Below are 113,624 nucleotides of genomic sequence, written 5' to 3'. Positions count from 1 at the left end.
CTTGTCTGTGTCACGGCCAAAAAATGCCGTTTTCCCCTCGCTTTCTTTCTGGTCTCGGCTATTGCCTCGGCCATTAAAAAAAGGCTCGGCCAAAGAGGAAACTCTCGCCTTGATACACAAATAACTATTATTGCAGTTCCCGTCAGTTTAGCAATACCTAATCGTGGTACAGAAATGTGGATTTTACAGTGCCAAATTGTTCAAATTTGGATTATTTTGAGTCAGATTTTTTTAATTTTTTGCTAGTGGTCTCTTCAGTGTTATGATGAACGTAAAGTTATAAAAAGTGTTTCGTTTACTGGTGAAACTCAGTTTATGTGAGTGATAACATTGTGGCCCAATGGAGGGCATTTGGTCATTTTTCGTAATAACTTCAGATAACTTTTTTATTATTTTGTTTCTAATTAAAATTTCAATTTAATCCATAAAGCGAGTCGAAAAAGTCACCTTACCACCAATGGAGATAAAGATTGGTCCTTTTCAGGGCCCAATTAAATTCAAACAAATTAATTTTTTGCAATAGACACTTTTCAAAATATTGTTTTTAAAACCAGTAATTAAGTGAAAGATAAACAAGTATGATAGATAAGAGTGAGTGTTTGGATTTCAAAATTTAATAATGTCAAAATTTAGAAAAGTAAGGAATCTGAAAAAAAAGTTTTAAATGAAGTATGTAATGTATTGAAATCGAACAAATACGCAAAAATTAAGGAATTGTGCGAACGTGAAAACTTGAAAATTTGGAAACATCAGAACAAACGAATCCAAAAACCTAAATAATTTTCAGAATTCCTGGACCTAAAAATTGAATTTGAGACCTTATAATTGTTGAAAACTTCAAGTTTGGAATCTTGAACACCTAAAAATTTCTGTTTAAAATCTGAAAATCTGAAATCCTGCTTAAAAACGCCTTAGAGCTCTAGAACCGTTAAAGTTGAAGGTTTAAAAAAATTGTAAAAAAAAAACTCAAAAGACTAAGAAAAAGTAACTTTAGAAGCTAAAAAGTTAAAATCAGAAAATGTATTTTAGAACCTAGTAGGTACATTGAAATAGAAAACTACAAAACCGTAAATGAAACATAAAAACAGAAGTTGTTGATTAAGCAAGCCTGAAAATGAAAACGATAAACTATAATCGATTGAGTAATTTTGATTGTTTTCGCTCATCTTTTTTTTTTTTAATTTGGAAGGCAATAAATTAAAAGCTCCATCAATCGTAAATTCCTCAAAACAGCCAAACCCATCGTTCGTATTTAATTTATTCCCTGTATTTATAATTAGAGGGCAGGAGGGCCAGGTGGGCATGTAGATCTGTCAGTTCGACATTGACTTATACGATTTCGATACGGCAGTGTGAGTTCTGTAGTACCGACCGTACACGACCCCTTCAGTTTTGTTTGATTCATTCCCATTTCAACTGACGTGATTATTTATTGACCACTAATTATAGTTCTCGGGGACATAAAATACTCACGCACACGCCCTCACGTCACTCTGTCAACGTAGCAAAGATATTACTCTTGTTATTTTTCATAGACCGCCATTCAAACACACCACCATTATCTGGTAGGTAGCTGTGGTTTTATAATTTCCATGTGCGCGGAATTCCTGACTCCCGGAAACATTCCGGAGTAATTGCCGTGCAGCTCTATAACAAGATCGTACATCATCGGCCATGTTATGTTTTACGCTCTCTGAACGTGGACGTCTTGACTGGTCCGGACAGAGTAATTATTTCAACGAATCTTTCTTCTTATTTAATATTATTATTACTATTATTGGCTTTGATTGTACGCGTCTTGACCGAATATCTAAGATCTAATCTGCACTTGATTTAAATCAGTGTCGGGATTGTAATATGAGTGGTCGGCTATTCTGCGGCCAATATTGGAGTGCAGATCCAATCTACACTCAAGGCCGACACAAGTGATGTTCTCCGAGTCGGAACAAGAGGCCGCATCACCGGACTAAAGCTCAGCCGCAGAGTCCGGGGTCGCCTTGCTGCTTCCTGTTTTCAGACACCCGTCACCGGCCGTTCCACAATAACCAACCAATTTTCCCCGTCAACGCGTCGCAACCCACAGGATAATACCTTCCAGTTACTGCGATCGGGAGGACCTTGTTAAGAAAATTTCGAAATCTACACCCAAACCAGATCATTCACAACTAACAAATTAATAAACTTCGCTATTTTCAATGAGACACCTCGTGGCAGTTACATAAATTAACTATAATTTATTAGTTTTAATAGACCAATTATTCTGATGGCTCTATTGACACCAAATGTCTAATTTACTTCGTTGGAAATTCATTGGTTAGGTGGATTTATTTACGTGTTTATTTCTCAAAAATTGACATAATGACGTTCAATTTATAAATAAATTTTTCCTACAGCGGTTCTTTGTAGGCGTCAAATTTTAAATGCAGTTATCTGATTGGTCGTTCAGCAGTTTTGACTTTTTAACATTCATGCAGTTCCTGCGACGTGTCAAACAAAGACTGATTTTTTCACGTCAAAAATCAAAATTGTATAAAAAAATATACAGGGTCCGGCAACACTTGTGTCCACCCCCAAATCGTCTTTAACTTTAAAGATAAAATTTTGAAAATTTGCATACGTTAATAGTTGACAAAGCTCTAGAAGCTGATGCAAAAATTTGGTTTTTATCTCGGCTTGTTTGGCGTCCTTATGCCTAAGAAGTATAATTTTTAACGATTTTTCAGTCTTTGCGAAAATATTCGCGAATTCAATTTTTTTTTAACATAACTGTGATACGAATATTTGAGTTTTTGTTTTAAAACTAATGCAAATTGTGGTTAAAATTTGCGAAAAAAACGCTGTTTTATACAGTTAGTTGTCTAAATTATGACGACGCAGTGGCAAACTACGTTTCCACCAAAATTTGACAAGTCACTTCATTCACTCTTATAAAGGGGTAATTTGGATTAACTCGGGCATGTTGCACTTGATGGACACCAGAAATCCTTAATTAACAGCGACAAAACGATATTATTTTGAAAAAAAACTAAATTAGCTAAAAGGTACATTTTTAGGTATCGTGACGCCAAAACTATCAGCGATAAAAAACTAATTTTTGCATCAGCTTCTAGAGCTTTGTCAGAGTGTTGCCGGACCCTGTATAAGTAAGAATTGAAGAATAAAATATAATGATGAGTCGTGTAATTATAATTTTTGAGTTTGTGATCGATCGGTGTCAGAAGCATGTCGTTGAAAGCAAAAGCGGAACGACAGATCATCGTGGTGCACCTCTCAGCTATTATCAGTGTCACAGTGTTCCACCAAGTTACATCATGCATATAAGGACTGTATAGCACATACTCTAAGTTGACATGACATCCACCTTTGAAACAGTTGCTGTCTCTTGAAACTGATACGCCGACTATGAAGCGAATGTCACAAGATGACGTCAATGTGATCTTCCTTACTTCTTGTCTACATCAATATTGTTAGGAGAACAAGAGGAATTATTTGGAAGCGTCGCGGCAATTCCGAGTTTTTCCTTGTCGCAAATTTTCGTTCGGTTGCATGAAAATGGAACTATTTGTCGAATTATACTGTGAGTACGTGAACACGAGTGTCGTGCACAAAACAGCAGCGATATTAAAATGCATGAAGTTCAACAAATCTCTTCGTATTAACCGCTGCGAGTGTTAAATATAAAACTTGCGGATTTGTGTGTGAGAGCGTCGTGGCATGAGAATTTTCGACGTCCGTCGCGTTTTTGTTAGCCACGTGGCACTAAATTATATACCATCCACGAAATGGAAATCTCTTAATGCAGCACATTTATTTCAAGTCGATCGTATCTTCATCACAAAAAAGGATTCCCCGAGCATTTCGAAATAATATAATTTATCGGTATCTGCAGCATAAATAATATTTCTCTGGCTGGTAAGAGTCGAGAAGAGATTCTGATACGAATGTTGAACAATGCGTACCTCCCATCAACTCCGTTAACATAAATCTCCGGAATGTCAAAAGGAGAGCCCGCCCAATCGCGTCGGACATAAATTACTTGTAATGCTATTTATAAATCTTAGTCCGCGACTCCTACTATTTATATCGGCCATCCTTCCAACAGATACGCTCGTATTTATGCCGATGCACCGAGATCATATCGCCGCTTCTCGATTTGCAATATCTTACTCGCATTGACAGCTGATGGATGCCGCGGGACTTAAGCCGAGCTCACACCCACCAGCGCGACCCAACGCTTACCTCGGAAAAAACTGCTCCGGGCGTTGGCGGCGGCCGGTCTGCACAGAAAAACAACAGTTAGACTTAAATATCACAACATTTTCTGCAATTTGGCAAATTGTTACTAAATTGTATCAGTAATAAATTGTTTTTATAATTATACAGTAGACTCTTGATAATTTGAACCTCTATAATTTGAATTTCTCGATAATTTCAAGTTTTTTTCCGGTCCCCTTGATTTCTCTAGATAAATTTAAAAATTTCAATGTATTTCGGTTCCATCGTTAATTTGAAGCAAAATCGATCTTTTTTCCCGACAACACTTTATAATTTGAATTTGAAATCCCTCGCGAAGGCTTACAAGAAAAACAGAAAATTTCTGAACAAGCCATTCTTAAAAGTTCCATTGCAGCTTTAAAATCAGATTTTTTCTTCCATTTCTCTCGATTATTAGAATCACATTATATTTTGAACTCTCGATAATTTAAACTTTTTCTTAGGTCCCATGAGTTTCAAATTATCGAGCGTCTACTGTATTTTGCAATTACTAAAAAACTTGCCACTTGATTGTGGAGCCATCTATTAATCAAAATTGACAACGATCCATTACAGGTATCTAATTTAGTCCTTTCAATTCCTGCTGATTTCTAAAATTGTTCCTTTGGAAATCGTTAAATCGGTAACATTTTTCAGTGCAAAAAAAAATTGTTTGAAACATTTCAGGAACTTATTTTGAAATCTAAAATAGTAGTGTGAAGTGCATGAAGAAACCAAAAATAAACAAAAAATAGAAAAAAAAAATTAAATTAAATTTTAAGCCATAATAGAGGTAGGAAGACGAAAAATTGTCCTTTTTCCAAATTGTCCAATTTCTAGGAGCGCTGGGCATCCAATGATCAAACTCTGCACGACTTGTCTAGCGATCTAGACAAACTCGTTTCTCACATATGTAGATCTAGATGAACCCGAGAAATTTTTCCCCAGCAAGTTTGATCGCTTTCTTTGACCCGCTCTCCATATAATTTCTCGTTCAGTGCGGAACTTTGTGTACATGTCGGTGGTTAAGTTTGTAACCCGCAAAGACAAAATGGCTTGTCCGGTCAATCCGACAATCGCATCCGTTTTAAGCAGCTGCGGACTCGCACCCCGACAGATTGTTGATAGAGACATCTAGCAGCTCTGATGGTCATTATTGTTGGCCTCGGGGGTTAACTAGATTTTTTGTTTACCCAAATCAAAAGCAGGGAATTTTGAACGAAGAAGCCGTTTCGTCGGTAGGTGTCATTAATAATGAAATCGCGTTCGTAATTTTTGCCGTTGTCGGTCCGTTTAAAAACAGTTTAGCGTTGGCATAAATTTGTCGCGGACTTCATAATTCGAGTTGCACCTTTCCGAGGTCTCGCGTCGAGTATTTAGCATAAGTTAAGAAGGAATACCAAACACACATATGCTCGTTTCGATATTTATTACGGACGGACCGTGTTCTTCGCAAAATAAAAAGCCATTTCTCAATCATATTTTAGTGATTTTATTGTTTCGCTTGGATGTAAACTGGGATAGTTGATTGTATACGGAATATAAAGTTACTTATTTATCGCATAACAATTTATAAGATGCATTTATTATGGAACTGCGTGGTATCTGCTTTGGTCCTCTTTCCTCCCTGTCGGTAATGCCGATGCCGCTCGATCGACTGATCAACTCGCGTGGTACAAATAAACCGTACATTTTAAAATTGACGCATTATTTATCGACCGTAAAACGGCTTATTTATGCACACGTTGTCACTTAACATTACTAATCTTTTATTGCTCCTTCATACTTTATGTTAATGGGAAAAAAGAGCGACTAATACCTGCGAAACTTCGAAACAGTTACTTCTCATTAAGAAGATCGCAGCCTTCGATAAATGCTTGCAGGATTTTTCACGCAGGAACTAGGAACTGACGGGCGCTCCCTAAGAACACGCTCGTAATATATGGATTTTATTAACTACCGATGTCAAGTGTGATTTGCTTAAAATTCTCGCTGGAATTGCTGCGTGTCGGCAAAAATGCAACCTGCACTTTGAACCCACAGACAAAAAACTTGGCCTCAACTATTTCCATCATTACGAGGAAATTCTTCTTCAAATTCGCGCTTACAGGCCTTGGTGCGTAATGTACAGTTTTCGTGTTATTATAAGAGTCATTTTTTTCGATTTCTTTAAAACAAGTCTTGTCTTAATCGTGTTATAATTTCGTCGAATTTGCGATGCGGCCGGCATGTGTCATGTCAGCATCCATCAATATGTCATCCCTGTGCCGACGGTGTGTAAATATTGACACCATATATCCATCGTCTTCTGGGCGTGATGGACAGCCCGCGTTTTCCAAATAATCTCAACTGTATGGTGATTGTTTAGACGTCTGCAGTCCGTTTGGAACGCTTTCCATCGCCGAGACCATAAATAAGTCACTAGAAATCGATTTATTGAAAATGTGGCTCATTCGAAAATAAATTTCGCTGTTTAATTTCTTCCATAAACTATAATTAAGTTAAACAAGTGGATAAAACTCGGTTATTTACGATGACGGATTCAATAATTTAACGTAATTGTAAGTTTTGTATTAAATTCCGCGATCGAAGTATTTTCTTCACGTTTTAGATAAACTCGACTATAATTAAATTAGAATTATTCTTCCTGGAGCGAATTTCAAAAATAGGTCGAAGCAGTTCCTGCGTGAAAGGAATTAGTGACGACGTCTAAATTACGCAAGTTTTACCAACTCATTTGTACAAATCAGTCGGTCCAGCGTTTCTTCTCCATCCACGTCAGACGGCGGAGATGCCGGCCTTCAATCACAGTCTTACCAACCTGATGTCTCAATTATTCTACTTTACAAATTATGAACAAAATTAATTACCTCACGCGCCTCAACAAAAAAATTAAAGCACGATTTATTTCAATTTGGCAATATTCTGCACGAACGATGTTAAGAGTTCGCTACACTTTTCCGCCATCATTTTAACAATACAGTAGAACCTTGATTATCCGGACCTCTATTACGTGACAAAAGGTTTCTCATGCCAATAAAAAATGCGTGCCAAAGAGTTTCCTGGTATTCCTGGAGTATTTTTCCAGAACGTTTCGTTTTTATGGCCAAAAGTGCTTCGAAAGGCAACCGGACACTGTCGCTGTACTAAACCTCAAGCGAATTTGAGACTTGGCCGTCATCAAGAGGAAAAATTGTACGTATCAAACAATTACAAAATAATAAAAAAAAACTTGATACAGTCGACTCCACTTAATAGGGACACATCGAAAAAATTTATTTTGTCCCAATTATCCGGAGGTTTCTATAAACCGGAGATGAGTAAAATCTCAAAGAAAAAGATGTTTTTTTTTCTAATTCTCATTTAATTATAAATAAAACAATAATAATTTGTATAAAAAACCTAAATGCTAATGTTTTTAACAGTTAAAATGTTAAAATCCTTCCGAGACATTAAAAATTTGAAACCTACACGAAAAGCGTGAATTTTCAAAATATTCTGTCCCGATTATCCGATGTTTTGTCCCAATAAAGAGGAGAAACGTTTTTATAAAATGTACCAATAAAGCGGTTGTCCCAATTATCCAGAGGCCCAATTAAGCGGACTTGACTGTATATAATATTTGTATTTATTTAACTTTTATAATAATCCAAGTTTTGCGTAATTTTTTGTGTTTTTTTCCATATATTCTATTATCCGGATGACCTCTGCAACACTTAGTCCGAATAATCGAGGTTCTACTGTACATTGTTTCATTTACTAGTTAAACGTACACGTGTAGCCAATATGCAAAAATCACGAGAATTGAAGGTAAACATTTGAATTTCCTTTCAATAATAATTATGATTATCTGGAGGCCTAAAAACGCATTTCCTTACTCTTTTAAACCCACCTCCTTCATCGTCCTTTTATCAGTAAAGCAAAGAAATTGGCGCATTTAAATGTAAATCGTTTTGTTAAATCCAGATGTCTGGAGCTGTAGACGAGCCCGGTTGAGACAAATCGATACAAGTAGCCTGACGAGGGAGGGTCGACGCTGATTGACTGACTGACAGGTGCAATCGTGCCGCCACTGCACTCTTCCAACACCGCCACCAAGACGTTTCCTTCTCTCTTTCTTTTTCATCCTCCCTACACAATCGAAACACGCATTAATTATTCCTTCTCTCTGTTTCGTCGAATATGACGCAAAACGACGACGAGAAAAAGCTCAAACCGATCGTAAAGCAAGTAGTCACTGCGACCTATTGGCAACAGAATGGAGTCTGCATTCTTTAATTCTAACAATTCTCTTGGTGAATTTATAGCACGCGAATAAAATGCCGTGGCAGGACTAACAGAGATGTTTATCAAGCCGTGCGTTTATTCTTTCGTGTTCGCGGCAACTAAGGACTTATAGTCTTAGCCACTTTCTGGAACGTATTACAACGCCATAGAGGCGCTTTTTTCACCTGGAATTAACATTCGCCGAAGAAGACGCTCAAGGTTAAATGCACTCGCGGTACGACTAATCACACCAAATAATTAAGTGGTAAATAGAAAAATCCCGCAAGAGCAAAATCCCTAAAGTTCGCATCGTCGCACTGCTGCCAACCCAAGTTCAAGACAAATACCCTTGTTCTTTTTAAAGTTGACTTTCGGCTCGGAAGTCGTGTAGAGTATCCATCTTATCGTCGCCCAGCATTGTTGTTTAAACGGACTTCACATGGGAGAAGAGCAGAGTAAAATCCAAAGTGTTGGGGGCTCCCTTCACATCAATCCTTGTGAGACAGCATTTTAATTAAAGCATCTTATCGGTAGGCGCGGCCGCACTAACTCACGCGGACAGACAGACAAGCCCGCAATAGCGAGCCGTGAGCGCCTCGGACAAACCTGCTGATCCAGGAACAACTTTCATCTGGCCGTGATGCATGACCCCCATTATGGCCCGTATCTATCTTGCCACTGGGGGAGGGAAACGCCGCCACACCTCACCCCACACAGCTCGCAAGATCGGGAAGCTTTTTAACTGGGGGGACTTTGGTTATTTACTAATAATGGAGTATTTTGGTTCTCAAAAAAATATGAGCCCGTTTAAATGCAACCCGCCGCCGCCTCTGGTAAAATAATGATGCCCTTCGAATTTGGACGCATGCTTTAGTTATTTCCCTAGAAAATATCACACCTCCCGCATTCCAATAAACAGCCGCGGCTCTCAAGCACCCAAAAAAAACTAAGATGTTGCACGATAAATATTGAACGGCGTTAGCATTTCAATTTCTCGTGAGCCACAATAACGTGATGTTAACGCGTTTCATTCCTTCAACACTTTCGTAAACATATTTCCCCAGTGTTCTGTCGTTTCTTTGAACTAATGTCGAAGAAATTGACATCCGAGTTACCCCACACGCGGCGCACAGGGAGACTTTTACCTACTCGAAACGAAAACGAGAAAATCTCCCGCTTCTTGTAATTCAGGATAATTCCGATATAAAGTGACTGCGGATGTACGTGTCTTGTGGTGTATTTTTAATTTTGCGTTAGAGCCTGCTGAAAAGTTCCGTCAGCAACTTGGTTAATATTTAATGGGGCAGGTCAGTGGAGAGCCGCCGACGAGGGGGAAGATCAAGCAGGCCGTTCGTCTCTCCGCGGAGATTAACCCGCCACTTTAATCTATATTGAATTAAACATCAGCCCCTTAACCGCACGACACCTTGGGACGGAAAAGCAACAAAATGCGGGGGGTGGAAAAAACCAACGAGCGCTCTCACTGACCCACATAGTTTCGCATTCTTGGTGCTTCAGTGGAAAACCCCGCGTGAACCCTTTCCTGCTCGTCCGGATGTGTAAATATCAACGTCGGTCATAGATCCGTCGGCAGCCGTATCTATTCGTCATTGCCGGCAGTTAAATCCATCAGCAGTCGTTCTGCATCCCGTCATCGGCCTTCCATGTCTTTCACCCATCATCACTGGCGAACTCATCGCTTTTTTCCTTGGGAACTCGGAGCATCGCTGACGGAAATATTACTTGGACGTGTAAAATCGCGAACCGAAGACCTGATTTCGTTCAATCCCATCTGCGGTTAATCAAGTCTTATCTGCGCCCCGTCCTTCATCATTACGAGTTTTTGTTCATTACCGAAACATCAACGTTCAGATGGTGCTTGATGAAAAATCTTCGGGAATTGACAGCTCTTTTATTTGCAGATTTTCTTCATTCATATCTCATTTTCTCGCGTTCTTAGACAATGAGCTGATCTGGCGATGCTGTGACAGGTTGGTAATTCGCCGAGGCCATCGTTCATCTACGCCGCAGTTTTACTCCTCGAACCACGCTGATCTTCATCTGTCATTTCGCTAATGAGATCTTGCGTTCTAATCTCGGATGAGAGCTGCGTGCCACAGACAATCGAAACGACAAAATCGCGTTATTTCATAAATTATTGGCCGTTCCGCCGAAAAAACGGGTCACCCCATCGGACAATTGTTTATTCAATTCAGTTTAATGCCGTTTTTAAAATATACATTAGATTTTTAGTAAAATTAGTACATTATGGACCAGTGTGGTTGATAATTCAACTTTTAATTACATTTGATATTCTGAAATCATTTTATCGCCGAGAGGGGGCGGTCCATTATTGAAGACACATTTGGACAATTCATGGACGAATTTAAGAACAATTCTGTTGGTAACACTGCCTGAGTTTATTTTTTCTAAATTGATGATTTATGGCAACATTAGCAGTTTTCATCGCGTCGCAGATAACACTGCCAAAAATGATTATTCCATCAATTATTCCTGTCAGAAAATTGGCATAAGTTCGTGCTGTTTATGCATATTTAAAACAGGATTTATTCCAATTTGAATAGATTGCATTGAAAAGTCAATCAAAATCGGCGCATAAAATTCGGCGGTGGAAAATAATAATTAATTAAAATATAAAACCTGGACGCACACATATTATTAATGTCACCGATAATAGCGCTGGGAATTACATATGAACCAAATGACTAAAATAATGCGGATGCATATTTAATCACAAATATCGCATGAATATGTGATTGACGTTATGTCAAAATCGGAAGGGGTTATTAAATATTAAATAACAATTATAATTTTCGTTCTGCGCATCAATCATATCGATGTAATTAACTTCGAATTAGGCGAATCGGGTTCATAAACGTGCCATAGTGGTTGCAGGAATTTTTTTTTTTACACTAAACCACGAACGACACTGGAGATTTATCCTAATCGTGATATGCACCTGTTAATGTTATGAATTGTGTTTTGGATTTAGTGAATGTAAAATTACGTGTTGACTTTAATTCCGTGTTAGTTATATCTATTCAAAATTAACAATAAAGTGATGCCAATATATTGACATGAAAAATTAGTGTTATTATGCAAATTATAGCAGTTGAACGGAAATCATTTCGACGCGGTCGGTGTGATCTAATTAGTACTCTGTAGTCTTTTTATTTTTAGTACCAAAGTTCCCTTCACCAACTAGACAATAACTTATTTCAGAATTTAAATAAATTTTACATAAATCAATCCGCAATATTTCTCACATCAAGCGCAAACTCGCACGGCAAATAACAAACAAACATCAACATAATTTATAGTTTGTAGACTTATATAAAATAAGATAAATCAACGACCCACGCTCCTACTTGTGATAATTGGCTGTTCTAACAAGCAGAGTTACCAGAAATATTTAATTAACTTAATATTGACACACACGTCATCCCCAAACGTGTTAATTAATTTGAGAAAAAAAAACGAAATTAGCAAGAAGAACCAACTTCCAGTGATAAGGGACGTCCGTCAGTTCCTGGAGCAACTATTTCACGTTTATGACGTAATCTAACAGATGATCTGTCCAGTGTAGACGTGTGGTGTAAACAATCCATATTGCTTGAATTATAATTAACGTCGGATGTGATGAATCTATCATCTTGTGAATGTCGTCTATTGTAAAGGATCAGTAGTCCTGTCGGATCCTCTTTATACAAACGTCCAGCAGGAATGACGTTCCTTTCTCTCACTACGAATGAATTAGTTGCATCCGAACTTTTTTTTATTCGGATATAATTAAACTTTTGACGTGACCAATTAACTTTTAGCAGGAACGTGGCAGGTGAGTTACGTATTGGTTAATTTCTGCGGGAAAAATTAAACTCTGATTGTTGGCGGGCTATCACTAGTTGGATTTTCCTGAGGGAACGAGAAAAAATAGTTACGTTCTTCAGGTGCTACAGGTATAAAAAAATAAAAAACAAAATTCGATTAGCTTTTCGGTTTTTATGGAATTTGGTGTAGGTATTTCAAATTGTTGCTGCATTCGTGGGGTAAATGCAGCTCCGCGTCTGAGGTCAACATTTCAATTTTAATTTAAATCGTTGGTAGCGGCCTCGGCTCCGTTGTCAGACAAGTAAAACCATCAAACTTGTTAATTACCTGTTTGCTAAAATTCCCTTGAGTATTTTCACTAGCGTAATTTCCAGAATTGTCGGTATCAGACAACGCGCGCCTAGAAGTGCTATCTCCAATTTCCCGTATCCCGCGGCACGAACCGAACAACAACCTTTGAAAGAGTGGAACCAATGGTCGTGTCTTATTCAATGTTAAAAATTCGAGGATTAGTCTTGGAGTTGGCGAAACGAGCCTTAAGTCCTGAATGAATTAAAGGATATTCGGCGGGAGAATTACCTCCTCATGAAGCGTCAAGTCGAGGCTTACCTAACACCTCTCTAAAACTTCTTGTTCTACGCTTAATCTTTCCCAACATTATGCTCTACTAATATCTTAATTCCGGACATTTAAATAAACGTTAATATTAACAGCGCAAAGTTTCATCATGTTTATAAACGGCGCTAGTAGGAAGCCTGACAGTCTCGTCGGAGGACTTAACCATAATTTACATGTTGTTTTAGGGCGCTCGTTAAAATTTCTCGTCCGATCAAAGTGAGCAATGCGGGGGCGGCAGTACCGCCGCCGTCTCCTCTCATCTGCCACGTGCTAAGTGTATTATAATGTTAATGTTCCAAGTTTTGCAGGCCGTATCTAGCAAACGCTCGGTTCGGATGAGGGCTGCTTCATATGCCTGCAAACGACGCCGTTAATTCTTGTTTTCATGAGATTAACTGAAAATTAGATGGCGTAAGTTTGTCTGGAAATGAAAAGAATACATCGTTTCGTGGTATTATTCGAAAACTGTGCTCGTTTCGGCTAACACTAGACGCGCGCCGACGCCCGATATTAACTCTATATGAGGAAATCACGACCTTATAATGAAGCGTAAATATTAACACAAAGAACAAACAAGATGGTCGCAGACGCCATGCCACTCTTTCATTATTCAGAGCCGGCTAATGCTACCGAAGAAGCATCGCCTTCGTTAGCAGTTTGCACTTTTAACGTCCAACGAAAATTAGATAACTGACGGGGAAGATATGAGAAATTTTATGAAGACAAGTGATGGGGCACACTAACTACAAACTCGCTTACTTTGGACTAAAGATTTTGATTAAAAAAAAAAAATAGATGGAAAAATGGTGGATGCGCCGGGGTCAGTTCGAGCTTGGTGAAATAGTGTTACACGGTTAATCCAAATGATAAAATTGCAAAAAAAATTGTCCATCATTTTTAACGATTGTGCATGATAAAACTCATTTCTACAAATACAAAAACTACGTTTTGTTTTAAAATAAACTTAAGTTTGTTTAAAATAAGCTTCAAACAGTCTTTTTAAATGTGGAATGACAATGAACAAAATTAATAACAAACAGCCATAACAATTAATAAACAATACAAAACAATAAAAAAAATTAAAAAGAATTACAAATGTAGTGCATTAAAAAAAATGTCACGGGGTCAAAAAATTTACTAGCGAGTTTGGGATGAAATTCAACAATTGTGTATCTCACTTATCTGTATCTTTGTAAAATCAGAATGAACCAACTCTGACGTTCTAAACTCTTTTTTTCAATTAATAAAACTAAAATTTTATTTTGGGTGCTACTTTAATTTCAAGTTTTAAAAATTATTTACGGAAAGTATTTATTTTTTTAGTATCTAGTTAGAGTCAAGAGTATTGCCGAAGCAGGCAGAAACAATATTTTTATTGATTTCAAACATTTAACATAACACAAATGAACACAACTGAACTAATTTTTGGCCAGTTTTCGCAAACTTCCAGAAAAATTTTCTGCATATTATTAAAAACTGTGCCTAACAATAGGTAAAGTGAACATTTTTAGCAATTGCTACATGATAAAATGTTTTCGCCAGAGTTATTCCATTTGTTAATATTGTATTTTTTTATATATACAGGGTGTTTTTGAGAGGCATGCACAAAAATGGTTGGTAATTCTTTGTCACAAATTGAGTCTAATAAGAGAATTTTTTTTAGTAAGTCTTTTTGTTTTCGAGATAAAATTACACAAAAATTTAAATAAATTTACTTGGGCGCCACTGATTTAAAAGTGAATAATTGGTTTTGTGCCAGTAGTGTAAAAAGTACGTGGATTAAGGTTCATTTTACCTTGTCAGTTTTTGATTTAAAAATTGGTTTTTCATATTTCATACTCCTGGAATAGCGCAGAACTTTTTTGTATATGCATTTCAAGAACACCTGTATATTTACATATATTATTAAAAATCCTGTTCCTCCATCAATCCCAATTTTATGATGACAAAATTGTTTATTTAAATTTCGTTCTTCGCATATAAATTTTATAAAGGCCGGTAAATTAGTGCAATAGGTGTTACACAGAAACAAAACGTAATTTTTTTATACTTTATGTCATTGTTTTACACATTAAGTCACGCATCTTTTCCCCATATTAGATATAATGGACAATATTTTTCTCATTGAAACTGGACTAACCGTGGTTATAATTAAACCGTTATGTTTTGGGGGTTTATGGCCCGGAGTGGCGTCACTCCCCAAATTAGTTTATATGTTGCAGTTTCATAATTGAGTCATCTAACGATTTGCGGTCGCATATTAACTACCTTTGCCATAAACATTAATCTGGTAGGAGCAACGGCAATCCTCGGCGTCCCGCTTAAATGAGTATGCATTTGACGAGGATGAACCGGGATCATGTCGACGGGAGCGAGTGTGCATCAACTCTGGCTGCGATCATATACATCGGCAATCCCACCGTTCATGTTCTGTCCGGCAACACTCGTAAACTACATGTTTATACCGCAAAAACCGCGGCCTCGCAAATCGACATTCGCATCAGTGTCAGGTCGAGCATTTGCCAATCTGCGTTCTGCTCTGATTGACGACTATCGTTTACCCGATACGGCCCCGACCTAACACACTCATACCACTCATAAACAAATCCGAAAATCGAACGCAATTTTTGCTCACGGCGCCTTTTAAATAAAATCCTAATCGGAGCTTTCGTAATCCTGTCGTGGTCTCGTCTCGTCTCACTGACAGCAGGAACAGACAGCAGGAGAGTTTGTCTAATCGATACCGATGCAGCTGTCCGCAATGACGTCAGCCCATCAGCCCCGTCATTCCTTCACTCGAAGATGACGGCAACCTGTCGATGCATCTCGCTGGATTGAAGAGGGAGAAGCAGGAAAGCGCCAGGAATTGATACGCGCTGTGACGGCTCGGCGGGAGAACGCGAGGATGCAAAGTGGGTGGAAATGTGACCATTATAAACGACAACTCGCGATTTCAAAATGTTCACGGAAAACCGCATCAACATATTTTCGTGCCAGATAATAAAAATATTATTTGATCACGATAAAAAACGTAAAAGTCAAAATTTTTAATGGCAAAAATTGCAAATGTACAATTTATTTTCCGTTTTCATCCAAAATTTCCATTTCCAAAACGTGTGCGCTTTTGAAAATTAAAAAAATAAATATTCAGTCACCTTTCAATTTCCACGGCGTGTCTTTGATTGTCCCTGCTATAGAGATTATGAGACAAAATTAGCCTTCAAACAAAGAATTCCAAGTATCAATTTTTCACAACAATAATTCTATTAAATTCAGAGTTTCACAATATCAAAACATGTGTAAACAACATTTCCCTGCTCTAATCTGGGCGCAAAAAAATTGAATTTCCCTTCCTAGTCCGCTAACAACTTTATCATCCTGAAATGTCAATTTTACGTGACGATTTGTCAAATTTACACGACAGATTTACAAAATGTCACTTTGATACTTAATTTAATTTAATTCAAAACGCGTTAGTAGAATGTTTTCAACATAGCTCTTTGTCAGTAGTGTGTCATTTTCCTGACTGTTATAATTAGAACAACAATTTATCATTACTTTACAGGACTGAATTGAGTACTTTTTTTGATCGCCTCGCTCGTCCTGAAACGTCTCAACTTGTGCTGTAAAATAATGGTTTTCGGCCTCGTGACGTAAATAACAATAAAATTTCGTTGGTTTAAGCCGAGAAAGTGTCTCGTGGGTGTAAAATCCCGCGGTCCAGTTTGCTTATCTCGCGTCTTGTCAGTGTAGTACGCACATGTGCAGATAATGCAAGTCTCCCTGTATGTCGTACATGCAAACGAAATTAAAGGGGCATAAAATCCGTGTCGTGCGTCCGTTTAAGGATCGCGAGGGAAAAAAGGAAAAAACGGTCACGCGCAAACTGGTCTCGGCATTATAAAGTTTTCTGAATTCTGCAGGTCGGTAACAGGCATCGACAGCGGCAATCTCCCCCATCCCCATCATCCCCCGGCAGCCAGCGTCCGATAAGCCGTTATTCCGTCGCCCAGCCCCGCACAAAGGCCTAATTAGCCATAAACTCCCTGATTTATAACGGCACAGAAAATGCAAATATGAAATATGAAAATGAAGATGGCTGTAATAAAAGTGATATACGAGGCTCCGCAGAGCCATTTGTGAAGGCGCCATGACTCACTCGTCAGTTTTATGTGCGGACGTCCATCATGTGCCTGACGGGCTTCATTGCCGGCCCCGGCCTCTCTCTGCAGGGACGGAGCTCCGCCGCCGCCACCACCACCGCCGCCACTCTCTTCCTACTGCTTTTCTGTGTGTGTGTGTGACTTATCGCACCAAGCCGCACTCTTTGTGCCACCGTGATTTATATTTTTAATAAAATTGGGACTCGCTGACTGCCACCACTCTCTCAGACTATTTCCTGGACGCCGGCGATGGATGGCCCGAATCGCCATCATCGAGAAATTTGACGTTTTCTGTCCAATTTTCGATACAAGAAAATAAAAATCTCCACTTTAGTGTTTAAACATTTTTTTCAAGCCAATTTGTGATTCTGCGAAAATGAAGCCGTCCATCGAGTCCTCCGCACGGAAACGTTCGGTCGCCGTGAATGTGGCTGTAGGAGATTATCCGTCACCGTGATGTCGTCGACATATTTACGGCCGGTCTTCCTTCCGGTTAGCATTTTACGGGGACGCCCGTTCTGTTTTAACGACTGGGACGTCGACGGTTAAGAACACAATGACATCGCCGCCAACACAAATCTTCCCCCCTTAAAAAAACTCTATATGTAACCCATTAAACATTTCAATTATTTTTCTTGCTAGTATTTATTGCTGTTTCCCCCGTTTGATTTAATTCCAAGTACGAAGACGCTGGGCACGGTCCGAATGCGATGGCGTTTTTGTAATTGCTTTATTACCCGGAAGGAGCAAAGACTTGTGAATCTTAATTATTATTCTCTCGTTTGTAGCCTTTCTATTCGCTATCGCTTTTCCGAACGGTTGCCCTCGAAGTAATTGGCGACGAAAACCGGCAAAAACAGAAAAAAGATTGACGGTTTTTTCGAGTACGTAGTATTAGTATGATTGCGCCGGTGAAGAACTCCAAGTCGGAAAATTGAAAAGAGTTATTGTGAAAAGTTGGTAATTTATAGAGCTGATAGATACTAAAATATAAAGCATCAATGAACAGGGTATATCACATTTCCATTCCAGTATAAGTTATCGGAGTTTTTGTTGGCTTATTTCAATAGTCAGTCGCTGAATCAATGAGCCATTATGAAAACCATAAATAATAACATGGTGGATGTTTGGCGGAATTAGAGGACACGCTGCTTCGAGGTGAGGCCGACAAACTGATAGTGTTTTATGGCCGCGTCGAAAATGTTTCCGAATCGATTGCCAAAATGACCAAACTCATTCAAATCATACAAAGATGATTTTACTAAAAAACGACAATTCCTGCTTGCAAGAGATCGTAAGTTTGCCCTTCGTTAATTAGATATTCTCGATAGCTTTATTCCCGATGCATATTCATGTTTTGATTTATTGTTATGCATTACATCTATATCTGCAGTTCTGGCAGCGAAATCTTGTTAATTTTATACTGACTTGTTGGAATAACTGGGAGTCGTCCTGTTTTAAAATTACCCCTCATATTCAGAATATTCATCATGTTTTCAACTCGTTTTGATTTAAAGTTTGTGCGCCACCTTCGCCATCTAATTGAAAATTAAAATCGGTGAAATCCCATTATAGCAAGCAAATATTTGTACCTGAGTTTTTTCCGCGTGTTTAAATCCGTCGATAATGAATAAATTCGTTCGTATTGACTTTAAACCGTTGGACATTCCGCTAGCAGCAGTCAATCGTGATTTGTCATGGCATCATTTCAAATTAAAAGCATCGGTTGCGAGTTTGCTCGAAATCAGTCAGAGGTAATAGAAATATATAGTTTTTGTTAATGAAGAATGCGACTGTCACGTGTAATGCGTTTATTATTTATGGTGGAAGCATAATGAATGGCATAACTCACGATGTAATTAGACTCATAATTTCCAGCTAATGCGCTAATGCGGACAAGCCTGACAAAAATGATTGAGACTGAATTACACGAGGCCGAAATGTGCTTATTAACGTTGCGAGGGAATTTCATTGCATGCATAGTTTCAAATAGGTACAACCAAACTTTCCAAAAAAAAAAAATTGAAAATACATAAATGATGTCACTCCATTACAAGTTACTACACAAAACTAAAGCCACCAACACATTTTTCAATTAAAAGCTATTTTAATTAACAGATAATTAATTTAAATATGGTAAAATTTATAAATATTTGACTAAATTCTTGAAATCCTTTTGGTATTTCATAAATTTTTAGAAATTTTTAATTCTTTTACATTCCTTCATATCCTCCGTTTTTTTCCATTCTTAAACTTTTTTGTTCTTTGGATTTTCCTGGCTTTTTTCTTCAAATTTTATTGAAACTTACAATATCTATAACGTTTCTTTAAATGATTAAATTGTTTAAATTTTTACAACCTTTTTTTGTATTACTTTTCTTGTTATTTTTTAGTAGTATGAAACTTAAAAACAACATAGAAAAGATACAAATATACAGGGTCCGGCAACACTTGTGTCCACCCCCAAAATCGTCTTTAATTTTAAAGACAAAATTTTGAAAATTTGCATACGCTCACGTTGACGAAGCTCTAGAAGCTGACAAAAAAAATGTTTTTTATCACGGTTTGTTTAGCGTCGCGACGCCCAAGAAGTCTAATTTTTAGCGATTTTTTCGACATAACTGTAACAAAAATATTTGAATTTTTGTTTTAAATCAAATACAAATTGTATTTAAAATTTGCGAAAAAAACGCTGCTTTATCAAGTTAGTTTTCAAAATTATGACGACGCATTGGCAAACTACGTTTACACCAAAATTTCACAAGTCACTTCATTCACTTAATTAATTAATTTTGATTAACACGGGTATGTTGCACTTGATGGACACCAGAAATCGTTAATTAACATCGACAAAGCGACAATTTCACCAAGTAAGACTTTTGTTACAATCTAAAACGAACCAAAGGACACATGATATTTGTGACACAAGATGTTGACAGTTGAGTGTAAACGTAGTTCCCAATTTTGACGTAATGAAATTGGAAACTAACTTGATAAAACAGCATTTTTTTCTCAAATTTTGAAGACAATTTGCATTGAATCTAAAATAACAACTGAGATATTTTTAACATATTTATATTGAAAAAAAATTAAATTAGGGGTTGATATCACAAACCCTTTCAATTACCTAAAAATTACATTTTTAAGGCGTCGCGACGCCAAAACTATCAGTGATAAAAAACAAATTTTTGCGTCAGCTTCTAGAGCTTTGTCAACTGTGGGGGTATGCAAATTTTCAAAATTTTATCTTTAAAATTAAAGACAATTTTGGGGGTGGGCACAAGTGTTGCCGGACCCTGTATAAATTTGAGGAAAATCTAGAAAAATTTTTAAGAAAATTTGAAGAACCAAAGGAAATTTAATAGGGGAGTAATAATTTTAAAAAGTCTATAAAAATCAAGAAAAGCTATCTAGGTCTGAAAAAATATTTGGACACAAAAATTTATCTAAAAAAATAACTAATTTATGAAAATTCAACTTTTTAATAAGAATAATACCAAAAAAACAAAGAAAATTAGTCAGAATATAAACAGAATTCGGAGAATGTAGAGAATAGATAAACTCTAATTCAAATTTAGATAGAATCACTAGTCAGAGAAAAATGTAAAATGATTCCTAGAGATTCGAAGAAAAATAAATAAAAATCTGGATCTGAAACACGAGAAGAATGAATAAAATCTAGATATCCCAAAAATAATCGAAAGTAAATTTACTGATAATTTACAGGGTTGTAGGTATTAGAAAAATTTAAAAAAAATCGTTAGAGAAGTTCAGAAATCTTAAATCTAAAAATACAATGCAAAGGAATCCAATTATTTTATTGGAATAAGTAAACTAATTTTGATAAGTCCGCTTTTTATTGATGGTATTAATTGTGTAAGTTGTCAAGTATTTCTGTTTTCCAAGATGGCGCAAACTTATTAATTGTTCTGTCTTAAAAAACGCCAATGGTAACAAATCTCTTTGGTAAATTTCCAGCATTTCCAGCCCTCTCGGACATAAGTTTGGCGTCGAACGTGTCCTGTGACCCAACTACCGGACAAGACAATCAAAGAATCAATGGTCGGCCGTAGTTTAGATTGAGCCAATTAAGAAGTCGAAATATATCGCGGTCCTCTCCTCGTTCGTTTCGGATAAGTGAGTCTGAAATAAAGTACGTGTGTACCAGTGACAGATCAGTCAATATCTCTTCGATTGCTATGCAAAGCAGGCTAGAAATCACTCGAGTCGTGAAGAAGTACAGCTGTTATTGGATTTCATGAATCGGTCCGTTGTTTCAGTAATAAAGTCGATGTTTTTATTGAAGACAACTCTCGGGAGACGAACAGAAGATCAAAATCATATTTTGCGTTTGACGTGTGAAAAATTACATTTCTATGCGAATTTAAGTCATAATATTTCAGTCGGATGAACGATTCCGGCTTTTTTGATGAATTCCTTTTGAACTTGTCAAAGGGGGAAAGAAAGATGCCGCGTTGTTTCTTTCTGTGGTATTAAGATGGACCCACAGGTCATATATCCCGATGGTCGGTGTCAACATCCATCTCTTGGCTTGGACGTGGCCGCACTCTACCACCAGAAGCCGTCCGCGGACCCATTGTTCGCCCTGATTTAGTGTCGTCGAAACGGAATACAATGCAGTACTGCACCGGCTACAAGACATTAGAGTCGCAGAAAGCACACTTATTTGCGTAGGAGCGCAATGCATTGAGCATATTTTTGCGGTGGTCATTCCCTCGCTGTCAATTAGAAAGGGCGGAGAATGTGCTCGCTCAAGACGCGGTAGCCACTTGACCTGCTGGACTTATCGATGGTCCGGTGACGATCGTAAATATAAAGACCGGTTGGAAGCAGAGACAATTTCTTGATGGTAATCTGGCAAGAGGGACGCCGGTACGGCCACATCCGAGTTATCGAAGGAGATGGCGCTCTCTATATTTTAACAACTGAACGCATTATTTATGGACGAACGTGTCCAGTGCTCGAAAAACTCTGACAATTAGACTCCTTTTTCAAAAAAACTTCCCCTCGATATCTAGACAGCAATAATATTTAAACATGATTAGTCCTTTCGCAGGCGAATGCAAATCTCCTAATGCCTGATTATTTATGGAGCAATTCAAAGTCATAATTTAAATACAAAGTGTTATTGTTAATATCAGAGTGGAGCGCCGATTACCGTGGAAGGGCGAGAGCTTGGGTGTCAGGGAGGGGGGCGATAACCGCGATCCGGGCGACGCTGGTCATTAGCACGCCCGGTCTCCAAGAATGGCCGCTGGATGTGTGCTTATCCCACATATAAATCATTACAATATGCAATATAATTCCGGAGGTCTATCTGCTTTTTCGCAGGCAGATGCTCTTTATGCGGCATCGGGACGTGTCTGATGGCGGAGGTGGGACGCTCTCTTTGCCGCCCCCGAATATAATACTAATAAATCCGAACGGCCTACGGACATATCTTGTAAATACGCAAAAACTTGACGGCGATATATCACGAAAGACGCACATTGTGCTAAAGAGGATTGGGGCGGGTTGCGCTAAATCAGTACTTTTTATGAAATCACGAAAAATGAGAAAAGGGTCAAATTTACGCAGCAAACACTCCTTTTTCACTTTTTGCCCAAATTTTCAGATTTTCTGTTACAAACACATTATCAGTACGCCTTGGGGATGATCGAAATTCTACGCGTCCTTTGTTCGATTAACCCGAAAACCAAACAAGTCAAAATTTCTTTGTCCCTCCACTCAGCCAGATTAGTCGTCCTAATCAAAATCTAACACTCGACTTCCTCGTGTTTTGTCATTTGCTGATGCCCGTAACCCATAAATCCTTCCGTCGTGCAGATAATCAAATAGAAGAGGACGAACTGATCTCGGGATGTTTTTAGATCGCATTTGCATCGGCGAATTCGGTCCGTGGCCCCATAAAACCATTAACTTATGATGTATTAAAGCGTTGGCTCCTGAGTAGTGGCTGAGTCCGGGACTCCGGACTCCGACCAAACAAGGAGACGAACCCGGACTCCCTACTGCAAACAAATTAATCATAAATTATTGCCGTTGCCTACACTTACGTCACCGTTATAATTATAAATTTACTTTTATGGCCTTGCTGGATCAGAAATTGCTAAACGCCGGCTTCTATGCTAATTCAGAACGATTTTTACGATGGAATTGATAAAGAGTAGTTAATAATAAACGATTGGGAAACGGACGATTCGATAAAACGTGCGGGGGATCTTGGGGCATAAATCAGAGGAATTATTGTTTGGTTTAGACTTTGATGCTCCATTAAATTTCTAATCTTGAATACGTGAAGGAGTTCATGGAAATAAACTCATTGCAGGCAAAAATTAATTTTACTTAGATTTATAGATTCAATTACGATAAATTTTTATGAGGTTTGTTAAAATCACAAAGTTTTGAACTGACGCATTATTCTTAATTCAAGAAATTTCTCAAAAATCTTCAATTACTTGACAAAAATTCCATGATATTCTAAGATTCGCTTAAAAACAGCCACATTAAGCTTTTAGTTGAGATTAAATTTTTAATTCTACGTCAAAATGTGTCTTTTTGAATAAGAATTATATTTTTAAATACGTGATTATCTTAATCGCAATTAAAATATTGCATAAACTCGTCCTAAAGTATTAAGTTTTAAAAAGTCTAATTTTTTATGCAATTACGTATTTATTTTTTAGACCGCCGTCCTTTTTTGTTTGTGGAGGCATATAAATAGGCCAGAAAACGGTGTTTGGCGGCCTAGACCTCCAAAAAAGAAACTAGATATTTTTTTTGTTTACCGGTTGGTATCGCACTGTCATCAATTGACACAGGAGAGAGCTGAAGTATTTTAATCAAGGTTAGAATGTTTTATTTCTAAAATAGTTACTAAGGGAGCAACCTTAAAGAGTAAAAGTCACTAAACCAGATTTTTTTTTGTTCTTTAAATTTTTATTGACCTAAAAATAGTGTAGATTACACGTCCGAAAATGCTTTTGGAAGTCTTCTTGTTGCTACGACTCGGCTCCGCCTCGTTGTCGCAATTTCACCCAGACTTTCAAAAGAACATTTTCCGGCCTTGCGATGCAAATTACTATTTTTTTCCTCCACGTCTGGTTTTTAGGAACTCGTACAAACAAGTTTTCCTGTTACCTCCCATGTTCTAATAGACAATTTCAACTTGCCTTCTACCAGAATTCTCATATTTTTCAACCACTCCTATACAACCTTTTAGACTTCCTATCAAAATTATTTTTCTAATTGTGTTTAACAGTTTGTCCCTATAGTTGTCGTTGTTGAAAAATTCTCTTTACGCCTACAGTCTGTTCACCGGGCCGTAAAAGTTACCAAAAGCTACTAGGCAGTAAAACAATAATAATGAAAAGTCGCTTGATAACCATTGAATCAAATCTATCTGCGAAAATATAATTTTTTTTGTCAAAACTGTCAATTTTTTCTGGGTTTTTAAAAAAAATTGCTTTGTGACGAGTCTCAACTTTCGTCTGAGGACGGAATCTATCTCTTTCGGCCCTCTAAAAGTAAATAACTATTATTATTACATTCACAATAAGTAAATCAAGAGAAACATCATGTGTATAAATTTAAAAAATATTTCATCAATTTATTTACTGCATGTTCTACTATTGGCGTAATGGAAATAATGCGTAATGTGTAAGTAATGAACTCATTATGCCACTAGTGATGTAATAGAGGTAAATGATATTACTCCTTTTTAGTACACCTGTCAAAACTGTGTTTTCTTAGTCGTAAGCCCTTTGAAATAAAAATGTGTTCATCACACGTGGGTTTCTATAGCATATTACAATACTCTTGGGATTACCACAACTCGGTCTACGACCTCTTTGTGACAAATTCCTCACTCGTAGATTGCTAAGAGCCCACTTCTAATGTAAATAACCGCATTATGTATAAAAAAAACTGAGCTGCATGTATCGTGAGATCAAATCTACGTAGGCCGGACATTTTGCGTATGTCGGCTTATTACTCGAAAACAATTAAATCTCTCAAATCTGCTGCGATGTTGTGAGTTACGACATGAAATTGTTTCTCAAAGCCAACTGCAAATGGAAATTTATTGCATCAGGTAAATTCTCGAATTTGACTAAAAAAAAATTGCGAATTTTGGGGTCTTCAGGAAACGATTCGTTTTGTAGCTGTTACCAAAGGGTGTTTCGAAAGAATCTGTGCATTTAGGGGGTGTATGAAGCTTCAAAATCGTTCTTGGGTGTCTTTTTCGTATTCGTCAAACCTCTCCTCCGTTTGAGCAAACAAATGTGAGAGGAATACCGCACGCGAGTTCGGAATAACAATCGCTCCGACTGTCATTAGGACATTGTGGTTGTAGAGTAGGTCGATGACTATGGATCTGATCCTTGGAGCTAAGCATGCATAACTGCAGACCGAATAACTCACAGTCGTTTAGATTAAATCTGCGAACAGCGGCGGCGGCAACGGCGGCGGTTATTTACTAGCGTTTCGTTCGCTACTTGTTTTACCAAATTACCGGGAAGACGCGCAGATCCGATACCGGCTACCGAACGTGACGTCGCAGAAATGTTACGATTATGGGAGAGGTACATTTACGGCAATACCAGTCTACTGATGATGATAAAACTAAACGACAAAGAGCACTAATCATGCAACGTGCTGGCGAACGAACAAATGGTTATTTTTGAATTTTATTGCTTTCAATTTGAAAGACACAAATGTCGGACGATAGATCACAGACGAGACAGGAGGAGGCTAATGTGTCGTCGAGTGGACGCATATGAGCAGGTGACTAAAATAGCGAGACACGCACATCAACGTGATCTACGTCCATATTTATAAAAGACTTTTGACGGATTTACAGGCGCGGGCTCAACTATATGGATGCCAGAATATTTTCATATTTTCACACCTAGAATATTACAAAAAAGGTAAGGCAATAACACCGGAAATTTATACATTTGTTGGGAAATCTGCTTTTACGTTCGACGCTGAGGTGTGAATTAAAATTTAATTGTTAGACAGAACAGAGCTTCCAACAGTCTTCTAAATTTCAGAATTTGAAACTAGTCCAACAGACAATATAATCATAGTGTCATTTACCTTGGCCCTGTTCCTATTTTTCTTCAATTAAATATATTTAAACTTGAGTGTCTTCACGCTTATCTTGACACAAAGTCGTGCCATTTCAATTTTGTGAATTTTAAAATGCAAGTACTTAATTTTAATACCCGACAGCTTGATGGACAAGTCGAGACTTCTTGTTCCGCTCCATGCTTGCACCAAGCAAGAATTTATTTTAATTATTACCCGTCGCCCGCACTAAACTCCTTTTAAATAATCATTGTAATTAATTTACTAATTGGACTTGTTCGAAAACTCGAACTTTTATTGCACTTATTCCTTAAAAGTAAATGCATTTTTTGTAATAAATTCGAATATTTACCGACCAATTTATTCGCTTAATTGACAACTTAGTTTAATTTGAATTCTCTCTGACATAAAAAACTGAATTTAAGTCCAAATATAATAAAAAAAACTTGAATTATTTAGTTGCGAGCAACAAGAAAAATTGCAGTGTGCTGTGACAGAGTTGCGACCTTCCTGCTTGGCTGTGCTCCTGCTAGCAGGATTCTCGTAAAACCGACCACGCTGATGGGGAATCCGCTGCAGGAAAGGAACGCCCACACTGGTTGTAGCATGCGAGAAGTGGAGGAAAAGCGAATTTCGAGCTGGTGGCGCCATCTGTTTTCAAATGGGTGAACTGAAGGTGTGGAGAAAGGGGCAATAATGAAGTGGTGTTGACAAAACCGAGCAGTTGTTTTATTAAAGGGAGAAAAAGGAACACCAAAAACGTTTCCTCTTCAAATTTCATTTTTTATCTACTCTGATCCTGCTAGTGATTACGTCGCGTATTAGTCGGATTTTAAATAAACCAAAATTATTTTACTCCTTTAGATGCTTCTTGGTGGTTATTTTTTCTGCATTTAGTAAATAAAAATATACTCATATTTGTTCACTGGAGGTTATGGCAAAAATTAGGAAAATGACGGATTTGAAATTTTATTCTGAAATTCTGTTTTTCAGATAGGTAGACGAAAAACTTATTTCGGAAATTCATCTTTGGACTAAACTTTTTTTAGAAAAATCACCAAATTGAAACTGAAAAAATAGAAAAACCGAAAATTATTTTCTGGAAATAAAAGAATTGGTGCATCCACCATTTTTTCTTCAATATTGATTCGAACTTCTTCAATTATATTATTATATCTAGATTATTTATATGTTTTAAATCCTAAAATTCTTAAAATCTTACAGATCTTACAGGTCTATAGTCAGAGTTCTTCACATTTGCATCTTCTAATCTTTGAAATCGTCATAATTTTTGGGTTGCTTAATTTTTTTAAATACTTTGAAATTTTGAAATACCTGATCTATGATTTTTAGAATCTCTTGATACTTTGAGTTCTGTAGATACAATAAAATCTCCGTTTTTCAATAAATCTTTAGTTTTATCAAATTTGTTTGTTTTTTAATTCCTTTCTATTTTTCAAACTCCGTTCTTTAAACATTTTCCTTTTTCTATTTGCACAAGATTGTAAATACAGGATGTTGTTGAATTACACTACCAAACAAAACACAATAATTGGTGAAGACAAGTAGAATCCATTGACAAAAAATGCTTTAACTAAAAGTCTTTTCGTTTTCGAGAATAAACTAATCGAATATTCAAAATTGTCAGTTTGCCACTGGATTAAAAATTATAATCTTGATTGCTTAGCAACAATCCAAAGTTTGTTGTTTTAGGTGGATATTTTCATCAGTGGTGTTCCAAGTAAGTGGTAAAGAGTTTTTTATCGTTAGAATTTTTTTTTTTTAATAGTCAATTAGATCCATGAGGCTGCCAAAGACCGTGTTCATTTTTTGGTAGTATATTTCAAAAACACCCTGTATGTACATCATTTTTCAGATTTCAGAAAGTTTCCATCGAGTCTGGGTTTTAAAAAATCGTCAAATCGCTGTTTTCTTTTTCAAATTTCTTTTAACTATTTTTTCACTGCCTTTTAAACTTCTTACCATGAAAATTCTTCTAATTTTGCCCCATTACCTTAATAATTTACAAAAAAAAATAAATTGGTGTTATAATTGAAGAATTGCAATTGGAATTGCAAAATTGTTGTAGATTATTTATTATTGGTTTTGGCATTTGAAGCTTCATCAGAAAGAAGCTGATTGAACGAAAAACCTGAAGAAAAAAACGTTTCTTATCTATTTTTTTTATGTCAACATTATTTAAAAATTGAGATGCTGAACCAACATACCTAATAGTTGGTTTTGACTATTGTATTCACAATAAGCAAATAAATATCTACTTCAAAAGTTGTTAAAAATTTATATTCATATTTCGCGAGGTGAGAATTATAAGGTTCTAAGTGATTTTGGTGAAAATTCAAAATGTTTGTTTTACGATTTTTTTTAAACATTTTCTATCAAGTACAGGGTGATTTTTTTAAATCTGTATAAAAATGAAGTAATTTGATATTTTAACAAGCCAAAATGATATAAATAGATCCTATCATTTTTTTAAATAAATACTTAATAAATTGAAGAGATATCACTGATAACGTAAACACTGATCAATTTAATGCAAATGTTAGTAAGAACCTTATAGTTCTCAGATCGCGATTTATAAATTAAATAAAAAATATTAAAAATTCTACATTGGTTAAAAAAAAATTAAATATGAGCAGGAATTTTGATTTTTTAAAATACCTAATAAAATTTATGATTTTAAATAAAAAAAAATAATTTAGCATTAAAAATAAACGAACAGAATCTACAACTTTAAAATAAATAATTTGAAGCAATATTCCTCTCCATATTTTCAGTATTTTGTTAAGTAAAATTAAATAAAATTAAATTTAAAAAAATGGTGGATGCGCCGGGAAATTTTTAAAACTGTTTTCCTTATTTGGATCAAAATGTAGCAGTTTGAAGTTGTGGAAAGTAAGTGGTGTCCCTTTTCCTATTATTAGCATTCATATTTCATTTAGCATATCCGAAAGCTGGTGGCTATTGTACTGAAACTATGAGGCTTTGTATAATATTCATACAGCTCGGGTCGGTGCGAGGGAGAAATAAAAATATTTCAATATGTTGTGTTTTAATCCTGGAAGTACTCATCTATTACAAGAGAATGCCGTAAGCTGGCGAACACGGGGTTCCTAAGTGATTCATGTATTGTTTCTCGTTTAGGCCCACAATCGTAAACCACTGGAAATTATGTCTTTGCGAGTGAATTGTGCCGCTAAACCAACTCTAAATTACACACAGATAAAAAATGTAAATGACGCACTGAATTATTGCCGACTGCGGACCGCATGTTTCCTTTCTGAAGGGATTTATCCTCCTCCTCCTCCTCCTTACACACACTTTTCTCCCATTTAGAAAATTTCAAAATCCAGGGATTGAATGATAAACTAACGAAATAAATAGCTCTGCAAACGGTCATAAATTAGAAACTTTTTTGCAAATACACATTTTGAAGCTCAATGTCATTTTTGATTTACGATAATTTTGTGAAAATGAACGCGAATTCCCATTTTGAAGAACAAATATAATTTATTGCAGGTTGGTATGACTGCATTTGTACCGATTACGGCTGATTTATAGCCTTCATGCGAAGATATTTTTCTGGTTTGATGAAGTTGAAATCGGAGCGGTTTTTAATTTAGATTCGACGGGTGACAACGAAAACTTTCGTTGCGATGTTTTTACATTCCACGCCATTAGTCAACTTGTGACATTTCGCATTGAATTTACTGCAGAATAAAGCAGATTAATCGACGTTTCATGTTTAGAAGTGAAACTTTTCACTGGAAAAATAGTGAATTAGCGTCGTCATTAGAGCGGGCTTGTAAAATGTGTTAAGATCGTTAAAAGTAAGTGAAATTTTTGGGTGGAAGTTAGCGAAATCGGCGGGAAGAGCGTAATGGCAACTGGTGAGGAACAACTGGATGCAAAGCCTGATTTACGTTTTTCCTGCGACAGATTTTAATGTTATTTCGAGTCACAAATTGTTTAAATTGCGTCGTGACTCAGGGAGACGACACTAACTGGCGCTCATTAGAATGAGCCGGGATTCACCTTATATTTATTCATATTATTGAAATGAATCTGGAAAATCTGGACGGTAAGTTATCCGATAGAACGCCCGCAGTGTAATTTACTCAAAAGTCTCATTACAAACTTGGTATCCTCGAGCACTCTGAAAAGTTACATCCGCGTTATAATAAATACAAGACCGTCTCAAAAATACTATTAATAGAACGAAAAAACGTCCCTTAATTTCATTCAGGGAATGAAGAAAACGAAACACGTGTACGAAAGAATAACCCGAAAAATCATAATTTCACTTTGTTCGCGAGAAAATGGCAACTTTTATTTACATCGAGGGAAATTCGAGAAAGATTTCCTCGGAGTAGACGAGACCAATTGTTTGCGAATTCTTACGAAACGCGGCTTAATACATTTAGGAAATAAATAACGGGGTCGTGTACACGGAAAACAGGAAGGTGCTGATTATTTATGATACATTTTTCTCTAATTTACATTTTTCTTGGCTTAAAATGTAAGTAAGTGCCATTAAATTTTATTAACGGTGCCGCTTTTCCTCACGTTTCTTATAACAACGAGATCTGCTCTCCCGTCATTTTTGAAATCCTATTTCGACAACGTTAAATGCCTTCCTACCAACAAATAAAGTGTTGATCGAATTACATACCAACAAACACATAATCCAAATTGATTTCAAGTGTAAAAATAGTGGATGCGCCTTTAAAAATTAAGAAATTTAATATAGCAAATGAGTGAGAAAGTAAACATTTAAAGATGAAGTAAACTCCTCGTAAAATGAGGGTGACTTAGATTACCTATATAATAATAATAGGAATTATTTTTATAAATGTTCGTTAATAAAGTTTTATAGCAAATAACGAAACGGTGGTTCGAACGCATTTGCAAGGGATGCAATTGTATTTAAACAAAACTAGTCGAAATAAAACAAACATTATGCCATCATTTTTCTCGCAATTTTTTAGCTGAAAAATCGTTTTTACATTTTCCGAAAGTCAAAAAATTGATTTTTTTGGCAAAAATGACGACTACAACTATGTCAAAGTTCTGAGGTCGATATCTTGCTTATTTTTGAGAGTAGACTTGCTTTATTATAGCTCATTTTACGCAGAATTTTACGCACAATCCAAAAAGACAAGATGAAAAATAAAAAAATTTTAATTTTTCGATTTTCGATCGCCTCTTGTAAACTACTTGCCCGCTCGATCTGAGATTTGGCCAGTCGATACATCTTAAGCTCCTCTTTCGATCGATATATAATTCAATAATACTTAACGCAGTTTTCGCCTCAAAACAGCGTCTTGAAAATGACCCTAAAATCACCCTCTGAAAATGTAATTCGGTCAATATCTAAAAATTTGAGCTATAATGGGCTCATTTAACGCAGAATTTCGTGCTGAATCCAAAAATATCTTTATTATCTTTGTACTTCAACAAATAACTAAGTTAGAAGAGTTTTTCACCAGAGGGCCAAAATTTTAGAGGTTCGAAAACGATTTTGGTCGATATCTTCGAAACTATGGCAAATATCAAACAACCCTTTTCGGAGTCGATTTTCCCGCAATTTTTTACCTTAGAAGTCGATTTTAGATAGTTCGAAATCAAAATTTTCATTTTTTCAATGTAGAAGTTAGCTGCCTTTTATTAGTCTCTAATTCAGACTCGGTCGCTATCTCGCTTATTTATAGAGCGATCTTTGTTCAGGTTTGCTCTAGGCATTGAATAAATTTTAACAAAATTGGTTTGGACCACATTCTAAGCAGTTTTTGGTAACGATATAAAAAACCGAAAAAAATTTGATAAGTCACATTTTAAAACGAAGAAGTGATTTTCCTTTCTGTAGCATTTTTCACATCTGGTTGTGCTTTTTGTAAATCAACCATTTAATTGTGATTAAAACAAACGGAAAATAACAATAAAAGCAATTAGATATAGGAGGAAACATTCAAGATAACACTGTGCAAAGATGCACGCAATAAAAACACTCAGAATAAGCAGAACAGGGGCGGCAAATAAAGCGGGGCAGTGGGGTTAAACGTAAGAAGTGTTGTTTGTGCATAAGAAAAGCAGTTAGCTCTTGGATCGCGGCTGTTGGCATCAACAATTTGCATCATAATCCACTAAATGTAATTGTTTGTGTACGTCGAGGGATCTCTTGACATTCTCAATGCTAATAACGTAACGATGCCCTTCGCATTTTAAAACACATTGTTTATGCGTATTTGGCATAAATCAGAGCCAAATTGAACGGTTGTAATTATGGCGGAACATTGGGCGCGGATAATGAACATTAACAAAGTCGATAAATTACATCTGTAATAATTCGTGCGTTTTTATAGTCTAACTACCCCATTTTAAAATAAAGGACGAAGAACAATGTGTTGCCGGCAATTATAACTGTATCTGGACAGTACAGGCGGGGCGGACGGTGATCGACGACTTCGTAGCAGGTGGAGTAGAAAAACTGTCATCGGGAGTTAAGTTTTGAAAGTGTATGTAGATAAAAGTACAGTTCTATTGTTGTTCGCCCTCGTCCTGTATATTTTTTTAATGAATCCTGTCGGGCGTTATCTTTGCAAGAGAGGATGTCCGCCTCTGAAAGGACTCAGTCGGTAATTAATTCGCTCTCGTCGCTGCTTATGATCCCTTTGTGAAGTGGTGAGTGACAGCGGTGTAAGAAGACAGCCTTTCTTATCCTAATTAGTCGAGGGGTGAGAGAATAGAAAGCCGGAGGACACGGGACTCACAGAACCAAGCTGAATGGCCCATGGCAAAGCCTGTCGACAAACTTGACGAAAACCTACCTTGCTGTCAACACCATCTGATGTCCACTTTACCACAAAACGAATTTAATTAATCAAGAAGTTGACTCGGAAAAAACTGCATCTCCATTAGGATAATGACGGTGCGCACCCACAAATAATCCAGAATACGTCCCTTGCTTCATTTTAGTGTTGCTAGTTCTGATTAGTAGAATAAAAAACGCAGTTTAGACTGTTCGGGAATGTCCTGAAGCGAAATCCTTGCAAGTGCACGATGCGCCACCAGAGGCTACTAGTAATAATTACTGTTGCACATGGCGAATCCAATTTGCCCCTACTTCCCCGTTCTACCCGGCCATCTCCAACTTTAACTTTTAAAAGCATGCATATAATCATTAACATAAACTACACTTATCTGACGCTGCAGAATGAGTATCAGTCTTGCTATATGCAAAGTTTCACCGGATAAAATAACCGAATGTGCGGATATGTGGAAAATGGAAATTTCCTGTTCTACAAAAATTATATTTTATACGTTTAAACTGCTTCATTTTATTAATTAAAATCTTCATCCGAGAGAGACTAAATTACCGACCTAATTACAAAACCACTTTACCAATGGACAACATTTCACCCCTTTATCAAAACAACTAAAACAACTTGCCGAGCTCCCAATTTTTTTTAAATTTACGCCAAAGTCACCACGCACGTCCTTCTAGCGTGGTGTTAATTAGCAACGTCTCTTCCTCCCAAGTCCAAGTCTCTGGTCTGTCGTTTTCTTCTGATTTATGCGAAATAGCAACGACTTTTGGGAAGTGTCATGAATCAACTTTTCCTGTCCAAAGTGTAGCCGTTGGCGTTCCTTACGGATTTGAACTAAGTTGTTTAGATGACGCTCAAACTTCTTAACAGCGCCAACAATAATTAGCTAGTCGAAAATAATTCGTCCCTAGGCCCATCAAAATTGACTCGTCCGCGTTGTTGGAAGAAAGAGAAGATTCGCCATTACGCCTCGGATCTTATTAGTTGCCGGTATTTAATAAGAAAATGTTGCTAACTGCGCGGGGAAGGATAACACCGCACTTTATGGCCGAAAGAGAAGAGAAAAATCTCATCTACATTATTTGCATAAACTGCACACAACTCGCGCTGTTTTTGTTGGCACAGCGTCCGGCTATGAATTTCCCTAGCATAGCAGGATCGCGCTGCGAAGCTCAGATATCGCAGTAATAATGAGAATAATCTGACCGAATTAAGAAGTTTTTCAACTCTTTCGTTCCAAGCAAACATTACTCAACATTTCCTGCCCGCTCCTTATTCAAATATGTCGCTGGTAATTGCCGATAAAAACTTTTATTTTATATTGGGGTAATTTTCGAGGCGGGCGCGAATCAATCGCTCCAGAACAACTTCCTGGGTCCAATTTAATATTAGCGTCATGCTAAATTCAGGATACATTGTTACACAATAAATATAAACAAGGATTTATGATGTAATTTAGTTAGCAACTTGTGCAACAAATTTAAAGGGTATAGTTTGAATAATGGCGGCCATACGTTCATATATGGCATAATTTCGCGTCCTGAGGGAAGAGTACATCAAAACGGCCACCGGGAGCTTACCTACTCGCGCCGCCCCCAAGCACCCTCACACAGCTTTCGGCACCAAACCTGACTGGGGAAGACACAACCGTCAAATTCACCACTTAGAAAGACAATCTAAGATACAAAATTTATGCCTTAATTACACTTTTATAAGAAAAGAAAATATAAGAAAAACTTAAAGACAATCTAATAAGAATACACACACAGAAAATAAGGAGAACTTATTACAAACTAGGGAAAATACAAGAATCAAAAAAATTATAGACTTAGTTCAAACTAAAATTCTAAGCAAAAAATGTAAAAATTTGAAGAATAAAATAGATCGGAAAAATGTAAGAAAACTAAACTTTTATAGAATCTGTAAACTCTTAACTGAATATACCTACAGAAAATATAAAATTTCCCGACACTTGATTAATGAGAAAAAATTATGTAGAATTAAAACATCTAACTAAATCAAAAAAAAATTAGAGGAATAAAAAAATCTAGACAATCTAAAGGGATTTTGTACAATCGGAAAATTATCTAAAAAATCTGAGACGAATATAATGTAGATAGAATCTAAAAATAATGTAAAAAACAATGAGAATTTATAGAAAAAACACAAAAAAAATCTTCAAAAAAAAAGTACACACCTTTAGCAGAATCTAAATAAAATAAAATAAAAACAGAGAAGAATAAAGAAGAACAAACGGAAACTTCTCAATAAGATCTAAAAATAATTTAAAGATAACCAGCAAAATGAATCTGAAGAGAACACAAAGAAATTCCAGAAATTTAGATACATATCGAAAAATAATTTATAAAAATCTAAAGATAATTTATAGACATTTTCCTAGAAAAAAAGTTGGCGAAACTGTTAACAAATGACGATTATTTAACCTCATAGCTTTGACAAGCAATTGACAGAAGTACCAACTTACAAAACAGTGCCTCCTAAAATTTTGAAATTCTGAGAACTTTCGATTTATTTATTTTTCGTTCGTAGCCATCTTTTTGTAGCGAAGCGGAATTAGATATCGTCGCTATTTGTTATTCGCACAGTTTGCTATTAAAATATGTTTTTAGTTTGAAAGTAAGCTTCATATTTTTTCGTCGGCGTCTTGAACTCCGGAACCGGAAATGCTCCGTCTCTGGCAGTACGTGCGTCAGTACACGACGGACATATTTCACGGAAACGTCCATAAGTTAAACTCAGAAGCGGTAAACTTTCAACTGATCACATCTCAATAAATCATCGATTAATAATAAAGTCTTTTGACGTTTGGAGGGTTGAAAGATCGCTCGTCACGTATTTGTACTCAAATTCAAATTTGTTGTATAATTTTTAGTTTGGTTCTCTCCGATTTCTCCGGCGATAAAACATGGCAAAGTTCTGGAAGCTATTTAGTTCGGAGGCAATAAAACAAATAATGGGTTAGAATTAAACACTATGAAGTCTCGAACGAAATTAAGTTTATCCATAAATTTGATTTAACAGTGAAGTGAGTAAGTAAAACTCGTTGGTTTTGGCTCGGGGAAGCATTGATGCAATTAAACATGATTTGTTCGAGGCTCATTTGCAGCGGCCTGAAACAATCCGCTGATGACGAATGGTCGCCGTCCTCGAACAAAGACTCTTATCTGAGCGATTGTTAACTTCACCAGGACCATTCTAACCCGAGCAAAGCCTTCTCGAACGCTTGAGTTATTATTCAACTTTTGCACCAAATCTATGCGCCATTGATTTTTAAGATTATTGTTTTGTGATGAATACTGAAGCCGGAGTGCTTTGTAATTTAAACGGCCGTTAACGCTAACGGCGCTGACTTATTCCCTGCTTTATTACACATTTTCTAATTTATTTCAGAGACGCACCCGCGTTGCGACAAGTTCGTCAAAAATCGACCTTCGACACGAAATAGGCTCATTATATACAGCGATGCCACAAAACACTTACTTCTGACAACTCCACTATTTATACGCATAATAATACTTTGCTCTCTCGTTAAGACTTATGCCCGTCTACCCACCGATAAATTACTTATAAAGATTTATGTAATGGAAAACATATATCATTACGAAATTACGGCAATTTCGGAAGAAACGCGAACCGAGACAGTGACAAATGCCAGACAGGGGTTAAATGTGCTACCATTTGATCTAAAAACGACGATCAATGAAACAATTAGACATTGCTCCCTCAACTCGTCTAATTCCCACTGCTAGCACCCTCATTTTTAACACTCTATATTCCTGACAAATGACGGAGGATTCAATTGTTGCTCCAAGATCATTACTTAAAAATTTACACTTCTTGTAGGGATGAGCGACAACTTGTGTCTTTGGCAGTAATTAATTGAGTGTGCTCCCGACAATGCCGCAACGGATGTTTAAACGGACAAAAGGGCTTTGTATGGGCCATATAATACGCATTCGTATAGGGGTAACATGTTATCTAGTCCTCAACTAGCTCCAGCAAGAAATGGTGGATGCGCCGGATCATAAATTCGGCCCCCCCCCCAGAAAAATTTAAATTGAATTGGGGTCGTCCAATAACAATTAAAGGAATTTGCTCTCCATTCAAATTATCCCGTCTTCCGTTTTTTCGGTGGGTTCCTGCCCTCAAATGAAACAATTTACCCTCTCAGACAGTAGCACTTTTATTTGTCCAACATAGCCGTTTCCGGCTGTTCTATACCGTAACAGTCATGAAAACATTCAAATAAGCATGACATTTTAGCAAGGTTGACAATAGTGATGGTGATGGCGCAGCTAGGGTGCCGTTGAATTGAGCCGGAGGTGGAGGAGTTGAAGTAAGACATGCAGAGCTTAGGAATGACCTCAATTGAGAGAGGCGTCGATGTCACGTCCCGGTTTGAAGCCGAGTCTCAGGGGAGTGCGTACAACGGATAACGGACAGGAAGGGAATTATGCCGTTTTGACAAAAATTATTACAAATTTTCCATAGAATATCTCACGTCATTTTAACGTCACTTGGGGTCAAACTACTAAATGATTATTATTGTGGAGGAAAATACATTCTCTACAAAGTGGCGAACGATAAAACTTTATGTATATTACATGTAGTCGGACGGAACGACGCAATGTGACGGTGTAGCCATTTCCACATGTTTATGTCGTATCAGAATAGCGCTGTACAGCACTAAACTAGCTCTTAATTAACCTGCGCCCCGAGCTAGAACACACAGAAACGGATCTAAACTGACTTAACTGATGAATTAAGGGCTATTGGGCTAAAACACGAGCCGATTTTTGCGTGGACACTCTGTTTATCACGATTAAAAATTTACAGAACTTACAGTATCCGCTTGACAAGAAACGCAAATGCGGGACAAAATTCACCATGTTTTTCGCACGTGGCGTGGCACGGGTCCATTACTGTAATTTAACAGTGTGCTTAAATTTTAGCTTTGTTCACTGTAGGTATAAAGTTTTTGAAGGATCTCTTAATCTTAATTTTTGCGGCAAAATTAAAGCAAACGAATTTTAAATGCAGAAATGGTGGATGCGCTAAGTGGAGCAAATAGCAAAACAGTTTTTTTGTTGTTAAATAAACTTTTTTTCACTGTTCTTTTCTTCTTTGTTTTATTTCTTCTCTTATGCATTTTGTCTAAATTTCATATTAATTTTTCCCCATACAAAGGGATCATTTAAAAATGATATTAGAGCTGGGCAAACTTAAAAATCGTATTATCTTCAAACTGGTCTCGGTTTTCTTTAGATTCTTTTAAGATTTTTACTGCAGATACTGCAGATATAAGAGTAGTTTTAATTCTCTTTGAATTTTCTGAAAATATTTGTTAATCCACATTTTTTCCTGATTTGTCCATTATTTTTCTAGAATTTTTCTTAGATTGTCTTTAAATCTTTAGAGTCCTATTTAGATTATATTTAGATTTTTTACTTTTAGAATTTTATTTTTAAGTTTTCTGTGATATTATTTCCTTCTAGAATTTTCTTAAATTCATATACTTTAAATTGTTTTTTAATTGTTTTCAATAATTAATTTTTTTAGATTCCTTTTAAATTTTCTAGATATTTCTAGACTGCGCAAAATAATTATTAAAATTTCTATTTCTCTAAATTTTCTTTAAATCCTATTTGGATTTTTTAAAATTCCATATCGATTTCAATAGAATTTCCAATATTTTTTACTTTCTTTTTTTAGATTGTTTTCAGAGATTCAAGCTAGTTTTAAATTAATTTAAATCCTCTTTAATTTCTGTATGTCCTGCATGAATTGTCATAGTTGCCCCAAATTTCTATCTTAAATTTTCCAGTTTAGATTTTCTTCAAATTTTTCTGAATTCGTTGCTTTTCTAGATTGAGCTTGAATTTTTCGTAGATCCTTTAGAATGTGTTAGATTTTTTTATCTTAGAATTCTTTTAATATCCATCTTAGATTTTCTTTGGTTTCCGAATTTTCTTTTAAAATTATCGTGAATTTTGTTCAGTGTCTTTATTCACTTAACATCGTGTCAAAGTGACATGTGACCATTTTCCTCTATTTAAATGTCTGCCATCGTCAAAATAGTCGCGAAATTAACTTAATTTCAACTAAATTATTATTATATAAACCCGCCTCTACTATTTATTCTAAATTAGGGCATTTTTAACATTGCTGTAATATTTAAGTCAATATAATTTACAGTGAATAGACAAGGATATCCGCGTTTAAATCCCCGCGCACCGAAGGACATCCCAACAAGACCGTGTGGCCTAATGGATAAGGCGTCGGACTTCGGATCCGAAGATTGCAGGTTCAAGTCCTGTCACGGTCGTTCTTTTTTTCCACCATTTTTATCACCTTCCTTTTTTTCAACACATTCTACGCCAAAGTTTATAATTTTTTTTCCGTATAGTGCGAGTGTCGTCCGTTCATGTCAGCACAAAGCCGGCAATTCCCGGTGCACTTTATGTCATCCTCCACACAGCTAATACTTTGTCCTTGTGGGACCATAACCTGTTATACAACGTCTATAAGGTGCCTAACTGTAGCACCGCGGGTATTTCGTAAATACCTCTTTTAACTTGTTGCCAAAGCTGGACTTTGTCCGAAGCTCGCCCTAACTATTGACTTAAAGCTCGGGCTCGTAATTTATTCAAGCTTATAAGTGCACATCGTCACGTAGTTTTGCCGTTTTATAATACTTGGATTGTTTATGTCCGAAAGGTGCCTCGAAACAATATCACGCCGGCGTCCATATTAAAGAGTCGAAATTAAATCTGAGATATTCAAGGTATTAGCAAAGGTCTCGGCATGGCACATACGGGAGGCAGTAAAAGTGATTTGTGACGGTGGAAATCCTCCGCATTGCAAATCCTGTCCTATTCTTCTCTGGTCGTTGTGCGGGATTAACCGATTCCAATTATTATTCCGTACCTCCTGATATAATTAAAACAACGGGTCAGCTAAGGTGGACGCTGCCGTCGAAAAACCGACTCGGATGCTAATTCAGAACGCAAAAAGCGGAACGGAGAGGGGAAGGCATAATTAGAAAATCATGCCATATGCAGCAAGGAAACAACAACATAAATCAATCATTTTTTCATTTCAAATATTAACCCAACTTCAATGTTTTAGATATGTCATCATAACCCCCGTCCCTTTATCAGATCCTCTGAAATCCCGAATAACAATTATCTTCAGGAAAAAAATCCCTCTGTTTCCCTTTTCGTTCATCTGAGACTGTGATTAGTGAGAGATGAACGACTAATTAGTCGATCGAGAGGAAACATCAACCGACGGCATTCACCATCCACACCGGATCAGTCTCAGGGCTTTTAATTAACATTCCTCACCTCACCTCCTCTCAAGGCGTTACTTGCAAATTAAAGGCAATAACTGCCAGAATGAACATCGGCAAAACATTACAGAGATGTGCAGACGTCGTTTTTGTTTGCTAATTGTTGAATTAATTCCGTGTCCTTTCATCAATTCGAGTGGAAATGGCGGTGCCGAAGTCGGCGACAGGACTGCGAATGCTTTCTTTAACGGACGCCATGCTGGGGACGAAAACGAGCTTTTTCTATTTGCTCGAGAAGCTGTTCAATTAGGTAGTTCTGTCCACCTGTACGTGAAAAAATATGTCCATTTTAAACATATTTCAAAAATGGTGGATGCTCCAAATGTGTCGTTTCCCAATAGCGTCGTAAAATTCCTCTTTTCCAAAATTTTATCTGTATAAACACCAAACCAAAATATTTTCTAGTGTGCAAATAAATACAATTTAACAAACTCCATAAAGCACAGTTTTGTAAGTTTGAATTCCTCTCAACTGATGTCAAAACAAATTGCGAAATAATTATTTCTAGTTGTTTCTTAAGGCTGTTTGACACAATCACATTTTTTTTCAAATTTTTACGAATAAAAATTACACAAAATTAATGCAGAAAAATGTTTCCTGTTTGCTAATTTCGAAAATCAGCGGTTTGGGGGTTTATTCTCTTCATTTGGCGCATTGTTACTGCGCAGAATTGTGAAATTATTTGTAAATTTTTAGAACATGTTTTAAATTTTTTTTGCAAATATTTATGCAAATAGATATTTACATAACAAGTACGGAAAGTGACCAATTTCGCACGAGTGTAAAAGTAGATGCACGAGACGCCAGCCGAGTGCAGATTTTACACGAGTGCAAGAATGACACTTTGCGACGAGTTATGTACACTATTTTTCCTACGATCTTTCATCATCAGGAAGAAACCATAAGTTTCGACAATAGTTCAATTCTTATCTATTCTAAATGTCATTTTTCTACAACCGCATAAAAAAGTAACGTATTCCACATATTTAAATGGTTCATGTTTTTGTACATCCATTTCCGAAAGTAAAAGTCACTAGTGTGATATGAATATATCCGCACAGACCTGTCAAAACTGATTTGTCAAAAACGACCTAACCGATTCATTTTTATCATTATGCTTGTTGTTTTACAGTAAATCGTCTAGATATTTGAGACAAAAATTCAGGAGTTACACTTGTATTTGAAAATAACTGTCAATTTTGACAGGTCTGTGCGGATATATTCATATCACACTAGTGACTTTTACTTTCGGAAATGGATGTACGAAAACATCAACTTTCGGAGTCATTTAACCGTGTGGAAAATGTCACTTTCATATGGGGTCGTTGGAAAAAATATTTTCTTCCATTTTACTGTTTGCCACAAGAATATTTGTGTTTTTTTTTTGAGAAAAGATGAACGTGTCAAACAGCCTTTAGATTTTATATTTATTTTCGTTCGATTCTATTTAGAGTCCCTAAAAGATTCTTCTTATACATTTTCAAAATTCTCCTCATATTCTTCTTTCGATATTTTTTAAAATCTCAAGATTCTTTTTTCGATTCTTCATTTCGTTTTCTTCTGTTTCATTGTTATCCTTATGTTTTATTTCTCCAAGTTTTTTTATTACTGTTCTTTTTTAATTTCACATCTTGCCCATTTGTTTGTTCTATTTTTTCTTTTCCTTACAGTATATTGGAATATTTTGTTATTTCATAGTGCTTCTTTTAGGCATTCACTTCTAAATTTCTCGTTTTTCATTTCGATTTCTTTTGCTTCTATTCTATTTGACGCCATTTCAAACAGTATTTCTCTTCGTTCGTCTAGTAATAACAAAAAGTCAAATCAATGAAAAGAAAATGTCAAATCTTGTCCATATTAATCCAGTTTTTTGTCGAATTGGAAAAAATTTAAAATGGAACACAAGACACAAATATGTTATACCAGGTCTTGTAAAAAAGTTCACTCACTTCTGCCTCTAGTTTCGGAAACAGCTATTTGCTTATTTTCTTCATATTATCCTTTTATTCTCTGTTATTTTATTCAGATTTTTATAAATTTTCTAATCTTCTTTAGAATCTTTTTGGTTTCTGTATTTTGAAGCAACTGTTAAGTCCGGGGATTTTTTCCAAGCTCAAACTTTCAATCTACACACCTCTGTATATTTTTTATTGCGTATTCGTCGTTCCGCGTTTGAAAAATGTGCGGATTAGCCGTGAGCCCTTATGAAATGTAATCCAGTGGCGGCGATATTTATTTCTTCAGTGATCCCCTTTAAATAAAGCCCTTAATATAAAGTTATCGTGATCGGAGCGTATTGGACGCAGGTATCTTGGAGTTATGCGAGTTTAGGACCGTCCAATATCGCCTTGGCGGTTTGAAATACGCGTCGATGTCCCTGTAATACCGACCGGGGAGGTCTCTCCCGCCTCTCGATTATTGTACCGTATAGGAAAGTATAGCGCCTCGGGGACCACCGGCTGTCACTTTGCGTTGACCGCTCTGCGGTGTTCCATAAGAATTGTTTGCATTATATATCCCGCATCCACGTTCATTTTGGACCTTTGTCGTCCATAAACTAATCGAAATTACGAGCTGCCTGGATTTTCAGATAAAGAGCGATCTTCTTCGGTAAATAATTAACGTCGTCAAGGCACGAGGATGCAATTTACAATTCAACAAGCGGTAATTGTAATAAAACTTGACAATAGAGGTAAGTCAGTTGCAACAATTCTGTTTGTAAGTCTGGGGAGAGGTGACCACATCTGTCCGGTTTTCATCCTGTGTTCCACATCAAAGGCACGAATGGAGCTTAATTCTCCTTTCTATATACGTGTGATGGCCTAAGCCGCCAAAGTGTCTCCGCTTTCTCTGTGCCGACGAAGATTTAATTATTACTTACTAATCGCCAAGTCGAGACTGGTATTACCTGGGACAACTTGCACAAGCTTCTAGAGCTCGCACAAAACGGGATTGAACTTTGCCAAAACAACCACCTCGCCATTACACATTCATTACTTTCGGAACTGATCGGCCGCCACGTAGATTTTTGGTTGTCAAAGTGGAGTGTCGCCGTTGAAATAATTATGGTGGATTTCTTGTCCTTTGTTCGTAATCAACAAAACTTTATTAATTTTCCCGTATCAAAGTTGACGTTCGGCGTGGAAGTTCGGTTAGTGACAAGACGTTTCCGTCTGTCGGTCTCGCGTATCGTTCCGGTAATTCCCCGGTCCGGGTCTGATGGGAGCAGCATCATAGCCGCCTATGTAATTGCCTCTGGATTTCAATTAACGGCACCAACAAATCAAACCGCTTTAGGTTGGACTGAAGCGCGCTCGAGGTGACTCCCTCCCATTTATGTTCTTCAATCCCTTGAAATATTATTCCAGAATTGCTGAATAGAACAGAAAGGTAATTGGATGGATAAAAATTATACCGGTATAAATTACCGGATTGTAGCCGCGCGCCCTCTGCATAATAAACTGGCGCGAAACTCGCGGTCACCTATAGTCCGTCAATTCGACGTCGGTAAGCTTTCGATTTAAGTTCGGGCGGCGGTGGGGCGGCGGCGACTTTCCCGAAGGTAGTTCCGGGGGGATCTGTAGATAGCATTGTATATGAGGTCCGTTAGACTGGACATAGTTTAAGCCGTCCCATAAACAAGCGGCTATCTGGGCATCAGTCGGGAACAGTTCGGGCCGCGTTGCCTGATCCCCGAGGTAAACATCGTAACTTGCCCCTATCATGCCGCCGCGTACACTACCACTGATATTGCAAGAAAATGGAACGGCTCACCCGCACAGACCAATACCGAAAATAATAACGTGGAGGAAGATGGACTCAAACAAACATCTTTGCCCCAGATTTCTCCGGACCATTATTAACCCTTTAACTGTTGTAAACGTATATGTACGTTTTGTCATTTTTCTCAGAAAATGCAAATGATCAGAATTTGAAATTGTGGGTACAACAGTAAGCAGATAAGACAAATTGAATAAATAGATTAACATTTATATACGTGACACTTTCCGTTATGTCGGAAGTGGCAGTCAACTTGCTTATTTTGAATAGAACACCCTATATTTTATTGGATTTTTGAATACTATATGCAGATTTTTTGAAATATTTCGATTTAAAAAAAAAATAAATTTGCATTACAAAAAAATATACTTCCATAAACATTTTTGAGAAATTTGTATTTCTATTGGACCACCAAATTTGTTTATAAAAAATTCACATAAAATTGAATTCCAAAGCATGCTTAAAAAATTGAAAACAAAAGAGTAAAACGCTTTTTTTCCCGTATTTTTAGTAGAAAATAGGTGTCCAATACATAAAGTATTTTGGAGACCAAACAAAAATTGGCGACATGCTCCAGTAAAAATCGTAATTTTGACAATTTTAGTGCTACAGCAATGAAATTTTGGAAAGTTACTATTTTTTATTTTTATATTAACTCTACATAATTGCAAAATTGTAGAGCAAAAAACACAGTTTTTAGAAATTTTTATTTTTGAGACCAAGCAAAAATTGTCGACATGCTCCAGTAAAATTTGTAATTTTGATAATTTTAGGAGGACTACGGCTATAAAATTTAGGGAAACCACTATCTTTAAGTGGTGTATTAGCTCTACTAAATTGCAAAATTGGAAAGCAAAAAACAAAAATTAGAAAAAAATATATTTTAGAGACCAAGCAAAAATTGGCGACATGCTCTAGTAAAATTCGAAGTTTTGACAATTTTAGTGCTACGGCTATGAAATTTTAGGAAATTACTATTTTTGAGTTGTGTATTAACTCTACCAAATTACAAAATTAAGAGTAAAAAACACAGTTTTTAAAAATTTTTATTTTTGAGACCAAGCAAAAATTAGCGACATGCTCCAGTAAAAATCGCAATTTTGACAATTTTAGTGCTACGGCTATACAATTTTGAGAAGGTACTATTTTTGAGTTGTGTATTAACTCTACCAAATTGCAAGATTGTAGAGCAAAAGATACAGATTTTAGAAATTTTTATTTTTGAAACCAAGCAAAAATTAGCGACATGCTCCAGTAAAAATCGTAATTTTGACAATTTTAGTGTTACGGCTATAAAATTTTGGGAAGTTACTATTTTTGTGCTGTGTATTAACTCTACCAAATTGCAAAATTGTAGTGCAAAAGATACAGATTTTAGAAATTTTTATTTTTGAGACCAAGCAAAAATTGGCGACATGCTCCAGTAAAAATCGTAATTTTGACAATTTTAGTGTTACGGCTATAAAATTTTGGGAAGTTACTATTTTTTAGTTGTGTATTAACTCTACCAAATTGCAAAATTGTAGAGCAAAAGATACAGATTTTAGAAATTTTTATTTTTGAAACCAAGCAAAAATTAGCGACATGCTCCAGTAAAAATCGTAATTTTGACAATTTTAGTGTTACGGCTATAAAATTTTGGGAAGTTACTATTTTTGTGCTGTGTATTAACTCTACCAAATTGCAAAATTGTAGTGCAAAAGATACAGATTTTAGAAATTTTTATTTTTGAGACCAAGCAAAAATTGGCGACATGCTCCAGTAAAAATCGTAATTTTGACAATTTTAGTGTTACGGCTATAAAATTTTGGGAAGTTACTATTTTTTAGTTGTGTATTAACTCTACCAAATTGCAAAATTGTAGTGCAAAAGATACAGATTTTAGAAATTTTTATTTTTGAAACCAAGCAAAAATTAGCGACATGCTCCAGTAAAAATCGTAATTTTGACAATTTTAGTGTTACGGCTATAAAATTTTGGGAAGTTACTATTTTTGAGCTGTGTATTAACTCTACCAAATTGCAAAATTGTAGAACAGAAGATACAGATTTTAGAAATTTTTATTTTTGAGACCAAGCAAAAATTGGCGACATGCTCCAGTAAAAATCGTAATTTTGACAATTTTAGTGCTACGGCTATAAAATTTTGGGAAGTTATTATTTTTTAGTTGTGTATTAATTCTACCAAATTGCAAAATTGTAGAGCGAAAAACACAGTTTTTAGAAATTTTTATTTTTGAGACCAAGCAAAAATTGGCGACATGCCCCAGAAAAAATCGTAATTTTGACAATTTTAGTGCTACGGCTATACAATTTTGAGAAGGTACTGTTTTTGAGTTGTGTATTAACTCTACCAAATTGCAAAATTGTAGAGTAAAAGATACAGATTTTAGAAATTTTTATTTTTGAGACCAAGCAAAAATTGGCGACATGCTCCAGTAAAAATCGTAATTTTGACAATTTTAGTGCTACGGCTATAAAATTTTGGGAAGTTACTATTTTTTAGTTGTGTATTAACGCTACCAAATTGCAAAATTGTAGAGCGAAAAACACAGTTTTTAGAAATTTTTATTTTTGGGACCAAGCAAAAATTAGCGACATGCTCCAGTAAAAATCGTAATTTTGACAATTTTAGTGCTACGGCCATACAATTTTGGGAAGTTACTATTTTTTAGTTGTGTATTAACTCTACCAAATTGCAAAATTGTAGAGCAAAAACACAGTTTTTAGAAATTTTTATTTTTGAGACCAAGCAAAAATTGGCGACATGCTCCAGTAAAAATCGTAATTTTGACAATTTTAGTGCTACGGCTATAAAATTTTGGGAAGTTACTATTTTTTAGTTGTGTATTAACGCTACCAAATTGCAAAATTGTAGAGCAAAAGATACAGATTTTAGAAATTTTTATTTTTGAAACCAAGCAAAAATTAGCGACATGCTCCAGTAAAAATCGTAATTTTGACAATTTTAGTGCTACGGTTATGAAATTTTGGCAAGTTTTAAGTTTTAAACTATTTTTAAGTTGTGTAGTAACTCTACCAAATTGCAAAATTGTAGAGCAAAAAACACAAATTTTAAAAATTTTTATTACAGACTACTTAACCTTTTACACTCACGCAAAAATAAACTAACTTAAGATTACAACAATGCTCCTAAATCACATATTGCTTATGTACATCCGCCTTTAGCATTAACAAGAAAAAACGCTGCGTTAAGTTTGTGTTCGGCGAACCAGATCCCATACTTGTATTCCGAAATAATATAACGAGATAAATGCCGCTCACGGGGCGCCTAAATAAGCGTGATATATGAGCAGCAATAACGCGCGAATGTAAGAAACAAGAAATCATGTTTAATATTGACGCCACTTATCAGAGAGAGCGGCTCCGTCTTTGGCGTTTCGCCTCGAGTTTGGCTGGATTTCAGTCGTCCATCACCGGTGGAAATCATCCGGCCGTCTGGAGCACGTTATATACGACCTCACCAGCCGTGTCTTATACCAGAGATTTCTTGGCGAGAGAGGCCAGGACCGGCTTTGGACAAAAACAGGTAAAGTGGTGCATAAACAATAGGAGGCAATCAAACGATCAAGCCGCAGCTTATAATAAACAGTCTTGATTGTTGTGGTGTTGGAGTGGTGGGTTGGAAATGCATAAAGTCCGGTCCTGTAGCTGCGAAGGCGTGGGTCTTACTGATACCGAGCGATATGTCTAACCGGCATGAAGTATGGCTGACAAGCGGCCGTTCTTAATGACACTGTCAAAGGTTTGCTTGATTTGTGACGCCAGGTTTCGATTAAAGGCATCAGTTTCAGACCTCAGCGGCGGAAAATATGGCAGTGCGCCATCACCGCCTCTTCCTCCATTGGCAAGCTAATGGCGCCGAACCGGTGACGGATGGCCGTCTTGGCGATGATACACCCCATAGAGAAATGAGAAATCGACTCGACCTAATACACGAAACCGTTATCGAAATTTATAGACCATAATTACAGTTTTCACCGATTTAAAACCACGTGGTGCAAATGACCGGAAATCAACTTATTACCATCAACGTCGATCAAACGCACCAATGACCCTTTTGTCATTTGCACTACAACGAAACAAGCCACCCTTGCTAATTATGAACATTCGTAGAATTTTGCGGCACTTTGTAAATAAAGAGGCTTATATTCGTCGGATGCCTCTCTCGCCGTCATATTTATGTAGTAATTAGAAGAACGCGTCGTTAGCAATGCTGTCGGCCGGTGTTGGGCGTCGGTCTGTTTCAGGAATAAACGACGCCGTGAAATAATTCCCGAGCAATTCCGTTTGGTTGTAGTGGCCGCGAACGGTGGTAGCCGTTGCCCGTTGGACCATTCGTAACAATTTAGACCAGCTGGCACATGATATTACGGGACATCACATATTTATGGGCGAACTGGGCACGGAAAGCTTCTCTCCGGTCCTTCTTCACCTTCCCGCGACTCCCCGGACTCCCGTTTCCGGGCAAGTAAGTAATTACCGGAGACCTGGCGACAAAACCAACACGATATGGGGGCAGTTTTTCCACACCAATTCGAAGAGGATAATTGGATCTCGAGACGCGATTAATATTCAAGCGAAGCAATAAAAAATCAAGAAAATTTTTTATTTTCGGTCCGGGCGAGGTTTAAAGTTAGTTAGGGTTTCCCTTACCCCCGATAATGACTAGATTATTGAGCACCGGAGTGAGAGATTAGTGCCCGAATGAATCGGAGTGTAGAAACACAACATCAGCACAGTTCACATTCCGCGCCATAAAAGCCATAAACTAATCAAAGTGTATGATGAATCACGCTACATAAATAAAGTAAATGGCGTTTGCAATTGGCGTGAGTTATTATTCCATCTCTCACAGCAACTATATCAAAATGGATAGCTGTTCAGTGTTCGCATTAACAGCGCGCCACAGCTAGCTTTTTAAACTTCGCGGATTTATAATGAAATTCCGGCACTACGTCATTACAACACCGTGTCTCTTGTAAATTCTGATTTCTTCGACACAAACCGCGTGATTACAGCAAAGTAAGCGAGTTATTAAAAACGTGTGAACAAAAAATCACATCTGGAATAACGACGAGCATTAGCACGGGGTCTAAATAGCCACGGGCATATTTTATTTTTTATTGAAATTGGCTTTTCGTAGCAGGCAGAGTATAACAGGGCCGTTTGTCCGTCTCTAATTAAACTATATTGTATTGCGGTGTGGTCTGTTAACAAGTAAATATGTTTAATATTCGCATCAAGCTAATCCAGAGTAGGCACGGAACTTGCTACGGTTACGACCAATAATCTTGCCGTGGAATTGTGAAACATTTTATTTTTAATGATGCGCGGAAATGACAAGCGCAATCTCACGGAAAAACACACAATTAGAGCTAATTAATTAATTTATTAGCACGCAGACTATAGAAAAGTCGACGATTTCTTATGAATCAAGTAAAATGAACCCGGCGCATCCACCAATTTTAACTTCGCTGTTGGAGTTCGCCCAAAACGGCCCCACGTACCATTTTTTTAAGCTTTAATGTTGCCATTAACAAATAAAATAAAGCGCCGTGTGTATAGAAAAGCTTTTAGATTTTACATTATGTTGGTCCTTTCCGTTAATGGTCAGCGGTTGCTAATTGCATTAGCGATTTACTTTATCTTGACGGAGCTGCTGCAACAAAATGATTGCATTTTAATATCTCCGTCATTTTATGTTGGTCGCTTTTAATCAGGTTAGGGAATGGTCGAGTAGTGGAAGGGAACTGTCATGTCCTCTGATCTCACAGTTATGTTTGCATGTCCTATTCAATATTCAGGAGCGTTTGTAAGACCACAAGTTAATGTCCACCGGCTGAAGTGATAAACATATTTCCTGACATTTACAGCCCTATTACGACGGGTGATTACGTAACTGTTCCTATATCAAACCAGACTATTTGCGCGCTTAATGAGAAGTTCTAAACAGTGTGGGACGTAATTAATGTTTGAGGGTTGTTGCTCTTCAATCCACAATAAGTTCGGTCGAAAAAGTACGTCGTCACTTTCCAACTCGTCGTAACAGAAATATGCATTATCCTGTCTTCGAGTCGGGATCTGGAAACGAACAGAGACGAAGAGAACAACCGGGTCTTCAGCATGTTTGTAGTCACGGGTAATTTGATTCGTGTAACCGTTGTCAAAACGGATGGGGCACTTGACGACACGTGACATCACTAACTCGATCACTTCTGCAGCGATGTGGGACGGGTAGATGGAGTTCACCACACTGTCCCATCAAATACCCGACGTCGCGATTACAAGAGAAAGGACGCCTCTAATGAATCCTGTCAAACAAGCAAAGACGAACCCGATTTTTACACTCATTTATGCATCAAGGACAACACGAATTTTTCTCCTCACGTCCCATTAGCTCCGATTTGAAAGATCTGATCAATGCTTGTTATTTCTCAAGCCCGCTGTGTAACGCACCGAAATAACGGAGTCAATTTTGCAAAGAATGTGTCCGACGATTTGTCTGTTTCAATGGAACGGCGGCGACATCTGCCAAACTGATTGAAAACAGTCGGGACGGAAACACGTTATTGGTTCAGATGGCGGACTTTTATCGTTTTAATATCATCAGTATCGGAAGAGATATGAAATTCGCGCCGCCTCTTTCGCAACAATGAATTAGTGGATTCAGAGTCACGATAAATAAGATGTTGGCATTACCGAACTAGGCCAACGGAATACCAGCAGGGCATTTAGAGCTTATTTCTTGCAGTTGTCCCATAGAACGTGATTAATTGACGCAGTATTTTTGTCGGCAATAATTTCAGTTTTCGTTGCCACACCGGAACTTCCGAAGCAAGTTTCACGGTAACGTGAGGAAGGACGACGAGATATATGGGAGAAACGACCTTATCGGTAACTAAAACGTTACCACTTACCTTACAATTATCACATTTTATCTCCTGAACGAAACTTTTCGGATTATCCTCGTAGGTACAGTACGCGGGAGGTTTCAAAAGTCAAATCGACTTTTTCGTCGTTTGCTTGCTGCAAAACTCTTGAGCAAGTCGTAGATCATATGTCATCTTCCAACAATAGCAAAGTGGCCGGGTTATGCGCCGTCTGCTAATAATAGTGTTTATAGCATGTATGCAGTAAAGAGAAACAATTACCATCGCTTAGGCTTTCGATATTTCACCGCTATATTGGCAATTATAGTTCCGCAAATAGTTCCTACAATCTTCGAGCCACTTAGCAACTGTTGCGAAAGCTGAGGTATTCTAACTGCCGACATCGCGACAATGCGCCAAGTGATCCCATTATTTCACGACTTGAGACAAAGCTACATGCTGAGGATTTTTAAATGACGTCATAATTTTGACATAATTACACATGTCTGTTCAGCCAATGAGCGACTAATAAATCGCCTCTATCCGTCATTGCAAGTTTTCTAAAACGTTTTCGCTTGACGAATAAATCTCGCTCGACGGAAGAATGAAACACAAGTTAGCTAGAATTTCGCACGTGACGCGCGAAATTTTCAAAGTAAAATTCCGTCTCTGAAACGCATATCTCTCGTGCGCTCCCACACGTGCTGTAGACACGTGTAGAAATCACAGCCAACCAATAAACAACGAGCGCGGGTGCGGCCAGATAAATTGAATAACACTTGCAAATAAGCACTGGCACATTATGATAGTGTGCGTGTTCGGATAGCAAGCAGCAAGACAGAAGTGTTAGATATATTGACGCAGCAGCCGCGGATAACGGCGGCTCTAATTACTGTTCGTCCTAAATCACATATGAATATTGTCTCCGCTGCTCTGATTATCATCCAAACCGGCTGTTGCTTGTGATATGTGAGTACGAACGTTTCTGCATATATTGTTTTATTTTCTAGTTATACAGCCGGCGATAAATTCGGGGACGTGTACATCATTAACGGTAATTACAACAACGGAACAGCTGGGCCAAATTGCAGAAGTTGGCTGTGCAATTTATGCAGCGGGGACACGTATTGAATATTGCTATGATCGAAAACATTGAAAAAGAGAACATCCACATATGAAAATTTCTTACTCCCCAAGAAAAAAAAAACTATTGGCACTAACTGATAATGAAGTTCGAATAAACTACCCCTGTAATTATTGATGGAAAATTAACGTATGTCGCATCGAAATGATTTTCCAACCCCCCTCATCGCTGTCAATGCTAAAATCAATAATATATTAGATAAATCAAATGGGGAAAATTCACAGGAAAACCGGAAAACGTAAATAATGTAAAACTGACACTCAATAACAGCGTCTGAATTAAACTACCACATTTAAAATGTTGTAACGAAAAAGAAAATTTTTGTCCTCTGGCATCAAATCAAAATTTTAATCGCATCTAATTCGGTTATTTGTTGAGGTACGAGAATTGCCTGAAATTCTGCGTTAAAGTTTGCCTTACAAGTAAACGAGATATTGACCGAATTAGGTTTGCAAAGAGTTTTTTCTGAGTAATTTTTTAAGTTTTTTGAGCGGAAACGACGTTTAATACTGTGCGATCAACAATTATTTCAATCAAAAAAGGCTTTGAGATTTTGGACGTATTAATGATGATGAATGATGAAATAATCCAAGAAGTAAAGCATCTGACACTGTCAAAGCCATAGCCACCCCTTGTTTAAATAATTGTTGTTCGCACGTTACATCAATAGGAAGAGCAGCTCGAGATCTATCAACTGGCCAAATCCCAGTGTATTTGAAATTAATTCTGTAAAAGTGTTTTTATTTTCAGAGCGCGAAGATCTCATAAAAAAAAAATCCTATTAAAATAGGTTTGGAAAGTAGAAAATAAATTTGTGTAATAAGGAGAACGCCCTGTAATATCTGTTACGGTAGTGGGTTGTATTCGGACGATATAACGGCGTGATAAGAGGTGTCTATCTGAGCGAATCCGACACGTCCGACGCCTATGGACTTTATATCCAGTATGGAACGAGACTTTACGACAGTATTGCCATTACGACAGGACGCTATGGGTTTTGTTATGATACAAATGTCAAATCTAGCCGTGATGGACAGCTGAAAATCGTGCTTGGAATTCTACCCTCCTCGTTGGAAATATTCAATCAGTGAAAAAAAAAAAGGATCCTCGCTATCCTTTCGCAGGATTAATATTTACGGATCGGGAAATTGAGAGCGTGTCGGTTGTTTGTTTGAATGTGTTAAATTGGAGTCGTTCGAAAGCGACGAGATGACCTCGAGGGTATTTCAAGCGGCCATAACAGTCTTATGACGTTAACACCTTAGCAATTGTCCGGATGGGCAATAACGGAAGCATAGGTGCTATAGAGAACATCAATCACAAGTACGGCCTCATTAGGCTAATTGATGGCGGTTCTGCGCCTTAATAATTGCTCCGGGGATTAACCGGCTGGTTATTGCCCGATAGTAACCGGCTTTGGGATTCTATAACTCACGTCTATCTCATATTACTATTGCTCCATACCGCATTTACATCCACGATCGCGGGAAGCCCCGAACTGAAGTCGTTTCGATGATTTGTGGGGGCGCAATCGTAATCAAGGAAACAATTAACGACGAAAAACGGGGGCAGGTAGATTAGTAAAGAAAAAGTGAGTAAAGTACAAATATTGTAGGCCCGGCGCCTCCACCATTTCTAATCAAATAAGTAGATATTTTAAATGTGCGTCCATTTTTATCAAATCCTTTGTCATTCTAAGTGCTTTCTTGTCTATATATCTCCTCCACCCTTTACAAAGTATCGTCCCCGTCGTGGATCTGTGCCATAAATCTCCGAAATAGTGTCTATCGGGTAATTAGCAATGAATAATGTCTGGCCCAAGCTGAATGATGATAGCCACGAGAAGAATAGTCCAACTCAAGCCTAATCAGATAATCTTCTTAAGGCGTTAAATTCGGGTGTCCTCACCACGGGCGGCAGTTAGAACAGCCTTTGCTCGCACTGTAAACAGCAAATCATCGAAGAGCATACAGATATAGCCCGACTAAACCAATAAGTTATTATAACGCCGCCCGTATCTACTCCCAAGTTATAAACCTTCCTAAATCTCGCCGAGCAAATCTGCAAGAGCGGGGAACACATGAGCACGTCTGAGATCCTGAAACCATCCAAGCATGCCATAAACTTACAGCTTAAGCGGACCGCATGACTGCAAGGTAAATGCTTGGAGGATGGCGGTTGCTCATTATTTATGAGAGCCGAAATCGTCCTTTAACTCATCAAACTTTCACGAACGCTCGATAATTTTTGACTTGGAAAAGCATTTGCGAACGCGATGAATGGCCATAATTACGCCGAAGAGGGAATATATCATGGCGCTTGGATAACCGGCCGATTGTATTAGGGCGATATCTTCCGTAACTCGACCAAGAATCTAACAATATCTCAGGGTGCGATTTACGGTTCTTAACCCTTGTTTGCGCAGTTATTGCCAGGATATCTGCATTTCCAAACCAATACACAGATGCCTTCCACATTAATAACTTCCACAACTACGAAATTAAAATTGAGCAAAAATGGTGGAGGCGCCGAGGAATAGCACCAATCCATATTTCACTCAACAATAGGTTATCATACACCAAGAGACAAAAGTGCACCTTTAGCCGAACGCGAAGAACTAAAACTACTTTTGTTCCTGAACCCGATTTTGAACAAAGCCATCATGTGAAATACTCCTCCGTTGTTTAGAGTTTCTAAATATGAAAGGAAATGGCATTTTCAAATTGTATAGAGTGTTTTCCGACATGTGTGTGTGGTGATGAGCATGTGATGTACATTGTACGATGTCATTGTTCCACTATATTATCGTCTCTGGTTTTACGTGAATTATTGGGTAACTCGATCTTCAAGTTAACGTCAGAATAACGGCGTCGTATCAGAGATGAGATAAAACTCCTTTATCGGAAGAATGAAAACCTGTCAGTCAAACTGGCGATTGGATTTTAAAATAGACGTCAAAAACGACGCATATTTACTTTTTTTTGTTAAGAGGAAAATGCGATTTTAGTCATACATAAAATTCTCTAATTTTAAATGCAACTGTAACGTTTTGTGAATCACCCTGTACGATTGATTCGAAACTAAACTTAACATTTTGAAAAATTCTAATTCAAGTCAAATACTAACATCGAACACTGATAAGTTCTAATTCTGCTGTTATTCACGTAATGGAAGTGACCCAGTTCTCGAACTCTTTTTACTACTACCTATGAAACTCGATGTCTAGTTAGACGTAGCGTTTGCCGGGTGGTTTACCGGTAGTGCGACCTTGAGCACGTGACCAAACTAGTTTTCGTGTTGGGGTCGTATGATGCGTGTATCCGCTCTTACCACTAACTCTTGAAACAAGTTTTTCAAGAGGTGAAAGTGACCCTGTTCTCACGCTTCTTGACTATGAGGGTGGTTTTGTTGCCTCAAAACAATAACAAGTTTTAGGTGACGGTTTCAACGTGATATGCCAAGATACAAACTTGCGAACGCGTACAAAACAAAGCATTTTCTTTGATTTTAATACAGGGTGTCCGGAAAGTGGCGCACCACCTTGAAAGGGGGTAATTGGGTGATCCCCCAAAGTAACAAAAAAATGTTAAAAAAAATTTCAGACTCTGTTTTCGCAGGAGGACCAAAAGAAAATTAGGAAAATGGCAACATTGCTCAACTGTTCCCCCAGTAATTTAAATTTCTAGTATTCAAAGCCATAGTAACGTTACTGTTGTATTGTTGGCGTTAGTCAGGTCGGTTCATGAACGAGTAATGTAACTATGGTTTCAAGTGAACGATGCCACACTGATCGACACAGTTGATTCAAAAATTTTGTAAACACTTTTCAGGCATTTTTCAGAACATTTTTCCGATTTTTTTTGCACCATGCCTTTGCGCAAAATGTCCTTTAGGTAACAAATTCATTTAAACCTAAAATAATTGCACAGAAATCGTTAACTTTGGCATTAAACTTTTCGTCTTCAGTCCATCATATCTCGAAAAATTGAAGACATGAATTTTTTTAAACATTTTTCCGGTGATTTATGGCATTGTCCGATGATACAGTATCACGGTGGTGCACGACTTTCCGGACAGCCTGTATAATTCATTGATAGCAAAGAGTTTTTGATTTTATTGAACAGTTGTTCCACGTTGAGATCTTAAATTTCTTTTTGGCCTCATGAATTGTAAACGTCAAATTAACATTCAATTGACAGCTTCGGAAACACTAGATTTACAAGCGCCCTGGACGTTTACACACGCCGTGCTGTAAAAATTGCCCAAATCGTCTGCTCTTCACATGCGTTTATAAATTAAAATCACTTTACCATAATGAAGATTGATCATCAAAGTGGAATCTACCTAAATTATTATCTCAATTAAGACAATATTTCTATTTTTAAAGTAATATTAAAACGTTTTTTATACAGCGCCATCTTGTGTACTTTTTGTGCACCAACTACAAAATTGACAGAATTGACAGATGATGAAATTTACAAATGTCAGATGTGACAGTTCTCATAAATTTTGAAAAATCCGATTATTTAAATTAAAATTTTTCGGCCAAAAAGTTTAATACAACTCTTGTGCGTTAACCATTTTACAGCGCTCAATCATTAAAGCACTCCGGCTACGCCGTCGTGCTTCAAACTGATTTCGCGCTGTAAAATGTAAGTTACCACACGCGACTGTAAATAACTATTAATTGGTCATATAACCTTTAAATACATATTTTTCCAGCTACCCCACAATGTAAAATGTCAATTTGCATAGCTTTCTGTTAATGACAATCATACATATTTTTCCAGCTACCCCACAATGTAAAATGTCAAATTTTGCATAGCTTTCTGTTAATGACAATCAGCATATCACTGAAAATTAACCACGTGACCATTGTAGATTTGTATATTTTTTAATCGTTATATCGTCAAATTGTTTTTTTAGTTTATTCCCTAAATAAAATTGATATTTTTGTTGTATTTTAAAGCTCTGGTTAAAATGTAAATTTTTAATACAGCACAACTTTTTCTATTCTGGGGTGCGATTTTGTTTCTCGTTCGAAGTGATAAATTATCACTTACGATAAATGTTATTGCGTAGCTTTTAAACTTTTGTTTCCATTTGTTCTTTGTATATAAGCTTATTAAATGTTCAAAAGTTTACAATTACCTTAATTTTAAGAACTTGTAACTCAGAATTACGATTTAGAACTTCTGTTTTGACATAAATTTCGAGGTTAAGTCTTCAATATTTATCACTTCATTCAGAACTGGGGAGAAAATATCACTCTATGAAGACTTGATTTTGTGACAGAATCGAGAAATGTGACAGAAATGTAGCATCTTAACCAATCAGCAAACGAGATTTTATCGCTATCGAGTTTTTTTCGATAGAGAAACAAAATCGCACCCCTGAACTTTCAGTAATGTGAATAATAACTAATTTAATTTTTACCTCCTTAATCCAAACAAAACAATGTATTTTTTCGGATTACGGATTTAAAAGCGGATTCGAAATTTTGATGTCTTCCCCTGTTCGTAACTTTGATATTTCTTAACCGTTTGAATTAATTTCTATGGCGTTTGATAGAGAAATAAAGTCTGGACCGCACTGTGATCAAATTTTAATAGACCTATTATACAGGGCGTTACAGTAGCAATAAAAAATCTATATGTGGTTTATACTTCTTGCTGGTTTGATTAAAACTGAAAGATGTTTTATCTACTTTTTAATTTTTGTGAGCAAAACCTTAACACTCGATATAATAAAAAGGCATAAAACAGCCGCCTAAAAAACTATAAAAAGAAGAAATAGAAGAAACAACATAACGTAACTAATTGGAAAATGAGTGCAAAAAATACAAGACCATAGAAGGACATCACTTAGTTCTGGTGTGCAAAAAATGGTTTATGTTGAATAAGAATATTTCTTGGTCTTTGAAAATTTGTCTGCTTTTTATTTTTTGATTTACGAATATAAAAAATGTTTGACGCATAAAATTGGTAATTAATTTCTAAGTCGTTAATGAAAGTAAAACGCGAAATGATCTCTCCGATAAACAAGGAAATTCGCGTTTTCGATGCGGAGGAACGGATTAATTCCAGTTGCAATATATCCATATTTATTCGGTAGGGTAGATTACGTTATTTTATAGGCTGATTAATATTTCAGGTTGTTATGTTGCTTGAAACAATTTAACTGGATGGCCATAAAGAATAATAAAACCCTTCAGTTTCCGTAAATGTATTTCTGAGCGTAGCATCGCATCCAGTAATATCCAGGCCTGAATTGATGGCCGTTATCCTTTGCTAAGCTGTAAAGTATACATGTATAATAACGGAGAGAGGTAGAGAAGTGGCTGAGAGGCGGCCCTTCGCCGAATATTATGTATAAATCAAAGACCCACGTACACATATTAGGGAGCAGGATTACAATAATGGCTTTGTAGTGGAGAAACACCACCGTTTGATTGAAGTTATCTCTCCCATATTTTACAACAAATGTCGCACGTTTATAATTGCAATACAATTTTCCTAGAGGCGCTCAAACTTTCCATCGGAGATCAGAAAAGTCGCATCTAGAACGGACACACATTTTTTATTCATTTATTTTTCGACCAACGGATCAATTTTGCATGGCGACTGTGGTGGAATTTGCACTGATAATACCTAACTGTGTGGATTCCTGCTGGAAGATCTCCCCAATGACCCAAGCAGGAATATTACAATGCCCCTTCTCTTCCGCTCTGACATCAGAGCCGATCTGATATATCGTGATTATAGGACGACTTCATTTCTGCAGATAATAGGAAAAGATTATGTTCATAAATACCAACACACAACATTCCTGTTCTTCGTCAAATCTAAATTCAACCTTCGGTATATCCTTCTGTAATATTCTCCCCCTTCTCTTTGTTCTAGTTAATACATAATATTTAGCCGGGTCCAACATTGAGCCATATTTGGCACTTGTCCACGCTACGTCCCGCCATAAACCCGGGATGGTCGCTCCCACCGCCCCCAAGATGAGACCCCAACCTCGTTGAAGAGGACTGCGGTCTTGGGAGCGCGCCGGTCACGTCATTCATATCTGGGTAATGTCTTGTCCGCGGGTTATTGGATGTGTTAATACCGGTGTCGGACAGGCCATAAACACAAGACGGCTCGTGCAGATGGCGCCCTACTCGCTGGACACTCGTTACATCCTGATTACGCGTCGTAAACGCTTCCGGTTCGGTCAGGACATGTGCTTATCCTGCGACTAACTCGTAGGAAGAACTTGTAATTATCTTTAGCAAGTTTTGGGGATTTTTGCCATTTGCATTCTAAACGACTCGTCTTTTTTTCTTCAAACATCCGTTCGATACGCTAAGTGGCGACATAGATCGCAGTTATTCGAAACTGGGGTGAGATAAAGAGTGCGTCTATAGCTCATCTCTTTCGCTTACTTCAGAAGAAGCGGAGTCGCTGCGGACCAGTTTAAATTTTGGGCGAGCCTCATTTTCAACATGAATTTATCATGCTCTAGAATCAGATTTTTACAAGATGGAAGGGGCGGAATCAAACCTATTCGAAGATGTGTGTGTCGTACCGGCGCATCCACCATTTCTGCACACAAAATCTTCCGCAGTTAGTGCTAACTTATCCTTTCCTTTATATTAAGGGCGTCGATTTTTTGGAAATGACGCGACAAAAGAGTCGTTAACAAAGTTTACGCGGCCAATCTTTTAAAAACAGTGCGACGACACCCTTAGGTGAGATTATGCAGAATTTATTATTGAGGAGACCCGTTAATTAGCCGCCTCTTTTCTTTTTCATTGAACAAGGCGACGTTAAACGTACCAATGAAGATGTAATAACAATTTATAGAAATTGCGTTTCTTTAAAATACGACCGACTAATTGCTTGACTGAGAATGGGTCTCGGAGGTGAGGGTAAATGGAAGATACGACGTCATAAAAGCTGCAGCGGACGAGGAGGAAAAACCAACGTATGGGGGGGTGGAGGAGAGAGGGAAATTTAAAAACAAATTGTCTGATGACGATGGCGATGGCGAATTGCGTTTTTTGCGATAATTTTGGTTGTGGCTTTCTTTTTGTCATTGAGTGATGTTGCAGGGATCGGAGGCGTCGCGACGCTGTCCCAGAGTAAAGCAAGCCATTTGAATGCATAGTTGTCCGTCAGTCAGGGTGACATTACCGCCGTAGTGGCAGAAGCACGGCAACCCTCCTTCGAATTCGCCAATAAATTGTCATAAAACCGTCAGATCGTCTGATTTGACAGCTGGGGGGTAATTAAAGAGTGAATTTATGTGCGCCTCGCCGTCCGCATCTAGATGTACACGCTTCCAGCCACCTTCGAGGGATCATTCCACCGAAATGATTCCATTAGGGATACACGTACACGCACGACGGCGAGTATGTAGACCGCTGATAACGACGCCGAACTAGAGCCCTCCGCTCCGCGATCGCTATCTTAATATACTGCTTTTGTGTTCAAGATGATTGCGTTTAATTTATTACATATTACCTTGGATTCACACCGAAGCGAATTTCCTATAATTATTATTTGGTGTTTAGATTTTTGCGTGCGGAAAGCCCGGATTTGTTCAATTCATCTGAATTCCGTGCGTTGCCTCGCCGCCATCGTATAACTCCTCATCGAGCTCCATCAGAGGAAGCGTCTGTCCGTTTGGAATCAGCTCGAGTCACCCATCCTCGTTACCGAAGAGCCCCAATATTGGCCGGGTCCACGCAACGGTCGCTCGTCACTCACAATAACGTCGTCCAGGAGGACGTCGCGCAGGTTAAGCACCCTTTATTCATTGCTACGACCCGGAGTAATTCCGGGATGAGGCCATTAGAGTGGGTTTCACTCAAATAGACTACTCGGACAGTTAATAGGAGACGTGTGAATGCACCGTAATTAAGGGCGAGCCGTTTTCGAGGGCCGATTTAAATTCGACTATAATAAACAGCATGCTCAAACATCTTCTTTTCGTATTGCTAACATGTGTTGAAGCCGACGTCGGTCAAAGCTCGAGAGTCGAAATAAACAGGCGCTGTAGAGATGGCGGAGTTGCGGGATTTGCATAGAAATGAGTCGAGGCTGATGGAGCCGTGTCACAAGGTGGCCGTGAATCAGCTACAATGGCCCATGCTGCATCTAGACTGTAATGGCCCCATTCTCCGGAATACTCCGAAGATAGTGACAATATCTCTTATATTCTTCAAGCCACGGATAAAGGCTCCGCGTTATCCACATAATAACCGTCCTTTGTTTAATCACACATGATGGGCCTCAATTTGGGCTAAACAGTACCTGCCGCTATGTAATAGGTGCTTTGGGGCGCGACGCCAGCACCAAAAAATGGACAAGTCGTAAAGAGACAAGCATTCAACGAGGGAATCGATATTAGTATGTGCAAAAAAGTTTTTTTGTTTCGACAATGCGGCGCTTTCTTGCCTCTCTCCTGATTGGTATTCATTGCTTGCCCAATCGCGCGTTCCGATTGCTTTAATTGTCTCTACGACTCCGCATACATTCCACCCATAAGCACGTAGATCCTAAATGACGTAATTTTAACACAACAACTTCTAAAACCTCCGAAATAATTGCCCTCGGATCCGTAAGTGCAACAGTCACATTCGCATAACCGTAAAGAATCGTGGTGATAAATTCCCGCCAAAAAACCTCACCGGCGTCGAGTCAGAATTCTAATGTTTGGAGGATTCCCCGATAGCGTCGCGTTCGTTTTTAATAGGGCATTTGAATACGAAATAAATTTGCGGGAAATCAGGCGATGTAATATTAAAGTAAGCATTAACATGAGATGAGTTTTGGGAAATGTGTCTCTTCGAGCGTTCTAACTAGTAGTAAAGGTGTCAAGATAGGTCCAATTTAGTGGGCAATTGGATCGGAGTAATGCGCCCTTTAAAGGATTGACCAAGTTGAAACGACTTTCACGACATTATCCTGGAAACGAGCGGACAGGCTGGTCATCACAACTTGTAACCAGATCCTGTCCAGAGTTTGCGAGGAAATGAGGCCGGACCGCGATTACGCTGCCCAAGCGGTTAATTAAGACCACACGGTCTTACTTCTTTAATAACAAACTTGTCAATAATTACGTTGCTTTGAAAATGGTGGATGCGCTCACAGAAAAAATTAACAAATTGAGTTTATTCCTTAAATTTCCGTTTTAAAAATCGTCCTTTGGTTCGCGTGTCGGGAAGTGTCTTTTTCGCGTGGTTTTAACGTCGCGTCTTGGTGGCAATGTCGGTAGTTTAAATAGATAATGTAAATATTTGTATCCTTTAGTGGGTAATCGAGTGTACAAGGGTAGTTTTTAGTGGAGCATTTGAGCACATCAATCGGCGTGTCGCAAGCCTGATATGCGAATATCTACTTTATGGGCCACCTGTTGATCGTTTCTAGCCCTTCCTCCCTCGCCGCAGGATTTAACCCCACGCTTGACGAAAACCGCCGCGGAAAAACTTTTAACCGGCGAAATTCATCCTCGCCACCTGTTTTGCACTTTAGCACATTATTATTTATCATAAAATTGTTCGTCCCACATTTACATACTAAGTGTTTCGCGACCGATAAATAAAAGGAAATTCCCAACTTGTAAGTTTATGAAAGTCGTTATGCTAAAGAACGGACTAATTCCATAATAATGTGACCATAATTAGATCGTATTATTGTCAAGGGACGCGATAACTTGTGGTACCTGAAAGTCTTAATGTTCTTATTTGCAGCGCTACATGCATCATGATAACTCGAATAATTGCAGGGACTCATTAAAACTTTAACCGGTGCACAAAAAGCGTTACGCCGTGAAATGATCGACGAGAAAATATCTTATAAATTGTTGAAGCAATTTCCGGGGTGAGCGTCGAGTAGGCGTTGGTGCACGTATCGTAAACAGACGAATATTTATAGGAATTAGAAGGGAGAGGGTTTTGTATGAGAAGACAAATATATTGTGATGAGGCCAATGCAAAAAAGGTTGTATTTTCCTGAAAAACAACGACGGGAAGCGCTCCCCGTGGAAATATAAATGGCAAAGTGAAACAGATAACTCAGAAGGCTCAGTGAAAAATTGCACTTATCTAGCCGATAAGCCCAGGAATGGACTAAAAATAAAAGGATCAACACTGAAAGAGCGACAAACGGCCCTTCATTCACCAAAATTAGCAATAATGGTGGATGCGCCGGGATTACAAGTAGTCATTTGCGCATCTAGGGTCAAAAATAAAGTTTTTTCCCCGAAACTAAAAGTAAATACATATTTCTTACAGTCCGCCGAATTGTTTTGTATTCAGTCCGGATCAGAAAATTTTTATCTCGAAATGCAGCTGCCACCAAACAACCTCTTCCCGTTCCGTGAATTTCTTAATTCCAACCCAGAAATAAAAACCCCGTTTTTATTTAACATTCTACTTGATCCAGCAACAAAAACTCTTGTAAGCTCCAAAAGGGTAAAATCACCCTCTTTATTCGTGTTTGAGGTAATGAAAGGAGTGAGGGGCTACCAATTAAAGCAGCTTATCTGCATAAAGCGTAGAAGTTGCAGATCGAGCAGGAGAATAGTGCAATAAATACCGTTGCCTGACAGAGTCTCGGTACAAGTAGGCCATTCCTATGCAAGAGAAGAGCCTTCCATCTGAGCACGCCAAGATCTGTCAGTCACAACGACCGGTATCCCTCCCTGGAGACGCTGTATAGATAGCAAGGACCTTCCATTGCGGAATATCACGGAGCTTTTCTTATCCGACGTGTTCAATAATACACTTCACAATGAATGTTCTTCGTGTTATTGGACGCGAATTTAAGAAAATTTTCGTGCTTACACGAGAACGAGATGAATTATTTAAGATGGAGGTTATTATTGTTGGAAATGGAACTTTCGTCTTGGAAAAGAAAGGAAACTAACTTTGAAGTAGATATAAAGTTCTAATTTCTTTACCCAATGGATAATATCTATCGTTCCTTTAGTAAACATTATTTCATCTACGCGAGTTTGGAGTAACATTAGATCAAGTAGAGCAAAAATGACGTCACGTGATCACGTGATCACGTGTTCGATTCGCTCCTGTTGCACGACACGGAACGCACCGTGTTGTCGCAACCTCAGTCCGTCCCTGTCCTTTACCCTTTTTTACCAATTTTTTTTGTTTCATACTTCTCAAACAATACAAATGAACAAAAACATAGACTTCAGGTTTGTTAGTAAAAGTAGGTTAAAGATAAAAATGCGCTCCCGATGAAATTAAGCGAACTACGGGTTGAAAAAGTGAGTACTGACCTGAAGAAGACTCCCGGCATCAACACAGGGCTCCCTGGTAGGTCACGTAGCAACAGAAAGTCCACAAACTCACTCAATTTGCACATCACTTTTAGGTCCACTGCACCTGCAATTTAAGTTGTGAGTGTAAAAATAATGAATATTAAAACAATAAGAATGAAAAGAATCAAATCTGATATAAAGAATGTGAGAGTAACTTACTCAAACACCTTTTTCCAAAATTGCAGTTTTGGGCACTTCGAAAACAAATGAACCACTGGTCGCGCATAGTGACCAACCCAACAGAAATTGTACCAAAAGTTACCAAAAGTTGCTTGTTTAATCCAACTAATTTAATAATTTTAAGCTTATGAAGCTCGAGATTTTTTTATTTCGTAGGCAATCATGAAATTACCGCTCAAAAATCACAGCAGAAACATTTAAATCTTTAAAAAAATGTCAGAGTACGTAGCGCCACCTAGCCGCGATTTGCTCAATCACACTAATGCTGTTTTACCGACTCTACCAAGCAATTTACAAGTTTAAACCACCGAAATTTTAAGAAATGTGGCCTTCATCTTTTGAACTTTAAAAATTTTTTAAAAAGTGTAAATTTTGCAGTTTTTGTTAAAGTTTAAGTGCTTTTAGAAGTAGGTGGCTGTTTTATCGGCAGTTACCGACCGTGCGGTGTCGCTCTTGTCATTCGTAAAACCTAAAAATCTAAATTCTAACTCAATTCGATCAACGCAATGCAAGACGATGATCTCCTGCAGATTATAATAAAACAGTTCTTGTGCCAAACTCCCTTAAAGACCATTGATTGGAACGTAAGTTACCTAACCTCAACTTCTGACATTCAATCGATTTTTTCAGAATTTCAGTGCTTTAACGTTGCGCGTGGAAGATCTTATTGATAAAACCGTGCGTTCGGGGCAGGTCCTCAAGTATCCTTTAAGCGTAAACTACCAGAAAGCGTTTCTTAAGACTTTATTGGAAAGGTTAGAAAAGCAGGATTCTGCGGTTCCAGATTGCGTGTATGAAGAATACGCACGTCTGGTGGCGCTACCAGAGACCGACAGTTTCAAACACTACTCGGGTCTCAAAGGGGGCAAAACCTTCGTTCTCAAAGAAAACATTAATATAATTTCAGAGGGAACCACAGGGCTCAGGACTTGGCAGGTAAGGGCTCCCGCGCCCCCTCGCCACTGTTATCTTAGAGTACTTTCAGGCATCTCTTGCCCTCTCTGAATGGATCCTAGCAAACCCGTCGTTCTTCACGTCTAAAAGAGTTCTAGAACTTGGCTCAGGGGTTGGTTTAACAGGGTTGGTTTTAACTCTGTGTAACCCCCAGAGTGTCCTACTAACGGACTGTCACCCTTCAGTGCTGACAGTGTTGAAAGACAACATTCTCTTGAACTTGAACTGTAGTGATAAAAACAACAAGAAGTGTCTTCTAGAGGCAAAAACAGAGTCTTGTGAAATTGGCTTGTGGAATTTGCCCTGGGAAGATGTTTGTCCAGAAGTCTGCAAGAAATTGGGTCAACTTGATGTAATTATTGCGGCAGATGTTGTGTATGACTGTAGCATATTTGGGCCTTTAATCAGCGCAGTGAGTTGCTTGTCCAGGTGCTGTGGAGCTAAGACTTTTATTTTGGGTTGCACTGAGAGAAATGAGGAGACTTTGGGGCAGTTTTTAAGTGTCTTAGGTAGTTAAGTCTCTTCATTTTTCCTTCATGTTCTCATGGATTAGTTTCAGAGAAGAAGTACAAAGTCAAAGAGGTAGAAGTTCCAGTACAGAGGAACTTTCTGTGGGCTGCAGAACCACCTGTTCGGATTATTAACGTTCAGGTGAGCAATAACCCCTAAAAATAACTTTGTTGCAAAGTAGTGGGGCTTTAATGTCTATTTAAATTCTGCCCTGACAGTATTTATGACTAATAACACGGTCGTAAACGGGCCTTAATGCATGTTTGGGGCAATAAACGTGAATGTTGCGTTAAACCCTCGCCCGATTCTCACAATCAAATGAAATTGTCATAATTAGCGTCCTCGATACTTTAATTGACTCTGGTGCCAGATGAAGAACTAGCCGTGGAGCTATTTATCGCGTTAACGGTCCCGCAATTTCAGTATGCAATGCTCTGCATCGGGAAGTGTCAATTTTAACGATCGTGTCCTGAAGAAATTGCACTCTGCATGCAGATATTAACGGTACGTTCTTGAAGCGCTTAGAATATTCAAGAGATTTACACCGCTTTAACCAGAATAATTAAATAATTACAAGAGTTTTTAGCACCGCTTCCGCGTTGGTTCGCACGAGACCTATACTGGTGCACTTTGCCCGGAGATAATTAAGACCGACCGGCGAAGAAAACTGAAATCCTGTTGTTTACATCATGTTCATGCGAGTTGAATGCACTATAACCACGTCATGTTTTACGAGACCTTTTCATCGTGCATGTTCTTCTCTTCGTCTCGTGTTTAATTAGCAGAGACCGCTGCCCCGAGCTGAGTTTTTACAAATTGCACCGACTGGAAATGTTAGTTTATAAGTCCAAATCATGATGTGGCTTCCGGTGCGGATGTAGGCAGCGTCTGGTCTATCATGCGTGAATTTTCCGCATGGTGACTCTGTCAAAAATCATCTAAGGTCACATCTAATGCTTTCTACCAACTTTCCCCGCCAATTTTACTCTCAAAAACTGCATCCAAAAAGTGGAGCACTAGGACGACAATGCGACACGCTTGGATTGACGGTTAAATAAAATTTAGTGACGCATTTAGCAGATTTTGCAACATCCTGAGAACGGCTTCCGTTGGTTAATTATTTCTATTAACTGTAATGTTCACCAGACTTGGAAATCGAGTGCTTTATTTCCGTTTTTGATTTTCTTCCATGTTTGGGCAACATTACTTTTAATGGTCATGTTCATTTCGTGATTTTACTTAAATGATTGACCTCCAAAACGTGGCAATTTGTTTTAACCTCGATGGTGTAAAGTGTCAACGAGCGCACTTAATTCAGGTCGTTTATTAAAGTAAGTTTCACAAGAAGTTTGGTTTTGGATCAGTTATTATGACGTGATTATTAATAATGATAAGTCAAAAGTAGGCGAGGTTACGCTTCGATACCGATCTTGTGATAATTGTGGAAAAAGTGAAGAATTATCTGCCAAGCAAAAAATGTTTTTTTTAATCTTTGGATTCCCTGAATATTTATTTCTCTTCTATACTTTCCAAATTAGTTGTTTTGAAATTTCGTTTTAGATTTTCAGTAAAGTCTCGATTTTAATTCTCTCTAGTTTCTCTTTATTATAATTGTTTTAAGACTCGATTCTGTTCAAATTTTCTGGATTTTTTTTAATTCTCTAGTTTTTCTGGATTTTTTTATATTACCATCGAATTCTTCGTCGATTCTTTTTGTCTTTTTTTAATTCACTTTTGATTCTTCCTGGTTTCTCTGTAGAGGATTTTTGGATTCTGTCTTGATTTTTACATTTTTTTATTATTTTTTTGGAGGTTTTTTTATCTTTTTTTTCATGAATTCTTCAAGATGTTAGAATATACTCCTCTTTTTTTTAGATTTTTAGATTTGCCCAAGATTCTTTAAGTTCACATGAAATTTGGGGAATTTTGACCCATTTATTAACTACCAAATTTCAAAATTCTGAGGCAAAAGACGCAGATTTTAGAAATTTTTATTTTTTCGGACGGACCAAAAAGTTTCAAAATTCAAAATAAAAATTTGTATCTTTGGTTGTGTTAGAGCCACGGCGATGAAATTTAGGGGGGTTGTTACTCTTGACTCCTTAATTGACTGCCAAATTTCAAAATTCTGGAGCAACAGACGCAGATTTTAGAAATTTTTATTTTGAGGACGGACCCAAAAGTTTCAAAATTCAAAATAAAAATTTGTATCTTTGCTTATGTTAGAGCCACAGCGATGAAATTTGGTGAGGTTGCTATTCTTGACCCTTTTATCAACTGTGCCAAATTTCAAAGTTCTGAGGCAACAGATGCAGACTTTAGAAATTTTTATTTGCAATTTGGTGAAAAAAATTTAAAGAAAATGCAGTAAACTCCCATGAGATTTTTTCAACCATTTATATAGGGAACTGATTTACATTTTCCAAGGAAACTCTAAAGTGACCTGTGGGATATTTCCCATGACCCGTTTGATGAATTGGATGTTTTAGATATTTTTAATTATTTAAATCCTCCAAGGTGATTTCGATCTCGTAATAATATTCTCGATGTGAATTACTAATTTGTGGAATAAAAATTGTACTTTCAATATCACTCGGTGGTCGCACAAAAACCGTCACCTTGGCAGTGCTGCGAAGTCTTTTTTTGTCTCCCCGATGAAAAACTTTTGTCGTGCGGTTTCCATGTACTTCTTTCATCTATAGAAACTCGGAAAAATTTCTCTCCATCTTCAACAGCGCTGTTAACAAAACCTCACCACGCTTCGATTAAAATTCTGCATATTGTTGGTTTAGTCCTTTTAATCCGACGCGGAAGTGAGACGTCGCCGTAAATCATGCATAAACAACGATTTAAAACTCCGTTCCAGATAGTCTATGGAAATTACCAGTGATTATATCTCGTGCTATTATGCAGCAAGAACACATTCGCGACGTTTCAGATCAATTACTCATCGATAAGAGAAGCACGTGTGAATCATATCGCTATAAATCCCCCGATGTTTTTTCGACGGATGTCCGAACAAAGAAGTTCAAGGCGGAGGTCACGATGATTTAATGCAATGTGTACGAGAGCTATCAGAAAGCGATAAATGCAATGGATACGCGGGTTCTGAATAATGCAAGATGTTGGATGGTCTAATTGAGCAGAAAACTGTTTGGTCAGCGGAGACATTACCAATTCGAAAATCGACACAATTTTCCACTCGACTTGACTGACATCATTAACGAGCTGTTTTTCATCACGTAAAGCAATTTGCAGCGATACAACGACAATGGAAACCAATTTCAGTTTTAGTCGGACTTAACTAAACAGAAGCGGTACAATTAACCTCAAAGTTACATTGGTAACTGGAGGGACGTGAGGTCAACACGAGAACAATTAGACCATTATAAGCACCTACGAGTTTGTCTTTAATTTCGTGTTTTTCACCCAATGGTAAAATGATTGCTTCCGCTATAAATCTTCGCCGAGTAATTACGATCGCACTGATTATTACCTGCATTGCCGAAGAAAATCTTCACTTATTTTAGCGGTGGTTGCACCAAACTCTCAATAATTCAATCAAACTTCGTCAAAACGAAGACGCTCCTTTAATTAAACTTTCCCACTCGTAATTAAATCGCTTTTAAACCAGTCGATCGTGCTTTAGACCCGATCGATTTAGCACATTGCATAAAAAACGGGTAACGGTAATCGTTCGTATGGAGCTTTGCTGCTGATTACAAGGAGGAAAAGCCGCGTTGAAATTGCCTCAGAAACTGGACCACATTGATTTTTTCCGGAGACAAAAAGTCGATCGGTATCGATGGGTCGTAATTGGTTTGTTATTGATTTAGTAGAGCGGAGACGGTTACATTTTTAATTATGTGACGTGACAAGAGATGGATGGCTTTCTTGGAGTTAGAAGGCTCAAAACCGGAGAGAATTGATTAGGACGCGCGGAGGAAATGGAAGACCTTTCTTGCTAAATTAACAATTATGTAAGAATGGAAGTTCGGTGGTTAATGGGTGAGGTTGGTGTAATTGGCATGGTGAACAGCGGGAGAAAATTAACTTAATTACACGGGGAAATGGTTTTTTTGGTTTTTGTGAAGGTCGTGAGTTTTTCTTTTTTTTTGTATTTCGTTTCTTTTTGGAATTGACTAGTACACTTTTGGACCCAAATTCTAAATAAAAATTTGTATCTTTGGTTGTGTTGGAACCACAGCGATGAAATTTGGGAAGGTTGCTACGCTTGACCACTTGTTTAACTGTACTAAAATTCAAAATTCTTAAGCCAAAGACGCAGATTTTAAAAAATTTTATTTATAAGACGGACCAAAAAGCTTTAATATTCTATAAAAAAATTATCTTTAGTTGTGATAGACCTACAGCTATGAAATTTGGGGGGGGTTGCTATTCTTGACCCCTTTATTCACTGTGCCAAATTTCAAAATTCTAAGGCAAAAGACGCAGATTTTAGAAATTTTTATTTTTATGACGAACTCAAAAGTTTCAAATTGTAAAATAAAAATTTGTATTTTTGATTGTTAGAGGCACAGCGATGAAATTTAGGGAGGTAGCTATTTTTGACCCAATTATTAACTGTGCCAAATTTGAAAATTCTGGAGCAACATACGTAGATTTTAGAAATTTTTATTTTTCGGACAGACCAAAAAATTTTAAAATTCAAAATAAAAATTTGTATCTTTGTTGTGCTAGAGCCACATCGATGAAATTTGGGGAGGTTGCTATTCTTAGCCCATTTATTAACTGTGCCAAATTTCAAAATTCTGAGGCAAAAGACGCAGATTGTAGAATTTTTATTTTTAGGTCGGCCCAAAAAGTTTCGAAATTCATAATAAAAATTTGTAGGTTTGGTTATGTTAAAGCCACAGCGATGAAATTTGGGGAGGTTGCTATTCTGGACCCTTTTATTACAAATTTCAAAATTCTGACCCAATCGACGCAGATTTTAGAAATTTTTATTTTTAGGACGAACCAAAAAGTTTCAAAATTCTTTAAAAAAAAATTGTTCTTTTGGTTGTTTCAGTGCTACCGATGAAATTTGGGGAGGTTTCTATTCTTGACCTAATTATTAACCATGCCAAATTTCAAAATTCTGAGATAAAAGACGCAGATTTTTTAAAATTTTTGTTTTTAGATCGGACCTAAAAGTTTCAAAATTCAAAATAAAAATTTGTATTTTTGGTTATGTTAAAGCCACAGTGATGAAATTTGGGGAGGTTGCTATTCTTGACCCTTTTATTAATTGTGCCAAATTTTAAAATTCTGAGGCAATAGACGCATTTTTAGAAATTTTTATTTTTAGGACAAACCAAAAAGTTTCAAAATTCTTCAAAAAAAAATTCTTCTTTTGGTTGTTTCAGTGCTACGGCGATGAAATTTGGGGAGGTTTCTATTCTTGACCTAATTATTAACCATGCCAAATTTCAAAATGCGCAAGACGCAGATTTTTTAAAATTTTTGTTTTTAGATCGGACCTAAAAGTTTCAAAATTCAAAATAAAAATTTGTATTTTTGGTGATGTTAAAGCCACAGTGATGAAATTTGGGGAGGTTGCTATTCTTGACCCTTTTATTAATTGTGCCAAATTTTAAAATTCTGAGGCAATAGACGCATTTTTAGAAATTTTTATTTTTAGGACGAACCAAAAAGTTTCAAAATTCTTTAAAAAAATTGTTCTTTTGGTTGTGTCAGTGCTACGGCGATGAAATTTGGGGAAGTTGTTATTCTTGGCCCATTTATTAGCTGTGCTGAATTTCAAAATTCTGAAGCAACAAACGCAGATTCTAAAAATTTTTGTCCCAATCAAAAACATCAAAATTTGGAAAGACAGCCTCTAAATTTGCCAAGTTTTTTTAAATTGGAAACGTTATCCAAACTTGATAAAACAATATCAAATTAATTGTTTATTACTGTACCTAAACCATAAACGGGCAAGAATAAAGTAATAAAACAACAAAATGATTATAAAGAAACATAAAGAAAGGGCTAGAGAGGAGATAAAGATGAAGTTTTCCTCTGTTTTGATACCAGAAGGGTGTGTTTGATTGTTTGTTATCAAGAATAAGCGCCCTTTGAAGTCGTTGAAGTCATCCAAGCCTACCGTTATCGGGTCATCAACTAGTGTATAAGGCTTTTGCAGCAATTTTAGTAATTCCTAGATAAGAAATGTCGTTCGTTTTATTATCAGTAAAATCAGTGCCCGTCATTTCCATTAGTAATTAAAGTTGATGATTGACTCCAAATAAACAAACGTTGAGTCATGAAATAATCTCTCATTTTATTGCACATAACTGCACAACTGAATGTTGTCAAAACTGTAGTTTTCTTTGGAAGCGGTTCTTGTATCTCCATCAACATAATAAGGTAAACACAAGCGCGTTCGTCTCGCAAGAATGAAAACCTAGACTTAACCAATTAAAAATACAAAAACCGGTTGAGAAACGTAATAAAGTGGACAACCCTCAGAATAATTCACATGATGAACAGTATCCAGTCGGGGTCGGCCACCATCTTGAATTTATTACGTCCGTCTGAGGGGCTATTCTTCTGACAGAAAGGCGCCGCCGATTCGGCCCATCAACAAGATAAATCGAGTTTTTGTCCGTTTTTTTACCGCCCTGTGTTTATGTTAAACATTAAAAGTGTCGATGAAAAAAGAACGCTTTCCTTTTTCGATACCATTTTCCCACAGTTCCTTTTCGCATGTTGCGTGTGATATTGTTCGTCGGAAGCCTCTTTATTTTTGTGTCTGGCGCCGGTAACGAGAAAAATTGAAGAGTGCTTTAGCCCGAGGCTCTTCGCTTCCTTCGCCCCATTGTGATGGTTCTCACTTGCTAGACCGCACAAGATGGTCCCATGGTATGGGTGATATTTCGGTGAGATTGAGTCGTAATTGCGGGGTCGAGGATACGATGGGAAGGTGGATAAAAAACACACACGGGATTAAAATTGTCCCTGGGACCGGCAGTTTTGTTTTCTCGTTAACACCAATTACCATGGTCATCATTAAACTAGTTAATGAGGTTAGATTAAAACAAATATTAACGCAGGAACATGTGACTCTTAGAACAGATGGAACTAGAAAGTTCACTTTTGCAGCTCAGTTTTCAAAAATGCCTTTTCTATATAAACGAAGAATGACGTTCACGGTCAATCTCCTCCGGAGCAAAGAACAGCGGGTGGTCTTCGGGTTAATATTATCCCACAGGAAAGTCTCGATACATAAAGTACAGTTTTTTTATCTTGTGGGAAACTTACAGAAAAATGAAAATCCACTTTTAACCACAGATTGTGGTGTCCTAAAGTAATTGGCGTAATTAGACTTTCAAGATTAATTGCTTTCGCAGAAGTAACGTTTTAAGAGCACACTTCTACACAATGTACGATAAATTTACATTCCATTGAGCAATCCGCCTTTTTATGTAACGCTGTAAATTATTGAGCAAACTTTTTAACCAAGTTGGCTAACAAACTTCCCAAGTGTTGATTTACACTTTTACTACATTTTTCCATATTTCAAGTGTTTATTAGTGTGCGTCGACTTTCTACGCAAATTTCCATATTTTCCGACGTACCATCCCGCGCCGATTAATTATGTAAATAGTGTGAAAAGTCGCGTTTTCCTCCCGTCTCGAAATTTGTCAGCCACAGGTCCCAACACGTCTGTTTTTCCTCCTTCCGATGAATGCAGCTGTTCACTCGCATGAATACAAGTTTCAGTCCTGTTTGTCGGACGGTTTTTATTCCGACTACCTGCACCGTGTAGCCACTATACAGGGTCCGGCAACACTTGTGTCCACCCCCAAAATCGCCTTTAATTTTAAAGACAAAATTTTGAAAATTTGCATACGCTCACAGTTGACGAAGCTCTAGAAGCTGACAAAAAAAATTTGTTTTTTACCACGGTTTGTTTGGCGTCGCGACGCCCAAGAAGTATAATTTTACGCGATTTTTGAGTTTTTGCAAAAATATTCGCGAATTCAAATTTTTTTCGACATAACTGTAACACAAATATTTCAGTTTTTGTTTTAAATCAAATACAAATTGTGTTTAAAAATTGAGAAAAAAACGCTGCTTTATCAAGTTAGTTTTCAAAATTATGACGGCGCAGTGGCAAACTACGTTTACACCAAAATTTCACAAGTCACTTCATTCACTTTTATAAAGGTTAATTTTGATTAACACTGGCATGTTGCACTTTATGAACACCAGAAATCGTTAATTAACTTAGACAAAGTGACAATTTCACCAAGTAAGACTTTTGTTACAATCTAAAGCGAGCCAAAAGATAGATGTCATTTGTGACACAAGATGTTGACAGATGGGTGTAAACGTAGTTAGCAGTTTTGACATAATGAAATTGGAAACTAACTTGATAAAACAGCATTTTTTTCTCAAATTTTGAAGACAATTTGCATTGAATTTAAAATAACAACTGAGATATTTTAAACATATTTGTATTGAAAAAAAAATAAATTAGGGGTTGATATCACAAACCCTCACAATTACCTAAAAATTACATTGTTAAGGCGTCGCGACGCCAAAACTATCAGTGATAAAAAACAAATTTTTGCGTCAGCTTCTAGAGTTTTGTTAACTGTGAGCGTATGCAAATTTTGAAAATTTTATCTTTAAAATTAAAGATGATTTTGGGGGTGGACACAAGTGTTGCCGGACCCTGTATGTGCCAGTTTTATGACTCCGCTCCGTCAGTCGTCGTTTCGGTCTTGGAGAGTGCGAGTCGCGGGTCTACTCATAAAACTACACGTGCTTTTGTTACTGATTAGTGCCACATTTGGATTACTTACTTGAAATTGGTAAGTCATGACATTTCAAGGAAAAAGTCATGTTTGATTGTTTACTATGCAAATTTGTCGATTCGACGTGCTACCGATATGTATTTGTGTCATGAATCAGGGTCGCCAAACAGTTGATTATCAAAACAATGAGTGAAAAGAACGAAAGCAGGCGACAAATGTCACCTGAAGATGCGGTGGGAATTGCGTATGCAAAGTTGACTGTCTTTGTTGAGGGTAATTACAGTGCCAAGTTTTTTCCACGTGAGTCATTGCAGGTGTTCGCAGGAAATAACGAAAAGCTCGACTTTTTCAAGGAGGTGAGCTTTTGGGCTTCTTGTTTTCAGGCCTTTTATCGCCAGGACGCACTCAGGTTACACTCATTTTATCAGTTTGTGGTGAAAACCGTTTTACTTTTTACCGCTTCCCCAGACAACGTTTTATTGTTTAGTCGAGAATAGTTTACGCACACAAAGCCGAAAGAGGCGATTACGCCCGCACGCGGAAATTCTTTCGGCCAAAGGTGCGTACAACGTTTTATCCACAACGTATTGTTTTACGGCCGGCTCAGCTATTTTTTCTATCTTTACAGCCCCTGGGTAAGACGTAAAGTGGTAATTTAAATATCGTTTGATAAAGTTAAAGTATTCACAGGGCAAAAATTGAGGAAATTGTGAAAAAAACATTTTGTCTTGGCATTTAGTTTACTCAATCTCTCATTATATGTAAAAAAAATTATCTGCTTGCATGTCAAACGTTATTAAGATGGCTAATTTGAGTACCATAATGGACATCATTATGACCAAGGACCATAATCCGGCTATAGAATACTTAAAAATACAGAAAAGAAGCATTGTCCTCTTAAAAGTGGCATACACTTGACTTCCCCTGATTTCCTCGCTGATTTTCTGTTGATTCGTCCAACTTCCCCTGATTTCTTTGTGATTTTGGCCAACTTCCCCCTGATATCCTTTTGATTTCGTCTAATTTCCCCTGATTTTCTTGTGATTTCGTCAAACTTCCCCTGATTTACCAGTTGATTTCCTTGTGATTTCGTCCAACTTCCCCTGATTTTCTTGTAATTTCGTCAAACTTCACCCTGATTTACTAGTTGATTTCCTTGTGATTTTGTTTAACTTCCCCTGATTTCCTTGTGATTTCGGCTAACTTCTCCTGATTTTCTTGTGATTTCGTCGAATTTCTCATGATTTACTAGCTGGTTTCGTGTAATTTCTACTGATTTCGTACAACTTCTCCTGATTTTCCTGTTATTTCGTCCAACTTCTCCTGATTTTCTTGTGATTTCGTCCAACTTCTCCTGATTTATTCGTGATTTCGTCTAATTTCCCCTGATTTTCTTGTGATTTCGTCAAACTTACCCTAATTTACCAGTTGATTTCCTTGTGATTTCGTCCAACTTCCCCTGATTTTCTTGTAATTTCGTCAAACTTCACCCTGATTTACTAGTTGATTTCCTTGTGATTTTGTTTAACTTGCCCTGATTTCCTTGTGATTTCGGCTAACTTCTCCTGATTTTCTTGTGATTTCGTCGAATTTCTCATGATTTACTAGCTGGTTTCGTGTAATTCCTACTGATTTCGTACAACTTCTCCTGATTTTCCTGCTATTTCGTCCAACTTCTCCTGATTTTCTTGTGATTTCGTCCAACTTCTCCTGATTTTCTTGTGATTTCGTCCAACTTCTCCTGATTTCATCGTGATTTCGTATAACTTTCCCTGCTTTCCCCTTGACTTCAACTAACTTCTCCTGATTTATTCGTGATTTCGTCTAATTTCCTCTGTTTTGTTGTGACTTCGTCAAACCTCCCCTGATTTACTAGTTAATTACATTGTGATTTATTTTCTTGTGATTTCGTCTCACTTCTCCGGATTTCCTAGTAATCTCCTCTGATTTCCCCTATTAATTGCCCCTGATGTTCTAATGATTTCCCTCGATTTTCTAGTAATTTTCTTTTGATTTTCCCGATTGCCTCACGATTTCCCTTGATTTCCTGAAATGGATACGCCCAGGGAGGGTTATTCCCTCGGGACTAAAGTTTAAGGAAGCAGACAAAATTTTGTACACAATTCGGATCGTTAACTCATCATAGTGCAGTCAAGTTAGTAAATAAAAAAGCATTTTATAACGCCATGAAGATGAGTGGTGATTAATGAAAAAGAAATTTCTTTGAAGAAGAATTTCCAAGGAAGAAACACGTTGTGGAGAAAAATCAAATTTGCCTCGCCTTAATGAGCGCTTAATGTAAATTTCTCGTTGCAAAACCGAAGCGCAATTTCCTTTCCGAGCCAAAACTTTTCGAAAATAGAATTCCAACTGCTCCATCTACGGCCAAGCCTCCTATTAATCCCAAGAAAGTACAATCAAGATCTCACTTAATTACATGTCGCACAAATGTCAATGATAAAAATCCATAAACAGAGAAAACCCGACTTTCACTTTTGTGCTCCAATTAGTCGGATTCACAAAAGCCTTTTTCATCCAATTCCTACATGTCAATTCACCTCGAAGGCTATTATTAGAGACTAACTTTCAATGGACTAAATTAAGCGTAGATAAATTAAGGAAACAGATGTAAACACGACGCTTCGATGCAGAAACAACAGCAACACACCCGATTAAAAGAGAAAATGCACCGTATCTCGGCCAATGGTCTTAGGTGTGTCTAATCTGAAACAAAAACCGATTTTCTCGTCAATTAAAAAGACATTGGCAAACTAGTACAGGCTTGGATGTGTCATTGCTTCAAGGACGACGAATCGTGAGACACTCCGTTTTCCCAAAAACAACAAAAGAATTTTGCTTGAATTATTCATGCTGCATCGAAATTTGGGGGAAATAAAGAGCCGGAAGGTCTAACAAATTACGACCGGTCATGTGAACTACGCTAAGATCGGGAAGATAAACTATTATTACTTTACATGTACAGTTGTACAGTAATTGCGGCAACGGTAATACGACGTGTGACAGTTTTTTCACAGCAATCTGGAAATCTCACTTCGAGCTTTCTCTTATGAAATTAAACGCTTTTTTCTGGGGAAAATGTTACATAAAATCATTGTGCGTTGTTAAAACGTCGTGTTTTCTAAGTGAGAGAAATCACGTGAAGTAGAAAAGTACAAACTTGGACTTGAAGTTTGAATCGCTTTTTGAGTTGCGTTTTCTCGATTTCTCATGTCAATTTACTGTTTTCTGTCTCGGTGCTCAAGAGCCTCATTAAAGCATTGTTTTTCAATTGTTTCCGCTGTTAAGTGACAGTTTTGACAATTATTTTTAAAATCACGAAAATTGAAATTTTTAGTCAGATTCAACGGTTGGAATTTGAGAAATCGGCGCGAATATGCGTGAAATCCAACAAAATTGGATAAATAAATTGGCGGCCAAACGATTGCGTATTTACAATTATTGTCAAAGTGACATACTTTTACGGCCGTTTATGTCACTTTTATGCACTTGGGTCTAGTTTCGTAATTGAAATGACAATTAAAATGTCAACTTTATATAGCTATTGTAGAAAATTCTTATTTTAGTATACGCACCCAAAATTAGTTATTTTACGAAGTCATGTAAGTCCCTAAAATGAGTCTCTTTCGGACTAAATTCCACTATTTTTAGAAGCTTTAACTGAAAAATGTTTGTCACACGTATCTACAATGTTTTTGCGGCCGCAAACAGAAACGATTAGTCCGCAAAAACGTGTTTTATGTACTTGCCATGCCACATAGAAACCATCAGATTGTTTAAAATAAACTAAAAAACAATTAGTTGTCATGACAACTTTTTGGGATTGAGTCCGAAAAAGACTGATTTCAGGCACTTAAAGCAGTCTGTAAAATAGCTCTTTGTTGGTCTTAATAGCTAAAAAGTCTAAAATTGAATTCAGAATTTCCTCACATCAAATGCATCAAAATGACAAACTGATTCATTTTATGGTAATAACAGTAATAAAAAGTTCCATGAATGGCATTCAACGCATTTGACGCCAATTTTGCAATTTCCATTTTGATTCGTTTCTTGTCAATCATTACAGCGTCATTCTGTTGTTCCCCATAAAACGCTTTAATGTTTATAGTAATTTCTTAATTTAAAGACTTTCTCCAACCTTAAATAAACTGTTTTTTGTGCCTACTTCAAAACCTTCTAATTTGTCTCTATGATTTCAAAATTCGGTCAGTAGCAATTTCGCCAATAATTGCGTGAATTCCCTCGGCACAATCGCCCATTCTAACAATTTTTCAACGTCGGTTCCATTCCAACTAGGATGAAATATTATCCAAAACAACATAGCGTGATAAGTAGAAGGTGACTGTTTCGCTGGCAGGTAATATACACCTTGATACACGATTTCGCAACAAAGAATTAAGAAAAAAGGCGATTATTTAACTAGCTTCGAGCAAGAAATCTTGAACAAAGCGACGCTTTTCCCGAATGTAACGTAACGGTAACTTCACAAGTTACGTGCTACACATTTTAATTCCTGCGTCTACGCAATTACGCACCCATACCCATAGAACACGTGTTCAGAAAAAAAAATACAAACAGGTGCGGCTTTAGCATATCCTGGCTTGCATCATCAGTATTTGTTGGCTTCTTCAAGGTTTTCTTATAATTGTGTCTATAGGTGAAGAAAATGATAGGATCCAATTTCGGCGTTCACCGTTAGACACCGCCGTGACCAGCTCACGCTTCAGCGTCTTCAGAAAGTCAACAGCTGATGGCGACCATCGACTTTCCTTGCCTTTATCTGTGTCATATGTTGAAAAATTACAGACAGTAATTTGCCGATTTTTTACGCGAAATTAGATCCCGTGCAGGCAATCCGTTCGGATTTTATTGGCACGTCATAACTCATAACAGACAAGGCGTAGATTGTTGTTTCTAGAACTGATTAACGTTAATTTGATGGTCGATCGCCGGCAGAATGTGAGCTTTTATGCTGGAGGGTCTAGTTTTTCCATGAAAACACGTGGCACCTTCACCTTCTAAGCACTTTTATGACAATGAAGGCTCCGAATCTGCGCGCAATTGTGGAAACTGTTTTCCTTATTTAGTGTTGTTTCAATGCTCAATGTCGACCACACAGGGATTTGTGCAGGCTGAAAAATAAAAAACACGGAAGTTGCTAGTTTAATTACAATCAGGACAGTTAACACCAAACGAAATTAGCTCATTCGTTCTTAGATTTTCCAAAAATTTCATGACTAAAACTATGGCAAAGTTCACAAATAACTGAGTTATGGCCGTTTGAATTTTTAAGTTGTCGCCAGAGGGCCAAATTTTTGAAGATTCGATTACATTTTTTCTCAATATTTCGAAAACTACGACAAATCGAAAAAAAGTGTTTTCGCCATCGTTTTTCTCGTGATTTTCCAAAAGTCGAAAATTTGATTTTTTCGAAAAAGATTAAAGTTCAAATGTAAATAACTGCCTTCACATATCAAAATGGTTAAAAGTAGCAACCCGAATTCCAATTCTGCGCCATTAAAAATAGAGATATCCGATCGAAAATCAATGTTTAGTTAGAGAAACTTCGCCAAAACGGGTCACTTTTTGCCGGCTTACGTAAACAGTCTGTCTCCCTTCCAAAATCGGCTAATTTCTGGCGATGATTCGTGTAAATGACGACCTTCCTTCAACTCAATAATTCCTCATTGACTCTAATAAGCTATAATAAACTTGTAAATAGTAAGGCCGCGTTCAGATCTAATCATTTAAACCCATAGAATAATCCCAGAAAATGTCACTGGGTCGCACACCCATCTCCATCTCACGTATGTACGAAATCGTGCCGAGATGTAACTGAGTGAATTTTTTTCTTGCAGCTCGAAGGCCACGATGAGTGAACGCAAAGGCACCAAAGGTCTGGAGTTGTGGTGTCGTCGCATGACCGAAGGCTATCCCGGAGTCAACGTAGTGAACATGACGACATCCTGGAGGGACGGTCTGGCATTCTGCGCCATCATCCATCATTTTCGACCGGATTTGATGTAAGAAAGTGCAATGGTGCCGCTATCGCCCAATTAACGATTTCTAAACTCACTGTTACTTTAATCGATCGAGCACCGTTCACTTAATTGTGACTTTTCCGAGCTCGATGCGCTCGCTTTTCGGTTTGACCTGGACGAGGCGCTGACCTCGCATTGTGCAGTAGACAGGTCTTTGCCATAAATGGACGATTTCCGGGCTTTGGATGACCTTTTTGCGCTAAATTCGACTGATTTAAAGCTTGACGACATTTTATTCTTGTTCGTTTAATTAACAGCTCGTAAAGGCGGAATTCAAATCAGTTCGTGGGAAATGATGGGCATTAAACTTCCCGGAAAGGTCATAAATACGGAGGGTAATGAAAAACTTGTTGGTTTGACAGCTAAATAGTTATTTTATGATTTTTACGGGTTTTATGACGGTCATACAGGTACATGGACGAATGATGGACGATTCGCTGTCAAGTACGCCTTATTTGCCTGATTTAAAACCATTTGACTTCAGCTGCTTACGAAGACGAATACTCCTTTTGTCATTTGCGATTGTTCTCGGGCAATAATGGCGCAGTGGCTCGCAAACGGATTAACAGTTCGGAATTCCATTTTTCGTTTTCGGTGCGTTAAAAGCCTCATTAAAACACGGTTCGTGAGTCGGACTCCTGTCAATTGCTGTTCAAAACTACAACGTTGATTGACACTCCAAAGGACTTCGCAAAAAAGACTTACAACTGACTTTCTTTGATTTCCTTGTGATTTCGTCTAAATTCCCCTGATTTCCTTGTTATTTTGTTAAAATTTCCCGAATTTCATTGTGATTTTGTCCAACTTCTCGTTGTTTCCTTGTGATTTCCTAAAACCACCCTTGATTTCCTTATGATTTCGTTTCACCTCTTCATATTTCCTTGTGATTTCGTCTAAATTCCCCTGACGTTTTTGTTGTGTTTTTTTCGTCCAACTTCTTTTTTTTGGCTTGTGATTTCGTAAAACTTCCCCTGATCTCATTATAATTTCATCTCACCTCTCTTTATTTGTTGTGATTTCGTCTAAATTCTCCTGATTTCCTTGTTATTTCGTTCAACTCCCCCTTGATTTTCTTGTGATTTCGTTAAAATTTCCCTAATTTCATTGTGATTTTGTCCAAACTCTCCTAATTTTTTTGTGGTTTCGTCTAAATTCTCTTGATTTCCTTGTGATTTTGTCCAACTTCTCGTTGTTTCCTTGTGATTTCCTAAAACCACCCTTGATTTCCTTATGATTACGTCTCACCTCTTCTTATTTCCTTGTGATTTCGTCTAAATTCCCCTGACGATTTTTTTGTGTTTTTTTCTCCAACTTCTGCTTTTTGCTTTGCGATTCCGTAAAACTTTCCCTGATCTCATTGTAATTTCATCTCACCTCTCTTTATTTGTTGTAATTTCGTCTAAATTCTCCTGATTTCCTTGTTATCGTTCAACTTCCCGTTATTTTTGTGTGATTTCGTAAAACTTCCCCTGATTTCATTGTGATTTTGTCCAAACTCTCCTTATTTTTTTGTGAATTCGTCAAAATTTCCCTGATTTCCTTGTGATTTTGTTCAAGTTCCTCTTGTTTCCTTGTAATTTCCTAAAACTTTCTCTGATTCCCCTATGATTTCGTCTCACCTCTCCTTATTTCTTTGTGATTTCGTCTAAATTCCCCTGATTTCCTTGTGACTTTTTTCGTCCAACTTTCCCTTTTTTCCTTGAGATTTAGTAAAACTTCTCCTTATCTCAATGTAATTTCGTCTCACCTCTCCATATTTTTTTGTGATTTTGTCTAAATTCCCCTGATTTCCTGGTTATTTCGTTCAACTCCCCCCTGATTTCCTTGTGATTTTAGTAATTTTGTAAAACTTCCCCTGATTTCCTTATAATTTCGTCCAACTTCCTCTTATTTCCTTGTGTTTTCGTAAAACTTTTTCTGATTTGATTATAATTTCGTCCAACCTCTTCTTATTTCCTTGTGATTTCGTCTAAATTCTCCTGATTTCCTTGCGGTTTTATCTAACTTCCCCTGATTTTCTAGGATTTCCTAACGATTTCCCCTGATATCCTAAGACTAATTAATACACCGATTTCCCAGGGAGGTTAGCCCCCCGTTGACACTTGAATGACGTTTGACCAACTTCAGAAAAATGTCCCTAAACACGCGTTTTTGCAAGGCCTCTTCAAATTTTTAGAAAACAGAATTTGCGACGGATGGGTTATTCTGTAACGACCGGAAAGACCTGAAATTTGATAGTCTAGTTTCTTGTGTTTTTCACGCTCAGTGAACTAGAGACCTTCAGAGCGGTAGAAATGAAGAAAATTCGTTTTTTTTCTAACAAATTTCATTTGATGCACGAAGATGCAGGTCAGCTTAGCTCAATTTGCATATAAAGTCGTCACGAAGCTTGTACGAAATATGCAAAGTGGGGTCTTTAGCTCCGAACCTAATTTCCAGCCGAAAGGGTGTGCACGGCTGGTAACCTTGACCCTCCAGATTTCATCGGTTTGGAAAGTCAAGAGTTTAAATCCAAAAATTATGTAAATGACGAGATTTATCGCTCTGGAAAAGTCGGACTTTCACGTGTAATTTCTTTTTCCAGTGAATTCTCGAAATTGAATAAAGACGACATTTACTTCAACAATGAACTGGCCTTCAGGACAGCAGAGCGTCATCTCGGCATTCCGGCGCTCTTGGAGCCGGAAGACATGGTGGATTTCCCCGTGCCAGACAGACTTTCCATCCTCACTTATCTGTCGCAGTTCTACCAGACTTTCGTCGTCACTCAGGGTGAGTTAAGGAGCGTTTTGCAATTTTACATCAACGACCGCAGCGTTACGTGACCATCTTGGAAAGTGTGTCGATGCACATAACATAAATTGTCGGTTTGTGCCGATAAATCGTTTTTATGTTTAAAACAATGAGTCTTGCGAAATCGATTATGAAACTGAGATTCGTGACAGGTCAAAGGGCGACGGCTGTCGGTTGTTGTTAATTGCAGAAGTTGTTGCGAATTGGCACGAAATTCAAAAAGTCTATGCCAAACTTCTGATATTGATATTTCGCTTATTTTTTAGAGTAAACTTGCGTTATTACATCATTTTACGTAGAATTTTTCGCAGATTCCAAAACTGGGATTGAAATTCAGATCCGACAACAAATAACTGAGTTTAAAAACAGTTTTTAGTCAGTGTCTCATTCAACGCTGACCCGTGTTTTCGCCCGAAACTCAAAAACACTAAGTGGCCTCTCATCTTCTCATTAGCGCCGACCCCAGAAATCTTTTTTCGCATCATTTATAATCCTCGCATTGTGGCCATGATGGATCGCTGATTAATGATTAAAATTAGTAAGAATGACGTCCAGCAATTTGAAGATTGCATCGACCTAACTTCGCGCTGTTTAATTACAAGATTCCTATCGAAATTCGAAATGGCTGACCGAGCAATTTTAACGAAAGTTCCCATGTGTACTTGTCCATCAATCTAGTTTTGACTGATCTCGATAACGGAGAAAGTGGAGGATCGTAAATTCGACGCGAGACACTTTCCCTCTCGTCGGAAGTGGAGCAACTTATCAAATTTCGTTTTTCAGGTAAATCCCCGACCCGGATACCTTCGAAGCGGCCGTCGAGCCCCCCGGAGCACCCCATCGTGTCCCCGACGTCTTCCAGTCCGCCCACAAAGGTACCCTTTCATTTCCACCCTCACCACGTTCATTGTTTTATTTTTTGTGCAATGTATCGTCTTTTTGTTTGCTTCGTACATGATCACCAATCGGAGCTTGCAGAGATTCTCTTTGTAGATAAAAAGAACGCCTTGTGTTGGATTGGGTTTCAGAAGGTCGCTTGCACGTTCTCACATTATATGGGAATAATTTTTTTCTTGCATGAGCTAACATTCTCTTCACTTTGATTTTTTACTTGCGAATGATTCGTCGTCGGCGCGACATTGACATTGAGGATCGCCGATTACGATTCATCCGTGGTGAATGGCACCTACTTCTTCACTTCTTCTACCTTTCACGTCTTTATTGTTGTAATAAACAGTGTGGGTTAAGGTATTTAAATAAAGCACCAGAGTATTATTGAAGGTCGACAGTTCAAGTTGTGCAGATACACTGTTTATACATTTGCCTTTTTATGCAACGAGCATGGCAGAATGCACTGAGTGGATGCGTAATGTTGCCCAGTATTTGGACTGCGGAAGAGAAATTAGATTGTTGCATTTTTTACGTAAGTTCAACAACACAATAAAAGGCGATGGGGAAAAGTAGTCGATCGTAATCCAATTAAGGAGCAAATATTTCGACAGCTGTTGTTGATATCAGTTTTATTTAAATCAGATATTTATTAGGGATTACGTAAAAATTATAACAGCTTGGTTTTAGACGGTGGCGGAGGTAATTGGACGAATAATGAAGGCAAAAAAAAGTGAAATGTTTGTCGATTCAAATCGATTAGAGGGAATTTATTGCGGAAAATTTGCAAATTTTAGTTCTTTGATCATTTGCCAGTCAATAAATGAGCCAAAATGTCGCCGTACCGACTTTATAAATGTCAATTTGACGACCAAAAATGTTTGCTGTCGACTGTAAAAATTAATAACTTCAATAGTCTAATTCGAAGTGATTAATTAATTAATTAAATTAAATTAAATTAAAATTGTGACAAATTGTCGATCAATGATAAACTGTGAGTGAAATTTTAGCTCTCTAATATCTAAAAATTCTAAAATTTGAGTCTCATTTTGTGAATTTCCAAGTAGAAAGTCCAATCAAAGCAATAAATTTCATACAAAATTTGGACTTTTCAGGGGCTTCCAATATAACGGGTGATCAGGATAATTTGTAATTAAGAAGCCTATGAATTTTGCTGGGCATGTCGTATTATTGATTCATCCTCGGCTGTCAAAGTGACAGTTCTAAATTAAAAAATGGCGAAGTTGTAACATATGAAATTGTGTTAGAGGAAGAAATTAGGAATTATTTTTACATTTATTGCAAAAATTTTTTTTTGATTTTGAACTGTCAGTTTGACATTTATTAGTATGATCCAATACACGACATGCCGAGCCGAATTTGCTTCGCGTCAGAGATATCAATAAAAGTTATTAAGAAAAGTTGCACAGTGTCGCAGTATCACAAATTTAAATCCAAAATTCACATTTCAAACTTTCTCAAAATTATCTTGTCTTTGTTGTTTAAAAAATTTATGATTTGGCGCAGACAGTCAGTAAGTCGAAAATAGTGATCTATAAATTTCTTTATCCTAGCATCAAAATTACCAAAATTACCTATCTGAAAGAAAAATATTCAAAATTTTTGACTCGTTTTTAAGATGAAAATTTCAAATATTCGTCCCTGTTGCTCAAAAAATTTAAGATTTAGCACAGACAGTCAATAAGTAGAAAATAGTAACTTCTCCAAATTTCATTGTCGTAGCCTCAAAAGAACTAAAATTACAGGTCCGAATGAAATCAATTGGAAATTTTTGGCTCGTCTTGAAAATGAAAATTTCTAAAATACGTCCCTGTTGCTTAAAAAATTTAAGAATTGACACAGACAGTCAATAAGTCTAAACTAGTAATCCGTCCAAATTTCATTATAGTAGCATCAAAATTACCAAAATTGCAGGTCCGAATGGAAAATATTGGACATTTTTGGCTCGTCTTAAAAATGAAAATTTCTAAAATCCGTCCCTGTTGCTGAAAAAATTTAAAATTTAGCACAGACAGTCAATAAGTCGAAAATAATAATCTTACCAAATTTCATTCTCGTAGCATCAAAATTACCAAAATTACAGGTCCGAATGGAAAATATTGCTAATTTTTGGCTCGTCTTGAAAATGAAAATTTCTAAAACCCGTCCCTGTTGCTCAAAAAATTTAAGATTTGGCACAAACAATCAATAAGTCAAAAATAGTAATCTCTCCAAATTTCATTGTCGTAGAATCAAAAGTACTAAAATTACAGGTCCGAATGGAAAATATTCAAAATTTTCAAAATTTCTTGATACTTAATTTTTCTAGCCCAATAAAAACTACTCGTACTGAAACATTTTTACCTTGCATTTAGCTGTTTTAACTGTCACAACTTAAATTTATATTTGGCGCCTCCAATTTTTCCCCACGTCACCTCAAAAAATTGAAGGCGCGAAATTTAATATTTCGATTCTTTTGATCCGGCTCAAATTATCTCGAAATATCAAACAGCTATCAGTGTCATTGTCCCAAGGTCGTGGCTCTAATAAATAAAACAGCTGAAGTCACCCAACTATCGGGAATTTGTTTTTTGCCGAAATGTGCAAAATTTTTTGCGGCACGACTATCATAAATCGTCAAATTTATCTCCAAAAAAGGAGTTTCTCCAACTAGAAAACGTATTAATTACCATAAATTTAATTAATAAATATGAATTTATACCTGCGAAAACGTGTTAGATTTAAATGTGTAGTTTAGAAATGTATGTTATTAACCTCTGCGGTTCGTTAACAATAAAATTCGTCTTGTGTGATATAACCGTCTATTTATTCAGCACTTTCTTCGTCGCCATGGGAAAGGCGCCGCCTCTTCCTGTGATAATCCGATGACGTAATAATTAAGTTAGTAGAAGCGAGCATTGCACAAAAAATAATTTCATCCGTGCTTTATTTAACCCACACTGTTTATTTCCATAGGAAGAGAGCTTGGACATAATGGGCCAGTACAAGCCTGAAATCTTTTGCTGAAGGTAACGTCCGATCCGCTTGTCGCCTTCCATTTCCGTTTTCATTATCATTAAACCGCAGTTTGTGTTTTAGGTCGCATTAAACAGCGCGAGTCGAGTCCGTCGCGACCCTTGCGCTAAATGCAATCTTCCCGTTTTCATCGCGGAACGTCTTAACGTAGGAAAACTCCTCTATCATCGAACGTGTTTCCGCTGCGCACGTTGCGACAGCCAGCTCACACTAGCAAACTATTACAAGACTGAAGGTGACGAATACTGCTGCGAAACGTGCCCGGACGAAGAGAAAACCATCGTTCCCTCAGTCCTCAGTCGCTCGGTGAGCGACGAAGAAAAATCCGCAACTTTGAAGGACGAAAGTCGATTGGAAAGTTTTGAACACACGCGACAGTTTTCCAAAGCGCGGTCGTTCTTCCTTGGGCTTAACAGTGAGGAAGAACCGCCGGACTTGCCGAAGACGAAGCCGCCAGAGATTACGGAAGTGTTCGATGATAGTGGTTTGGACAAAAAGACTGTACAGAGTAGTATTAGCGGCGACGAGCCTGTAGCAAACGAGTCTGTTACCAAAGAGACTGTAGAAAACCGCGTTTCTTTGGTTCAAGCGCGAATGCGGTTGTTCGAAGAAACGCGCGACAATAACCAAGTGCCTTTAGATAGTAGAAACGATTCCAGTAGGTGTAGTTTCACAGACGAAGACACTGAAGAAGCGAACGAAGACGACAACAAAGGAGACAGTGCCATTGCGGTCATCGAAATCTCCGACGATTCCATTCCGATCATCGAGATCTCGGACGACACACCTCCAATTGAAGAAGTTAAACCAGAAGTGGAGACACCCGAAGAAGAGTCTGCTAAAGTCGAAGAGTACCCGGAAGACCTGGATCCTTTCCGCGACGACGAGCCCTCTCTCAACCCCTTCGACGACGAAGATGAGGAAACCAACCCGTTCGAATCGCCTCCGGTACCCCGGAAAAGAATCGAGCCCGCCGTCGAAGACAAAGAACTCTCTCCTCTTTATATCCAACGCGTCAGCGTCAACCCCTTCGAGGAACCTCCCCAACCAAGCAGAAGAAAAGTTAAGGCCGAACGTGTTACATTGAACCCGTTCTGGAGCGACGACGAAGAAAACGAAGAAAAGCCAGTGCCTAAACCGCGCCTGTCAAAGTGAGTCATTGTCCTGTTTAACATTCATGACCGATGGTCAACTAGCTTCATTTCTTCGAATGGACGCGCATTGTGTAATGCTTAAATATCGTGTTGTTAGGACTCCGGAGGCCAAACCCAGAGAATCCGGGTTGAGTTTGAGTTCTCTCAGTTCGGGGGCGAGTTCCACCACCGGCCAGACGCTGAAGAAGAAGAAACCGGCGCCGAAACCTCCGACGGAGAGTGGAGCGAGTTCTCTTACCTCCAGCCCCAGCCAAAGTGTTGTAAGTACCGATTCCACCCCCTCTAAGTTAGACTAAGAACGTATTTCTAGACACACTCCCCCCGATCCACCCCCAAAGTCCGCAAATCGAAAAAAGCGCCTCTGCCCCCAACATCAACCCCTATAAACGGCGGCGGTTCCTTCGACATCGAAGCCAGTAGTCTCCACGACGATTTCGAACAAGACAAGATCTTAAAAGACGAGCAGAACCGAAACCGCCAAAGCCAAAATATCCAAAGTGAGTACAATCAATTTAAGTTTTGATAACGGCCAAATGTGGCGGTGCAGGTCCAAGCTCCAGCGAAGCATCAGTAAGTTTGGGGGCCCCTGATAAGAGCACCTACGGGAAATGGAAGAGGAAGAAAGGACAAGCACCGGAAAGACCGATACCGCAGCGCAGAATGATAAAGTCGCTGCCCATGGCCGACATACGAACAGAACTAGAACTGATCGAGGTGCAACAACAAGGGTTGGAGAAACAAGGGGTGCGACTAGAGAGGATGATTCGAGACAAATGTGAAGGGCCGGGGGTTAATCAAGGTTTGTCCTCAACTGCCGTTGATTCTCTCACAACTCTTTTTCTTTTAGACGAGTCGTTAGGTCCGGAGGTTGAAGACATGATCCTCCAGTTGTTCGAGTTGGTCAATGAAAAGAACGCTTTGTTTAGAAACCAGGCGACACTCATGTACCTGCGGAGGCAACACAAGTTGGAGGAGGAACACGCGGATATTGAGTACCAAATCCGCTGCCTCATGCTCCAGCCAGAAGCCAACAAGACCGACCTCGACAAAGCAAGAGAAGAAGAACTGATCAATCGTCTCGTTGAAGTTGTGGAACGAAGAAACGAAATTATTGAATGTCTAGAAATGGACAGACTTAGAGAGGCTGAGGAGGACGACGGCATTAATAGTCAACTTAATCTTTACAATTTGAAGAAAGAAGAAGAACAGAGTGCGACGAAGGCGTCGAAAAAAGAAAAGAAGAAACAGAAGAAAGAAAAAAAGAAAAAGGGGAAGATCGACGCGGATAAGGACATTGATGAGTCGGAGAGTGCGACGTCTCCGGTCAAAGAGAAGAAGAAGACCAAGTTTTACTTGTTTTGAGTACTTAGGACTGTGATGAGGCAAGCTGCGCTTGTTATCGTACTTCGTTTGTGTCATTTTGTGATTTTTTTATATTTTATTTCACGAGTAAATTGAAGGTCTCATTAAAGTTATTTTGAGTAGAAATTAGTCTCGATTTGTTGAGTTGTCATCTGAGCGGAACTACCAACATTAAATGAAAAAACAAGCCTCCTAGAAACCTTTTTCCCATCATGCAAGGAAAGTTGATTTGAAAGAAATAGAAAAAATACGTTTATTAAAAAAATAAAAAAAACAAAAAAATACAAAACGATAATTAGTAATAATTAGTGGTAATTAGCATTCCTGATTACAAAAGTTGTCTTGAATAACGCGCACAGCGTAAGTAGTAATATCATCATCCTGCAGGAACCCTCTTAAAAAGTCCCAATACTGTTGCAGTAATAAATTATAATGTAGGAATTTCTGATGGTCCTGTCTGTATTTAAATTGATTGACCAATGCCTTGTCAAAATTGTTTTTTAAATGGCTTTTGACCACCTCAGCAACATTTGGTTTGAGTTTCATGGACAACAAGCCATACAATTCCACGTCAGCTTGCTTCACATGCTTTTGCAACCTCTTTACTTCCTTTTTCGCTAGTTTTTTAACAAGATGATAGCCCTCATAGTCAAATAACATTCTCATTTTCTCTTGTTGTATAAGAATATCATAGAAAACGCTCCCATGTGTCTTTTCAATTTTGTGTATTACTTCAGCCTCATAAGCGTTTTGTGAAGTTGCTTTGTAAGAAGTAGAAGTAAAACTCTCTCTCAAGAAATCGTAGACTGAAATATCGTCGTCCTCTGATCCCGCGACTGAATATTTATTGAACACTTCGTCCCAACGTGATTGTCTGCGATCAGCCATCCGTTTTAACGCCTCCATGACGTCACCTGGGACAAAGGGTAAATTGCGAGAAATTGAAAAATTGTATTTACCTTCGACAGGTCCTTCGGCCATCGTTCAGCAAAACCAGCGGCAATCTAACCTCAGAGTGAAAAAAACCGTCGTCTTCGTTTGAAATCCTAATGGAATCTGTAAAGTATGCAACCTTCCACTCTGGATGATCAACAGACCGTGGCGGTTCATTTAAATATCATGGAACATGTTGTTTCCATACAGTATTTAATTATTTTTTGATATTGTAATTGGGTTGTAACTTCTTAAAATGTATTGATCAGGGAATGGGAAAAGTTTAATTTCAGCGAGAATTTAATTCACTATAGATTGGACCAATCAGAGACTTTAATTTTTTTCGAGTAAATCAATGGCAACAAATTTTTTCTGAAAATTCCAGGAGCGAAATTTTCAGTGAGAATTCAACTCACCATAATTTTGACCAATTAGACATAATTTATTTTTTTAAGTTAGTCAATCACAGCAAACTTTCACGAGGAAATCTCACGCAATCTGTCAATTCCTTGTCAGTTTGTTGAATTTTTATTTGTTGTAGCATCAAAATTACGAAAATTACAGATCCGAATGGAGAATATTCAAAAATTTTGACTCGTCTTGAAAACGAAAATTTATAAAATTTGTCCCTGTTGCTCAAAAAATTTAAGATTTAGCACAGACAGTCAATAGGTTTAAAATAGTAATCTTCCCAAATTTCGTTGTCCTAGCATTAAAACTAAATAAATTACATGGCTGAATGAAAAATATTCTAAATTTTTGGCTGACCTTGAAAATGAAAATTTCTAAAATCCGTCCCTGTTCCTCAAAAAATTTAAGATTTGACACAGGCAATTAATAAGTCGAAGATAGTAATCTCTCTAAATTTCGTAGTTCTACCATCAAAACTACCAACATTATATGTATGAATGGAAAATATTCAAAATTTTTAACTCGTCTTAAAGACGAAAATTTCTAAAATTTGTCCCTGTTGCTCAAATAATTTAAGATTTAGCCCAGACAGTCAATAGGTTTAAAATAGTAATCTCCCTAAATTTCGTTGTCCTAGCATTAAAACTAAAAAAATTACATGGCTGAATGAAAAATATTCTAAATTTTTGACTGACCTTGAAAATGAAAATTTCTAAAATCCGTCCCTGTTCCTCAAAAAATTTAAAATTTGACACAGACAATTAATAAGTCGAAGATAGTAATCTCTCTAAATTTTGTAGTTCTACCATCAAAACTACCAACATTATACAGGGTGTCCCAGAACTTGCGCCCCAGAGAGAAAGGGCTTATGGAGGCAACAATTCTGAACAAAAAATTTTGGAACCATAATTATTTAACTCAAAAAATAACCGAGATAAGACAAAAAAACTGTAGCCAATCCCGAAGCCGAACAGAATTTGAAAATTGGTAACTATGGACAAAAACTATCATCCATTGGTCAGTTAAGCATTAGACTCTCGTTGCCTAGGAAATTGGGATGGCCATTTACTCCACTTCTCGAATAAGCTTTTGGGATTGGTTGTTAACTTTTTATCAGTTCTCGAATACTAACTATTAAACTTAGTCAATTTTTGTTTTGAAATTTACCATGTGTATTGCTGTCGGCACCCTCTCTTGCTCTCTGGGGCGCGAATTCTGGGACACCCTGTATGTATGAAATGGAAAATATTCAAAATTTTTAACTCGGCTTAAAGACGAAAACTTCTAAAATTCGTCCCTGTTGCTCAAATAATTTAAGATTTAGCACAGACAGTCAATAAGTCGAAAATAGTAATCTCTCCAAATTTCATTGTCGTAGCCTCAAAAATAAATACTAAAATTACTGGTCCGAATGGAAAATATTGGAAATTTTTGGCTCGTTTTGAAAATAAAATTTTCTAAAATTCGTCCCTGTTGTTCAAAAAATTTAAGATTTAGCGCAGAAAGTCAGTAAGTCAAAAATAGTAATCTCTCTTAATTTCATTGTCGTAGCATCAAAACTACCAAAATTACATGTACAATGGAAAATATTAAAAAATTTTGTCTGATCTTGCAAATGATTTTTTTTAAAATTCGCCAAACGTCAAACCTCACCTCTAAGAAGGGGTGTTTTAGGCCTCAAATTGCACTGACAGGAACCGCAGATTTACGTCTTCAGTTGTAATCATCAGACTCTGAAATCGTTTTAGTTATTAATAAATAGATAATTTCCATATTAATCAGTCTTATCGTAATTATCACATTTTTTGCACGGCGAAGTGTCGGTGTCATATGAGAAAAAACTTGTGAAAATTTCATCAGAAACTCATTGGTGGCAATCAGTAATCATCACTAACCCAAACAAAATATTATTAAAATAATTAATAAGAGATTATTACGGTTATTGACCGGGCTAATGAATGAAGCGAAAGAATGTCACGTAAAACGTAAAGCCACCCCTAAAATAGGGTGGTTGGACCAATGAGAAGAATCTATTATTACAATTTGGGGGGTGCCTCTTTAATAAACGGATATTTCCGTGTGAAAAAATGTAAACAAATAATTGTGAACTTGCACCGGAAATGATGCAACCCTTTGCAATGTTATCAGAGAGAAACAACAAACTTCCCAGGCTGAACCCTTTTGCGTTACATAACGAGATAAGGTCATTAATCTCCGAATGCGGATTTTTATCGCCCCCCAAAAAAATGCCCTCGCACTCACTTCTCCAGCTAGATAACTCCTCAGACTAGTTTATTGTTTTTCCTATCTTCATCAGCAGATACCATTTGAACCTAAGTGTTAAAAACATATTTTTACAATAATTAATAAACAAGGGTAAACCACCTTTGACATGATGAAAATGCGATTAAATTGAATATAAAAGTACCACCGTCCAGCATGTCTTCACATCAGCCACAGCCAACAAGTAAAAATGAAGTTTCTTCTTCTTGCCAGCTTCGCCCTTCTTTGCACTGCTTCTACAGTGTACAAGAACAGGAACATCACCGTTGACGACAATGGTACCATCTTGATCACGTCACCTACTGGTAAGCGAGTCGCCATCACCAAAGAAGTTGGACTTAACGGACAAGGAAACATCGAGATTGCCATTTCTGGACCTAACATTCCTACGAAGAGGATTCAGGTTGACAACAACTGGCAAGAGGACAACCAGTGGTATGGTGACGAATACAGAGCGAAGAGGGGATCCTCCAAGTCTAAGCAGAGCCAAGGAGATGTTCTTTCGGGAATCTTGGGAGAGTTTCAAGGCCCAGTCAGCGATGCTCAATACCAAAGTCTTTTGAAGAGGATCTCTGGAGCTGTCGCCAACGGTGAGATCAGCCCTCAGGTCTACTCTTTGCTCCAAGGATTGGAACAACCTGGAGTGTCCCGTGGCTACTACCCTCAAGGAGATTCTTTGTATTCTTTGTACCAACGACCATCGTACATCCCTTATGCCAACCCCTTGTTGACCAGGATGTTGCCTTCAAACTTGATGGCTAACCAACAGTTGTACGGACGGTACTTGAGTGGTTACCAATCTCTTCCTCAGAGCACATACTATTCTAGGTAAGTCTCTTATTTCAACACCACAAAAGAAACTAATTTTACTGTAGATATCTCAGTGGAAACCCTCTTTTGAGACAACTCATCGGCCAAAACCAATTTGTCTCCGGCGTACAACCCATCCAAACCATCCAACAAAGAGAACAAGCCATCCAACAGCTGGAAGAAGTAAAAGAACAACTCCAAAGAAACATCCAATCCATCGAGGAACTCAACCAAATCCAAGGTGGAGGAGTTTCCGGTGTCCAACAAGCAATTGAACAACAGCAAATCGCTCAACTCTCCGAAGTCCAACAACTCGAACAACAAGAACTCGGTCAACTTGTTGACACCGTCCAACAATTGCAAGGGTATGGATACAGTAGAGTCCTTCCTCAAGTGAGCCAGTATGGACAGTCGTACGGTTTGGGAAGAATCGGACAATACGGCGTTCCATCTTACAGCAGCGTTCCTCTCAGTCTCCAACGGTTGTTGGGAGTCCCACAATATGGACAGTACGGACAGTACGGGCAATACAAAGGTGTAAGCTCTTACTATGACCAACCTTACGAAAGATACAGCTTCTACCAACCTTACGGAAGCTACAGGTCTTACCAACCTAACTACATTCAAGGTTACAACACGGTTCCTCAAGTTCAAGTTTATTAAGATGGATTATAATCTGGTTTAATGGTCTCTAGTAACGTGTTATTGCAGTTTGGGAATAAATTCTGAATATTATTGTTGTGTTTTATTAAAAATTGAAAAATTGCGACCGCAACAAAATTTAATTTGTTAAGGCGCATCCACCATTAAGGTGTGTACAAAAAATGAGATAAATTGCTTCTCGTGGAAGAATCTGACTATGTTAATTATAAATTATGTAAGAAGCGAGCTAATAATAGTGTTTGTATATCATTAGCGAGAAAATCTCCAATGCTGGTATTTCTCTTATGGAAAATTTCCGGGTCGCACTAGTCTGTCAGAAATATTCAAAATCAGCGAGTGTTGGTGGACAAAATGAAATGAAAGAAAGCGACATTTGTGTTTAAACAAACATTTTTCAAGTGCTTTTTAAATTTCCACAAGATTAAAAAGTCATTTTTTCTTGTGGCTGATTTGTTGCATCTAAGCAAAAAGGATACTTATTGTCAGACGTCTTGAAAATGAAAATTTCTAAAATCCGTCCCTGTTTTCAAATTTAAAATTGGACACAGACACTCAATAAGTCGAAAATAGTAATCTGTCCAAATTTAATTGTCGTAGCATCAAAATTACCAAAATTAAAGGTCCGAATGGAGAATATTCAAAATTTTTGACTTGTCTTGAAGGCGAAAATTTCTAAAATTTGTCCCTGTGGCTCAAAAAAATTAAGATTTAGCACAGAAGTCAGTAAGTTGAAAATAGTAATCTGTTCAAATTTCATTGTCGTAGCATCAAAATTACCAAAATTAAAGGTCCGAATGGAGAATATTCAAAATTTTTGACTTGTCTTGAAGACGAAAATTTCTAAAATTCCTCCCTGTTGCTCGAAAAATTTAAGATTTAGCACAGACAGTCAGTAAGTCGAAAATAGTAATCTCTCTAAATTTCATTGTCGTAGTGTTAAAATGGAAAATATTGGAAATTTTTGGCTCGTCTTAAAATGAAAATTTTTAAAATCTGCCCCTGTTGCTTAAAAAATTAAGATTTGGCGCAGACACTGAATAAGTTGAAAATAGTATTCTTTTCAAATTTCGTTGCCCTATCTTTAAAACAATGAAAATTACTGCTCCAAATGCGAAATATTGGAAATTTTTGGCTCACCTTGAAAATGAAAATTTCTAAAATTTGTCTCTGTTGCTTAAACAATATAAGATTTGGCACAAACAGTCAGTAATTTTAAAATAGTAATCTCCCCAAATTTCGTTGTCCTAGCATTAAAACTAAAAAAATTACATTTCCGAATGGAAAGTATTCTAAATTTTTGGCTCGTCTTAAAAATGAAAATTTTTAAAATCTGGTTCTGTTGCTTAAAAAAAAATTAAAATTTGGCACAGACCGTCAGTAAGTCAACAAATAGTAAAATTTCCAGATTTCGTAGTCCTAGGATTAAAACTACGAAAATTACAGGTCCGAATAGAAAATATTCGAAATTTTTGGTTCGTCTTAAAAATGAAAATTTCTGAAATCCGTTCCTGTTGCTCCAAAAAATTGGCATTTAGGAGACATAACTAATAAGTCAAAAATAGTAATCTTGCCAAATTTCATTGTCCTAGCATCAAAATTACCAAAATTGCAGATCCGGATGGAACATATTGTAAATTTTCGGCTCAACTTACAAATGAAAATTTTTAAAATCCGTCCCTGTTGCTCAAAAAATTTAATATTTGAGACAGTCAGTCAATAAGTCTAAAATAGTAATCTTCTCAAATTTTATTGTGCTATCATTAAAACTGCCAAAATTACTTGTCCGAAAATATTCGAAATTTTTGACATTTTTAAGATTAACACCCATTTCAGTGTTTTTTATAAAGTAAAGCATTCTGACCAAAAGTTTCGTAGAATTTGGGTGAAAAAATGTGACCCACTTCAGTTGAAACAACTCATTTTTATTGATTTTATTATCACGTCAGAAAAGCTAGTTTTACGTATTGTGTACCCAAATCTTGCACCACTCCTCGCCAGAACATGTATAATGCAATTTTTCCCGAGAACCAAGAATATTCATATTATATAACCGTTTGGACAAGGTTTTTTACATGACGTGATTCTTCAGAAACTAGACATTTAACTCAACATAGGATTTTCCCAACAAGAAAAATGCGTTTTGCGGCAAAAACCACCCATTTATCAAAACTTCCTGTACAAATCATCCAAAAATCTCGCCTCCAATCCGCTTAATTTTCCATAATTCTCGGCCAATTAAACGCACATTTGTGCAAAGCGGAACATCCGCCGTCACCTCCCAGACCCCAGTAAACACAATTTCTCTGTTTGCAACTCAAACATTACTTAAAACCTCGCTTTGCACCGTCACAACCAGTTTACCTTCAACTCCTCAAAATGAAACTCTCATTGCTGTCTTTAGTGTCGTTAGCTAACTTCATCGTCGCTCACAGTGAAACCATCAAGTGTAAAGTTGTTCCTTTCGAAACCAAAGATGGGATTTCCGGCACGTGCTGTGTTTTCTTCAATAACGCGACTTCGAAGTTTCCACAAGAAGAAGTGACACAGCTGATCCATGCCAACAAGTCAAGCAGCGGAAATGTGGAAAAAGAGGGAAGACGACTAAATGGGACTAAGGAGGATGCGGCTGCGGGTCATCAGCAAGGTGAGGATAAAGTGGTGTTCAATGATGGACAGAAGAGACCGGGAGAAGAGGCGAAATGGGTGGAAAAGAAGAATGTTTCGATTCAAACGAAGAACGCGTTTGATATTCAGAGTGGATGTCCTCAAGGACAATTAAAGGACCATAACGGGGACTGTTCGGAGCCATTTTAGAGAGAAATGTTTCATTTTTAAATAAATGATTTAAGGGAATGTCGTTGTGCATGTTTTTCTAAACTCCACGCCTAAATATTGATTTATTATCTATGAGAATTTTTTTTGAATTAAAGAAAATGTTTGATTCATTAAATTTTGAGTTGCAGTTGGCTTTGAAAACAAAATTCAGGTCACTTGATAAAAAGGCCACTTGATAAAAAGTCAAAATGCATGGCATGCTTAGAATTAAAATTTAATGGATATAATGGATTTGATACCTATCAAGACGTCTATAAAAGCTTTGTCATGTCATTTTAGTCATTATTTTAATCACATGTGAACTATATTCTAGGCCATTTTAATAACAATTTTTATATACGATAAGAATGGCAAGAAAAGTCATTATGGTACTCATAAGTTGTCGTGTACCGTATTGAGTAGTTACAATCCGAATGGCATACAAAATTTTATCTGCTAGCACAAAATTATACATATATGCGTAATGTAGTCCATTACAGTCCTAGGGCTGTAATAATTGTTATGCTGACATTTATTTTAATAGCATCGATTAAAGATATTAAAAATTACTATTTTATATATTTCGGCATTTATTTAATTAAAAGTACCATCTATGTTGGTTCGTAATCGATTTTTGGTACCTATTTATTATAGCACGATTTTTGGTGTCAGAATAAATGTCACTAAAAATTGTTTTTTGAAGATAGAACATTCTATACAAAAAATTAATTTCCCGGAACCAATAAATATGCGCTTAAAAAGTGCTTATTTTCTATTAACATTCATGTTGTTAAAAATATCTTTATGACCGCGTTGTTAAAGAACAATTATATGACCTATTTTAGTTGTTTAATAAGCTCTATTACATAACTTCTTGCATAATGAAAAAATGCGTTATTAAAGGAGCATAAAGTACTCATTATACAACTAGTTTTATAATAAATAAATAAAATAAAATATCTCCTATAATTTTTAGAAAATTTGATATAAAGTCCACCCATTTCTTATAATAAAATAGTAGGATTAAACCCAAAAAAAGAATTTATTCATTGGCTCGCATTATCGTTATCATTGCTGTTTTTATCATAAAAAACGCACCCACTGCCAACTTGATCGTAACCATTCATTCATGGGCTACAAAACTCTCATATATTTAAGCTAATTAAAAATTATGGGCAAAAAGAATCAAACAATATAATTTTGTTGCTCTAGCGTCAAAACCGAATGGAAAATATTGGAAGTTAAAATACTGGCTTGTCTTAAAAATAACAATTTCTAAAATCCGGCTCAGTTGCTTAAACAATTTGTAATTTGAGAGAGATAGTTGGTAGGTTAAAAATAATAATCTCTCTAAATTTTATTGCCGTAGCGTCAAAATTACTACAATTGCAGGTTCGAATAGAAAATATTGAAAATTTCTGGTTCGTCTTGAAATTGAAAATTTCTAATAAAATCTTTAAAATCTGTTGCTTAAAAAATGTAAGATTTGACACAGACAATCAATAAGTCAAAGATAGTAGTTTCTCCAAATTTGCAAATGGTAAATCTTGGAAATTTTTGGTTTGTCTTGAAAATAAAAATTTTTAAAATCCGTCCCTAATGCCCACAATATTTGGGATTTAAAACAGACACTCGACAGGACATAGCTACTAGTCTCTCCAAATTTCATAGCCTTAACAATAAAACTATCAAAATTACATGTCTGAATGGAAAATATTGTAAATTTTGAGACGTTTTGAAAATAAGAATTTTTAAAATCCGTTTGCGTTGGTCCAAAATTTACGAATTATGACACATAGTCACATAAGTAGAAAATAGTAGTCTCTCTAAATTTTGTTGTCCTAGTATCAAAACTACGAAAATTACAGCTCCGAATGGTAAATATTAGAAACTTTTGGCTCATCTTGAAAATAAAAATTTCTAAAATCCGTCTCTGTTGCTTTAAAAATTTGGGATTTAAGGCAGACAGTCAATATGTGTGAAAATAGTAATCTCTCCAAATTTCATTGTCGTAGTATTAAAACTACCAAAATTACAGGTTCGCATGAAAAACATTGGAAATTTTTGGCTCGTCTTGAAAATGAAAGTTTCTAAAATCCGTTTCTATTGCTTAAAAAGTTCAAAATTTGGCACAGATAATCAAAAAAGTTGAAAACAGTAATCCCTCCAAATTTCGTTACTCTAGCTTCAAAACTACTAAAATTACAACTCCGAATGGAAAAGTATTAAAAATTTTACGCTCGGCTTGAAAATAAAAGTTTATAAAATCCGTCTCTATTACTTAAAAAAAATTGAGCTTTGGAACAGACAATAAACAAGTTACTAATAATAATCTCTCCAAATTTCATTACCGTAGCGTCAAAACTACCAAAATTGCAGATCCGAATGGAAAATGTAGGAAAATTTTGGCTCGACTTAAAAACGAAAATTTCTAAAATCCATCTCTGTTACTGAAAAAATTTGGGCTTTGGAACAAACAATAAACAAGTGATAAGTAGTAATTTCTCCAAATTTTATCGCCCTAACATCAAGACTGTTAAAATTACATGTCCGAATGAAAAATATTGAACATGTTTGGCTCGTCTTTCATCCTAATTCCTTTTCGTGCGAAATTTGTCACTTTTGGACCCTGTTATGTAAATATTAATTCCTGTAGTCGTTCCGCTCCACTAAAATGCCACTTTTCTAAACTTATCTTGTTACCTCTAATTCCATTAGCACCGTCTTAGATATTCACGATTCTGAGTTAACATATTTTAATAACTATTACGTCAAAAAGAAAAAGACAGAAACAACACAAAAGTATTATAGAAAACGAGATAGGAAGACACTAAAAACCATTTCCCATTCCATCCCACATCTATCGCGGAATAGCCTTGCATTATGACATTGTGCATATTCGTGTACCGGAACACAGAATTTTCCGTGAAATAACTCTAATTAAAGTCGTTTCCTTTCACTGAGTCCGACTCTGCTCTCTGTTTACAAAAAATTCAACTTATCACAGCTCACGATAATCTCGTGCAAATAAATCTTTCCTCGTACAGATATCGAATTCCAACGAACCTGACACTTTTTACTCCGATAATGTGGTTTCTTCAGTAGCAGCGAGTTCTATGGCTTCGAAAAATGGCCGATCCGACCATCCAGACTTTCTGTTGCCATCATGGAAATGGCACAGATATGGCCGTTACAATTATGCAAGAGTTTAACACTGATGCGTACAACGCCGTGTGTCTCTTCTCTTCGTGTCTCGGGATCTTCGGCGCCGTTTATCAGGTGAGAAAGTGTCTTTGTTTGCTCTTCTAAGTGTGCTTTTAGATCCTGCCAAGACAGGAGTTCTCGAATCGCCACCGATGGCTGTCGTTCTCCGCTGAACGAGGGAGAAAAATCATAGTCTGGTTGGCTATAGCGGACCTCTTGGCGTCTTTCGGTAAGCCCGCGTTATCTCAACTGATAAGTGTTAAAAATAAGCCTAGGAGTGTTCGCAAGGTCGACGATTTGGATGAGTTACAAGAATATCATGCCGGCGGTGGAGGACGACTCCAGTGTGGTTTTCTGCGCCATTTCCTCAGTAAGTCGGTGGTGGAGTTGGTGGCGTCTTATTGTCTCTTCCAGGCGTTGATCCAGTATTTTTACACCGCGACGTGGATATGGACGCTGATTTATGCCATAGATATGCGGTTCATCCTGAAGGAACAAGCTCCCAGGACGTTTTATTACCACGTGGTGGTGTGGGCGCTCCCGGCGGTGCTCACCATAACGGGATTGTCGCTCCTGTATTATCCAGACGCCAAGTGAGTTCTTCAGATCACCTCTACCACACCTGCAAGTTTTTTTCAGCTGCCACACCAACACGTCCTTAAGATCTGCAATCCTCCGCATCTTACCGAATTACATCGCGACTTACGCCCCCATCGCCACCGTCATGGTCGCCAATCCGTACCTCTACCGTCACTCCTCCAAAGACATGGAGTACATCATCACCAGCGCCTCCGGACAGTTTACCAGTCGTGAAAGAGAGATCCTCGACGCCATCAAAATCAAATTTTCTGTGATAAATTTCGTGTTTTATTTGTGTTGGCTTCCGAACCTCCTCAACGGAATCCTTCTGTGGACTTTGTGGTTTGATCTACCAGCAGAGTGGATCATCTCTTTGTGGTACATCATGGTAAGAAGACAACGGGAGTTGATGGAGTGTTAATTGTTTTTTTTTAGGCGTTCATGAATCCTCTTCAGGCGCTTTTTAACTGTATGGTGTACAGGAGGTGGAGAAATGGTTCTGAGAAGATTATTCTTCCGTGGAGGAAAGTTGAGGGGTCGTTTCCAAGTGCGCGGAGTGGGAATGCCAGTCAAGATTCGTTAACCAGCAGCGCGAGGGAAGAAATTCTTCCGCTGTTACGTAACGCGCAGAGTGTTAACGGTTTTAGAAGCTATTGGTGATCGTTTTTTTTTTAAATTTCATGTGTAAATTATTATACAACATAAAAATTTACAAAACAATAAGACCAATCTGTCGTATCTTCACAGGAAATTTTTGGCTCGTCTTAAAAATAAATTTTTTTAAAATCGCTCCCAGTTGCTCAAAAAAATTGGGATTTGAAACAGACAATAAACAAGTTACAAATAGTAATCTGTCGAAATTTTATTGCAGTAGCATCAAAATTACTAAAATTACAACTCCGAATGGAAAATATTGGAAATTTTTGGCTCTTATTGAAAATAAAAATTTCTAAAATCCGTCTCTGTTGGTCAAAAAATTTAAAATTTGGCATAGACAGTCAATAAGTCGAAAATAGTAATCTCTGTAAATTTCATTGTCGTAGCCTCAAAATTACCAAAATTACAGGTCCGAATGGAAAATATTGCAAATTTTTGGCTCGTCTTGAAAATAAAAAATTCTAAAATCCGTTCCTGTTGCTTAAAAAATTTAAGATTTGGCACAGACAGTCAATAGTTCGAAAATAGGAACCTCTCCAAATTTCATTGTCGTAGTATCAAAGGTACCAAAATTACAGATCCGAATGGAAAATATTGTAAATTTTTGACTCGTTTTGAAAATAAAAATTTCTAAAATTCGTCCCTGTTGCTTAAAAAATTTAAGATTTGGCACAGATAGTCAGTAAGTTGAAAGTAGTAATTTTTATAAATTTCGTTGTCCTAGCATCACAATTACTAAAATTACATATGCGAAAGGAAAATATTTAAAATTTTGGCTCATCCTGAAAATGGAAATTTCGAAAATCCGTCTCTGTTGCTCAAAAAATTTTAAATTTGGTATAGACAGTCAATAAGTCGAAAATAATAATCTCTCCAAATTTCATTGTCGTTGCTTTAAAATTACCAAAATTACAGGTCCGAATGGAAAATATTGTAAATTTTTGACTCGTTTTGAAAATAAAAATTTCTAAAATTCGTCCCTGTTGCTTAAAAAATTTAAGATTTGGCACAGATAGTCAGTAAGTTGAAAGTAGTAATTTTTATAAATTTCGTTGTCCTAGCATCACAATTACTACAATTACATTATGCGAAAGGAAAATATTTAAAATTTTGGCTCATCCTGAAAATGGAAATTTCGAAAATCCGTCTCTGTTGCTCAAAAAATTTTAAATTTGGTATAGACAGTCAATAAGTCGAAAATAATAATCTCTCCAAATTTCATTGTCGTAGTATTAAAGGTACCAAAATTACAGATCCGAATGGAAAATATTGTAAATTTTTGACTCGTTTTGAAAACGAAAATTTCTAAAATCCGTCCCTGTTACTCAAAAAATTTATGATTTTGCACAGGCAGTCAATACCATGTAACTCTAATGGGATTAGAAGCTATTGTTGATCGTTTTTTTAAATAATTTAATGTGTAAATTATACAACATAAAAATATACAAAACACAATCAATTTTTGGTCTCGACTTCCGACGCGTTCTTTGCTTGTAACTTTTTTATTTTAGCTTTAAGACCGTTCTGTCGCATCTTCACAGTTTCGGACGGCCTCTCCTGACCGCGCTTCTTCAACTCTTGGATCCTACAACCAAAATTACAATCACCCGCCACTGTTTGACATTCCTTACTTTTCAGTTTCCATCCTGATAATCTCTTTCTTTAGAATGTCTTTAAAGTCCTCACAAAACGGCAGCCACAACTCAAAGAACGCGTTTGGAGGAAACTCCTCCAGAGCTCCCTTCTTCGGTTTGAACAGATAAAACTTCATGGTTTCCAAAAACTTAACTTTGCACGTCTCCAAATGCTCGAGTTCGGTCGATAACTGCTTCTTGGACGTCTCCAAGAACAGCGTCATCTTGTCTTTGAAAGGCTGCAAGTTTTCGGAATTTGACGCCTCGACAACTTTCTGCGTTTTCTTTTCGCACTCTAAAAACTCATTTTATAGTGGTGACTTCTTCGGAGCGTCTTACCAGAAAGTTGCTTCTCTAGTTTCTCTATTTCCAGCTTCACCTCGTCGAAGTTGACGGCTGCAGCTCTGCGAATATCTCCAGGTTCTGGTACGGGCAACGCCATCGTCAACTCAAACGGATTTTCGTATTTCTTCAAGTAAACTTTCACGATGTAATGCAGAAGCGTCATCTTGGAGTCTTTGGATTTCACGTCTTTCAACTTCGAGAGGATGTCAAGACCGAAGCCGTCGGCTTGACCACGCGACATGTTGCCTCCATTCATGTAATTCCCAAGTGTTAGAATGATGGAGAGAACTTCTTTGAGCTCCACGTTGTGTACCAGAAACTACAAAAGAAGTTGTGATTGGAATGGGGGTGTTGACTGGCGTACTTCACAGATCGTCTTGATGTTGGTAAGACTGTGTTCGATGGTACTGATGAGGTCGTCGAAGTTTACTTGGAACATCAAGCACCAGATCCTGTCAGCGAAGTTCGATACTTCCGACAGGTCGTAGAGGAACTGCTCCGGCTTGTCTAGAGGAACCTGCGGGTTGGTGGTGAGGTGCGACTTTATAAGTTCCAGTTCTTCAGGAGTCGCTCTCTGGAGGAACAATCTTCACAAACCAAAGAAACAGTGATTGATACTTACCACTTCGTAAATCTGTTGGAGCGCCTCTAAACTAACAATCGCCGTGTCAAAATTATAGATCGCGGTTTCAATCTCTTGGAACTCAACGTGCAAACTCCGGGCTAAAATTCCAACGTTTTGGGATCTCTTGCTGTCCAAGAGCTTCACTGCTTCGACTTTCGTCTTCTTCTCTTCTTTCCTCACCGTTGATTTTCTTGTGATGACTTGCCGGGAGAATAAATCCGAGAATTCGGTCAAATCCGAGAGAGGGACTTCGTCGATTTGGCTCCAGAGAGCTGTTGAAGGAGAGTCAACAGCGTCGGCTTCCACAGGGGCGATGATTCTGGTCCAGTACAGCGGCTTCATCGGGACTTTTGGATTTAGAGTCGCTTTTCGGAGTCCTAGAAGCAGAAAATTAGTGCTGTTCGCATAAATTTGGCGCACGAAAAGCTGTGGAAGCGCAGAGATGTGGACCACCTAGTGATAGTTAAGATCTGCTGGAGGCTCAGAAACGCTTTGGAAGATTGAATTTCTGAGGCTCTAGAGAGTTTGGTACAACAGTTACTGAAGTTTTTCCCAATGAAGCTTGAAGCAACGAAGCACTGAAGCAATAAAAGCTTCTTACCTAAGGAGATTGGAACAGGAGGGACCACTACTTCAACAAAAAAGTGCTTTCTGAGTAAAACAAAACAACATTAGTGACAGACGACAGATAATTACCCGCTTTTTGTCCCGACCAACCCCCGACTGGCGGCGGGGGCAGCGGTGCCGGCCCTCCAGGAACCGGAGGCGGCGGTGGCGGTCCCCCTGCCATGGGAGGAGGTGGCGGGATTCCACCACCCATCATCGGTGGCGGGGGAGGAGGTGGCGGCCCGGCCCCCATCATCGGCGGGGGAGGAGGTGGTCCGGCCCCCATCATCGGAGGCGGTGGAGGTGGCGGTGGCGGCTGTGGCGTGCTCTCGGCTATTGGAAGTGGCGGCGGCGGTGGAGGCGTGACACTAGGGAGCGGCGTGCATGGCGATGTGCGTTTCGTTGGCGGCGGCGTTGGCACCGCGCGTTCCTCCAACATGACCTCGATGGTCATAGTGGACGAATCAGAAACTTGTGAATTCGTGCTGGTTGATTCGTCTGTACGTTCTGGTTCCTGAGTTTGCGTTTGTGCTTCTTGTGCTTCACTGTCAGTCTGCACCATTTTATTTAAACTAGTATCACAGCTCTTAAACACTTTGTCTTCTTCAACGGGAGAACTGAAGTCTTCCACGGTTTTCATGGTCAAATTCTGGATCTCAATCATGGTTTTGTACTTGTCGATTTCTTGCCTAAGTCTGTTGATCTCCTCCTCCAGAGCCAAAATTTCAACATCCCTCGCGGAAGTCTTAAATTCCTGGTTTCTCGGTTCTTCTTCTGGTGTTTCTGTTGCGATAAGTGCGTCGGTGGTGCTCGCCGACAGGAACACGTCTGATGGTGAGGTTGGCGGCCACGAAACCATGCTGAGTCTTCCCGGCGTCTGAGGAATGGACATTGGAGTTTCTGCATGCGTCCAGTAGTACATACAGTCGGGCTGCAACACCTCCATTAACCCAAAGAAAGATTTTCTTTAAACAAACCTTGAAGATGTTGTACATCGGCACATCTTTATCCGGAATCTGCCGCAACACTCCAGCAGCAAGAAGATGCGTGCAGAATTGGACAGTTAACAACTTGAGCTCCCGACCGCTGAGCAACTGCCATAGATGGTGTTCTTCATTGAATTCCGACAGGTACCAATTCACCAACATGTGACCTTAAACGCAAAAGTGGAGTCATCTAAGGATGTATGGGTTGGTGATCACAGCATTCAATGAAATTTATAACGCATAGCTAACGAGGACGGAATTTTATTTACAAAGAAACGAAAGTGATTTTACCTGAACGGTTCGCTCCCCCGTCGGCGACAACCATCTGTCTGCAGGTTTATTTTATTATCATCGAGATTAGGCGTTATCAAAATTCTTTATCTACATCTATAGAGATAACATTCTTAGATATGCAGATTTTACACGAAACGACCGATGAAGAGGGTCTTCAGCATGGACTGGGGATTTTTTGCTTTCACGATGAGAAAAAGAAAACGGTGGGGTAAAAAATTGTTTGCTTTCTAGAGGATCTGTGAAGCGGCAACCGCGGAATTAGAAATGCGTATCGTGCAATTATTGCTTCATTTTTAGCTTAACATGCTCTTTAACTGTCTTATCAGTGTGATAAATCTCTCATTAACACATGTAATGGGTTACGAGCTCACGTCGTAAATTACTTCAACAGTTATGGTTGGAATTGGATGGTTTTACGCCAAAAAGAACGTCTTAAAGCGAGTTTAGTTTAGACTGTTTTAGACTGTCCTAATTTTTTCCTAATTTTAGATTTTTTGCTCTTCTCTAAGTATGAAAAATTCTAAAATTTTTGTTCCCTCAACTTTTTCAACTTTATTAAATTAAAATTTGTAATTTTCGAAATTTTAACGCTACAAGGATGAAACTTACGGAAATTATTTCTTTTTTATCGCTTATTTACTGAGTTTATTTGAAAATTTTCAAAACAAAATGTACTCACTTTAGGAATTTTGATTTTCAAATGGAACTAAATTTTTCTTTTTTTTTATTTAAAATTTGTATTTTTGGCAACTTTAACACTACAGGGATGAAATTTATGGAGATTGCTACTTTTTATTCGTTTATTAACTGTGTTAAAATCCAAACTTTCGAGCGAAAAACACCGATTTTAGAAATTTTTACTTTCAAATCGAACAAAATTTTTCAATTTTATTCATTTAAAATTCGTAACTTTAACAATTTGAACGCTACAGAGATGAAACTTAGGGAAATGATTACTTTTTCATCGTCTATTCAGTGTTTAAACAAAAAATTTTAGAACAAAAAACACCTATTTAAAAAAAATACCTTAAAGTCGAACGAAAAATTTTGAATTTTTTCAATTAAAATTTGTAAATTTGGTTGTTCTAGGGCTACCAAAATGAAATTTTTGGAGATTATTATTTTTTTCATTGTTAATTAACTGTGGTAAATTTTAAAACTTTAAGGCAAAAGGGACCCATTTTAGAAATTTTTATTTTCAAATCAAACCAATTTTTTTTAATTTTGTTGATTTAAAATTCGTAATTTTGGCAATTTTAACGTTATAGGGATGAAACTAGGGAAATTATTACCCTCTCATCGCTCACTCACTGTGTTTAATCGAAAAATTGTAGAACAAAAGGCACCCATTTTAGAAATTTTATTTTTAAGTTAAACCAAAAATTTTTTATTAATAAAAATTTATAAATTTGACAGTTTGAACGCTACAGGGATGAAATTTCTGGACATTTTCACTTTTATATTGCTATTTACTGTGGTAAAACTTTGGAGCAATAGGGATCCATTATAGAAATTTTAATTTTGAAATCGAATCCAAATTTTTCATTGTTTGGCAATTAAAATTCGTAACTTTAGCAATTTTACCGGTACGGGGATGAAACTTATTACTTTTTTATTGTTTATTAACTTTTTTGAAACTTTTGGGCAAAAGGGACTCATTTTAGAAATTTTTACTTTGAAGTCGAACCAAAAATTTTGATTTTTTTAATTAAAATTGGTAAATTAGGCAGTTTTTCATCGTTCACGTTTACTTTTTCATCGTTAATAAATTGTGCTAAATTCTAAAACTCTAAAGAGAGACTCATATTAAAAATGTTTATTTTCAAATCAAATTAATTAAATTTTAAGTTCGTTCTACAAATCAAAAATTATAAATTATCTTTCATTTGGTTCAAACTTCAATAATTTTTTGACCGTAAAAAATTACTCTAAAGAAGGGATCTACTAATTTTCAATGTTCTAAACACTTTTAAAATGATGAGTCCTCGAATTTTTATTGTTTGAGTTCAACGTTAAATTTCTCGCTTGAATGTAAATTTTCAATATTGAATTCCTGTTTTAAAGATTTCTAATTTAGTTCATGTAAAAAATGAATCTAAAATAATGAACCGACGAATTTTCATATAATTGACCTATAAAAAATAACAAAAAAAAATCTAAATTTCCCGATAGCTTTTCCGTTTAAATATGCAATTTAATTAAATATGCACAGTCTCACTTCAGACTTGTATTGATTCCGTAGAAAAACGTTTCTATTCAAAACCATGAACTTATCTCTGACAGTATTTTAAAAAATCTATAAAAACTACCAATAATAATAATTATTGACCCTAACATTGTCATTGTCATTGTGCATTGTGCATTGTTTTCTTTAACATGACCAACCTTCAAATTTTTCGTACAACTGAAAATCCAGCTTCTCTGGTACGAACTTAGGCTTCGTAATTTTCGATTCAAGCTCTGACTTGTTCAAAGTCAACGAGGCCACTTTCTTCAAGACGACTCCATCCGGACTCAATTTTATAGGGTCAACCGGCACCGACATATTTCTTTTATACTCCTTATGACCTAAAAAATCCGTTAAAACAAACCCAAAACCCCAAAACTCTCTCCACTCACTGGTGGTAAAGTCATACTCCGACTCCCTCTTCGCCAACTTCGAAATCTTCTCATCGTCGTGTTGCACCTTCCTCTTCAACGTCCCTCCATCTTCATCCTCCTTGTTGACAACTTCGACGTTTTCAGAAACGAAACTCTCATTCGGGTCGCTGTCTAGACTAATCTGGCTGGTTCTAGACACCCCGAGTTTACTCAACTTCTTCGTTTTCTCTTCTTCATGTCGCGTGCGATACTCATTCAACTTGAAACTGTTAAGAGTGAGATTGTGAAGGAACTCTTCTTGCGTGGACAAGTTAGGCACTTCCACCTCCAAGTTGACGCTCTCCTCACTGTAGTAACATTGGTTCATCTCCGTGTTAAACCCGATTGGTGTCTGAGGATCCGTGAAATTCGAATCAGAACTCGACGGTGGTGTCTTCGTTTTCTTATCGGTTTCATTGAGCTGGTTGACTTTGCACCAAGAGTCGGTGACGATAAGTTTTTTTTGTTCGGGCGGTTTTTCCTCAACCACCACGCTGGTGAATTGGGAAGTGTCGACTTTCCCACGCTTCCCGAGGATCTTCTTCAAGGGTTTCACTTTACCTTGGGATTTGGAGGACTTGGGCTGCTTGGGCTCGGCCTGGATGTTCCCCATTTCGCTAAACTATTCTAATAACAACAGCGGTAAACTCGAAATGAACAACAAAAGCGTATTTATAATCACATTGCACTAACGCACTAGCTCGGTTAGAATCTACATTTTTCACGCTATTTACTAAATATCACAGTTTTTATTTGAGGAGAACGACACTTCGGGTTGAGGGAGCGCTGCCGCGCATGACCTCAACATTTCATCGATCGCCGAGCGACAGAGAGAGGTCTGAAATTTTGAATGACACTTTCGGTTTTCGTTGCACTGTATCAGCATTTCAAGAGATAAAACGGGGTCGTTCGAGGTCGCTTGTATTTATTCTTTCCTCCAACAAAAGAACTGTGCGTAAATAACTTATCGGGGGCCAAAAATAGACTGCAAGACTTGTAATTTCTAATTTCACACGAGTTTGTTTGCCTCTAGTTTGATTACATTTTATTAGCTAACTCTGTTGACTTATCGCAAGTTCACTTTTCTTGAGAATTTATCGCAAGTTTTGTTGGTTCGTCGCTAACGAAGGAAATGTCAAGCGACGGAAAACGGGAATTTCCAAAATTGGAAATTTTGACAAAAATGGTGGAGGCGCCGGGTTTTCATCTAAAGAAAACTCTCTTTTTATGGCTACTTTTGGTTTACGAGACGTGTCTTTTATTTCGGTCTCTTTAACGATGAGCAAGAGAATTCCTCGGTACTAACAAGACTCAATTCGGCTTGTTAATAGAATTGTCAAGTTCAGAGATATTGGGTTTGTCGGCACAAAATCCACTCAAAATTCGAACTGAATGTGTACGTGGCCACAAATTGCCGCATTTGAGATCGATTACTTTAAATTTGGTCTAATTTCACGCGTAATTTTCCAAGGAATTCAGCGGTGTAGTCAAATTTCAGCTGCGGGCACAGGTTGCTGAAATATTGGAGTTTCCGAGTATGTCAAAGTAGCAATATTATCACGTTTCTCTTATTATATGTGGAAGATTTTCTCCTGTTTATAAAAAAGTGTTGAAATACAGTGTGATTCACGTTAATTTACGACGAGCATTAAATGCAATTATACGTCATTTTTCCTGCAGAGAATTTGCCGATTTACAATGAAGAAATTGTAGCAATGAGCAGAATTTGGAAGGGATAAGTTAGGTACCTGTAATGAATAGTTGTCAGTTTTGGTGAATAGATGGCTCCAGGGCACTGCTAATAAAATGGTATCAAGTGGTTTGCTTACCTGAATAAAATTGTCTTTTACCTGCATTTGAAGACACACTAACACTACCACTACGCAAAAAAAACAAACTCTACTTAAGTTACTACTTTTTACTCACTTCTCAAGTGTGTAAAATGTAAAAATCTTGCTTTAAAAAAAGCAAATTTTACACGCTTATTTCTGCTTCATACAAAATTAGAACTATTTCGAGCAACTGTCACTTTATCGCCTGTACTTCTTTTGTTTTAAGAGCCACTAAACTGAAATTTCTAAAAGTTACTACTTTTAACCTTGTACTCAAGTATGTAAAATTTCAAACCTGTCTTTGATAGGAACAGATTTTACACATTTTCATTTCTGCGTCATAGAAAATTCGAGCAATTTCGAGCTACTGTCACTATATGGCATGTATCTCTTTTGTTTTAAAAGTTAGAAGTCTATAATTTTTAGGAGTTACTACTTTTTATATACTTCTTAAGTGTCTATACTTTCAAAATTGTACGTTTAAAGGAACAGATTTTACACGTTTTTATTTCTGCGCACCACAAAGTTTTTAAAGCATGTGTTACTTTGTGGTCATTATTTTTGTGTTTTTTGAGTTACAATACTGTAATTTCTAGGAGTTACTGCTTATTACCCAGTTTTTAACTGTGTAAAATTTCAAAATTGTACTTTAAAAGGAACAGATTTTACGCGCCTTCAATTTTTCGCCATACAAAATTAGAACATTTTTGAGCTAGTATTACTTTCAGGCTTGTATTTCTTTTATTTAAAGAGTTAGAAGCCTGTTATTTCTAGGAGTTACTACTTTTGACTTATTTTTCAAGTGTGTAAAATTTCAAAATTGTTCATTGAAAGGAACAGATTTTAGACGCTTGCATTTCCGCACCATAGAAAATTAGAACATTTTTGAGCAAGAGTTGCCTAATGGCCCTTTTTTGTTTTAAGAGCTGGAAGACTGAAATTTCTAGTGGTTACTGTCTTTTCTTTTATTCTCAAGTGTATAAAATTTCAAAATCGCATCTTAAAAGACACTAAGTTTACAGGGCGCTACGTCTGGAACAAAAAAAAAATCCGTGTCTTCCATTTTAAGAGCTACAACCTGGGAAATTTAAAATTCCTGATGTGGACTGGACTTCGAAGTATAATAACTGACGTTTTTTCGGCAGAATTTCCCAATAGAAAATTAATTTGCACACTGGCATAAACTTGAAATGTTGCTCCAGATTCTTACTATTCTACATGAGTTCAAAGAAATTGGGCACTTAAGACTTTGATTCTTATTAATAAAAAGTTTAAACGGTTTGGGTGAAGATGGTAGATTACCCATTAATAAAAGTATTTTTCCAGTTCGGGAATGTACGATTTATTAAGAGTTTTTTTTCTGAAAAAAATTATCTAACTTTCTACAAACTTAATACCTTTTCAGATTTTTTTTTTAATTGCTTATCATCACCTTTTCTGTAGCTTATATAAAATAATAGAAAATGGGTAAGAAAAAAATAATTTCTTTATTGGAATCAGTTGTGTTTCGACTTTTGATAAAGACGGTCGTTTCAGGAATTTGTGCTGTTTTGAGAAAAATTCTTGCAAGGTAAAGCACTCGCCTACATTTATTTATACACACATTGAAGAGTTTTCAATTTAGAGAAACGTTAGGCGCGTTTGATTGTCCATTTTTTCGGTTCAATAGCGGTGACAAAAGCAGTTTAATAAAAATATATGTATAAAAAAGGCCACACTAGTAAACCTTTGTTGAAATATGCCTTGATTGATTTTCTTTCTGGAGGAAATATGACAAATTCGCTAAAAGTCCTGATGTAACCCAGACATCTTATTGCATACTTAACAAGGAATCAAAATCAGCGTCCCAGCGAAAATCAAATGATTAAATTTTGTGGCATAGTGAAATCAGTGCTTCATTATTTATTATTTAGGCGTGTTCGGAGTTTCGTTTTAAAAATTCGAAATTGTTAAGTCTGATTATTGCAAGGCAGTCTA

The 113,624-nt window shown here is 37.3% G+C and overlaps 6 protein-coding genes and 1 non-coding gene across 10 annotated transcripts; 5 read left to right on the top strand and 2 right to left on the bottom strand.

The window, feature by feature from the left end:
- The first annotated feature begins 39,379 nt into the window (after positions 1 to 39,379).
- Positions 39,380 to 39,452, top strand: TRNAR-UCG (transfer RNA arginine (anticodon UCG)). The gene has a single exon. It is a non-coding gene; the product is annotated as a tRNA-Arg (tRNA).
- A 25,765-nt stretch (positions 39,453 to 65,217) lies between these two features.
- LOC148169003 (protein-lysine N-methyltransferase EEF2KMT) lies at positions 65,218 to 81,004 on the top strand. Of its 2 annotated transcripts, none has more exons than XM_088045168.1 (5): positions 65,218 to 65,391; positions 65,438 to 65,743; positions 65,793 to 66,270; positions 66,321 to 66,412; positions 80,916 to 81,004. In XM_088045168.1, exons 1-5 carry the CDS (start codon positions 65,314 to 65,316, stop codon positions 80,934 to 80,936), a joined length of 975 nt encoding a protein of 324 aa, XP_087901294.1. In that variant the 5' UTR covers positions 65,218 to 65,313; the 3' UTR covers positions 80,937 to 81,004. The 2 variants fall into 2 exon arrangements, with proteins under 2 accessions (XP_087901294.1, XP_087901293.1); XM_088045167.1 differs by having other exon boundaries at positions 66,315 to 66,412.
- MICAL-like (protein) lies at positions 80,929 to 90,457 on the top strand. Its single transcript, XM_088045166.1, has 8 exons — positions 80,929 to 81,080; positions 83,683 to 83,870; positions 84,675 to 84,766; positions 87,879 to 88,966; positions 89,067 to 89,229; positions 89,280 to 89,466; positions 89,517 to 89,768; positions 89,817 to 90,457. The coding sequence occupies exons 1-8, from the start codon at positions 80,929 to 80,931 to the stop codon at positions 90,329 to 90,331; spliced, it is 2,637 nt and encodes an 878-aa protein (XP_087901292.1). The 3' UTR covers positions 90,332 to 90,457.
- A 109-nt stretch (positions 90,458 to 90,566) lies between these two features.
- On the bottom strand, positions 90,567 to 91,425 carry LOC148169001 (uncharacterized). The gene is made up of 2 exons (XM_088045909.1): positions 91,291 to 91,425; positions 90,567 to 91,245 (listed from the first exon to the last, which is right to left on the bottom strand). Exons 1-2 carry the CDS (start codon positions 91,310 to 91,312, stop codon positions 90,647 to 90,649), a joined length of 621 nt encoding a protein of 206 aa, XP_087902035.1. The 5' UTR covers positions 91,313 to 91,425; the 3' UTR covers positions 90,567 to 90,646.
- Positions 91,426 to 94,127: 2,702 nt separating this feature from the next.
- Positions 94,128 to 95,503, top strand: LOC148169000 (uncharacterized). The gene is made up of 2 exons (XM_088045289.1): positions 94,128 to 94,786; positions 94,834 to 95,503. Exons 1-2 carry the CDS (start codon positions 94,149 to 94,151, stop codon positions 95,429 to 95,431), a joined length of 1,236 nt encoding a protein of 411 aa, XP_087901415.1. The 5' UTR covers positions 94,128 to 94,148; the 3' UTR covers positions 95,432 to 95,503.
- A 5,662-nt stretch (positions 95,504 to 101,165) lies between these two features.
- Positions 101,166 to 102,757, top strand: LOC148168999 (G protein-coupled receptor 143-like). The gene is made up of 6 exons (XM_088045156.1): positions 101,166 to 101,524; positions 101,567 to 101,678; positions 101,725 to 101,819; positions 101,864 to 102,042; positions 102,089 to 102,416; positions 102,464 to 102,757. Exons 1-6 carry the CDS (start codon positions 101,375 to 101,377, stop codon positions 102,686 to 102,688), a joined length of 1,089 nt encoding a protein of 362 aa, XP_087901282.1. The 5' UTR covers positions 101,166 to 101,374; the 3' UTR covers positions 102,689 to 102,757.
- A 1,330-nt stretch (positions 102,758 to 104,087) lies between these two features.
- capu (formin protein cappuccino) lies at positions 104,088 to 110,639 on the bottom strand. 3 transcript variants are annotated; one of them, XM_088045155.1, is made up of 10 exons: positions 109,795 to 110,639; positions 109,561 to 109,743; positions 106,873 to 107,048; positions 105,986 to 106,826; positions 105,891 to 105,917; positions 105,287 to 105,666; positions 105,029 to 105,238; positions 104,659 to 104,983; positions 104,317 to 104,614; positions 104,088 to 104,270 (listed from the first exon to the last, which is right to left on the bottom strand). In XM_088045155.1, the coding sequence occupies exons 1-10, from the start codon at positions 110,426 to 110,428 to the stop codon at positions 104,141 to 104,143; spliced, it is 3,204 nt and encodes a 1,067-aa protein (XP_087901281.1). In that variant the 5' UTR covers positions 110,429 to 110,639; the 3' UTR covers positions 104,088 to 104,140. The 3 variants fall into 3 exon arrangements, with proteins under 3 accessions (XP_087901281.1, XP_087901279.1, XP_087901280.1); XM_088045153.1 differs by having other exon boundaries at positions 109,561 to 110,639; XM_088045154.1 differs by lacking the exon at positions 105,891 to 105,917 and having other exon boundaries at positions 109,561 to 110,639.
- Between the last annotated feature and the right edge of the window lie 2,985 nt (positions 110,640 to 113,624).

Source organism: Gnatocerus cornutus, chromosome 9 (genome assembly GCF_029298725.1).
Source record: "Gnatocerus cornutus isolate USDA-ARS CGAHR chromosome 9, icGnaCorn1.1, whole genome shotgun sequence".
Lineage (NCBI taxonomy): Eukaryota > Metazoa > Arthropoda > Insecta > Coleoptera > Tenebrionidae > Gnatocerus > Gnatocerus cornutus.
Note: the sequence above shows the minus strand (reverse complement) of the source record. Positions and strands in the feature narration are given on the sequence as shown.

Bases quoted from the DNA above. Each gene is read 5' to 3' on its own strand.
- LOC148169003 (XM_088045167.1), top strand. From the start codon at position 65,314: ATGCAAGACGATGATCTCCTGCAGATTATAATAAAACAGTTCTTGTGC. The intron at 65,392-65,437 runs GTAAGTTACCTA...CGATTTTTTCAG, and splicing joins TAAAGACCATTGATTGGAAC to AATTTCAGTGCTTTAACGTT. The intron at 65,744-65,792 runs GTAAGGGCTCCC...GAGTACTTTCAG, and splicing joins CAGGGCTCAGGACTTGGCAG to GCATCTCTTGCCCTCTCTGA.
- MICAL-like (XM_088045166.1), top strand. From the start codon at position 80,929: ATGAGTGAACGCAAAGGCACCAAAGGTCTGGAGTTGTGGTGTCGTCGC. The intron at 81,081-83,682 runs GTAAGAAAGTGC...TTCTTTTTCCAG, and splicing joins CATTTTCGACCGGATTTGAT to TGAATTCTCGAAATTGAATA. The intron at 88,967-89,066 runs GTGAGTCATTGT...TCGTGTTGTTAG, and splicing joins CCTAAACCGCGCCTGTCAAA to GACTCCGGAGGCCAAACCCA.
- LOC148169001 (XM_088045909.1), bottom strand. From the start codon at position 91,312: ATGGCCGAAGGACCTGTCGAAG. The intron at 91,246-91,290 runs GTAAATACAATT...CCTTTGTCCCAG, and splicing joins GGCCGAAGGACCTGTCGAAG to GTGACGTCATGGAGGCGTTA.
- LOC148169000 (XM_088045289.1), top strand. From the start codon at position 94,149: ATGAAGTTTCTTCTTCTTGCCAGCTTCGCCCTTCTTTGCACTGCTTCT. The intron at 94,787-94,833 runs GTAAGTCTCTTA...ATTTTACTGTAG, and splicing joins CAGAGCACATACTATTCTAG to ATATCTCAGTGGAAACCCTC.
- LOC148168999 (XM_088045156.1), top strand. From the start codon at position 101,375: ATGGCCGATCCGACCATCCAGACTTTCTGTTGCCATCATGGAAATGGC. The intron at 101,820-101,863 runs GTAAGTCGGTGG...TGTCTCTTCCAG, and splicing joins TTTTCTGCGCCATTTCCTCA to GCGTTGATCCAGTATTTTTA. The intron at 102,417-102,463 runs GTAAGAAGACAA...GTTTTTTTTTAG, and splicing joins TCTCTTTGTGGTACATCATG to GCGTTCATGAATCCTCTTCA.
- capu (XM_088045153.1), bottom strand. From the start codon at position 110,428: ATGGGGAACATCCAGGCCGAGCCCAAGCAGCCCAAGTCCTCCAAATCC. The intron at 105,667-105,890 runs GTAAGAAGCTTT...TTCTGCTTCTAG, and splicing joins TCCTGTTCCAATCTCCTTAG to GACTCCGAAAAGCGACTCTA. The intron at 105,239-105,286 runs GTAAGTATCAAT...TTGTTCCTCCAG, and splicing joins TCCAACAGATTTACGAAGTG to AGAGCGACTCCTGAAGAACT.